The following is a 144,179-nucleotide window of genomic DNA, read 5'->3' as shown; positions in this document are numbered from 1 at the left end:
AACATAATGAACAGCATGAAACATAATAATATTCATATAGTAGGGAGACAAGAAGGAAAAGAAGAAGAACAAGGGATAGAAAACCTATTTGAAAAAGTAATGATGGAAAATTTCCCTAATTTGATGAGAGAAAAAGGCACACAATCCAGGAAACACAGAGGGTCCCGATCCAGAGGAACCCAAAGAGGACTACTCCAAGACACATCATAATTAAAATGGCAAAATTCCAATACAAAGAGAGAATCTTAAACGCAGCAAGGGCGAAATAGGAAGTAACATACAAGGGAGAACTGATAAGACTAGCAGCTGACTTCCATTGAGAAGCCAGCTGCAAGTAATGAAAAACAAAGGCCTGCATCTGAGACTACTCTATCCAGCAAGTCTCTCAATTAAAATACAAGGTGAAATAAGGAGTTTCCTAGACAAAAGTCTCAAATAATACACCTCCACCAAAACAGCACTGCAAGATATGCTAAAGGGACCGTTTTAAGAAAAGGAAAAAAAGAATGGGAGAGAGAGGAACATAGGTACAAAGGAAGTAAAATGGCAATGAATAAGTACCTATCAATAATAACCTTAAAAGTAAATAGATTAAATGTTCTAATCAAAAGGCATAGAGTAGCTGAATGGATAAGAGAACATGACTTGTATATATGCTGCCTACAAGAGACTCACCTTAGAACAAAAGACCTACACAGATGGAAAGTAAAGTGTTGGGTAAGAAAACAATATATATATAGGATGTCCTCATCCCCACAAGCCTGAGCTGGGGGATGGGACACATGGAGCAGGGGCATTAAGAGTTGTTTTGAATAGCAATAGTTTTGCAGATAACTCTAGAATGGTCATTTAACATATCTATAATCTTTAATTGGTTTCATAGATATGCTAAACAGCTGTTTAACATAACAGCTTTGCGTTAGGGGGATGGGAGTGACTTCAACTCAGGATGTAACTGGGAGGCAACTCCCCCTGGTTACAGAGCCTGCATAAGAGCTTGGAGATGACTGGCACCACACCACAGGGTCACACCTGGCTGGACTTATTATGGCAGCCAAGTAAAGCTGGAAAAATACAGGAATGCTGGTAGCTGTGGTCAATTGTGGGAAGAGACAGAAATGGGACTGCAGAGGAAGATTTGCACTGGGATTTATACCCAGGCACAGCAGCCATGAGGCATCTTTTTAGGATCATGCGGCTTGGGCAGACAAGAACCATGAACTTCTATTTCTTTTTCTGAGATATGGTACCCTGGACTGGGCACAGGGGGAAGGAAGGACTGTGCATTTGTGGGTACTCTAAAGGACTTTGGGATCTCAAGGAAGACATTAAGTCATTACTCTTAAGTTTGTATAGCTCTTTAAATAAATAATCCCTTTCCTTTTCACCAATCTCTGGCATTGAGAGACATCTTTCCCTGACAGTGGGCAAAGTGAACCTAGTATGGGGTGGGGGACCCCCTGGAGCACAAGGGTGGGTCCATTCAGTGATAGTATATTGTTCATCCCCCTCAGGTCTGTTCTGCAGGGAGTTAAAGCAGTGCTACCTAATACACAGAAACAAATACGGAGATGCTCCAAAATGAGGAGACAGAGAAATATGGCCCAAATGAGAGACCAGAACAAAACTCCAAAAAAAAAGCTAAACAAAATGGAGATAAGCAATCTATCAGATGCAGAGTTCAAAACACTGGTTATTAGGATGCTCAAGGAATTCCTTGAGCACTTCAGCAACATAAAAAAGAGCCAGGAAGAAATGAAATTCACACTAAGTGAAATAAAAAAAATTACAGGGAACCAACAGTGGAGTGAATGAAACTGAGAATCAAATCAATGATTTGGAACATAAGGAAGAAAAAAAAATTAATCAGAATAGCAAGAAAAAAAAAGAATATGTACAAATAAAGGAGGATAGGCTAAGGAGCCTCTGGGACATCTCCAAATGTACCAACATCTGAATCATAGGGGTGCTGGAAGGAAAAGAACAAGAGCAAGATATTGAAAACTTATTTGTAAAAATAATGAAAGAAAACTTCCCTAATTTGGTGAAGAAAATAGACATACAAGTCCAGGAAGCAGACAGTCCCAAATAAGGTGGACCCAAAGAAAAGCACACCATGACACATCATAATTAAAATGCCAATGGTTAGAGATAGAATCTTAAAAGCAGCAAGAGAAAAGCAGATAGTTACCTACAAATTCTTAAGTTCCCATAAGATTGTCAGCTGATTTCCCAGAAGAAACTTATCAGGCTAGATGGGACTGGCGAGAAGTATTCAACATGATTAAAAAGCAAGAACCTGCAAAAAAGATTACTCTATCCAGCAAAGCTATCATTTAGAATTGAAGGGCAGATAAAGTGCTTCCCCGACAAGGTAAAGCTAAAGGAGTTCATCACCAAACCCTTATTACAGGAAGTGTTAAAGGGACTTATTTAAGAAAAAGAACAAACTATGAAAAGTAAAATGCTGACAAACACAACTATCAACAACTGAACCTAAAAAAACAAAAACAGACTAAGCAAACAACTAGGACAGAAACAGAATCATAGAAGTGGAGATTACATGCAGGATTAGCATTTGGAATGGGGAAAGAGGAGAATGGGAGGAAAGGTGTAGGGATTAAGAAGTACAAATTGGTAGGTACAAAATAGAGGGATGTTAAGAAGAGTATAGGTAATGGAGTAGCCAAAGAACTTATATACATGACCCATGGATATGAACTAAGGGGGGTGATGGCTAGCAGCAATAGATCGTACTTGATGGAGGGGGGCAAAGGGGAAAAATTGGGACAACTTAATAACACAATCAATAAAATACATTTAAAAAAATTTTTAAAGAGGTAAAAATATCCTCTGTATCATAGGATAAAAATTTCATTGTTATTTTTTTATTAAATACTGGTAATGTCTGTTTAATTAGTACTATTGTATTTACATTGTCCTTTAAAAAAGTCTTACATGTACTGTATGTATATTTTAAAAAAAGACTTTACTTTTGTAGAACACTTTTAGGTTCACAGCAAAACTGAGGAAAAAACACAGGGATTTCACATATACCCTCTGCCCTCACATATGCATAGCCTCTCTCATTATCAACATACCCCATTAGATTGGTATATTTGTTACAACTGATGAACTTACTTTGACATATGAAAATCACCCAAAGTACACAGTCTTTACATTACATCCATTCTTGATGTTTTACATTAAATGAATTTGGAAAAATATATAATGACACATATCCATCAATACAGTATCATACAGAGTAGCTTCATGGTCCTAAAAATCCTCTATGTTTTACCTATTCATTTCTTGCCCTCTTACCCTTGGCAACTACTGATCTTTTTACTGTCTTCATAGGGCTACCTTTTTCCAGGATATTAGATAGTTGGAATTGTTAGTGGCGATTGTTAGGCCACAGTTCTTGAGTTTGGCTAAGAAAGAATTCAGAGCCAAAAACTAACTCAAGAAGTTTATTTAGAAAGTCACAAAGGTAGAAGAAGTGAACCAACTGGGCTGCATGGATACAGGAGATAAGTTACAGAGGCTAAAAAAGGGCCCTTGGAACTTAGGAGAAAATCAAAGGTACATGCCCAAAAACTTAGAAGGTGCAGGAGTGTGTGTGTGTGTGTGTGTGTGTGAGAGAGAGAGAGAGAGAGAGAGAGAGAGAGCGAGCGCACCAGTGAGTCAGCACATGAGCCAACTGGGTCCCTTGTGTTAACCATTTTTACTTGTTTTCTAAATGTATTTTAGGGGAGGTCTCAGAGGATGATTTAAATAGACTATTAATCATCAGCTTCCCAGGTGTATCCTTTCAGAGTTGTGGTCTCAACTGGTTGGTCAGCACTAGGGTAAGGAGGTCATTAGACTTTGCATCTGGTCCTGATTCAGCCATGGCTTCATTGCTTCTGTCTGGTTTTGTTGCTTCTCTGAGCTTGGAGTTGAAACACAGCTGAGGCTTAGATGTTATCTGTAGTTTAACCAAAACTCTGTGGTAACAGACTGAAGGTCTTGTTACCAAAATTATTTTATGTTGATCAGAACCTCATTGCCTTGGGGGCATTAATGCTTAAGGGAGTGGTTGAGTAAGGATTGGATGGGAGACAAATGAGGCTACTGTTCTGTCCTCTTGTTCCCCTCTAAGGGCTTTCTAAACCACATGACTAAAGAAAGACATACTAGGGGAGGAAAGTTCACACTGGGGAAGAGGTCCTAGCCTATATATAATCCTTTCCCCTAGTTCTGCCTGCCACTAGTCACCTGAGACTTTCCACCCTGGTGACATTCCCTGCCTGGCCTATCCATCTTGCCCTTCTCATGCCTAACTACCTACTCTATCAGAATCATATAGCATGTAGCTTTATCCATGTTTGTTTCTTAAAATAAATTGCTGCTTCAGAAGACAGAAACATTATAAAACCATTTTTATATTTCTTTCTCACACATATATTTAACTAGTCCTATTGTCATTGTTACTAATCCTATCATTGTTTAATATTTATATAACAGAAAGTAAATAACAGACAATATAATTTCAAATAAATACCTATTTTCATATATGTATAATTGTATTGTTCCAAATAATTTCTTCATGTTTCTGGTTTTTTTAATAAAAGATTTTATTTATTTTTAGAGAAAGGAGGAAGAAAGTGAGGGAGAGAAATATGTGAGAGGACGTGGATGGGTTGTCTCTCCTCTGGGCCCAACCAGGGAACAAGTCAGAACCCAGGCATGTGCCCTGACTGGAACAGCAGGCTACCTTTCATTTTCCTGCACCACCCCCAAAACAACTGAGCCACACTGGTCAGGGCTCATATTTCTATGTTAAAGTAACATATACAAATATATGCCTATTATTTAAAATATATATTATTACAGATTTTGGGGGTGTCTGATAGGGCTGTGACCCTGGTTGCATCTCTAAAGTTGGTCTCCTGGATACAGGTCCCACCTCCTCCTCTACCCTGGCTTTAAGCAAAAATGCTGCGCCGACTAAGACCGGTGGCTGCCAGCCAGGCCCACAGTCTACTGATGACGGTAGGCACCACAGGAGTGAACCATTGGCAGGTGAAACGTGGAAGGTGCCAGGACGGAGGTAACCCAGCTCTGAGAAAGCCCTCTGGGAAGGCTTCCAGGAGGAAGCTGCCTCAGCTGGACTTCGGAGGCGGAGGGAAGGAGGAAGAGCAGCAGGGGGATTGGACATCTGAGCATGTGGAGGGCGGAGCCCGGCCCCAGTCCTCTTCTGGAAATGGACTGGTCCAAACAGGCTCGTGCAGCTCGGGTTTCCCTCCTAGCGCCCGCTCCTTTTGGCGTCCAGGCTTCGGGGAGGCCATCGTGCTGCAGCGCCAGCTTTATAGGTCCATGGAAGTCAACAGCCCTCAGTGCTGCTTCCTTGGCCCGGCCTCTACTTGCCGCCACCCCTAGCACTTGCCACGCCCCTAGTTCCTCGGCCAGCTGCGGTGCCCCGCCTCCCCGGGCGTGGTTTGTAGGCAGCGCTCCTCCCACTTAGTCAGCACCCGTGCCTAAGGGAGGAGGCCAGGGGAAAGGAGGTCGGGGGAGGTGGAAGGATTGCAGATTTGCTGGGGTGGGGAGGGAGGAAAGGCTACTGTCAAAGCCAGGGTTTGCATCTTCTGTCCTGCAGGCCAAATCTGACATGTCTTACGTTTTTGTTCCGCACAAGAGCTAAGAAGGGTTATTCCGTTTTTCAAATGTTGAAAAATACCAAAAAATGAGTGTTTTCCAAACAAATTAAAATTGTGTGAAATTCAATTTCAGTGTCCAAGGAAAGTTGTATTGGATGAGCAGTGCTCATTTGTTAAGTGTGTCTGTGGCTGATGGTTGCTTCTCAGGACAAAGCAGAGTTGAGCACTTTGGAGAGAGTGCATGGTCCCTCCTGGCATTCCAGAGGGTGCTCAGGCCCCAGCTATTCAGGAGGCAGCTCTATGGATAGTACACCCTGGGGAGGGGGGTAGACTGTGGCCTGAGAGATACTCCCACCCTGGGGAGCCATTCCAGCCCTGCTAAGCTTCCCAGGGTTTGTCAGCTGGCAGGAGAGCCCTCCTCACCAACACTGAAGCAGCCCTCTGTGGGGCTGGGCTCCCAGCTGCAACATTTGTCCCACATCATCTCTGGGAGCCCTACACTATGTGGTGTGGAGGCAGGAGATAGGAAGGAAACTCCAGAGGCCCCGCAGGGCTGAGGTAGAAAACATCTATACATGACAAAGACCCCTTAAGATGGGTTGTTCCTGTTTTCTGGGATAACTCTGAATCATGGAATGCACCTGCGCACTACCCCTGATTCATTAGAATATCATTATAATAAAATAACATTGTGCGACTCCCTTCTCCAGTAGCCAATCAAGAAAATCATGGGAAACCACACATGTGCAGTAGCTTTGAAATCCAACTCCTTGTACCTGTACAGGAAAAGCCCGCCAAAGACTAGCCAGGGAGCTTCTGCCCTATAAGAATAGAATCCCCCCAGCCCATGTGTTCCTTCTCTACTCAGAGTTGGCCCACTCCCATGTCCTGTGGAGTGTACTATCGCTTAATAATAAATCTTCCCTCGATCTTTATGCTATAAACTTTGTGTATTCGGTTCAATTCTTTGTCCTAGTGTAGGAGGGTGTGGCCAGAGGGGGCCCCAAATAGAGATTTGGAATGGGGTTCAGAACTCAAGGTGTCTAGGAAATATTAGAAAAAATATATAGAATGTCCTCACTCCCATGCCCCAGGTGTGGGTTGGGGGAAGGGACAAATGAAGCAGTGCCATTGAGAGCTGTTTCGCATAGCAACAGCCTTGCAGCTACCCTCTGGAGTGGTCATTTAACATATCTATAACCTTTAACTGGTTGCATAGATATGTTAAATAGCTGTGACCAGCTCTGAGCCAGGGGAATGGAAGTAACTTCCCCACCAACATGTAACTGGGGGGCAGGTCCCCCGAGTTACAGCGCCTGTGTGGGAGCTCAGAGAAGATTGGTTCCATGACATGGGGCCACGCCTGCCCAGACCCACAATGGCAGTCCAGTAAAGCTGGAAGGCTTTGAGAGTTCTGGCATATGAAGCTGAGTGTGGGAGTGTTACAGGGTGCAGCCAAGAGGGGGGACCCCAAATGGGCATTTGAAATGGGGTCCAGAACTCAAGGTGTCCAGGAGATTTTAAGATGTCTTCACCCCTTTCCCCACAGGTGTGAGTTGGGGGAAGGGGCACACAGAGCAAGAACATGCAGGGCAGCTTTGCAGCTAATCCATGGCATGGTCATTTAACATACCCATAGACTTTGGCTGGTCACTTAGATATGCTAAATAGCTATGGCCAGGCTCAAGGCCAGGGGGATGGAAAGGGATCTCCCCCTCAAGATGGGACTGGGGGGCAGGTCCCCTGAGTTACAGCGCCTGCATGGGAGCTGGGAGAAGACTGGCTCCAGGACATGGGGTGACACCTGCCCAGACCCACGATGGCGAACAGAAAAGCTGGAGAAGACAGCAGATTGAGGGCAAGTGTGCCCAAGTGTAGGAGGAGTCGGAAATGGGGCTGCAGAAGAAGATTGGCGCGGGGATTTAAAACCCAGACACGGCAGCTACTGGGGGGGAACCACCTGGCAGCCCTGGAGGAGAGAACCATGCAGTTTTGGCAGAGTGGGGATTCTCCCTTCCCACAGCCCTGAGAGAGGGAGAACCACGTGGCCTTGACAGAGTGGAGACCCCCACAGCTTTAGAAGGGGGAACCACCACCTAGTTTTAGCCGAGATCCTGGCGACTCAGCCGAGGGTGCCAGGAACCCAGGGAGGTCTCCCAGTCGAGATGGAGTACTAACTAAGAACCAGAGGACTGCCTGAGCCATGGACTTCTATTTCCTTTCCTGAGATACAGTACTCTGGACTGGGCAAAGGGGGAAGGAAGGAAGGACTGTGTGTGTTTGTGGGTGTTTTTAGGGACATTAGGATTTTTGATAAAGACATTAGGTCACTACTTTAAGTTAGTATAGCATTAAATAAACATTTCCTTTCCTTTTCATGAATCTCTGGCATTGAGAGACGTCTTTCCTAGGGTGGCAGACATAATGGACCTGGGGCTTCTTTCAGTAATAGTATATTGTCCCAGGCCCCCCTTGTTTGTTCTGTAACAGGAGGAGTCAGAAATGGGGCTGCAGAGGAAGATTGGCACGGGGATTTAAACCCAGACGTGGCAGCCATGGGGGGGAGAACCATGCAGCTGTGGCAGTGCAGGTAGGACCATAGTCACTGAGGAGAGAACCATGTGGCTTTAGCAGAGTGGGGACTCCTGCAGCCGTGCAGACACCATCCAAGATGTAGCGGCCTGCAGCTCCTCTACCGCCTGGCTCCGAGCCCCAGCCGGCTCTGCAGCAGTGGCCTCGAGAAGGGGCCACCAGTAAGTGACTCCGGAGCACCGGGTCACCGCCCCGCCGCCACAGCCACAGCCACAGCCACAGCCAGGCCTTGCTGCACCCGCGCTCTCACTGCTCAGGTTCAGCCAACCTCGCAGCCACCTGCTCTGGCCAGGACATGATGAGCTCCATGCTAGCTAGCCCTCTTGGTGCTGCTGCCTCCACCGCTGCCTCACTCTCCCAGAAAGGGGGATCCCCCCGCCCCCCCCCCCCCCCCGCAGCCATGAGAAGAGTCACCATGCGGCTTTAGCTGGAGATCCTGGCAACACAACCAATGGTGCTGGGAACTAAGGAGGCCTGCCAGCTGAGCACAAATTGCTAGGAAAAAACGAGAGCTGCCTAAGCCACGGACTTCTATTTCTTTTCCTGAGATACGGTGCCCCAGACTGGGCAAAGGGCGGGAAGGAAGGACTGTGTGTGTGTGTGTGGGGGGGTGTTTCAAGGGACTTTGGGATTTTGACAAAGACATTAAGTCATTAGTTTTAGTCTGTATAACTTGAATAAATAACTTTTTTCTTTTTCACCAATCTCTAGCATGGAGAGCTATAATTCTCTGGCTTAGGGAAAGGTGAACCTAGTACAGGGGGACCCCAGGAGAAATGGGGATTCATTCCGTAGCATTGTGGGACCCTCTTCCCTGGTGGCCAATTGGGGAGGATCATGGGAAACCACATGCACAGTAGCTTTAAAGTAATGCAACTACTTGTATATACTCAGTAAAAGCCCACTAAAACTAGCCAGGAAGAATCCCCCCTATAAGAATAAAGTCCCTCCAGCCCATGAGGTCAATCTCTGCTTGGAGTTGGCCTGCTCCCATGTTCTCTTCTATGAACTCTGGGTGTTCAGTTCAATTCTTTGTCCTGATCACTAAGAACCTTGTTACCTGTGCCCACCTGTGACACTCAATCACTAAGAACCTAGTTACCCATGCACACCTGTGACAGTGTGGCAAGGTCCCCAGCTGGGCCACATGATCCCAGCTGAGTAATGTTGCTACTGTTTACCCATTAACTAGCTAGTCCTAACACAAAGTTCAAAGAACTCAGGCCTGCACATTTATTGCCTAGTGCCTCCCAGAGACAGTGACAGGCCTCATTGCCTGCAGCCCAGGGCAAACTGTTTTGGCATCCAGATTCTGGTCTTACAACCAGTCTCGCTTGATTCAGTATTTTTCATACTTTTAGGAAAAAAAAAACAAAAACAAACCCCTCAACTCTCAGTAAGAAATACATTTACAGCCCACGGCTTCACAAAACTACCCTTGTTGTACTTGATGTACTTTTCTTTTTTAATATATATAAGATTTTGTTCATTATTTTTAATAATGAAGGGAGGGAGAAAGAGAGAGAGGGAAACATCAATATGTGAGAGAAACATCAATTGATCAACTTCCACAGGCACCCTGACTAGCCCAAAACCCAGGCATGTGCCCAGCAACTCTTTGCCTTGCAGGACAACACTCCACCAACTGAGCCATGCCAGTCAGACCTGATGAACTATTGCCATTGTCTATTTTTTTCTATTTTTAATTTTTATTTTACTTTATTAAATTATATCTTATTGATTATGTGATTACAGTTCTCCTGATGTTTCTCCCTTTGCTCCCCTCCATCAAGCACCCCCCACTCCCTCAGGCAATACCCCCACGCTTGTTCATGTGCACAAGTCGTGTGTAAGTTCTTTGGCTACTCCCTTTCCTATACTGTACTTTACATCCCTGTGGCTGTTCTGTAACTACCTATTTGTAGTTCTTAATCCCCTCAGCTCTCACCCAGTCTCCCACAAACCCCTCCCTTCTTTTTATGTATAAACTTTGGCATTTTAATTATGGCAATTTGACAATGTGTCTTAGTGTGAGCCTCTTTGTGTCCATCTTATTTGGGACTCTCTGTGCTTCCTGGAATTGAATGTCTACTTCCTTCACCAACATTAGGGAAGTTTTCTTTCATTATTTTTTTAAATAGATTTCCAACTTCTTGCTCTTTCTCTTCTCCTTTTGGCACCCTTATGGCTTGAATGTTAGATTGCTTAAAGTTGTCCTGCAGCCTGCTTATACTGTCCTCATTTTTTTGGATTGTGTTTTCTGGTTCTGATTGGTTTTTTGTTTTGTTTTGTTTTTTGCTTCCTTATGTTTCAAATCATCGATTTGATTCTCGGCTTCAACCACTCTACTGTTGTTCTCTGTAAATTGTTATTTCAGTTGGTGTATACTTTGTTTCTGACTGGGTCTTTTTTATGCTGCTGAGGTCCTCACAAAGTTTCTTGAGCATCCTTGTAACCAGTGTTTTGAACTCTGCATCTCACAGATTGCTTATCTCCATTTTGTTTAGCTTTTTCTTTGGAGTTTTGACTTGTCTTTCATTTGGCCCCATTTCTTTGTCTCCTCATTTTGGCAGGCTCCCTGCTTGTGTTTCTATGTATTAGGTGGAGCTGCTTTGACTCCGTGTCTTGGTATTGTAGCCTAATGTAGTAGGTGTCCTGTAGCATCCAGTGGCACAGGCTCCCCTATCACCCAAGCTGGGCACTCAAGGTGCACCTTTGTGTGGGCTGAGTACACCCTCCTCTTGTGGATGAGCCTTGGTTGTTTGTTGGCAGGTGAATGGGAGGGATTTACCCAGGCCAGTCAGCTGCAAGGATTGGCTGTGACCACTGGTCACTGACCACCACCCTCCACCCTCCATGGAGGATCAGCTGTGCAGGGACAGGGTGGTGGTGCTCTGACATGGTCTGTAGCTGTCCACTGGGTACGCTGGCCTTGGGTTTTCTGGAGTGGTGCAGGCTAACGTCAGCCTCCTCCCCCTCCCTCGAATTTTGCCTGGGGCCACCTGCCTGAGTTATAAAGCAATCTGACATGGCTGCAGTATACTTGTGCTGGGCTTAGAGATTTCCAGGCAAAGCCAAGCTGTGAGTCTAAGTTGCTAGTTTGGGGCCTGAAGCTCACACTGAAGCCAGCTGCTGCTTGTTTGGGAGGATTTCAGAAGTTTTGCAGTATGAGCCAAGTCCAACTATTGATATGGAAATGCAGCTTCAGTGGGCTCGAAAATTGGGTTGGGCAGAGTCTCGGGGGATCTCCAAGGCTGGTCAAACAGTGTTAACCAGGTCGATGGAATCTTACACAGGGCTCCAGTATGCCTGCTCTGTGGTGGGGAGGACCCAGAAAAGAGACAGTGGTCTCTGCTTGCCTTGACACCAGACTCCTCAACCTCCCCCTACATACCACTGGTGCCCCTCAAGTTGCTTGCTTGATGCTGGAGCCCAGAGGCAGTACATATGAGTAGGTGAGTATGTGTGTGGGTTCTTTAAGGGGTACAGCTTGGGACTCTAGAGGTTTCTTCCACTGACTCATCCCTGCTGGTTTCTGCAGCCAGAAGTTGTGGGGACTTATCTTCCTGACACTGGTACCCTGGGTTGGGAGCTTGGTGTGGGGCTGGTATTCCTCACTTCTGTGATATCCCTCCTGAAATTTATCTACCACATGTAGATGTGGGAACAGCCCATTCTGTATCTCTGCTTTTCCTACCATCTAGATGGATGTGGTTTCTTTTTTAATATATTTTATTGATTATGCTATTAGTTGTCCCATTTTCCCCCCTCTACTCCCCTCCACCCTGCACACCCTCTCCCACTCACATTCCCCCTCTTTAGTTCATGTCCATGTGTCATAAGTACTTTAACTTCCACATTTCCCATACTATTCTTGCCCTCCCCCTGTCTATTTTCTACCTACCATCTATGCTACTTATGCTCTGTACCTTTTCCCCCTCTCTCTTCCTCCCACTACCTTGTTGCTAACCCTCCATGTGATCTCCATTTCTGTGGTTCTGTTCCTGTTCTAGTTGTTTGCTTAGTTTCTTTTGGTTTTGCTTTAGGTGTGGTTGTTAATTACTGTGAGTTTGTTGTCATTTTACTGTTCATATTTGTATCTTCTTTTTCTTAGATAAGTTCCTTTAACATTTCATATAATAAGGGCTTGGTGATGATGAACTCCTTTAACTTGACCTTATCTGAGAGGCACTTTATCTGCCCTTCCATTCTAAATGATAGCTTTGCTGGATAGAGCAATCTTGGATGTAGGTCCTTGCCTTTCATGACTTGGAATACGTCTTTCCAGCCCCGTCTTGCCTGTAAGGTCTCATTTGAGAAATCAGCTGACAGTCTGATTGGAACTCCTTTGTAGGTTACTGTCCCCTTATCTCTTGCTGCTTCTAGGATTCTCTCCTTCATTTTTACCTTGGGTAATGTAATGATGATGTGCCTTGGTGTGTTCCTTCTTGGGTCCAACTTCTTTGGGATTCTCTGAGCTTTCTGAACTTCCTGGAAGTCTATTTCCTTTGCCAGAATGGGGAAGTTCTCCTTTATTATTTGTTCAAATAACTTTTCCACTTGTTGCTCTTCCTTTTTCTTCTGGTACCCCTATAATTTGGATGTTGGAACGTTTCAAGATGCCCTGGAGGTTCCTAAGCCTCTCCTCATTTTTTTGAATTCTTGTTTCTTCATTCTTTTCTATTTGGTTGTTTCTTTCTTCTTTCTCATCCACACCATTGATTTGAGTCCCAATTTCCTTCCCATTGCTAGTGGTTCCCTGTACATTTTCCTTTATTTCACTTAGCATAGCCTTCATTTTTTCATCTAATTTGCAATGAAATTCAACCAATTCTGTGAGCATCTTGATCACTAGTGCTTTGAACTGTGCATCTGATCTGATAGGTTGGCTATCTCTTCGTCGCTTAGTTGTATTTCTCCTGGAGCTTTGATCTGTCCTTTTGTTTGGGCTATTTTTTGTCTTGATGCACCTGTTACATATGAGGGGCCGAGCCTTACCTGTTCACCAGGATGGGGTAACCCAGTCGCTGCATTGTGACACTGTATGTGGGGCAGAGGTCTGAGAGGGAACAATGGGGCTTGCTGTACTCTCTGCTGGATTTCAGTCCGTTCTGCTGCTTCCCCCATGCAAACTGGGCCCTTCTGGTGCTCATTCCCATGTGGGTGGGTCTCTCCAACAAACTCTCCTGTGAGGTTGGGAGTCTCTCCTGGCACCTCAACCCCCACAGTTGTTTTCAATCGGTGTTTTTAGGCCTTATTTACCCATGCTAGAGCCCTAGGTTGTGTGGCTTGTCTCGTTCCCCAGTTCTGCCTGGTTTATTTGTGCTCGAATGTGGGACTTCCCAGTTCTGCAAGCCACCTTGTGTGCCAAACCCCTTCACAATCTGCCGCCTCGCTGGGTCCACCTGCTGCTGCCTGGCGTCACTGCCTCAGCATCCGGGGTCTGCCAGCTGCTGCTTTGTGTGCTGGGGTCCGTCAGCCACTGCTTTTTTTTTTTTTTTGCCATGACCCCTCTCTGTCCAGCCACCCAACTCTGCCCCTCCTACCGGTCTGGATGAATGTGTCTACTTTAATTCCTTGGTTGTTGGACTTCCATACAGTTCAGTTTTCTGTCAGTACTGGTTGTTATTTTGTTTCTAAATTTTTGTTGTCCTTATTTTGGTTGTGAGGAGGCACAGTGTATCTACCTAACCTCCATCTTGGCTGAAAGTCTGGATGTGGTTTCTTTAATTCTTAGTTGTCAGACTTCCATTCACTTGATTTCTGTCAGTTCAGAGTAATGGTTGTTCTGTGTTATAGTTGTAATTTTGTTGTGGTTGTACAAAGAGATGAGCCACATCTGCCCACACTGACATCTTTATTGGAAGCTCCTGGTTTCTAATTTTTAAAATGATGATCATCACCTCGCTGAGTAGCTCAATTGGTTAGAACAGGGGTGTCAAACTCATTTTCACTGGGGGCCACATCAGCCTCATTGATTGCCTTTAAAGGGCCAAATGTAATTTCAACTCTTTAATAGTTAAGGAGTAACATTTATACAGTCCTAAAATTATTTTGGCCATCTGACTTTCTCTAACTGGGCCATTACTTTCTGAGCTCTGTTTTCCAGACTTGTCCTCCCTTTCTCCTCCTTTTCTCTCCTCTTCATTTCCTCCACCACCACCCTCTACTGACTTAGGGAAAATTAAAAATAGAGAGCGAAACCAGGGTAGGCTGGAAGAAGCAGAAATTCTGGCAGCTCCTTTTAGAGCAGGGGTGTCCAACCCATGGCCCACGGGTTGCATGTGGCCCAGTGTATCTGTGAGTGTGGCCTAACACAGAATCATTAATTTACTTAAAACATTATGAGGTTTTTTTGTGATTACATATCAGAGTGTCAGGTAAAATAAACATACATATGCTCTTGCTATTTGTACACATGCATGGCTTCAGTTTTACAGTGGTGTGGGGCCTCCAGTGTGTTATCTTCCAAGTGTAGACAGTAGAATTGACACCATCAGACATTACATGTGCTTGTGGTAACTTAATGAGGCAGTGACTATCAATAATATTTCAACCTACCATTGCAATGTTAGGTGTTTAATACTATTTAGAAGTCAGGTAAGCATTGTTATTTGATTATTAAACGTATTTCTCACCTCAGTGTCACCTCACACATTGCCAGCCATGCTTTACAAGTGCCCTACATCAGCAGCAGAGAGGGCTATGGAAGGGCCCAAACCTTGCTTTCTATTTTCCTGTCATTAATTTTCATAATAAAAGTAAATAAAATCCCTTATCTATTATTATTTTTTCATCCCAGCATGGCTTCTACAACATTTCAGAAGGACAAAGAACCCCCCAAAAGAAAAATTATGCATGAAGGAAGATTGTTCAGTGATAAGTGGACAGATGACTACTTCTTTGTTGAGGTAAATAGTAAGGCACTCTGCTTAATTTGTAGTGAATTTGTGCAAGTTTTCAAAGACTATAATTTAAAAAGACATTATATGCAAAAACATGGTACCAAATTCAATGCATATGAAGGATTGTGTCAAAATAGGAGAACTGAAAAAAAGTATCTTCTCAACAAAAATTTTTTCAAAAAGTTACAACTTGGGAAGCTTCCATTATAAAAGCTAGTTATGTGGTATTATATTTAATAGCAAAACAAAATCAAAACTATTTACTGATATTAACTGATATTTACTGATGGTGAGTTTATTAAGCAATGTATTAAAAGTGTGGCAGATATAATTTGCCCTGCAACTATATCTCTGGGGGGATATATCTGAAATCAGTTTGCTTCACCCAACTACACTCAGGGTGAATTAAAGAAATTAGAAAATCTATCAAAAGAAGTTTGAAGAGTAAGGCTGCTAGTTTTAAATTTTATGCTTTAGTGATGGGTGATAGCATTGATGCTACAGATGTGGCTCAACTTGCCATTTTTATTAGAGGTTTTGATTAAGAATATAATGTCACTGAAGAAATGGCTTTAGTGCCATTAAAAGACACAACTAAATCAAGAGATTTATACAAAGCAGTAAAAAAAATATGTTAAAGTGATTTTCTTGGTCCATTGTCCACATATCTGGTAGTTACTGATGGTGCCCTGGCGATGGCAGGTAAAAAGAGAGAGACTTCTGAAAGTAATAGAAGATGATGCAATTGCTGCCCAAAACTCACTTTTGATGAAGTATCATTGCATAGTACATCAAGAAAACTTATACACAAAAGCTTTAAAAATGGATAATGTCATGCAGATCATCACTGACACTGTGAATTTCATAAGAGCCAAGGGATTGGATCCTCACAAGTTCCAGGAATTCCTTAAAAGTACTGATGCTGACTAAAGTGATATCATTTACTTTTCCGAAGTAAGATGGCTAAGTCCAGGCAAAATGTTAAAGAGATTTTATGATTTTTGACATGTTATAAGTAATTTATGATATCAAAAAACAAATTTGTGCCAGAACTTGACAATGAAAATTGGCTTATAGATTTAGTAGTTTTAGTGGATTTAACTGTTCATTTAAATGAGTTAAATATGAGTCTTCAAGGTGAAAACCAACTTATTAATTCCATGTTTCAAACCATAACAGCATTCTAAATGAAACCTAAATTATGGTAAGCTCAAATTAAGGCAAACAATTTTATACATTTCAACACCATAGCATAGTTCTGTGAACAGTGAAAAATATGCAGCCTTGCTTTCTGATTTGAAACAAAAAATTGAAAACAGATTTCAAGATTTCCATGAGAATAATTAATATTTTTCTATATTTGTGACTCCATTTCAGTTGAACTGCCAATGTCAGTTGACCTGCCATATGTTACCTGCCAATTTTCTTTTTTCTAAAATATATTTTATTGATTATGCTATTACAGTTATCCCATTTCCCCCTTTCACTCCCCTCCACCCTGTACACCCTCTCCCACCCACTTCCCTTCCTTTAGTTCATGTCCATGTGTCATATTTATAAGTTCTTCATCTTCTACACTTCTCATACTATTCTTACCCTCACCCTATTTCCTACCTACCATCTATGCTACTTATTCTCTGTACCTTTTCCCCCTCTCTCCTCCTCCCACTCCCCTGTTGCTAACCCTCCATGTGATCTCCATTTCTGTGGTTCTGTTCCTGTTCTAGTTGTTTGCTTAGTTTCTTTTGGCTTTGCTTTAGATGTGGTTGTTAATAATTGTGAGTTTGCTGTCCTTTTACTATACATGTTTTTTTTAAATCTTCTTCTCTTAGATAAGTCCCTTTAACATTATATAAAATAAGGGCTTGGTGATGATGAACTCCTTTAACTTGACCTTATCTGAGAGGCACTTTATCTGCCCTTCCATTCTAAATGATAGCTTTGCTGGATAGAGCAATCTTGGATGTAGGTCCTTGCCTTTCATGACTTGGAATATGTCTTTCCAGCCCCGTCTTGCCTGTAAGGTCTCATTTGAGAAATCAGCTGACAGTCTGATTGGAACTCCTTTGTAGGTTACTGTCCCCTTATCTCTTGCTGCTTCTAGGATTCTCTCCTTCATTTTTACCTTGGGTAATGTAATGATGATGTGCCTTGGTGTGTTTCTTCTTGGGTCCAACTTCTTTGGGATTCTCTGAGCTTTCTGAACTTCCTGGAAGTCTATTTCCTTTGCCAGAATGGGGAAGTTCTCCTTTATTATTTGTTCAAATATGTTTTCAATCTGTTCCTCTACCTCTTCCCCTTCTGGTACCCCTATAATTTGGATGTTGGAACGTTTAAAGATGTCCTGGAGGTTCCTAAGCTTCTCATTTTTTTTAGTTCTTATTTCTCCATTCTTTCCTGTTTGGTTGTTTTTTTCTTTCTTCTGATCCACTCTATTATTTTGAGTCCCAGTTTCCTTCCCATCACTGTTGGTTCCCTGTGTATTGTTCTTCATTTCTTTTATGGTAACCTGTATTTTTTCATCTAATTTGTGCCCAAAATCAATCAATTCTATGAGCTTCCTGATCACTAGTGTTTTGGACTGTGCATCTGATAGGTTAGCTATCTCTTAGTTGCTCAAAAGGATGAGTTCTGGGACACTGATTTGTGCTTATGTTTGAGCCATCTGTCTCTCTCTCTCCTTTTTTTTTTTTGGTCTGGTCACTGTGAGGGGTGGAGCCTTAGGTGTTCACCTGAGCTGGGCACCCCAGTCGCTAGATTGTGACGTTGTATGTGGGGGCAGGGTCGAGAGGGATCAATAGCGGTAGCTCCGTTCCTGAGGGATCTCAGTCCCTTCTCTGGGATCCTGGGTTTCGTGCTCTGCCCTGCTCCACAATCGCTGCCTCACTGGATCTGCCAGCTCAGGGTCCACCCACTGCGATCTTGCGTGCCCCAGATGCCTAATGCACTCCCAGTTGCCTTGTGCACCCTGTTCTCTGCACCGCAACCCCGGGCCTGGCTGCTTGTCTCCGGCCCTCCTACCTGTCTGGATGAACGGGTCTATTTCAACTTCTTGGCTGTCCGACTTCCATTCAGATAAATTTTCTATCAGTTCTGGGTGTTATTCTGCCTCTAAATTGTTGTTGTTCCAATCTTGGTTGTGTGTGGAAGTACGGCGCGTCCACCTATGCTTCCATCTTGCTGGAAGTCCCCCCAATTTTCAAATGGAATGCATAGAGCTGTAATCTGACATTCAATTTGATTGAGTCTCTTTACTAGACTTTTATAGGTCATATCTTCCCAGAGACAAATATCCCTTGCTTCACAATCATGCCTTATTCATGCCATCACTATTTGGCAGCACCTACATTAGTGAGCAACTATTATCAAGAAAGAAATACATTAAGAGTAAAATTAGAATCAAAATATCTGATGAGCACCTTGAGAACTCACTGGAAATTGCAACTACTTCTATTAAACCAGATATTGATGCAGTAGTGTCTCAGATACAGTGTCAACATCCCACTAGTTTTGTTTCCCTATTTTCTTTTACTTTTATAATAAAAAAGTATTAAAAAAATGACATTTTATTACTCAGATATGTACATTTTCTATATTAGTAATCACAAACTTGAGTCCTGCTTGATGATTTTAAAAGATTATCAAAAGGGCCACTGCATAATTAGGGTTATTATGCTAATCTGTGGGTTATTTTTTGCTAATCTGTGGTGGCAGATATCATGAAAATTATGCATGGAGATTTATTTTTGCTCATCAGTTTTTGTTAGTGTTTGTGTATTTAATGTGTGGCTCAAGACAACTCTTCTTGTTCCAGTGTGGCCCAGTGATGCCAAAAGGCTGGACACCCTGTTTTAGAGGAAAGCCAGTCTCAGGATGAGGAGAACCAGTAATAATTTACTTTCCTTAGACTAAAACAGAATTAAGGAACCTAACTAAAGATCCTCTCCAAGATCCTTTTAGGTTAATAAAGGAATCTGATTTAGTAGTTAGAATATATGATCCTGGCTATTATGACCTCATCTAACTAAGAAACCTCTTGGTTTCTGAGAGCAAAGGAGCAGAATGCCTAGGTAAGTTCTGCTGCAAAACTTCTATAGAAAAATTTTTATTTTTCTGAGAGAGAGAGAGAATTTGTTGTTCCAGTTATTCATGTGTGCCTTCTTTGGTTGATTCTTGTATGAACCTGCAACCTTAGTATATTGGGATGATGCTCTAACCAATTGAGCTACCCAGCCAGGGATCCTATAGAGGATTTTTGAAAACAAAGAGAAACAGACCAGGAAAAATGCATGGAAATTAGCTCACTGGCTTCACCAAGCCATCCCTGAGATTTTTTTTCCCAGAAAATAGACTAGACAAAAATCCAGCAATGTAAATGAAAACTTGGTGAACCTATACTTGCTTTCTTTGAACGTTTTGAGAAAACTTTCAAATAGGATTGTCTCTAGACAGTTTTAAGGTCATGAAAATGATTCAGTGTTCAATTCCACATTTATGGAAGGATAAGATGAGGACTTTGTAACCCTGATTCAACAACATACATTAAACTATCAGACCACACATGCTGATAAAGTAGCAATTTTGCTATTCAATAACTTAAAACTATTCAGAAGGAAAAAAACTCAAAAGGAAGAAAGGGAGTAAGCTACTAAAATTATGAATTTATAGCTCTAGCAATAAAGCAATTGGGCCAGACCTCCCAAAAGCTTATTCCAGGGATGTCAAACTCATTTCCACCAGGGGCCACATCAGCTTCGAAGGGCCTTCGAAGGGCCAAATATAATTATAGGGCTGTATAAATGTGACTACTTAACTAGGGGCAAGGAGCTCAGCACTGCTGCTGGGTAGAAATAAAGTGCCAGGTGGGATAAAACAAGGGGGAGGGCTGGATTCATCCTGCAGCCCTTGTGTTTGCCACCTGTGGCTTATTCAATGAGGAGAAAGGAGAATCTGTTTTTACTGTAGAAAGCCAAGTTATCTTAAGAAAGACTGAAAAACTGAAAAAAGAGCAGGCTTTCTTTCAAACCATCCAATCTCTTTTCTGGCTTTTTTCCCTGAGCTTGTTCTTGTGCCTTCTTCTACCCAATATCTATCCTGGATTTTCTGGGGCTTGTGCCCTTCTCCAGTTCAGTCCTTTTCCCAGATTGTCCCAGGTTTGTGCCCTTCCCCTTTTGTGGTTGCCATTTTAGGTCCTATTTTGCATGCCGTTATGAAAAGGGCCCATCTGCACCATTTCTCCCTCCCTGCTTGTTAGAACAGACTTCCTTTATTTTCCCCTGTGTAACTGAAAAGTAATTTTCCCTGCCTAGTGGATATTTTGCTCTATTTGGCAGAACAGAGTCAGTTACTCCCCAGGGTGGCTATAAGGCTGTTTTTTCCTACTTAATCAGGCTTAACTAGATGTCTGGTTACATTTTTTCCCTCCTCTCTTATTAATATCTAACTGCCAACTCCAACAAAAGGAGATAGGAGCAGGTAGAGCTGCTCTGAGGATTGTGAGAGGGCATTTCCCCGTCTCCTTACAAATACTTGAGGAGAAATGAAAAGGGAAAACAACTAATGTCCTTGTAGATACCAGGGCTTTCTCTGTTCTTAATCCTGCCTAATTAAGTTGCCCTCTCCCTCAGAGTAAAACTTCTGTATAAATGATAGGGATACCTAATCAACCAACCAATCCATTTTAAAATCAGGACCCATTGTGACTCCCAGCCAAGGTGGAGACATAGGCAGATACACTTAGCCTCCTTGCACAACCAAAAGAAGGACAACAACAAATTTAAAAACAGAAAATAATCAGAACTGCCAGAAAATTGAACTGTGTGGAAGTCTAACAACCAAGGAGTTAAAGAAGAAATGTTCCTTCAGACTGGTAGGAGGGGCAGAGATGGGCAGCTGGGGCAGAGAGAACAAGTGGAAAGGTGGCAGCTGAGGACTGGGTGGTCCCAGATTTGTGTGCAGATAGGTCCGGAGGAACAACTGGGCAGTGAGACAGACCACACAACCCGGGAAATTAACCTCAAAACCTCTGGATATAAAATCCTATGGGGATTGAGGTGGTGGGGGAAACTCCCAGCCTCACAGGAGAGTTCACTGGAGAGACCCACAGGGTTCTAGAACATACACAAAACCACTCACTTGGGAATCAGCACCAGAAGGGCCCAGTTTGCTTGTGGGTAGCAGAGGAAGTGACTGAAAGCCAGCCAAGAGCCCAGCAAGCAGCATTGTTCCCTCTTGGGCCCCTCCCCCACATATAGCACCACAACATAGCAACATGAGTTTCCCTACCCTGGTGAATACCTAAGGCTCCACTCTTTACAATATAACAAGCGTGCAGAGAAAAAAAAATGGCCCAAATGAAAAAACAGATGAAATTCCAAAAATAGAACTAATTGGTGAAGAGAAAGCCAACCTATCAGATGCAAAGTTCAAAACTCTGGTAATCAGGATACTCACAGAAATGGCTGAGCATGGTAGCAAAATATAGGGAATAGTGAAGGCTATGCAAAGTGAAATAAAGAAAAATATGCAGGGAACCAACAGTGAAGAGGAGGAAACTGGGACTCAAATCAATGATTTGGAGCAGAAGAAAGAAGTAACATTCAACCAGAACATAATAAAGAAACAAGAATTAAAAAAAAATGAGGAGAGGCTTAGGAACCTCTGGGACAACTTTAAATGTTTCAACATCCAAATCATTGGGGTACCAGAAGAAGAGGAAGAGCAAGAAATGGAAAACTTATTTGAAAAACAATGAAGGAAAACTTCCCCAACCTGGCAAAGGAAATAGACTTCCAGGAAGACAAGGAAGCTCAGAGAGTCCCCAAATAGTTGGACCCAAGGAAGCATACACAAAGGCACATCATCATTACATTACCCAAAATTAAAGAGAAGGAAAGAATCTTAAAAGCAGCAAGAGAAAAGGAGACAGGTACCTACAAAGGAGTTCCCGTAAGACTATCAGCTGACTTCTCAAAAGAAACCTTACACACAAGAAGCAGCTGGAAAGAAGTATTCCAAGTCATGAAAGGCAATGACCTACATCCAAGGTTGTTTTGTTGAGCAAAGCTATTATTTAGAATGGAAGGGCAGATAAAGTTCTTCCCAGATAAGGTAAAGTTAGAGGAGTTTATCATCACCTAGCCCTTATTATATGAAATGTTAAAGGGACTTACTTAAGAAAAAGATGATGATCAAAACTATATACTGTAAAATAACAAACTCACAACTATCAACAACTGAACCTAAAACAAAAACAAACTAAGCAAACAACTAAAATAGGAACAGACACAGAAATGGAGATCACATGGAGGGTTTCCAGTGGGGAGGGGGGAGTGAGGGAAAAGATACAGGGAATAAGAAGCATAATTGGTAGGCATAAAATAGACAGGGGGAGGTTAAGAATAGTATAGGAAATGGAGAAGCCAAAGAACTTATATGTACAACTCATTGACATGAACTGGGGGGTGGGGTCGGGAATGCTGGCTGGAGGGAGGGGAAGAAAATATGGAACAACTGTAACAGCATGGTCAATAAAATATATTAAAAAAATAAAGTCAGAATCCAGTCTTTTTCAGTCAGGGAATATTATAGGGCAAGGTATATTTTTACTACTCAAATCTGCCCCAACTTACCTGCTAGGGAGAGACTTTCTTGAAAACCATGATGCCCACATATTCATTTTTGAGAAGGATGAACTGTGTTTGGAAATAAAGGAACTAGATGCTGAACCTATTGGAAAAATAATGATTTTAAAGGGAACTCCACAAAAGGAAACTAATCTTGAGACTGAACATTTACTGCATGACATTCCTAGGGAGCTCTGGGCTCTTTTTGGTATAGACATGGGAAGATCAAGTCAGTCAGTCCTGTAAAAATAATTATTGACTCTACCTAATATTTGCCAATATCATTTAAAACCTGATGGATTAGCTGGAATTAAATCCATTATATGAGATTACCTAAAAATGGGGCTTACAATTCCATGCACAAGCCCCATGTACTTCTCCTATCCTTCCAGTAAAGAAACCCGATGGAAAAGAATGGAGATTTGTATAGGATCTCAAAGCTATAAATAAAATAGTTGTTCCCAGAAACCTTGTGGTTCCTAATTCACATACTCTATTATCAGCCTGTGGATAATTGATATTTTTAAATAATAGATTTATGTGGTATCTTTTCCAGAATTCCTATAGAAAAGGACAGTCAATACACCTTTGCTTTCACCTTGGAAAATTATCAATTTACCTGGATGGTGATGCCCCAAGGACATACAGAAGAGTCCCAGCTATTCCTCTTGGATACTAAAGGCTGAGTTAATGATGTTAAATTTCCCAGAGATTCCTCTCTAGTCCAATATGTAAATGATTTACTTTTATGCTCTAGGACATTATTAGATTCCCAAGAGGACTCAATTTACCTGCTATAACAGCTAGCCATAAAGGGACATAAGATCTCAAAGGATAAGCTTTAAGTCTGTTTGCCCCAAGTGAAATACCCTGGCCATCTTATATCTAAAGGTAGATTACTAATTAATCCTGAAAGACTCTGAGGAATCCTACCCTTTCCTTTTCCAAGAACTAAGAAGTTTAGAGGTTTTGTATGGTTGACTGGATACTGTCACAACTAGGTTCCAAACTTTTTATTAATGGCTCAACCTCTTTATGTTTTATTAAAATCAGATTTATCTGACCCAATCCAATGAAACTCTGAAGGGAAACAAGCTGTAGAAGCTCTAAAGGAAGAATTATTTAGAAGTCCCACTATCCTACTATGGGACACCCTAATTATAAGCTGCTTTTCTTCCTTTTCATAGGTGGACAAAAAAGGAAATGCTTTAGGAGTTCTAATTCAAACACGTGAAGATCATCATAGACCTAATAGGATATCAGACTCAGTAGCAAAAGGGTGCCCTCCCTGTATGAGGGCCATCTCTGCTATAGCCATGTTATATAAACAAACAGAAGAAATAATAATAGGCTTTCCTTTAACCATTTATGTTCCTCGTTCTGTTAAATCTGTAATAAAATCTCATCATACTCAACATTACTCAGTCAGCTGACTGGCTTCTTATAAAATGTTTCTGCTTCCTGCATCTAATATTACTTTAACTGGATGTAACATTCTTAGCAACTTTGCTATGTTCTTTACATGATGAAGATACCCATGATTGCATTTTACTTACTGACTACCTTCTTGCTTTGAGAAATAATTTATAGGAAATTTATTGATAATTCTGACTTAATTTGGTTTATAAATGGATCTCATCTGAAAGATGAACAGGGACATTACCAAGTTCCTGGATATGCAGGAACTTTCAAGATGGATATAATCAAAAGTTCTTATTTACCTGAAATAAGATTTTCCCAACAAGCTAACTTAATTGCTCTAACTCAAGCTTGTCAATTGGCCAGAGATGAAATAGCCAATATTTACACTGGTAGTCACTATGGTGACTTTGAAATGTTATGGAAGCAGCAACATTTCTTAACTTACTCAGGGCAGTCTATAAAGAATGGAAAAATGGTTGTAGAATTATTAGTGCCACATAGAAGCCAAGAAAATGGGCAGTTATCACAGTTCTAGGACATTCTAAAGCTGCTACCATGAAACCAAAGAGAAATCATTTAACTGATGTTACAGATAAATAAGCAGCACTGAGGCAATCAAATTATCCAGACTTGAGAAGGTTCTTTGCTCCCTGCTAAATTAATAGAAGACTCTCTTTTACAGTTCCAAGAGACAGCTACAGAAGAAGATATGACAACAAAAAGGGGGAACATTAGATCCAGACAAGCAGATATATGGCTTGGACCCACTGAGAAATCCATCTTACTTATAGGAGGCTCAGTTGCCTATACTTCAATGTACATGAACTCACTGGGGTCCTAAAAAGATGATTTCATGGAGTAAGTAATATTACTGGAAACCTACTCCCATTGTGGCTCATAGAGTATATAGCACATGTTCTATCTGCCCAAAATATATCCTTGGAAAACCACTTTATGAGTCCCAGGGACATTTCCTACTTCCTTTAGATCCTGGCAATTGGATTTTATCTAAATACTACCATCTTAAGCACACAAATATGTGTTAGTTATAATTTGTATGTCCTCTCACTGGGTTGAGGCATTCCCTTGCAGGATAGCAATAGATTTAACGATAGATAGATTTTTATTGGAAAAATAAATAATAATTCCCAGTTAGGGAATTCCCTCTGATTTAATTTGGATAAATGGAAATGTGGAACTGGCCTGACTTTGAGGTAGCTTGGGAAGGAAACAGGCAAACTGTATGGGGTTGAGAAAGAAAGTAGGGGGACAGATTCCAAGACAGAGAGAGCCCTAAGTGAGCCCCAGTAGGGAGGGCAGCTGGGCCCCTCATCCTTGGCTGTGACCAGCTGTGGGAAGTGTGGTGTCCATGCATATAAAAGAATAAGGTCAGAGCAGCAGAGCCTATGGTCCTTTGGGGTCCATGCAGAACCCCTGAGGTATGCCCCTGGAGCCTGGAGTTGGGAATGACAGAATGAGCTTCATTTTCTCCCTTGCATCAGTACGGTATGCTTTTTTAAACAAACAGACAAAAAACAGGATATCTATTAGTTATAAAGTAGTACAAGTAAGGTCTACTTGTCTATTTTATCTTTAACAATGTCTACATTTATTGTTCCCTTTGCTCAATCTGAAGGACAATGGAGGTGGGGGTGGACTGTTGCAGTGGGTCTCACCCACCACACACGAGTCTGTGCAGGGGTCCAGCTGCGTTCCAGTTCTAAAGGACAGAGTCCTCAAGGTTCAGAGGGGGAGAGGCTTTCAAACTCTCCTCATTGTCACCCACAGTAAAAAGTACTTTACGACATAACCTACATAGTCAGTTACTCAACCTAAACTTTCACAATACCATATTCACTCTTACTATGTGACATATTCTACTTTTTATTCAATGAAGCTTATTTCTTTCTAGTTTGATTTCACAACATACCAATAAATAAATCAGGGCCTGCAGTTTGAAGAACACCTCTCTAGGCCAATTTCTTTTTGTATAAACAGGGAAACTGAGGCCCTAAGAAGGGGAGTGAGACTTAAAATACTCTGGCTTTTCAGGATATATTTACTTATGACCTTGGAAACAATGCTGCATTTTTATACCTATTGGGAAGAAATAGGTCTGAATAATAAGAGCAGCCTTTTTTTAAGTTTCAAGAGCTGGATAAAATTAGGCTAAGGGAGGGTCTTGAACCAGAGATTCCTGCCCTTATTCAACAGTCTCACATTCCTAATACCAAAGGCCTAAAGTAAATGTTTTGTCTTTTACGTGTCCATGCATCCACTTACTCAGCAAATATTCTAGATGGTACTGGGCAGAAGCAGGGCATGCAAGATTAAGGTGCTTTTAGTCTCACTAGGAAGAAGGTATACAAGCACCCGCAGATGACATTACAGTTAACAGAGAAGTACAGGGTGGGGGCTGTCAGTCTGGCAGGGTGTGTGACCCTGGGAGAACCATCTTCCTGAGCCACATTTTCCTCTCCTGTAAAATGGGAAGGTTAAGACCTGCCTCTGAGTCATAGTGCTGGGCAGCACCCAGCACAGTGAGGTGGGGAGGCCTTAGCAGAACATCGATGGAGGCCTGAGGCATAAGTGGGAGGAGAGGAGAAGGTATTCTACAGTGAACCTGCTGGCCTGAGAGGACCCAAGGAGCTCTCAAGGTGGGGTTGACGGAGGATTTGGGGCCTGGAGAGCAGGGGCTGCTGAGATTGACAAGGAAGGGCTGGGGACACTGAGGCCTCCAGTGGAGGTCTTGTCAAGCTACCACACAACAGTTTTACCTTCACCATATGGGCATTGGGGGCCACGGAAATGCTCTGAGAAGGAGAGTGACATGGCCAGATTTGTGTGCTCTATCCTAATTCAAATAAGGGAGTACTGCAGCCTTAAGGGAACGACTGGTCAAAATCTGACACTATGCAGCACTTGGAAGATACCCTGTGAGATGACTCAGGTACAGATAAGGGAAGCTGGAGTCTTCAGTGAATGGATGATAGCAGAAGCAGGTGACTGAGGCATAAAGGTAGCTGCAACCCCCTTACCCCTCCAGGGTAGGAATCATCAGTTTTTCCTAATTGGAAGACATGACCCTGACCTCCGAAAGAATTCTCCAACACTCTGTCTTCCAAGGGATGGCCGCTAGAGAACCACATTATGCTGGGCCATAGTCCCTGAGCTTTTCAGGTAGCCAAGGCATTTGAACACAGGAGGTGGGATGTTAGGTATAAAAACACACAGGACTTTGTATCAAATAGGCACAAGTTTGAATCCTGCTTCTTCCACCCACAAATTAGGTGACTTTAGGAAAGTAAACTCTGCTCTGGACTGTAGTTTTATTGTCAAGTGGGGAAATGGGTGGGTGTGAAGGAATTATGTGTTTAAAGTCTGTTGTAAGCCCCAATAAGGGGTTGTTTTTAATGTGATCTCATATTCTTCACTTAAAGATGAAGGGGCCAAGTCAGGGAGATTAAGTGAGTTCCCCAAGGACACACAGCTCACAGACCCAGAAGCCCAGTGGAGGTCTGGCTCTAGTTGCCCAAGTTCCTTTGGGAAGCTGGCACTGCTCCACACCATGATTACACAGCAAGGAGAGCCTGCCTGCCTGCACCCAGCCTGAAACCACTGAGCATGTTAACCTAGTCCCAGAGGCTGGAGTGTGTAACCATGAGTCACCTAAGCCACTCCAAGCAGGAGACCCCTCCTCCCTGGCCACAGGCTGGCTGAGACCTGGTTGCTAAGCAATGAGACATAACATACATAAATACAAGGCAGTCTCTTGCAGTGAGAGTGAGGCCTGCTTCTGGGGCTGCAAGTTTTTTCCCTGCTTCTACCCTCAGTCCTCAGCAATTCCTCCAGCTTCTCCTGTGGCAGTAGGTTTGCTCCTCCTCGTGCTAAGAGCTTCCAGACCAGAGTGACTGCAGAATGCTGAGCACGGACTCCTAGGGCTGCATATGAAATTCTGGCTGGGGGATGTTTGGGATAAGGCTGAAGGGTAAGGTGCTGAGGACAGCAGACAGAGTACACTTTTTCCCATTCAGGTGGAGGCAGGCCTTTCTGAGAAAAAATCAGGAGAAAGGCTTCTGCAGATGGGAGTGCGTCCCTATTTTCTAGAGACAGGAGGGGCTTGTGCTGCTCTGGGTGCTCAGGATCTCTGTGGCAGCTCTTCGAGAACCTGCACTTTTTCTATTCCACCTCAAATTACTTAGTTACTCAGCTTAGCTGCAGAACATTTTGAGAGGGTGGCTCCCCTGGGTGGGCCTCTTGCCTGCACACTTGCCCTGCTCATGCCAAAGACTGTGTGCACGAAGCTATTACTCTAGGACTCTTCTTGTGGTCAAGAACTGAACTTGGGGCTGCATATATATCATCCCACTAAACCTCATGTAATGTATTATCTTTTATTTGCTTTATTAGGCTTAGTTTACAAACAGTAAAATTCACCATTTTTAGGTGTACAGTTTGATGAGTTTTGATAAAAGTATAGTTTTACAACCACTACTACAATGTTCATAATATGAAACATTCCCTTCACCCAAGGAAGTTCCTGCCTGCCCTCTGCAGGTAATCCTCTACCCCTAGCCTCTGGCAAGCACTGACCACTGTAGTCTTACCTTTTCTTGACTTTCACATAAATGGAATCATATATGTAGACTTTTATCTGGCTTTTCAAATTCACTCTTATTATCATTGTTTTGTTCCTTCCTTTGCTAACCAGTTGATGATTATTTGGGTTGTTTATAGTTTGGGGCTTTTATGAAAAAAAAAAAACATACATGTGGGTATGTTTTCATTTCTCTTGAGGAAATAGGTAGGAGTGGAACTGCTGGTTCATTAAACAGGTGTTATTATCTCCATTTTACAGATACAAGATTGAAGCTTGGAGAAGTTAAGCAGCATGCCTGAGTTCACACAGCTTGGCAGAAATTCAAAGCCAAACCTGACCTTTATGCCAGGCGGTCACCCATAGGAGATAGGTATTTTCTGAGTAAAGTCTCTGGTTGGAAATTACTGTAGTGATGTGTATGTACACGGGCTGATTTCAGCAGTGTTCATGTTGTATCCTGCATAAGGCAGACTGACACTAGGCACAAGCTGCTGAGTACAGCATGTGCATAGGGACAGAGGTCACTTCATGAGGGCAGTTCAGCAGGTGACTTCTGGAAGCCTAAGCAGCAGGGCAGTAAGATTGTTTGTTTCATTTTATAAAAGTGGTGTTTGCCAGGTTTTTGCACTCTAAAGTCTCTATTTTCCCTTCATAATTAGTACTTTGAAAAGAAACACTTTGAAATTAAGTACCCAGTTCTCTGTCAAACTTTCACCTACTGGTTTTAGTATTCATTTAAATTTCCTAACTCCACCATTCCTTTTACTTTTGCTAATTGGCATTTTTGTTAGGGAGATCTTTCTCCTCTTCCTCATTTATGTCAGTGTGTCTCATGGATTATTTTGTTACATGAGATAGCCACTACCATCACTGGTTTAATATTCAGTGTGTCCCAGATTTGGCCAGAAGCAGTCTTCTTAAGCTGACTCCTTTAACATGCATCCATGATTTTCAGAGCATTTCCTTACTCTATGGCACAGGTAGCAAACACAAGGGCTGCAGGATGAATCCAGCCCTCCCCCTTGTTTTATCCCACCTGGCACCTTGTTTCTACCCAGCAGCAGCGCTGAGCTCCTTGCCCCTAGTTAAGGAGTAGTTACATTTATACAGTGCTAAAATTACATTTGGCCTTTTGAAGGCAACCTCGAGGCTGATGTGGCCCCTGGTGAAGATGAATTTGACACACCTGCTCCATGGTATAAGATGTTCCAAGCTCTTGTACTTCTGCAGCAGCCTTGGTCCCTTTTACTGGAGCATGGCATTCAGAAATCAAGACTGGGGTGCTGGATGTACTCCTTGTTTCTGGGTTGTGTCCTGGCTTCTAGGTTCCCTCAGGCTAGCGGGATTTAAGACAGATGGCTACCATATTTTGCCATGTATAATGTGCACTTGTTTTGTCCAAATTTTTGGGGGGGCCGAAGGGTCAGTGGCATTACTCCCTCATAGGATACTGAACCCTGTCCCACTCAGCTTCAGCCAGACTTAACCTATGATGATGAAAGGACACCAGCCCTTGTGAACTGACTTAATAGGAACCAGCTGTGAAAGGTGCTCCTCACACTGGGTTCAGGGGTAGAATGAGTCATAAGTATGAGAATGATTTAATTCTTCACTTCTCTGCTGGTGTTAACCCGTTGATGGTATACTGAGGGGATTTAGGGTCCTGTAATCCAGCTCTAGAGGGGCATGGGAGGGCTTGGAGTAAAGGAAGCCAGTGGTTTCAAGAAAGGCAAGGCTGAACCTGGAGGGAAGAGCCCTAGGTACTCAGAGGGGCACCCTAGGCCTTAGGCAATCAGGGAATAGCTATGGGTCCTCAAATCAAGGAGAAAACCCTGAGACTTCAGGCACCAGGCAGGGCTTTCATGGCTGCTCCACTATGTGGTCCAGGGGCCTGGTGACAGCGACCCAACCTTTCTCTGCCACTTTTCCCTCATACGCCAATGAGAATAATAATTCTGCTGATCTAATTCTCAGGATGTTTGTGAAAAATGACTAATACAACACGGTAAATTAGAGAGAGTGGAGAAGAGGCAGAGAGAAAAAAGGAGGAACAGGAAGAGAATAAAGAGACAGTAAAAATAGGAGAAAGAGACAAGGCAGAAGTCAGAAGCTAGAAGTCAACTAGTGGGGTGATAATGCAGTGGTGGAGACCACCAGGAGGCCCCAATTTAACAGCTAACTTATAAAAAACTCAGGTGATTATTGTTAACAGTTTGTGTTTTAAAAGCATATCTTTTAGTGTAAAGTTCTAGAATGCACTAACTTATGTAACTCTTTAAACATCTCAGTCCTCTTCCAATACAGGAAGTTCTCTCCAAACTGTAATCCATAATATTCACTTTGCATGGTATCATGAGTGTGACACAATTCAGTTGACACTGGGATAAGTGCTAAGGAAGGTGAAAGGGATAGTTGCTCCCTATGTGTGTTTCACTTCTCAGATTTAAGTAGCCTTGGTGTCTCATGTTGTCATCCTCATTTTGCCTCAAACACTAATGGGGGAAAAATATCTCTATTGCATTCCCCAGCAGCCAAGAAACGGTTATCAACCCTATTTGCTTTATGAACATCTTTAATTCACACAATTAGAATAAAGTTAAAATTTTAATTATACATACCAAATATTCAAAATTTTTCATAAGTATAAGAGAAAATAAAGTGAAACTATGCTGTGTAAGTGAAAATCTAGGATACAGAAGGATACAGATTTACATTCATAGGATGATCACAGCTACCTAAAAAAATCTAAAAACATACCTGAAAATAAAAACACCAGCACAACAAAGAACTATACATAGAGAAAAGATTGGATGGAAACCAAGAAGAAATGAGAGGTTAGTTTTCCATGTATTCTATTTTTAATATATGTAACAAAAATAGTAAAAAATAGCCTGACTGGTGTGGCTCAGTGGACTGAGTGCCAGCCTGCGAACCAAAGGATTGCCAGTTTGATTCCTAGCCAGGGCATATGCCTGGGTTGCAGGCCAGGTCCCCAGTAGGGGGAGCAGGAGAGGCAACCACACATTGATATTTCTCTCCCTCTTGCTGTCCCATTCCCTCGCTCTCAAAATGGATAAATAAAATCTTTTAAAAAGTAAAAAGGTTTCTTTCTTTTTTTTTTGTTAAGATTTATTTGTTTATTTATTTATTTATTTTTTAGAGAGGGAAGGGAGGGAGAAAGAGAGAGAGAGAGAGACATCAATATGCAGTTGCTGGGGGTCATGGCCTGCAACCCAGATATGTACCCTGACTGGGAATCGAACCTGTGACACTCTTGTTCGTAGCCCATGCTCAATCCGCTGAGCTACGCCAGCCAGGGCGTAAAAAAGTTTCTTATATCTATGTACTGCAACTGATAAAACAATTAGAGATGATCAAGATAATAGAAAATTCAATAGAAATAATTCTGTTAGAAATCTTGTCATAAGGCCTCTTTCCTCATTCAGAATGCTTCTTGGGCAATTTAAAACTGCAGAAATTCCATAAATTACTTTTCTTTGGTTGTGGAAGCACTTTTTATCAGGGGATTTACCTTATTAATGTTTTGGTTTTTGAAACAGTAAGGTGAGTTTCCACACAACTGCCCTAGGGATAAAAAGTAATAATAATAGATCATTTATACAGCACCCTGTCTACCTAAGGGGTCCCATTCTGGTTCCACACTTACCACCTCTCCATGTACTTCTCAGGGCAGACAACATTGGCTGCTATGCAACAGCCATCCATCCCTCATCTTCCTTGTAGCTTCAGTTTCTATCTAGATATGGCCTGGCAGTGTGGCCACCCCAGGGGTGGACCTCATGTAGGCTGAACCCATCATAGGAATGCTGACTCCTTTTTGGGCACAGGCACACACCCAGCTCTAGCCAATGAGATGCTATTAATAGTAGGTTCAGCTATCAGTGACAGGCATTTACTTCTCTCTCATGTGAAAGTGTAGAGCCCTGTGGTCCAGACTGGGAAGGGGTTTCTGCTTCCAGTTTCACCATTTCTGTGAGTGGCCCCTTGTCCTTACTTTCCAAAATAGCCTGTGGGTATTTCAGGATGGAGGAAGTGATAAAAACAGAGGCGCAGGCAGTGGTCTCTTAAGGAAGGGTCTCTCGGAAAGGTTCTTAGATGGATACTTCTACTGATTCTCCTCTTGCCAGAAGTAGTCACATGGCCATGTTTAGCTGCAAGGGAGGCAGTGAAATGAACTCTTCATTATGGGGCTATGTGCTCAGCTAAAATTTGATTACCATGGAAAGAGGAGAATGAACTTGGGGGCACCATTAGCAGATTTTGCTACAAAAACAAAAGGGACAGTCTACTGAAGGCCGATGTGGGATTGTCCTTAATGAAAAGAGAGTCTGGAGCATACCTAACCTCAGATCTTAGTTTCTAATGTCATTATCCAATAAAAGGAAGTAGGGCTTCTTAGAGATATGGCTGATTCTAGGACTGGGGCAGGAAATATTCAAGATGAGTCTAGCACATCTGGTAGTGCCAGAAAGTAGGGGAGTGCTCAAAAGCAAAAAAATAAAAATAAACATAAAAACCCACAATGATAAAGTATGCCAAAGGGTCACAGGTGCCATGGAAAGAGTGCCTACGGCCAAACCTGAAACAATCTGAACAAAAATATAAATAAGGTAGTATTGGATTATAACTCAAAATATAAAATATCTGTGGGTCTATATTAATTTAAATCAATGACTGCATAACTAAACGAGGTAGAAGAGACAAATCTCCCATGCAGAAAAATTCTAAGAAATTTTTGTGGACATTCTGTAGTCAAGAAAGTGGAGCACAACTCCCGAGTCCTTAGATGTGAGCACAGGGAAATTTTTTGGGGGGGCAGTACAAAAAAAGGAGAACAAGACTAGAAAGAACCTTACAAGCAGACAACCAAGGTCAACCTGAACATTCCTAAATCATGTTTCTAGAATGTACTCTTCAATGGCACTTTACCTCTGTGCTCCTGGTCCCCCAAACACATAACCTTAGTCCAATCATGAGAACAACATCAGAAAAAACACAGTGGAGGAATATTCTATCAAATAATGATGAGTAATCCTCAGAACTGTCAAGGTCCTCCAGTCAATATGGCAGCATAGGTAAATGAGGTGCTGAGAACCTCCCAGAACTACATCAAAATTACAACTGAACTACAGAACAACCATCATTCAGAATGTCATGAAATCTACTTGAATATGTTGTATAACTAAGGATCTTAAGAAGAAGCCACATAGAGACTGGTAGGAGGAACGGAGAGGTGGAATGCACTGGTTCCACACCCACATGTGGCAGTCAATAATAGGTAAGGATATCTCAGCTGTAGAGGTACCCCCTGAAGAGCCATGGGTCTCAGCCCCCACTAGGCCCTCCAGTCCAGAGTTCCATTGTCAGGAACTTGTGGCTGTGAAAATCAGTGGGGTTTGTGGCTGAGTGAGGCAGAGGGCTTCTAGAGTTCCTCTTAAAAGGCCCAAACACAGACTTACTCACACCTACTCTCTGAGATCTAACACTGGGGCAGCAGCTTGTAAGGCACCAAAGACATACGAGGCAGAACTGAATTGTCTGGCAACAGGTCAAAAGCTGGAGGGGCATCTTTCTCCAATACAGAAGTGCTGGCAGAAGCCATTGTTCCTTTTCTGAGCTTCCACCCACAGTACTGGCAGGTAGATGCCATATCTGAGTATCCATCAACCTGGCTAACACTGTTTGTCCAATCCTGGTAATTCCCTGAGACTCCACCACACCCAACTTTCAGGTCCACCCAAGTGATTTCCAGTGACTTAAATAGCATGTCTTGATTCATGCTTTGGATTTCCCGATAGTCTTTCAAACAAACATTATCTGATGCCTGCATACCCTGTACCTCTTTCTAAGTGGCCATGGGCCTGGCATTAGTGGCAGCTGGCCATGGTTCTAACTGTGGCCTCTCCCAGCCACATTTAATCCCAGCACAAGTAGCAACCATCTGAAGATCATTGTGTAGCTTATCCTGGGTGGCCCTGGGCAGGTGGTGGCTATCCTTGGCCTGAACCTTCCAGGAGGCCCCAGAGCCAGCGTACCATGGACAACTTCAGATCACCCTGAAGCACCATCCAACCACCTCCATGAGTGACAACTTAAGGTGTGGACTCAGCAGGTATGTGAACCATGCTGATGTGAGTCCTGCTCCATGGGGTCAGCCCCTGCACAGCTGACCCTACACTGTGTTTGTGGCCAGTCCTCACAGCTGACTGGCCTAGGGGCAAATCCCTCCCACTGATGGGCCAACAGCAATTAAGGCTCAACTATGACAGGAAGGTGCACACAGCCTACACAGGGGTGCACCTGGAGCACCAAGCTCAGATGTCTGGAGAAACTGCACCACTGGGATTTACAGGACACCTACTATATCAGGCCACTCTACCACATTCCAAGCTGCTGCTCTATGTAATACATAGAAACAAACACATGGAGGCAATCAAAATAAGAAGACAAAGAGATAAGTTGAAGATGAAAGAGCAGAAAAAACTCCAGAAAAAGAACTAAACAAAAGGGAGACAAGCAATCTAACAGATACAGAGTTCAAAACACTGGTTATAAGGATGGTCAATGAACATAGGGGAAGAAATATGAACTGAGTGAGAACTTCAACAAAATGACAGGAAACATAAAAATGGAGATAGAAAATATAATAGTCAGAAATGAAGAATACAATTTTGGAAATGAAGACTACATTACAGAGAAGCAGCAGTAGAGCAGATCAAGTAGATGATCAAATCAGCAGTTTGGAAGATAAGTTAGCAGAAAACACCAAATCAGAATAGCAAAAAGAAAATACAAAAAAAATGAGGGTAGTGTAAGAAGCCTTTGGGGAGTTCCAGCCAAGATGGAGGCATAGGTAGAAAACCTTTACTTTCTCACATAACCAAAAGAAGGATAACAACCAATCTAAAAACAATAAACAACTGGAAGTGCCAGAAAATCAAATTGCATGGAACTCTGACAACCAAGGCATTAAAGAAACAGTCAACCAGACCAACCAGACTGGTAGGAGGGAGACAGGCAGACAGGTGGACAGAAAGAACCCCTGGCAAGACAGTGGATTGTGTGGGTGGGGCTGGCTGAAAGGACCCAAGGTGAGGCAACAGACCAAACTGGTGGAGAGGCAGGGGCTGGCTGAGAGAAACACCAGCAAGGCAGCAGACTGAGCAGGTAGGGCTGGCTGAATGGGAAACTGAGACTCAGAGTTGACTGTGGACTACAGCAGGGGTTACCACAGTGGGAGAAACTCCCAGTATCACACAAGAGTTCTTTGGAAAGTGGAGCTAGAGCCCAGCAAGTGAGCTACATTGTTCTCTCTCTGACCCCTCCCTTACACACAGTGCCACAACTCAGCAGAGTGTTGCCTCCCTGGTGAACACCTAAGGCCCTGCCCCCTTACAACATAACAGATGCACCAAGACAAAAAAAATATGGCTCAAATGAAAGAACAGATCAAAACTCCAGAAAAACAGCTAAGCCATGAAGAGATAGTCAACCTATCAGATGTAGAGTTCAAAACACTGGTAATGAAGATGCTCACAGAACTGATTGAACTTGGTCACAAAATGAAAGAACAAATGAAGGATACCCAAAGTGAAACAAAGCAAAATATTCAGGGAACCAACAATGATAGGAAGGAAACCAGGACTCAAATCAATGATTTGGAACAAAAGGAAGAAATAAATATCCAACTGGAATAGAATGAAGAAACAAGAATTCAAAAAAATAAGGAGAGGCTTAGGAACCTCTGGGACAACTTTAAACGTTCCAATATCAGAATTATAGGGGCATCAGAAGGAGAAGAACAAGAGCAACAAACTGAAAACTTATTTGAAGAAATAATGAAGGAAAACTTCTCTAATCTTGTGAAGGAAATAGACTTCCAGGAAGCTCAGAGAATCCCACAGAAGTTAGACTCAAGGAGGCACATACCAAGGCACATCATAAATTGGGAAAACCGTAATAGCCTAATCAATAAAATATACTAAAAAAAGGAAGGCTTTGGGACAACTTTAAGCACACTAGCATTTGCATCATGTGGGTGTTGGAAGAAGAAGAAAACAGAGAGCAAGAAATTGAAAACCTGTGTGAAAAAATAATGATAAAAACTTTCCTAACACGGTAAAATAAATAGACATACAAGTCCAGGAAGCAAAGAGTCCCAAACAAGACCAACCCAAAGAGGCCCACACCAAGACATGTCATAATTAAAATGCCACCGGTTAAAGACAAAGAAAGAATCCTAAAAGAAGTAAGAGAAAAGCAGTTAATTTACCTACTAGGGAGCTTCCAGAAGATTGTCAGCTGATTTCTGAACAGAAACTTTGGAGAGCAGAAGAGATTGGCATAAAATATTCAAAGTGATGAAAAACAAGGAGCTACAACAAAATTACACTACCCAGTAAGGCTATCATTTGGAATGGAAGGACAGATAAAGAGCTTTTCAGACAAGAAACACCTAAAGAAACTTATCACCACTAAACCAGTATTACAAGAAATGGTAAAAGATGAAAGAAGAAAGAAGGAGAAGCAGGAGGAGGAGGAAGAGAATAATGATGATGATGATGATAATGATAATAATGGGAGGAGAAGAATCAAAGCTGTGAATAAAAAATGGCAATAAATACATATCTATCAACAATTTATTTTTATTTTTCTAAAGGACTTTATTTATTTATTTTTAAAGAGAGAGAAAGGGAAGGAAAAAGAGAGGGAGAGAGACATCAATGTGTGGTTGCCTCTCAAGTGCCCCCTACTGGGGACCGAGCCCACAATTCAAGCATGTGTCCTAGACTGGGAATTGAACTGGCAACCATTTGGTTTGCAGGCCTATGTGCAATCCACTGAGCCACACCAGCCAGAGCTATCAACAATTATTTAAATGCAAAAACCATCTTGGGCTGGCCAAGGTGGAGGCATAGGTAGATACACTTTGCCTCCTCACACAACCAAAGAAGAACAACAAATTTAAAAACAAAAACTAACCAGAACTGACAGAAAATCAAACTGTATGGAAGTCCTACAACCAAGGAGTTAAAGAAGAAACACTCATTCAGACTGGTAGGAGTGTTTGAGTGATTTTGTTATGATAATGATAATAGTGGGAGGAGAAGAATCAAAGGTAGGAGAATCCCTGGTAGGAGGGTTGAGATGGGCTGCTGGGTGGAGAGAACTTGTGGCAAGGTGGTGGCTAATGGACTGGGCGAGGCTGGGGGCTGGCAGATTGGGCAGTCCCACATTTCTCATGTGGATAAACTGGGAAGAACAACTGGGGAGCAAGACAGGCCCTATAACCCAGGGTTCCAGCATGGGGAAATAAAGCCTCAAAACCTCTGACTGAAAAAACCTGTGGAGGTTGTAGCAGCAGGAGAAACTGGCAGCCTCACAGAAGAGTCCATTGGAGAGACTCACAGTGTCCTAGAACTACACAAATCCACCCACACTGGAATTAGCACCAGAAGGTCCCAATTTGCTTGTGGGTGGTGGAGGAAGTGACTGAAAGCTGGCACAGAGCTGAGAAAATGGCACTGCTCCCTTTCAGAGCCCTCTCACACATACAGTGCCACAATGGAGTAATGTGGTTTGCCCCACCCTGGTGAATACCTAAGGCTCTGCCCCTTACAATGTAATAGGCATGCTGAGACAAAAAAAAAAAGGCCCAAATGAAAGAACAGACTAAAGATAAAAAATTTATAACTAAGTGATGAAGAGGTAGCTAATCAATCAGACGCAGAGTTCAAAATACTGATAATCAGGATGCTCACAGAAATGGTTGAGTATGGTCACTAAATAGAGGAAAAAGTGAAGGCTATGCAAAGTGAAATAAAGGAAAATGTGCAGGAACCAACAGTGACAGGAAGGAAACTGGGACTCAAATCAATGGTTCTGAGTAGAAGGAAGAAATAAATATTAGACCAGAACAGAATGAAGAAATAAGAATTCAAAAAAAATGAGGAGAGGCTTAGGAACCTCTGGGACAACTTTAAATGTTCCAACATCCAAATCATGGGGGTGCCAGAAGGAGAAGAGGAAGAGCAAGAAATCAAGAACTTATTTGAAAACATAATGAGGGAGAACTTCCCCAATCTGGCAAAGGAAATAGTTTTCCAGAAAGTCCAGGAAGCTTACAGAGTCCCAAAAAAGATCCAAGGAAGCACACACCAAGGCACATCATCATTACATTACCCAAGATTAAAGAGGAGAGAATCTTAAAAGCAGCAAAAGAAAAGGAGACAGTTACTTACAAAGGATTTCCTTAAAACCAGGGGTGTCAAACTCATTTTAACTGGGAACACATCAGCTTTGTGATTGCCTTCAAAGGGCCAAGTGTAATTTTAGGACTGTATAAATGTAACTACTCTTTAACAGTTAAGCAACAGCTCGGCACTGCTGCCAGGTAGAAGAAGGAGCTGGGCCAGATAAAATAAAGCCCATGGGCCTTGTACATAAGACTGTCAGCTGATTTCTCAAAAGAGGCCTTACAGGCAAGAAGGGGCTGGAAAGAAGCATTTCAAGTCATGAAAGACAAGGACCTATGTCTCAGATTACTCTATCCAGCAAAACTTTCATTTAGAATGGAAGGGCAGATAAAGTGCTTCCCAGATAAGGCCAAGTTAAAGGAGTTCATCATCCCCAAACCCTTATAATATGAAATGTTAAAGGGACTTATCTTAGAAAAATACAAAGATCAAAACTATGAACAGTAAAATAACAACAACCTCACAATTATCAGCAACCAAATCTAAAAACAAAAACAAAAACAAAAACAAATAGCAAACAACTAGAACAGGAACAGAACTGCAGAAATGGAGATCACACGGAGGGTTATCAGCAGGGGAAGGGGAATGGGAGGAAAAGATAGAGGGAATAAGAAGCATAAATGGTAGGTACAAAATAGGCAGGGGGAGGTTAAGAATAATATAGGAAATGTAGAAGCCAAAGAACTTCTATGTATGACCCATGGACAAGAACTAAGGGGGGCAAGAAGGCAGGTGGGAGGAGATGTGCAGGATAGAGGGGAATAAAAGGAGGGAAATGGAACAACTGTAATAGCAAAAAAAAAAAAAAGCCCCAGTTATTTAAATGCAAATGTATTGGATGGTCCAATCAAAAGACATACAGAGGCTGAATGATAACAAAACAAGACCCTTATTTATGCTTTCTACAAGAGGCCCACTTCAGATAGAAAGATCCAAACTGAAAAAGAGATAAAAAAAAGATATTCCATGAACATGGAAACAACTACAACAAGTTGGTATAGAAATATACCAGGGAGGGAAGTGGGGAGGGTTGGGTGGGTGGGCTGGAATGGGAGTAAAAGGGAGAAAACTGTACTTGAACAATGATTAAAATAAAAAAAAAATAGAAAAAAAAGGAAATACTCATACCAGATAAAATAGACTTTAAATCAAAGTCTTTAACAAGACACAAAGAAAGACCCAGCAATTCCATTTCTGAGTATTTATCCAAAGAACCTCAAAGCACTAAATCAAAAAGATATATATATATTCATACATTCATTGGAGAATTATTTACAATAGTGAAGCTATGGAAGCAACTTAAGTGTCCATCAATAGGTGAACGCATAAAGAAAAAGTGGTCCATATATACAATGGAATAAGACTCTCTCATAAAAAATAATGAAATCTTGTCATCTGCAACAACATGGATGAACCTAGAGGGCATTGTGTTGATTGAAATAATTCAGGCAAAGACATATGTCATATGATTTCACTTATATGTGTAATCTAAAAAAAATAATAAATGAACAAGCGGTACAGAAAGAGGCTTATAGATACAGATAACATTTGACAGTTGACAGATAGGAGGGTTGGTGGGATGGGTGAAAAAGTTGAGGGGAGTTAGAAGTACAAATTTGTAGTTACAGAATAGTCATGAATATATAAAATACAGTCAATAACATTGTAATAACTATATGGTATCAGATGGGTACTAGATTTTTCAGAGTGATAAATCCATAAATTATAGAAATGTCTAATCACACATTTGTACACCTGAAACATATAATATTGTGTGAGTATAATTTAAAAATAAAAATATTTTTTAAAAAAGAACTGTCAAGGTCATTAAAAACAAAGAAAGTCAGAGCCAAGAGAAGCATAAGTAGATATGATGACTAAATGCAATTTGGTGTAAAGAAAGGGACTTGGAAACAGAAAAGGTTATTATGTTAAAACTAAAAACATCTGAATAAAGTATGGACTTTAGTTAAAAATAATGTATCAATATTGGTTCTTAATTGTGACAAATGTACCATACTAAGCTGTTAATAGGGGAAACTAGGTGGGAAGTATATGGGTACCCTCTGTACTATCTTCTCAATTTTTCTATACATATAAAACTGTTCTAAAATTAAAAGTTTATGAGAGAGGAGAGAGAGAGAGAAAGGGAAAGAAAGAATGAAAATGCATGACTCCTTCCTTTTTTCCTCTGTGGAAGGTCATAGTATTTAGAGATGAGGTAACCACCTTCTGACTGAAGAGATGACAATTCACAATCCTAACCAACTTTGGATCCATATTTTTGTTATTTGAGAAAATAAACCACTTGATTTTTGTTATTTGAGAAAATAAACCACTGTTTAAGCTGTTTGGGGCCAGGTGTCTTATTCTCTACACCTGAATGCATTCTAACTGACAATCTGTACATTACCGTAGGTATTAGCTAATTATTAATAAGGGGAACAAAGGGAATTAGACATTGAGCTTAATAACTGGAAAGAATGAGCCTGTTTGCTTTACCAGTCACACCCCAGGGGATCACAACATTACTCTGCCAAGGAGATTAACACTCCTCCCTCCCTTCTCTGCTACTGGATTGCTAAGGGTGTAGGGAGAGGTTATTGACCATAAAGCCCTGTCAGTCTAACTAGAGATTGGACCCTATCAAAATCCCTTGAAAGCCTAAGGAAGTTGATTGTTTCCTTTGGAAAAGCACTTGGTCCATCCCAAACCTAAGGTAATATAACCCCAGGAGAACAAAGAAGTTTTCTCTCTCTCTCTCTCTCTCTCTCTGCACTCACCCCATATGTTCACATGTTCTCTCTTGCCTGGAACCACTTGACCATGTGGATCTAGCAGCTACTGGGGCCCACAGCAGACTGTGTGGGCTCCGAAAGACTAAACTTTAATATGAAGCAGAAGCTCTGGGTGCTGGCTTTGTTTTGATCTTGCTGAGGACAAGGTTGTACTTTTTCCATAGTGGGATGGAGGGAGATGGGACATTGGGAACCCAGGGCAGTCTTCACACAAATAAATCATCTTGCCACTCCACAATCTGCCATGCATGTCCTTCAAATGCTTTTCTCACGATCTTGTGAAAAAAGCATTTTAATTCCCAGTGACAACACTTATATCACTTGCCTGGTCAATATGATTGTATAGACCCTCATCTCTTAACCAAGCTCTTTAGACTGCTCCAACACCCCTTCCTTCCTAATTTGGTTGCTGTCTTCCTTCTCTGGCTTTACCTGCTACCTATATCTCTCCCAAAACCTGGAGGCCAGCATCTCTTGTAATTCCCAGGGTAGGACATGTTCTTTCACACTTCCAAGATTATGCACACTTGATTCCCTCTGCCTGGAATATCTCTTCCTCCACCCTTATTTCTCACAACAAATAACTACCTTTAATTCAAGTTTCAGCTCACTATATATGGTTGGCAGGATTCTCATATGTCCCTGAAGATCCTTGCCCACTGGTGAACATAGCCTGCATAACCTGGCTACTGTGAATATGAGTTGCACTCCAATAATTACATTATGTTATACAACACAGATGACTTTAAAAACAGATTATCTGGGTGGGCCTGATTTAATCACACAAACTTTAGAAGCAGTGAGTATTCTCTGGCTGGTAGCAAAAAAGGAAGTCAAAGATTCAATGTCTGAGGGGGATTTGATGTGCAAGAAATTGTGTTACTGGCTTTGAAGATGGTGGGCTCTAGAAGTTGACAGCAGGCCCTGGCTGACAGCCTGTAAGGAAATGGGGACCTTGACTCTACTACCACAAGGACCTGAATTCTGCCAACAAGAATAAGGTTGAAAGCAGATCTTTCCCAGGCTCTCCAGGTGAGAACAGCCCAGCTGACATCTTGATTGTAGCCTTATGATACAAAATGAAGAACTCAGCCATGATGCTATGCAAACTTCTAACCTAAAGAACAATGAGCTAACAAATAGGTGTAGTTTTAAGCCACTAAGTCTGTGGCAGTTTGCTATGCAGCAATAGAAAATTAACACAGCTCCATCTCTGAAGTCTTTCCTCTTTTCCCAGGGACACCTGCAAGATCTTCCTCTCTTCTTCTGTGACATCTCATACACACCTTTGCTACAGGGCATTTACTAGTCTACTCTCCTCACAAGTTCTGAGTTCTTGGTAGATAACAGGGACTGTCACTTTATCATTGCAATCTCAGGCACAGAGCAGGAAGGTAAAAGATATGTGTCAAATGAAAATTTTATCAAGAAAAAAGTCCCAAGATAATTCATTTGTAATCATATATACTAAAATAATCAAGAATTCTGGAGACTTAATGTCTAAGCAACAATAAAAGTCAACAAAGTAAAAAGGGAATGAAGAAAAACAAAGAATATTTTTAATATAACATGAGGTGTTTCTAAGGAATTAGTGAATGAGTCCCCAGGTGTACTAGATAAAGGAAGGAGTAAGCAGAGCTATGAGGAAAAATCCATTTCTAGATTACTTAGTAAACAGGTAATTATTGAATGCCTGCTATGTGGGTCAGATCAGGAACTGTGGAAAACAAGGTAGATGTTTAATTTAAATCCCACCCTCAAGGATATTGAGATCCTCCTTTCTGTGGCATTTCAGGTTTAGGATGTTAGAACCCAAAGGAATCTTAAAGACCTTGATTTATATGTATATAACCTTAAGAATCCTTCACTTTTTAAACAAGCAGGAGACAACTGACTTTCTATTTACTGATAGTTCTATATTTTCAAGGTCTTTCGGTATTGGTATCTGCTTTTCTTTGCATTGGTTGCCTAATTCTCTGTAGAGCAGAGGGACTATTCCTCATCAACTCAGTCTGACAGTTATTTAGGTGGCATTCAGGTATTCACTATGACAATCAGCTGTCAATGAACACCTTTGTTCCTGTTCATTTGACACCTCTACTAAAGGGTCTGTAATAAAAATTCCAGAAGAAGACCCAAGACATTGTGACATTCCATAGCACCTTCTCCCTCAGTCCCTGCCTTAGAGGTACCAACTCCAGCTCCACTGATGCACTGGGACCCCTGAGTTGGGGCATCTCCTTACCTCAGGCTGGTGGGTGCCGCTTCCACCTCTCATTTCAACTACTAGAGTGACAACTTGGTCTAGAATAGGCAGAAAAGGAATGGGGTCCATAATGTACTGAGACACCAAAGACACTTTGAATGAGGGAAGGAAGCTACTGGAAGATGTTAGAGGTATTTTAGGAAAGGAGACCTGGGGAGGGAAAAGTGCTCAGAGAAGAGCACTTTTGAATCAGAGAAGATGGGGTGAAAACACAGAATGCAGGTTAGTCACATTACAGAAGACTTCCTATGGGCAACAGGGGAGGAGGGCAAAGGAGGGATTTAGTATTAAGAGATTTGGGTTTAGAGACTTCCAGTCAAGATGGCAGCATCGGCAGACATCGCTCACCTCTTCACACAACCACATCAAATTTACAACTAAAATAGAGAACAACCATCACTCAGAACCATCAAAAATTATAACAGAAGCCCAAAAACTACAGAATTAAGGAAACCACATCCATCCAGGCTGGTAGGAGGGATGCAGATGGGATAGGCTATTCCCACAACCATGTGTGGTGGATAAAAATTCAGGAGGGAAATTTCAGGAGCAAGGAATCCCAGGCCCACTCCAGGCCCCCCAGCCCAGGGTTATAGTGCCAGGAAGGTAAGTCCCCACAATTTCTGGCTGCAAAAACCAGCAGGGATTGAGTCAATGAAAGAAACTTCTGGAACCCTAAGCAGTTCCTCTTAAAGGACACACACACAGACTCTTCTACTCAGACTCACTCCCTCTGAGCTCCAGCACTGGGATTGCAGCTTGAGAGGTACCAGTGGTATGCTGGGAGAAACTGAAGTGTCTGGCATCAAGGTGAGCAGAGGCCACTGTCCCTTTTCTAGGCCCTCTCCCTGACCCCCACAGAGCCACAGAGCCTGTAAGCTGGTACCATATATGAGACTCTATAAACCTCGCTAACATTGTTTGACTCACCTTGTTTATCTCCAGATACTATGCCACCCTCAAATTATGGGCCCACCCAAGCTGCATTTTCATATGAATGGCTGGTATAGGCTCATGCTACACAACTTCCTAAATCTTCTGAAACAAGCAACAACTGGCCTCAGTGAGCCCCAGCATGGCACTGGCAGTAGCCTGCCTAGGTCATGATTTGGCTTTGCCTGGGAATCTCCAAGCCCAGCACAAGTAGCAGCCATCTCAGATTGCTTTATAGCTCATGCATGGTGGGCCCAGGCAAAACACAGGTGGGGGCTGATCTTGGCCTGCATCACTCAGGAAACCCCCAGGGCCTGCACATCTGCCTGTACAGCTGATCCTCCATGGAGGGTGGAGGTTGGTGGTCAGTGGTCACAGCCAATCCTTGCAGCTGACTGGCCTGGGTAAATCCCTCCCATTGATCTGCCAACAACAACCAAAGCTCATCTACAAGAGGAGGGTGTACTCAGCCCACACAAAGGGTGCACCTTGAGTGTCCAGCTTGGGTGGTAGGGGAGCTTGTGCCACTGGATGCTATAGGACACCTACATTAGGCCACACTATCAAGATGTGAAGTCAAAGCAGCTTTACTTAATACATAGAAACAAACACAGGGAGGCTGCCCAAAACAAGGAGACAAAGAAATGGGGCCAAATGAAAAAACAAATAAAAACTCCAGAAAAAGGGCTAAACAAAATGGAAATAAGCAATCTATCAGATGCAGAGTTCAAAACACTGGTTATAAGGATACTCAAGGAACTTAGTGACAACCTCAGTAGCAAAAAAGAGACCCACTGAGAAATGAAGGATACACTAATTGAAATAAAGAACAATTTATAGGGAAAAAACAGTAGAGTGGATGAAGCTGCAAATCAAATCAATGATTTGGAACATGAGGAAGCAAAAAAAAAAATAAATTAGAACAACAAGAAGAAAAAAGAATGAAAGAAAAATGAGGGTAGTATAAGCAGCCTCTGGGACAACTTCAAGAGGTCCAACATTCACATCATAGGAGTACCAGGAGAAGAGAAAGAACAAGAAATTGGAAATCTATTTGAAAAGATAATGAAAGAAAACTTTCCTAATTTAGTGAAGGAAATAGACATGCAAGTCCAGGAAGCACAGAAGAGTCCCAAACAAGAGATGGATGCAAAGAAGCTCACTCCAAGACACATAATTAAAATGTCAAAGGTTAAAGGTAAAGAGAGAATCTTAAAAGAAGAGAGAAGTTAGATACTTACAGGGGAGTTCCCTTAAGACTGTCAGCTGATTTGCAGGCTAGAAGGGATTGGAAAGACATATTCGAAGTCATGAAAAGCAGAGATCTATAGCCAAGATTGCTCTACCCAGTAAATATATCATTCAGAATCAAAGGGCTGATAAAAGGCTTCCCAGAAAAGGAAAAACTGAAGGAGTTCATCATGACCAAACCCTTATTATATGAAATGTTAAAGGGGCTTATTTAAGAAAAAGATGATCAAAACTATGAACAATGAAATGGCAAAAAATACATAACTATCAATAATTTAAGGTAAAAAACTAAGCAAACAAGAGAAACAGAATCATGGATACGCAGAGCATTTTGATGATTACTAGATGGAAGGGGTGGTAGGGGAACAGGGAAGAGGTGAGGGGATTAAGAAGTACAAATAGGTGGTTACAGAATAGTCATGGGGATGTAAATCACAGTATAGGAAATGGAGTGGCTAAAGAACTTATACACATGACCCATGGATATTAACAATGGTATAGGGATTGCCTGAGGGAGTGGGGGGTGTTGGGTAGAGGTGGGCAAAGGGGGAAAAGTCAGGACAACTGTAATAGCATAATCTATAACATATAATTAAAACATAAAAAAATGGACATGAAAAGAAACAAATTTGGGTTTAAACTCTTCCACTAGCTCTGGGGTGGGTATCTCCCTACTCTCTGAGTCAAGGTTTCGTCATCTATCACCTAAAAGGGTGATAAAGAACTGAACAGAGCCACTGTACAAGTTAGGCCGATATCCAAGCAGGGTGGTTTATGGTTAAGTGACAAGCTGACAATAATGTGTAAGTCATTCAGAGAGAGACCCAAGATGGCAGAGGAGTAAGTGGAAGCTACACTAACCTCCTCCCAGGACCAAACTGGAGTTACAACTACATTATACAAAAATCACCCTGAATAACCAACTGAACACTAACTGGAGAGAAGCCTTATAACCACTGACAGATGGAAGCATCCATATCACCACAATGTGACTGGTAGCGAGAGTGGAGGAGGCGTGAGAGGAATGGTTGGGCTCCCACAGGTGCAGCTGAGGTTCTGGAGGGATATTTCAACTGCCCGATGGTTCCCCTTGAGAAACGTGGTATCTAAACCCCAAGCTGGGCTTCCTAGTTTATAGCACCAGAACTAGGAAATAAACCCAAATAACATATGGCTGTGAAAAGCAGCAGGGTTTCTGTCTGCTAGGGAGAGGTGACAGGAGACTCAGACAGCCTCTTAAAGGGCCAATGCACAAAAGTCTGATTGTAGCCACTTACCCTGAGCTCTGGCAGGGCAGAATGGACTAGAGACACTTGAGGAGAGTCTGGGGCTGGTGGCTCTGGGGAGAGAGTTGAAAGAATAGCTGCCAGGATCCCTGTGCTGAGTCATTCTCCATATTGCAGGAGCCATCTCAGGCAGAGCAATCCCCTCCAAGTGGCATCAGCCTGAGGGGAAGCAATAGCCCCATCTTGTGGTGCTTAAGCCCTGCTGCTGAGGAGTACAGCTGGAAGACTTTTACTCTTTTACCCTACAGCAAGCCTACAGGCAGAGGCAGATCCCTGGGAACTCTTGAGGTTTCTGCTGACCTGCCCCCAGGGACTGGTAGTGGTAAAAGCTAGCCCAGATGTGCAGCCTGTTTCTTTCTGTATAGCCAGGCCCAGCAGAGGGAGCCACATGCTATGGATTGCTGATAGTGCCAAACAGGTTGCCCAGGGACAGTCACAAGGAAGGTGTAATTAAGGCCTACACCAGAGTCTTTGCAGAGCTACCTAATATATAAAAATACAAATAAGCAGCCAATATTGGAAGACAAAAAAACCGACCCCAAATGAAAGAACAAGAAAATTCTCCAGAAGTACTAGATGAATGGAGGCAATCAATTTACCAGATAGTTAGAATAATGATTATAAGGATACTCAACAGTGTGAAAAAAAGACATAGAAACCATAAAAAAGGGCCAGCAAATAAAGAATGTTGTATTGAAATAAATAATACACTGGAAGGAAGAAACAGTAGGTTAGATGAAGCGGAGGGTCAAATCAGCGATTTGGGAGACAAGGTAGAAAAAAACACCCAGGTGGAGCAGTGGAAAAAAAAAGAATTAAAAAAGTTGAGGATAGCTTAAGAAACATTTTGGACAACATGAAGCGTATGAACATCCACACCATGGATACATTGGAAAGAGAAGAGAACAAGTGAGGGATTAAGAACCCACTTGAAGAAATAATGACTGAAAATGTCCCTAATCTGGTGAAGGAAAAAGACACACAAGCCCAGTAAGCTCAGGGAGTCCCAAAAAAGTTGGACACAAAGAGGCCTACACCCAGACACATCATAATTAAAAGTGTCTAGGCTTAAAGACAAGGAGAGAATCCTAAAAACCACAAGAGGAAAACAGGTAGTTACTTAAAAGGGAGCACCAATTAGACTGTCATCTGATTAGTCAACACAAACATTTCAGGCCAGGAGGGAGTGGCGTGAAGTATTCAAGGTGATGAATAGCAAGGACCTACAACTAAGGCTTCCTCACCCAGCAAGGTTATCATTTAAAATTGAAGGAGAAAAATGGACCTTCCCAGACAAGAAAAACCTAAAGGAGTTTGTTAACACCAAGCTAGCACTTCAAAAAATGTAAAAGGGCTTGGTTAAGAAGAAAAAGAGAATGAACAAAAACAGAGGATAATAGTCTAACAATAAAATAGCACTAAATACACATCAATAATCATGTTAAATGTAAATGGCTTAAATGCTCAAGCAAAAGGCAGAGGGTAGCTGAATGGATAAGAAAACAAGAGCCATATATATGTTGCTTCCAAGAGACCCAACTCAGATAAAAAAATATATACAGACTAAAAGTAAAGGAATGGAAAATGATACTACATGCAAATGGAAAGGGAAAAAAGTGGGGATAGCAATACTTATATCCAACAAAATAGACTTAAAAACTAAAGCTATAGTAAGAGACAAAGAAGGCCACTAAATAATGATAAAGGAAAAAATCCAACAAGAGAATATTACTCTAGAAAACATTTATGCACTCAGCACAGGACCACCTAAATATGTAAAGCAAATCGTGATGTACATAAAGGGAGAGATCAACAGAAATAAAATCATAGTTGGGGATTTTAACACCCCTTTGACTTCAGTGGATAGATCTTCCAGGCAGAAAATCAACAAGGAGGCAATGGCCTTAAATGACACACTAGATTAAAGGGATTTTCACCCCAAAGCAGCAGGATACAGAAACTTTTCAAGTGCACATGGAACGTTTTCTAGGATGGACCACATGTAAGGACACAAAACAAGTCTCAATAAATTTAAGGGGATTGAAATCATATTAAGCATCTTCTCTGACCACAGTGAAACTAGAAAACAATCTACAGGAAGAAGATTGAAAAACACACAAAGGCATGGAAGCTAAATAATGTTATTAAATAAGAATGGATCAACAATGAGGTCAAGGAAGAAATCAAAAGATACCTTGAAACAAAAGAAAATGGGGACACAAGCCAAAAACTGTGAGACACTGGGAAAGCAATCCTAAGAGGGATATTCATATCATTACAGGCGTATTTCAAAAAAACAAGAAAAAGCTCAAATAAACTATCTAATTTCACACTTAAAGGAACTTGGTAAAGAACAATAAACAAAGCCCACAGTGAGTAAGGAAGGAAATAATAAAGATCCGAACAGAAATAAATAAAATAGAGTCTAAAAATATGATACAAAAGATCAATGAATCCAAGAGCTGGTTCTTTGAAAAGATAAACAAAATGGACAAACTTTTAACAAGACTCATCAAGCAGAAAAGAGAGAGGAACTAAATAAATAAAATCAGAAATGAAAGAGAACAATTGACACCAAAGTTATACAAAGGATTGTAAGAAAATATTATGAAGACCTTTATGCCAACAAACTGGATAATCTGGGTGAAATCATTAAATTTCTAGAAACGTACAATCTTCCAAAACTAAATCAGGAAGAATCAGAAAATCTGAATGGATAGATTACATCTAGTGAAACTGAAGCAGTAATCACAAAACTCCCAACAAACAAAAGCTCTGGACAGGATGGCTCAGGTGAATTTTACCAAACATTTTAGGAGAATTAAAATTCTCAAACTATTTCAAAAATTTCTCAATTTCTCTCCTTCTCAAACTATTTCAAAAATTTCAAGAGGAGGGAAGGTCCCAAACTCATTTTATGAGGCCAACATTATCCTAATTCTAAAACCAGATATGGACACCATGAAGTACAAAAATTACAGGCCAATAGCCCTGATGAACATAGGTGCTAAAATCCTCAACAAAATATTAGCTAAATGAATACTGCATCTAAAAGATCATACACCATAATTAAGTGTGATTTACTCTGGTAATGCAAGGTTGGTACAATTTGCAAATCCATAAATGTGAGGTACCACATAAACAAAGAGAAGTATAAAAACCACATGATCATATCAATAGACGCAGAAAAAGCATTTGATAAAATTGAGCATCCATTTATGATAAGAACTCTCAGCAAAAGGAGAATCGAAGGAACATACCTACATTTACAAACATAGTAAAGGCCATACATGACAAACCCACTTCCAGAATCACATTCAATGGATAAAAAGTACAAGCATTCCCCTTAAGATCGGGAGCAAGGCAGGAATACCTACTCTCACCTGTCTTACTCAACAGAGTACTGGCCACAGCAATCAGATAACAAGAAGAAATAAAAGGCATCCAAATTAGAAAGAAAGAAGTAAAACTGTCTTTATTTGCAGATGACATGATACTGTACATACAGAATCCCAAAGATTCCACCAAGAAACTACTAGAACTGGTAAGTGAATTCAGCCATGTAGCAGGATACAAAATTTATATCCAGAAATCAGTTGGATTTTTATATGCCAATAACAGAAAGGGAAATTTAAAAAACAATCCCACTTACAATTGCTTCAAAAAGAATGAAATATCTAGGAATAAATCTAAACAAGGATGTAAAAGAACTGTACTCAGAAAATTATAAGACACTGAAGAAAGAAATTGAAGAAGATACAAATAAGTGGAAGCACACACCGTGTTCATGGATAGGAAGACGCAACATCATTAAAATGTCCATACTACCCAAAGCAATCTATAAATTCAATGCAATTCCTATCAAGATTCTAATGATGTATTTCACAAATATAGAACAAACATTTCAGAAATTTATATGGAACCATAAATGACCCTGAATAGCTGCAGCAATTTTGAGAAAGAGGAATAAAGTGGGAGGGACCACAATATCTGATATGAAACTGTATTACAAGGCCGCTGTAATCAAAACAGCCTGGTACTGGTGTAAGAACAGACACATAGACCAATGGAACAGAATAGAGAGCCCAGAAACAAACCCACACCTTTATGGTCTATTAATATTTGGCAGAGGAAGCAAGCACATACAATGCGCTAAAGATGGTTTATTCAATAAATGGTGTTGGGAAAATTGGACAGATAACATGCAGAAAAATGAAACTAGATGACTCTCTTACACCACAGCCAAGAATAAATTCAAAATGGATCAAATACTTAAATGTTAGACTCCAAACCATAAAAATCATAGAAGAAAACACAGGCAGCTAAATCTCAGACATAGCTCGCAGCAGTATTTTATCAGGTATCTTCCCCAGGCAAGGGAAACGAAAGAAAAAAATAAACAAATGGGGCTGCATTAAACAAAAAAGTTTTTGCACAGCAAAGAAAAACATCAACAAAACAAAAAGACAGCCCACAGAATGGGAGAACATATTCACTGACACATTGATAAGGGGTTAATACCCAAAATGTATAAAGTACTTACAAAACTCAACACCAAAAAAGCAAACCACCCAATTAAAAAATGGGCAAAGGACCTGAACTCACACTTCTCCAAAGAAGACATATGGGTGGCCCATAGACATATGAAAAGATGCTCAACATCAGTAATCACAGAAACCCAAATTAAAACACAATGAGATATCATCTGACACCTGTCAGAATAGCTATTATTGGCAAATCAAAAAACAAGTGCTGGTGAGGATGTGGGGAAAGGGGAACCCTTCTGCACTATTGGTGGGAATGCAGATGAGTGCAGCTACTGTGGAAAACGGTATAGAGATACCTCAGAAAATTAGAAATTTATCTACTTTTTGACCCAACTACTCCACTTCTGGTACTACATCTGAAGGAAGCCAAAGCGCTAATTTGAAAGAACATAAGCGCCCCTATGTTCATTGCAGTGTTATTTACAATTGCCAAGACATGGAAGCATTTGTGTCCATCAGTAGGTAAGTGGATAAAATAACCATGGGACATATTTACACAATGGAATCCTACTGGGCAGTAAAAAAGAAGAAAGTTTCACCCTTTTGGACTGCATGGATAGACCTGGAGAACATTATGCTAAGTGAAATAAGCCAGTTACAGAAGGACAAATACCGTATGATTTCACTCAGATGTGGAATCTAATGAACAGACTGAAGTGACAAGCAAAATAGAGACAGACCCATACCAGGATGATGCCTCACGGGGCCAAGAGTAGGGGTTGGAAAGATTCAGCAAAAAGGAAAAGGACTCAGGAACATGGACAAACTGTGGTGAATGCGGGGTGTGGGTAAAGGGGGTATAAGGGGACTAAATGGTAATGAAAATTTTAAATAAAATATTTTTTAAATTGAAAAACATTAAAAACAAAACAACAAAAGCCCTTTAGAAAAAGTCTGCAACTAGAACAAAAAATTAAGGGGCAGGTGGCTTTTCGCTTGCAAACGGCTTGCCATGAACTCAGCCGGTGGCACAATCTGCAGGCTCTGTACCTCCCAGCCAAGAGCGTGACCCACTTCGGGGCCTTTTCGAGATTTGATTTGAAATCTGGACGCGAAGCAATTCCGTAGAGGCCACGGACCTAGGTGCGGCGAGTGCGTAAGCTTCCGCGTGTGCGCGCTCTGCCCCGGAAAAGGTAACTGGGAGCAAATGGCAAGTGCCAGTGGTGGGGCCTACGCTTGAGCTGGGAATACCAGCCTTGCTGAGAGGGGAGGGACAAAGAGCGTGCGCAGGCGCGGGCACGCTTTCCTCGCCAGGTTCAGCGATCTTGCTTAGGCGCGCGGCCGTGCAGTCGTCTGGGCGGAGGCGGAGCGGGGGGTGGGGGGGGGGGGAGGGCGCCGGGCGCGCACAATTCAGTGGGTCGTGACGTTGCTGCGTTACGCACGACGTCACGGGTCCGTGAGTAGTGGCGGCTGGGCTGCCCTCCAAGGCAGCGCCTGAGTAGGGCGGTGCTGCTGTTGGGTGAGGCTTTCGGTGGTCTCTTGGCTCGCGAGGCGAAGACGAGGACGACTACCCGGAGATCCCGCACCCTCAGCCGAGGAGTCCCCACTCCCGCCCCTTTTTCGGCATCTGGCGGCGCCCTGCTTGCGGCTTCCTCTTTTCCTGCCCAGCTTCTCCCGGGCCCGAGGGGCGCCGAGTGGCCCCGGCTTCCCGCGACAGATTGCGTGCCCACCTCTCGGTTCGTTCGGGGCTGCACTTGAAGGAGGAACGGGCCTTGCCGCCCGGCCCGCGCTCGACTCCTAGCGTGCCCCTCCGGCCCCCGGGGCCCACGGCCTCCCCTGACCGGGTGGGGGGCGGGTGCGCGGTGACAGACCGTGCGGGTCGGAGGGGCAGGCTAAGAGGCCGGCGGGGGCCACTCTTCAGGCCTGCAGCTCCCCACGTCCCGCGGAACGGCCGGTAAGTGCCTCTGTCCGTCTGTCTGTGTGTCTGTGCGCGGGCGCGCGCGCGCAGACTGCTGGGTTGTGTAGCTGTCGGACACGTACTCTGCAGGGATGTTAGAAGAAAGATTGCAACTGGTTCCTGGGAGAAGCAAAAATGTTACATGCAGTAAGCGAAAAAGTGCCTGTCTTTGCACTGTCACATTATGGTAATCTATTGATCAGGGCTGATTTCACCTTCTCTCTTTACGGAATATTTATTTGCCCACCTAGCACTTACTGGGCGCCAGGGAGTTGTCTTGTATTGTCTCACTTCGTCTTCTTAGCCCAATGAGGTGGTACGTGTTTCCCATTTTACAGATTAACATATTGAGTGTCCGGTCCAGGAATTTGATCGAGGTCATGCAGCTGGTAATCTGGGAAGCTTTGATTGGAATACGATGTCTTTTCTACAGAACTGTATTTCTGCGTCTTTCAAAATAAATATTTAAGGAAAAAGAATACCTGGAGAGTTTCTTCCTGGAAGTAAATTCTAAATATATAGATAGATGTAGTTTACTTTCCCCTAACATAGACTGATGTGTTTTGTTGCAGCCTAGCCAAATCATTTCTTGGCTTAAGAGTAATGTTATTTTAAAAGATGGCTTCGACACCTTTAACCTTTTTTGCAGTAGGACTGAAGAGAAAGAAATTTACCCTCTTAAGAAATATATTTGGGAAAACTGCATGTTTTCTGAAAAGTTTAATTTTTCTTCTGCAGTTTATTCTTGATGCATACTGGGAACTTGCAGTTGGCTTATTTGCTTGATATTTCCTTATTGCAAAGTTTGCTATATTGTGGGACAGTAGCAACACACCTAGTAATTTGTGCATTGTCTTATGCAATATTTCTAAGTTGACTGTCAAAAATTTGAAGTGTAGAATATTGTACAAAGTTGTATTTTAATGGTGTGATTTTTTCCTTTTATTTATGTGTAGCCATCAATCAATGTTTATAAACAAACTGCCCATTCTCATTTTAGCATTGGCCTGTGCTATTTCTTTCATTGCAGTGAAAGAGATGCTTAGGTGATGCTTAGGTTCGCAGTCCTGCGCTCAATCCACTGAGCTACACCAGCCAGGGCTACATTTTTCTTTACAGAGGAAAATGTTGATTAATTGAGTAATTAATATAAATATAATAAATGTTGATTCTTTGAGTAATTGAAGCTTCATGCATAATTGCAAACGTTTAAAAAATCTATTAATGCACAATTATAGTACTGTATAATTTTCTCTAGGTTTAAGAAAATTTGTACTCGAATGTTCTTGTAAATGTTTGTAGAGAAAATACAAAATTAGAGAGTTAACGAGTAGATGGTTCATACATTGACTTGTTTGGTTAAAATATGAACATGTTGAGCCATGTTTAATTATGTTGAATATGATACCATTAAAGAATGGTTGTCTAGTCATACTCTCCATGTGCCTCTTTTGAGAGAACTAGCTGTTAAAGGCTTATCTCAAATAATGAGATTTCCAGGTACATTATAGACTCAATCTTTTAAGCAATGTTTTAGGTGGAGCTCTCATTCTTAGTTAACCTTATTGCTCCTGAAGGGGTAAACAATGTTTAACAGATGCTAAAAATGAAGTCATGTTTGGTTCTTGACAGTTCCCACAGCTTTCATTTCAGGTGGTTGTATTTTTTTCCCTTGTAAAATTGGCGCTCTCTAGCCTCCCCCTCTCCTTTATTATGAAGCAATTTCAGGCATACAGAAAATTGGTAATAGTGATGATCCATATGATGACCCTCTGGAGTCAACATTTGTTGCTATCTTGCCATATTTGCTTTATAAATATGTGTATAGTATTTTTGGCTTAATCATTTGAAACTACGCTGTAGAGGTCATGATACGTCATGCCTAAATATGTTAGCATGCCTCTTCAAAGATAAGGACATTTTTTTAGATATCCAAAATATCATTATTGTTGATTTTCTTAGTTAACATTTTATTATTGGAAATCAGTTAATAGTTCCTTACTGCTAATTCCTTAATATAATCTAATATTCATCCATATTTAAATCTCCCCATTTGTACTGAACATCTTTTATGGCTTTTTACAACCAACCCCACCAAGCCAGGATCCTGATGAAGGTTTATACACTGCATCTGGTTGTTAAATCTCTGATCTCTTCTAATCTAGAACAGTTTCACCTTCTCCCATGAAAAATACGAGTTTTTAAAGTGATCAAGCTAGTTGTCTCATACAATGAATCACACTCTTGATTTGTCTGATTTTTCTTTTCCCCTCATGATGTCATTTAAAGTGTTCCTCTTTTCCCCCTTTGTTAGCTAACTGTAAGGTAGGTTTAAAAGGTTGATTAGTTTCAAATTAAATCTTTTTGGGCAAGAATAACTACTAAGTGATGCTGTGTATTTCATACTGTTTCCCATCAGGAGACATATTAAGTCCAGTTATTTGTGATGCTGAATTTTATCACTTGGTTTTGGGGGTAAGGTATTTTTTTCTCTGCCGCAATTAGCATGTAATGTGTGGCACGATAAATTAGCATGGTAGTGCTGACCTCTTCTCCATTGAGCTCTTGTGTAATAGTTGTAGCATCTATTGCTGGTTCTTATAAGGCTAACTTTTGAATTTCAGTGTTAACAATTGTCTCTTGGTCTACAGATAGAAACAAAATCACAGGATTTTGTAAAGTATTCTGCGCAGCTGTATGTATTAATCAGATTCTGATTTTGTGGTTTTTAAGATTTTTAATTATGAATTTGAGATGTCTTCTGTTATGCATTAAAAAGAAAAAACCTGGCTTGAGAAGAATGGAAAACACATAATGCTTTTTTCATGTATTCTCACTCAAGGAATGTGTTTAAGGTTTTTTTAGCCAATATTTGTTGCACAGGAATAGCTAGAAGTATAATAAAGGAAGAGTGCATTTATTAAAAAACCCTTTGAGAAAACTGTCCATTTTCTGGTGTAATGGGAGTTACTGGATTAAGAGTCAGAAGATCTAAATTATAGTCCTAATCCTACCACTATGTGAAGTTCAAGAATTAGAAGTTTTGCCCTGGCCAGTGTGGCTCAGTGGTTGGAGTGTTGTCCTGTAACTGAAAGGTTGTGTGTTCGATTCTTGTCAGGGCACATACGTAGGTTGCTGTTGATCCCTGGTCCTTGCACGGGTTCCCAATCTGGGTGCATACGAAGGCAACTAATCGATGCTTCTCTCCCATCGATGTTTCTCTCTTTCCCTTCCTCTCTCTCTTTAAAAAAGTAAATGAAAATATCCTTGGGTAAGGATTGGGGAAAAAAAAAGAGCCCTGGCTTGTGTGGCTCAGCAGATTGAGCGCCAGCCCTTGAATCACAGGATTGCTGGTCGTATTCCCCAGTCAAGGCACATGCATAGGTTGCAGGCCAGGTCCCTAGTAGGGGGCACGTGAGAGGCAATCACACATTGATGTTTCCTTTTCTTCCCCCCTTCCCCTCTGTCTAAAAATAAAATAAATAAAATCTTAAAAAAAACCCAAAATTACAAGTTTTTTAAAACTTTGTTCTCATTTCATGGTGATTAAGTCAGTAAACGAATTTGATAATGAAATGTGTTGATTACATTTACAGGTGAACCTCATTTTAATTAAGCCAGATAGAAATAGATCAAATACAGTAATATAAAGTTTATTTCCCAATTAATTAACTGATACTTGGTAGATGATTTCTAAAAAAATTATTTATTTTTTGAGGGGAAGGGAGGGAGAAAGGACGAGAAGCATGGATCAGTTCCCTTTTGAAAGTGCCTCCACTGCAGGGAAGCAAATGGAACCCACAACCTAGGCATGTGCCGTGACCAGGAATCAAATGGGTGACCTTTAGCTTTTCTGGTAACGGCCATCCATCTGAGCCACACTGGTCAGGGCAGTAGGTGGTTGTTTTAAGTAAGGGTTCATAACAGGATTTACTTCAACACATTGTCTCATTAATAATAAGATTTAATTCATGAAACAGTTTACATGAAGTTTTTCCACACATCTTTTGTAAATTAGGATGGACTGTATATGTGGAAATAAAAAAGTTTTTTTCTTATTCTTAAGTGTTGTGTGAGGTATGTGTCTATACATGTACACACACACACAGCTATAAGAAATGTATTGGTATAACTTTGTCTTTTGTCTTGGATATCCCTGAGATTTGTTTGCAATATTGGTTGATTTCCTTTCTCATGGTGGTTAATTACATGATTTCTTTGTACCATCTCAAATTGTTGCCTTTATTATTACTAAATTCTTAGATTGTTTTTTAATTTTTTGGTTATGCTCTGTCTACCCAATTGACAGGAGAATAGGAATAGAATTTTGGGGGGTCCCTCCTGTAACTAGCACACTGCCTTTCTTAAACTGTGCTTGAGTGCTTTGTTTAAGATTCATAGTACCATAAATTTAAAAAGTACTATATGGATTATTTATCGACTTTGAAGTTATTTCTAAAGATAATTTTTACTACCATTTGTGTAGGTAGTCATTTAGTGTGGACTTTAATAAATAATAATGACAAATGAAAAGAATAGTTAAAGATGTGATTTTATCAGTATTCTTTCTATAATTTCCAAGTTAGGACACCTGGTGGCCACTACCTCAGGCCGAATGCCCTTAGACTACTTTGTACCTGCCTCTACAATTGTACTCACCACATTGCATGGCATCTTTCCTCCACTAGGAAATTAGCTCCTTAAGGGCAAGGAAGTATTTTGGTGATTTTTGTGCTCCAACACCTGCAACAATGCTTGGAGCCAAATGTTTTTGTTTTTAATTTTTTAAAAATATATTTTATCGATTACTCTATTACAATTATCCCATTTTTTTCACCCTTTTAATCCCTTCTGCCTGGTACCACACCCTACTCTCATTCCCCAACCTTAATTCATGTCCATGGGTCGTATATATAAGTTCTTTGGCTTCTCCATTTCCCATACTATTCTTAACACCGCCCCCCTCCTGCTGGCCCCTGGTCTGTTTATCTACCTACCAATTATGCTCCTTATTCCCTGTACCTTTTTCCCCATTCTCTCCCCTTCATCTCCCTGCTGAAAACCCTCCACGTGATCTCTATTTCTGAGTCTGTTCCTATTCTAGTTGTTTGCTTAGTTTGTTTTTGTTTTTGGTTCAGCTGATAGTTGTGAGTTTGTTGTCATTTTACTGTTCATATTTTTGATCATCTTCTTTTTCTTAGAGAAGTCCCTTTAACGTTTCATATAATAAGGGCTTGGTGCTGATGAACTCCTTTAACTTAACCTTATCTGGGAAGCACTTTATTTGCTCTCCAATTCTAAATGATAGCTTTGCTGGATAGAGTAACCTTGGATGTAAGTCCTTCCTTGCCTTTCATGACTTGGAATACTTCTTTCCAGCCCCTTCTGGCCTGCAAGGTTTCTTTTGAGAACTCTTTGTAGATAACTGTCTCCTTTCCTCCTGCTACTTTTAAGATTCTCTCCTTCTCTTTAATCTTGGGTAATGTAATGATAATGTGCCTTGGTGTGTGCTTCCTTGGGTCCAACTATTTTGGGACTCTTCTGAGCTTCCCGGACTTTCTGGAAGTCTGTTTCCTTTGCCAGATTGGTGAAGTTTTCCTTCATTATTTGTTCAAATAAGTTTTCAATTTCTTGCTCTTTCTCTTCTTCTGGCACCCCTATGATTTGGATGTTGGAACATTTAAAGTTATCCCAGAGGTTCCTAAGCCTTTCCTCACTTTTTTTGAATTCTTGTTTCTTCATTCTGTTTTGGTTTGAATGTTTATTTCTTCCTTCTTGTCCAAACTGTTGATATGAGTCCCAGTTTCCTTCCTGTCACTGTTGGTTCCCTGAATATTTTGCTTCATTTCACTTTTCATAGCCTTCACTTTTTCCTCTATTTGGTGACCATATTCAACCATTTCTGTGAGCATCTTGATTATCAGTGTTTTGAACTCTACATCTGATTGGTTGGCTATCTCTTCATGGCATAGTTGTATTTTTTTTGAGCTTTGATCTGTTCTTTCATTTGGGCCATATTTTTTTTTTTGTCTCTGCCACTGTTATGTAGTAAGGGGCAGAGCCTTAGGTATTTGCCAGGGTGGGGCAACCCTCTTTGTTGCATTGTGGTGCTGTATGGGGGGGCGGGAGTTGGAGGGGAAACACTGCCACTTGCTCAGCTCTCTGCCATCTTTCAGTCACTTCCTCCGCTACCCACAAGGAAATTGAGCCCATGTGATGCTGATTCCTGGGTGCGTGGTTTTGTGTACATTCTAGGACCTTGTGGGTCTCTCCAGCAAACTCTTCTTTGAGGCTGGGAGTCTCTCCCATCACCTGAACCCCCACAGGGTTTTTCAGTCAGAGGTTTTGAGGCTTAATTTCCCTGCAACCCTGGGTTGTGCAGTCTGTGTCACTCCCCAGTTGTTCCTCCCAGTTTATCCACATGCAAATGTGGGACTGCCCAGTCTGCCAGTGCCGCCTTGCCATGCGTCCTCTGCTTCCTAGCTGCCCATCTCCACCTCTCCTACTAGTCTGGATGAATGTTTCTTCTTTAACTCCTTGATTGTCAGACTTCCATATGGTTCGATTTTTGGCAATTCTGGTTATTTTTTGTTTTTAAACTTGTTCTTTTTGGTTATGCAAGGAGGCAAAGTGTATCTACCTATGCCTCTATCTTGGACCGAAATAGCAGCCAAATGTTTAACTGGAGAACTGATAAACAGAAGGGACCTTCCTTTACAGTGTTCTAAAATTCTTAAAAGGTGATCCCTACTGAATCACTGATGATTTACAAAATTAAAAAAACTTACTGGTGTACTTTGTTCTCTCTGGGTATAATTTATTTTATTTAGCAAATTTAAAACAATTTCTACATTCTACATACTGCTTTAAATATTACTTTGAATATACTCATTTAACCATTATTAGCAACCCAATGAATTAGTTACTACTATTATACTCATATTGCAGATGAGGGAACTGGAACACGGAGACGATAAGTAACCTGCCCATGTTCACATTTCTTGTGTGTGATATAGGTGGGACTTGAATTCAGGCAGGCAGTCTGGCTGTAGAATCTATGTTCTGAACAGTTGCACCATGCAGTCTCTCTGCTTTTTCGGGGCAACCAGAAAATTTGATTTGCGTTACCAAAGTAATATTACCATTCATGGAGTACCTACTCCACGTGTGTATTTGAGTGGGGAGAGCAGTTCCAGAAGGCCTTGAAGATGAGGCAACAGTTGAACTAAGTTAACTAAATTAGCAAACCCTGCACATTAACTGATCGTGATTATATTTATTGGGAAAAAATACAGAAAAGATAAGGAAAAAAATAAAAGTAGTTAGCAGTTAAGAGTATGAAGTTGGGAGTCAGATCTGAATGTGAGTCCCAGCTCTGCTGTTTAACCTCTCTAAGCCTCGTTTTCCTTACCTATAAAATAGAGATAATTGTATCTAACTTACAGATTTTTATGAGGCTTAAATGAGATAAATATATTTAATATGTACATAGCATATAAGTGTTCGGAAAACATTATCAGTTATTACAGAAATCTCATGTAGTCTATACAGGTGTAAACCAAAATTAATTTTTGACTGAAATGAAAATAAAAAGCATCAATTTGAACAAAAGGATTTGCAGCCTAGGATACAGATTCAGGTGGCAACCTAAATTGTTCCACTGAGACAAAGGGGAGGCCACCTTTTATAGTGAAAGTTTCTGCCTAGGTTCCCAATTAGGTCTGTTGTATGTAAATGAGGTATCCAAGTTGTGTAGTTCTCATTAGACAGAGCAGGTCTTGGTCTGTTCATAGAAGGGTGAAATCAGAGTTTCCCTGCAGTGGTTGACTTAGATGGCATAAACAAATGGGCATAGTGTGGGAAGCTGAGGGTTCAGTGTGAGGTTCATCCTGGTATGGAGTAAGTATGTGAAAAGCCCCTGTCAGTAGTTGGCCACTAGGCTCTTATTCATAAAATGTGGGCCTTCTATTGATCATAGACAGTTCATCTTGGCAGATAAATTCTTTCTTGTGGTTCCCATCCAGTTTCTATAAAAGGTTTTTATAGAAGGGGTCTGTATTTCTCCCTTCTACAGAAACCTGTTGGTAGATAGCATTGATGATCACTCAGGTTTGTTTCTTAGGTGTGTATTGTTCCATGTTGATACTGGAGTAGTTTGGCTACCTGCTACAGGTTAATTTAGTCCCCTGGTACTTCTGAGGTTGGGCTATAGCCAGTAGAACGTCTAGGGTCACCTACCTATTTAAGATGTTCATCAGGTACCTGTTAAATCTGGAAGGTTTTTGAGGCAGATTTTGTCATGAGGCATTGGATTAATGAGGCTTTAGCAAGACCTTTCAACATTGTCCTGTAAATCTCTGGAATAAACAGTATAAAAGAAGTTGGAAAAAGTAGAACAGGAATTAATTCTGCAAACATTAGGTAAATCAAGAGCAGTTGGCAAAAGACAATTAGACTTATGAGTCTAGTTACCCTGTATCTTCTTGATCCAGATTTATATTCAAACAATTTATTTATAGCATGAAGAGAGTTCAAATCATTGTAAGTTAGAGGGGGTAGTGACTTGGAGTATCATTTCTATTCTTTGTGCAATCATCAACTTGAGTCTTTATAGGGGATTTTAAGCACCTGGTTTATTCAGAACAACAGCTTGACAGTGAGGTACATTAAACAAATTGGGACAATGGTGAGTAGTACAATTTGCAGTCCAGACTTTAAGACAGTGCTGAGCTCAGTTGGGAGTCAACTAAAAAATATCAGAAAACTTAAGCCTTAACCAGCTAGTGGTACTCATCATAGAAGTGGAATGATCCTTAAGAGACTCTATGAGTTTAAAGCTTGGTGGTTTTTAATTCTGCCTGGAAAGAGATATTTAACCAGGTACAGCAAGAGGTATTAGGTATGGCACAAAACTCGTCAGGCTGCAAGCAGATAATCTAAGGCAGCTACTTCATCAAGGTCTACTCAAGCCAGGAGGCCTGAAGATCTTTGAGCTCCATAGCTGTAGCAGCTGAGCAGGCTATTCTGTTACTGTTCAGGTTTGGTTTTACATTACACCTAATTGAGCAGTGCCAAAGCTAGTCCATGAGCCTATAGTTCTAAGGAAGCAGTTGTTCTCATATTAATCTCAAAATTCTACTTGCAGTCATGTTGGAATGATCAAGATTCAGTGATATCTGGGAAGAGTTTAAGGAAGTGGGCCTGATGGAAATCAGGAGCTAAAAAACAAGCAAACAAAAAACCCCAACCCATAGTCTTACATGCTTTCTTGTCTTTAAATGTCATAGTCTTGATGACATTTAAAATTGTACAACTAGGTTTATTGCCACATACATAAGATAGTATAGGAATTAGAAAGTACTAACATCCACAGAAGCACTAGAATCACACTCAGATTTACAAAGAGACATTATTTATTTATATATAACTAACTGCAAAATTTGTAATGGTTTATAGAACAAGAACAAAATCCTTATGAACATAGTACTAAAGTGTGTCAGCTTATATCAGTTAAGCAAGCAACTCACATTTATAAGGGTAAAGACCCATACTTTCAGGGGCAGCAAAGGAACAATTCAATTTATCTTTAATTTTTACACATTCCCATGAGTCTGATACTACTTTCATTGTAATGTTTAGTCTAAGGTAGACCAAAAGACCCAATGAATCAAACTTGCTAGGTTCCAGAATGTTGCTGGTTTGTACAAGAATTCTGTTTACCAGAAAGTCATGTTGAAACATTTTCTCAATCAACAATGGAGAAGTTAAGACCAGCTGCCGTTGAAGACAGACTCTTCCTCATCAGATAATAGTTTGATCGTTTCTACCAAATTCAAATTTCTTAGTAAATAGGATCAGGTCTCATTTGTCTTCTGTATTCTCTATAGCATCTACTAAAGTGTCGTTGACATGAGTACCATTTGGTGGATGTTACCTAGAAAAGGATTTTTCTGTGTGTGTGTGTGTGCCTCAGAAAACATGGTTTTATCAAATGGCACACTTTAACTTCAATAACACAATTTATAGACTCATTAACTTTTAAAATTATATTAAATGTAGTCCATACTAATAGGTTTTTAAAAAAAATGTTAGGCTTATTTTTTCTGACATTACTTAAAATGCATTATACTTAAATATTAGCATGAGGTAGAAGACAAGGAACTCACAAGGGAAGTAATCTTCAAAATACTGAACTTTATTCAATACAGTTAACCCTGAAAGTAAGGTAAGAAGTTATATTCTTAACTTGGCAGACTGACTTCTGTTCAGATATTGTTACAGAACAAACAAGGGGGGCTGGGACAATATACTATTATTGAAAAAAAAAGCCCCCAGGTCTATCATGTCTGCCGCCAGAGGAAAGATGACTCTCAATGCCAGAGATTTGTGAAAAGGAAAGGAAATGTTTATTTAATGCTATACTAACTTAAAGTAGTGACCTAATGTCTTTATCAAAAATCCCAAAGTCCCTTAAAACACCCACAAACAGACACAGTCCTTCCTTCCCCCTTTGCCCAGTCCAGAGTACCGTATCTCAGGAAAGGAAATAGAAGTCCATGGCTCAGACAGCCCTCTGGTTATTCCCAGTTAGTACTCCATCTCGACTGGGAGACCTCCCTGGGTTCCCGGCACCCTCAGCTGTGTCGCCGGGATCTCTACTAAAACCAGGTGGTGGTTCCCTCTTCTAAAGCTGCGGGGATCCCCACTCAGCCAAAACCGTGTGCTTCTTCCCCTGCACAGTGGCTGCAAGGGTGGGGGGGTTGCCACTCTGCCAAAGCCGAGTGGCAGTTCCTTGCTAAAGCCGCATGGTGATTCTCTCTCTCAGGGCTGCGGGAGTCTCCACTCTGTCAAGGCCCCGTGGTTCTCCTCTCAATGGCTGCCGTGTCTGGGTTTAAATCCCCGCGCCAATCTTCCTCTGCAGCCCCATTTCCAACTCCTCCTACAATTGGCTACAGATGCCAGCACTCATATCCTTCCAGCTTTTCTGGTCGCCATCGTGGGTCTGGGCAGATGTGACCCCATGTCATGGAGCCAGTCTTCTCCAAGCTCCCATGGAGGTGCTGTAACTCGGGGACCTGCCCCCCAGTTATGCCTCGGTGGGGTAGTTACTTCCATTTCCCTGGCTCAGAGCATGGCCACAGCTATTTAACATATCTAAGCTACCGGCCAAAGGCTATAGGTATGTTAAATAACCACACCAGAGGTTAACTACAAGGCTGTTGCTCTGTGAAACAGCTCTCAAAGGCCCTGCTCCATGTGTTCCTTCCCCCAACCCACACCTGGCAGGGAAGGGGTGAAGACATCTTAAAATCTCCTGGACACCTTAAGTTCTGGACCCCATTTCAAATGCCCATTTGGGGTCCCCCCTCTTGGCTGCACCCTGTAACAATATTACTTCTGTCGGAAAGAAATTTTCTTATATTTGAAATTACCTCTTTTCAGTTGAAAATATTGAAAAAAAGACAGTACACATCCTAAATTTTTCATAAAGATTATACACAACAGTTTTTCTTAGCCATCATCAGTTTTATCTTACCATGTTGCTCTAAATCACCTCAATTGAAATAACAGGTATTTTCCACTTGAATAACTGAACAAATAATATATGAGTTGAAATTTTTTCTAGCAAGATAAAAGAAATGATTCACATTAAAAATGATGTACCTTTCAAGTCCTGGCTGGTGTGGCTCAGTTGGTTGGAGCACTGAAAGGTTGCGGTTTGATTCCCAGTCAGGACACATACCTAAGTTGTGGGTTCGATCCCCAGTCTTGGCATGTATAGGAGGCAACCACTTATTGCTTGTCTCTTGCATTGATATTTCTCTCTCCCCTGTCTTCCTTTCCCCTTTCTCTTTCTCTAAAAGCAATCAAAAAATGTCTTCAGATGAGGGTTAAAAAAATTTATGTACCTTTCATACATTAGCAGCACTTCATTCTACCAGGACATTCAAATTTGGCTTCATTGACTTACCAGAACCAAAGAAAAATACATATGGGTCCAAAACAGCTCCTTATACAAGAGAAATGCAAAGATAAATTCTTTTAAATAACTCACAGGGTCTCAATTAAGGCAGGTTTGTATATTCCTCAATGTAGTCATAGGGTTTTTGATAATGATTTTGTAAGGAGACAGTTGATATTTATCAAAGGGAATAGGTCTCAGGTTAAGCAATACCAGGTTTTGGGCCAGGGCACATGAAAGGATTCAACAAGTTTCACCATTTGAATTTTGTCTGTCTTGCTGGTTTGTTTTACAAAACCAGAGGACTGGGAATAAGTGCAACAGAAATGCTGCAATATTGGTCAAATTTTGTATACCTTGTGTAGAATTTGTCTTGTAAAGTGGGTCTCCGAATTTCTGTGGGGCTCTGGAGGGATTTTTCCAGCAGGGAAAATTCTTTCTTGAGGTATTTTAGTAACTGCTGTCTCTGTGGCCCTTCCACATGGGGATGCTTCTGCCTTATGAGAATAAATACAAATCATCACTAGTACATTGCTATCCTTGGAAAGGGGGCAGTTGGACAAAACCCATTCCAAACCTCAAGCAAGCCATTAGTTTCATTTCCCCTTTTTGTAAAGAGATTTCTGTACTTTAGTTATCCATTTAATTGTGGTAACAAAGACTTTACAAGCAGTTACCAATGGTTAGGAGCAAAATTTAGCTTTTTTAAAATTAAGATTTGTTTTACCTAAGCAATAAAAGACCTGATAATGCAGAGCACAGGACACAATTTTAGTAAGACAGTAAGACATAAAACCTTTTCTTTTATAGTTTCTTATTAAGGGCATACCAATAGTACAGGAAAACATTGTCCTTTTAACACAGAAGGAACTAACTTTGCATCAGTTGTGATATTTAATTTCAATTAAGTTCATTTTAATCACATTTTGCTTGAGTACACATCAAATTCCTTTCTCAGGATTTCTTTTCCACCCTTCTGCACCTTTCCTTGTCCCTTTTAGTTTGGTTAATTCTAAATGAGCAAGAAGAGACAATTTGATTAGGATAAACCATTTTCTTTTAATTCTTTAAAAAATGCATTTCTGTCCCTTATACCTTCTTTTACTGAAAACACATTATTTCCTGCCATATTAATTAGAATTCTTACACCTTAGAAACCTTAATTTCTAATGGTAACTAAAAAGTAAGCAATCAGCATTCTTAGATTGGTCAATTTATGAATACATTTCATATCCTCTAGAAATATAGGTCTTTTACTGGCAAATATATTTTATACTTTTTAGAAATATACTTCTTCAACAAAGTATAAAACATTTTCATTAACAGCCAAATTTAGCTTTTAGTTTTTCTGTAATAAGTCAAAAGTAGACTTATTTAACAGGTAGTGTTTCCCAATTTGGAAATGATTTAAATATTTAATGCATTTAACCTGACTCATCATTGAACTTAACTGGGCAAAACTTTCAAGTTACCAAAATATTTTGGGAAACTATTTTTAAGTCTACATGCCATACCTGCAATATACATCAATATACGTGCATAAACACACAGACACAGAGATTTCCTAGTTTTCATTTTAAAGTGCTAGCTTTTGTATCTGAGATAAAACAGTACAATACTCAAAAGAAAAACTGGATGCAAATTATGTTGGTCACAGATGGACTAAGTTAATGTTTTGCTCATATGGATGAAGTTTGCATGCTGTAAGGATTTCTTTTTAAAAATATTTTAAATTATTTTATTGTTGTTCAATTACAGGTGTCTGCATTTACCCCCCATTACTCCCCCTCTACCCCAGCCAAACCCACCTCTCTCCCTTGCTTCCACCCCCACTTGGTTTTGTCTATGTGTCCCTTGTAGTAGTTTGTGAAAACCATTCCCCCATCCTCCATTATCCCCTTCCACCTCCCCTCTTGTTACTGTCAGATTGTTCTTAATTTCAGTGTCTCTAGTTATATTTTGCTTGCTTGTTTGTTTTGTTGATTACGTTCCACTTAAAGGTGAGATCATATGGTATTTGTCTTTCACTGCCTGGCTTATTTCACTTAGCATAATGCTCTCCAGTTTCATCCATGCTGTTGCAAAGGATAGAAGCTCCTTCTTTCTGCTGCATAGTATTCCATTGTGTAAATATAGCACAGTTTTTGATCCACTCATTTACTGATGGGCACTTAGGTTGCTTCCAGCACTTGGCTATTGTAAATTGTGCTGCTATGAACATTGAGGTGCATAGGTTGTTTTAAATTGGTGTTTCAGGGTTCTTAGAATGTAATCCCAACAGTGGTATTGCTGGGTCAAAGCAGTTCCATTTTTCGTTTTCTGAGAAAATTCCATACTGTTTTCCACAGTGGCTGCAGAAAATTCCATACTGTTTTCCACAGTGGCTGCAGCAGTCTGTATTCCTACCAACAGTGCACTAGGCTTCCCCTTTCTCCACATCCTCTCCAACACTTGTTTGTTGATTTGTTTATGATGGCCATTCTCACCCGTGTGAAGTGATATCTCCTTGTGGTTTTAATTTGCATCTCTCTGATGGCTAGTGATGCTGAACATCTTTTCATATGTCTCTGGGCCCTCTATATGTCTGCCTTGGAGAAGTGTCTGTTCAGGTCTTTTGCCCACTTTTTAATTGGGTTGTTTGTCTTTCTGGAGTGGAGTCATGTGAGTTCTTTGTATATTTTGGAGCTCAAACCCTTGCCCTAGGTGTCATTGGCAAATATGTTTCCCCGCATAGTTGTTTCTCTTTTAATTTTAATGCTGTTTTCTTTAGCTATGCAGAAGCTTTTCAATTTGATGAGGTCCCATTTGTCTATTCTTTCCTTTATGTCCCTTGCTCTAGGAGGCATAACAGTGAAAATATTGCCATGTGGAATATCTGAGATTTTCCTGCCTATGTTCTCCTCTAGGAATTTTATGGTGTCACAACTTGTATTTAAGTCTTTTATCCACCTTGAATTTATTTTTATGTATGGTATAAGTTGGTAATCGAGTTTAATTTTTTTGCATGTAGCTGTCCAGGTTTCCCAACATCATTTGTTGAAGTTGATATTTTTACTCTATTTTATGCTTCTGTCCCCTTTGTTAAGTATTAATTGACCATAGAGACTCGGGTTTATTTCCTGGCTGTCTGTTCTGTTCCAGTGGTCTATGTGTCTGTTCTTATGCCAGTACTATACTGTTAGATCAAAGGGATTTAATTGATACCTTCAGAACATTTCATCCCAAAGTATCAGGATATACAAACCTTCCAAGTGCATATGGAATGATTTCTAAGATAGACCACATGTATGGACAAAAACCAAGTCTCAATAAATTTAAGAAGATTGAAATCTTATTAAACATCTTCTTTGACCATAATGCTATGAAACTAGAGATCCTCTGAAGAACACTGAAAAACAGCCCTGGCTGGTGTGGCTCAGTGGATTGAGCACTGGCCTGTGAATCACACAGGTGCTGGTTTGATTCCCTGTCAGGGCACATGCCTGGGTCTCAGGCTAGGTCCCCAGTAGGGGGTGTGAGAGAGGCAGCTGCACACTGATGTTTCTCTCCCTCTCTCTCCCTCCCTTCCCCTTTCTGTAAAATAAATAAAATAAAATCTTAAAAAAAAAAAGAACACTGAATAACACGCAAAGGCTTGGAAGCTAAATAACATATTATTAAACAATGAATGGATCGACAATGAGACCAAAGAAGAAATCAGAAGATACTTTGAAAGAAATGAAAATGAGGGCACAACATGCCAAAATATGTGGGACACTGGGAAAGCAATCCTAATATGGAAATTCATAGCATTGCAGGTCAAAAAAACAAGAAAAAAGCTCAAATAAATGATGTTACTTCACAGTTAAAGGGACTTGAAAAAGAACAACAAACAAAGCCCAAAGGAAGTAGAAGAAAGGAAATATATAATAAAGATCTGAGCAGAAATAAACAAAAGTGTAAAAAATTATACCAAAAAAAAAAAACCCCAGAAACAAAAACCAATGAATCCAAGAGCTGGTTCTTTGAAAAGGTAAGTAAGATGGACAAATCTTTAACCAGAGTCATCAAGCAAAAAAAGAGAGAGGAATCAAATAAATAAAATCAGAAATGAAAGAGAAGTAACAACTGACAAAAGAAATACAAAGTACTGTAAGAAAATATAATACAAAGTACTGTTGGAACAATTATGTGCCAACAAACTGGGCAGCCTGGATGAAGTGGATTAATTCCTAGAAATATAACAATCTTCCAAAAATAAATCAGGAAGATTCAGGGAATCAGAATAGACAGATTACACCTAATGAAATTGAAGCAGTAATCAAAAAACTCCCAACAACTAAAAGCCATGGCTGGGCAGTATGGCTTCAAAGGTTAATATTACCAAACATTCTGAGGAAAACTAACACCTCTCTTGCTCAAACTATTTCTTAAAATTGAAGAAGAAGGAAGGCTCTCAAATTTATTTTATGAGGCCAGCATTATCCTAATTCTAAAACGAGATAAAGATGCTACAAAGAAAGAAAATTACAGGCCAATATCCCTGATGAATGTAGATGCTAAAATCCTCAAAATATTAGTAAAATGAGTAATGCATCTAAAAGATCGTGTACCATGATTAAGTGTGATTTACTCTGGGAATGCAAGTTTGGTACAACATTCGTAAATCAAAAAATGTGATCACCATATAAACAAAATGAAGTATAAAAACCACGTTATCATATCAATAAATGCAGAAAAAGCTTTTGATGAAATCCAGCACCCATTCATGATAAAAACTCTCAGCAAAGTGGGAATAGAGGGAACATACTTAAACATAATAAAGGTCATATATGACAAGCCCATTGCCAGCTTCATACTCAGTGGGCAAAAACTACAAGCATCCCCCTTAAGATCAGGAACAAGACAGGGATGTCCATTTTCTCCTCTTTTATTCAACATAGTACTAGAAATGCTAGTCACAGCAGGCAGACAAGAAGAAGAAATAAAAGGCATCCACATTGGTTAGGAAGAGGTAAAAGTGTCTTCATTTGCAGATGAAATGATACTGTACATAGAGAGGCTGAAAGATTCCACCAAGAAACTACTAGAACTGATAAATGAATTCAGCAGAGTAGTAGGATACAAAATTAGTATCTAGAAATCAGTTGCACTTTTATATGCCAATAGCGAAATAATGAAAGGGGAATTAAGAAAATAATCCCATGCACAATTGCTTCAAAAAGAATTAAATACCCAGGAATAAACCTAACCAAGGATGTAAAAGACTTCTACTAGGGAACTTACAAGACACTGAAGAAAGATATTGAAGAAGATACAAATAAGTGGAAGCACATACCCTGTTTATGGATAGGAAGAATTAGCTACATTAAAATGTCTGTACTACCCAAAGCAATGTATAGATTCAACTCAATTCTTACCAAATTCCAATGGTATATTTCACAGAACTAGAAGAAATATTTCAAAAATTTATATGAAGCCACAGCAGGCCCTGCATAGCAACAGTGTTCCTGAAAAAGAAGAGCAAAGTTGGAGGAATTATGCTACCTAATATCAAGCTATACTACAAGACCGTAGTAATTCAAAGAGCCTGGTATTGGCATAAAAACAGACTCATAGGTCAGTGAAACAAAATAGAGAGCCCAGAAATAAACACACACCTTTATAGTCAGTTAATATTGACAGAGGAAGCAAGCACATACAATGGGCTAAAGAGAGTTTATTCGATAAATGTTGGGAAAATTGGTCAGATAACATGCAGAAAAATGAAGCTAGACAAATGAACCTCCTAACACCACAGCCAAGAATAAACTCAAAATGGATTATAGACTTAAATATGAGACCCCAAACCATACAAGTCAGAAGAAAACATAGGCAGCAAAATCTTAGACATTGCCTGTAGAAATTTTTTTATCAGCTATATCTCCCCAGGCTAAAGAAACTAAAGAAAAAAATAAACAAATAGGACTGCATCAAACTAAAAAGTTTTTGCACAGCAAAGCAAATCATCAACAAGACAAAAAGACAACCCACAGAATGGAAGAACATATTCACCTATATATCTGATAAGGGGTTAATATCCAAAATTTATAAAGTACTTACAAAACTGAACACCAAAAAGCCAAACAACCCAATTAAAACATGGACAAAGGAACTGAATGGACACTTCTTAAAAGAGGACATACAAGTTCCCTCAAAGATGAAGGTGTAGGTAGAAACCCTTTGCTTCCTCACACAACCAAAAGGAGGATAATAGCCAATTTAAAATCAATAAACAATCAAAAGCTTCAGAAAATCAAAGTGCATGGAACTCCAACAATCAAGGAATTAAAGGAAAAAAATCAACGAGAACAACCAGATTGGTAAGGTGGCAGACAGTGAGGTGGCTTGAGGGGTGGGGCTGGCTGCGAGCTCAGTGGACTGCATGGGAGTAGCTGACTTAAGGGGAAAACTGACACTCAGAGTTGACTGTGGGCTTAGGTTGGTGTTGCTGCACAATGAGAGTTTCTCCCAGTCTAACACGAGAGTTCCTTGAATAGTGTTCTAGAGACAAGCAGGTGAGTTGCACTGTTCCCTCTCTGGCCCCTCCCGCACAGGCAGCGCCCCAGCGCAGCAAAGAGGGTTGCCATGCCTGGATGAATAACTAAGGCCCTTCCCCCTTATAACTTACCAGCTGTGCCAAGACAAAGAAATATGGCCCAAATGAAAGAACAGAACTTCAGAATTAAGAGATGAAGAGAGTGCCAACATAGCTGATGGAGAGTTTAAAGCCCTGGTAATCAAAATGCTCACAGAATTGATTGAGCTGGGTCGAAAAATGAAATAACAAATGAAAGATACCCAAAAAGAAATAAAGCAAAATATTCAGGGGACCAACAGTGACAGGAGGAAAACCAGGATTCAGAGCAACAATTTGGAATAAAAGGAAGAAATAAACATCTAACTGGATTAGAATGAAAAAACAAGAATCCAAAAAAATGAAGAGAGGCTGAGGATTCTCTGGGACAACCTGAAATGTTCCAATATCCGAATTATCGGGGTACCAGAAGGAGAAGAACAAGAGCAAGAAATTGAAAACTTATTTGAACAAATAATGAAGGAAAACTTCCCCATTCTGGCAAAGGAAATAGACTTCCAGGAAGTCCAGGAAGCCCAGAGAATCCCAAACAAATTGGACACAAAGAGGACCACACCAAGGCACATCATCATTAAGTTACCCAAGATGAAAGACAAAGAGAAAATCCTAAAATCAGCAAGAGAAAAGGAGACAGTTGCTTACAAAGGAGTTCCCATTAGATTATCAGGTGATTTCTCAAAAGAGACCTTGCAGGCTAGAAGGGGCTGGAAAGAAGTATTCCAAGTCATGAAAGGCAAGGACTTACATCCAAGGTTACTCTATCCAGCAAAGCTATCATTTAGAATTGGAGAGCAAATAAAGTGCTTCCCAGATAAGATCAAGTTAAAGGAGTTCATCATCACCAAACCCTTATTATATGAAACGTTAAAGAGACTTATCTAAGAAAAAGAAGATGATCAAAAATATGAACAGTAACATGACAACAAATTCACAACTGTTAACAACTGAACCTAAAACAAAAAACAACGGAAAACAGAAAAACAAAAGCCAAGATGAAGACATAGGTATAAATGCTTCACTTCTTCACACAACCAAAAGAAGGATAACAACCAATTTAAAAATAAAAAGCAACCAGAATGGCCAGAAAATCAAATTGCATGAAACTCCGACAACCAAGGAGATAAAGAAATGTTCATCCAGACTGGTAGGAGGGTGGAGATGGGCAGCTAACAGAGAGAATGTACAGCAAGACACTGACACATGTGGGTGAGGCAGGGACTGGAAGTCCTAGCAACCCCACATTCACATGTGAATAAGCTGGGTGGAACAACTGGGGAATGAGCCAGACCATGAAACCCAGGGTTTCAGCACTGGAAACTAAACATTCTGGCTGTAAAATTCTGTGGGTGTTACAAAGGTGGAAGAAACTCCTAGTCTTACAGGAGAGTCCACTGAAGAGGCCCAAGGAGTCCTAGGACATGCACAAAGCTATCAGCATGGGAATCAGCACTTGAAAGGGCACAGTCCACTTGTGGGAAATGAAGGAAGTGAAAGAAAGTGGGGTGAGAGCCGAGTAAGTGGCATTGTTCCCTCTCTGACCCCTCCCCCACAGAGCACCACAATGCAGCAAAGAGGGTTGCCTCACCCTGGTGAATACCTATGGATCTTCCCCTTACAACATAACAGGTGCACAGAGACAAAGAAATATGGCCCAAATGAAAGAACAGATCAAAACTCCAGAAAAGAACTAAGTGATGAGGAGGTAGATAACCTATCAGATGCAGAGTTCAGAACACTGGTAATCAGGATGCACACAGAAATGGTTGAGTTTGTCATAAAACAAAGAAAGAAATGAAGGCTATACAAAGTGAAATAAAGGAAAATATACAGGGAGCCAACAGTGAAGGGAAGGAAACTGGCGTGCAAATCAATGATTTGGAACAAAAGGAAGAAATAAACATTCAGCCAGAACAGAATGAAGAAACAAGAAATCAAAAAAAAAAAAAAAAAAATGAGGAGAGGCTGAGTAACTTCTGGGACAACTTTAAATGCTCCAACATCCAAATCAGGGCTGCCAGAGGAGAAGAAGTAGAGCAAGAAACTGAAAACTTATTTGAAAAAATAAGGAAGAAGAACTTCCTTAATCTGGTGAGGGAAATAGACTTCCAGGAAGTCCAGGAAGCTCAGAGAGTCTGAAAGAAATTAGATCCAGGAAGAATCACACCAAGGCACATCATAATTAAGTTACTTAAGATTAAATATAAGGAGAGAATCTTAAAAGCAGCAAGAGAAAAGGACATAGTTACCTACAAAGGAGTGTCCATAAGGCTATTAACTGATTTCTGCAAAGAAACGTTAAGGCAAGAAGGGGCTAGAAAGTATTTGAAGTCATGAAATGCAAGGACCTACATCCAAGATTACTATCCAGCAAAGCTATCATTTAGAATGGAAGGGCAGATAAAGTGCTCCCCAGATTAGGTAAAGTTATAGGAGTTCATCATCACCAAGCCCTTACTATATGAAATGTTAAAGGGACTTATCTAAGAACTAGAAGAAGATTAAAAACTATAAACAGTAAAATGACAGCATACTCACAGCTATCAACAACTGAACCTAAAAAGCACAACTAAGCAAACAACTAGAACAGGAACAGAGTCAAAGAAATGGAGATCATGTGGAGGGTTATCTTTGGGGAGGGGGATGAAGGAAAAGGTACAGGGAATAAGAAGCATAATTGGTAGGTACAAAATAGGGGGAGGTTAAGAATAGTGTAGGCAATAGAGAAGCCAAAGAACTTGTATGTACAACCATGGACATGAACTAAGTGGGGTGCAGGTTGGAGGGGAATGAAGGGAAGAGAAAAAATTGTGACAACTGTAATAGCTTAATCAATAAAATATACTTAAAAATGATTTAAGTTTTCTTGCTTGGGAGGTTATTGAAATTACAGCAGTCCAGGGAAGAATTGTTAACAGGGTAACCTTTGGAAGATAAATAGCTGTTTAAATGTAATTAATTTATCAGGATGAGATCTCTTACTCAAATACATTTTATAACCAGATACCTTGTGTTGAATGGTACATGACATATAGTAAGCTGTCAATAAATACTTGTTGAAAGAGTTAATAACTTTAGGACTGATGTGAGAGAATTCAGGATCACCCGTGGGCCACTTTAGTGATAAAATCTGGGAGTAAGCGTTGAGCTTTAGAAAATACAACAGATAACTGAATTATTCTTAGGGTATCAATGGTGACCCAAGACTAGTGAAATATGTCTTTGGAAATACTTTAGCTAAAAGGGGAGGGAAAGTGTTTTTGGAAAAGACAAGAAATTACTGGAAAATTGTATCTGTAATCTTTTATGCCCACTAGAAATTTTTAAATAATCTAGGGACATAATTAGATAAGCCCACAATAATAATTAGATTAAAAGAAACTTCCCTGCTTCCCAGTGGAAAACACATTTGGGCTAAACCACATATCAACACATACTTTTCTTCTCAGAATCTTTCTGTATCCCTGTTCTTCTTTTCCCCATCTTCACATCTCTAACCGTTGCATAGACATAACCTAAATGTTCTTAGCTTATTTCATTTGTAGTTAATAAATTGGCATTGCCATTGGTTAATCTGATACCCACTCTAGGTTTTGTTTTGTTTTGTTTTTAATTCTTGCCTTCTTGCAGATGGGGTGATCAAGTAGGGAAACACGACTTCTTTAAAATGAGGAAACGTCAGCCTGTTTGGAAGCAAAGACAGGTGGTGCAGAACTAATAAAGGAAGGCTTAATTGGAGGCTTAATGTGAAAGGACCTGGTGGCTTAGATGTGGTTATGCAGAAAGATCTCAGAATGGAAAGTTGTAGAATTCTTGGTCAGATATGGAGGAGGCTTGAGTAGTTGCATTAGTTAGGGTTCAGTCAGGAAAGTTGAATTGTGATATTATGTATTTAGGGATTTATGAAATGAGAAACACCTTACACAGTTGTGGGATAAAGGAGAATTGTCAGATCAGAAAAAAAGTCACTAATCAGCCTTCCTGAAGCAGTGGTGCAGTGGTCAAGTCAGAATTTGCAGGTGACTTGGAGAAGCCAGGAATGCCTAGCTGCTGGATTTGGGATCATGTAGTAGAGCTGGGGGAAAGTTCATGAAAAGTTATTGCCTCTGCATAGGTACCTCTTTTATGGTCTTCAGTCAAGGTTTTGGTGGTGGACCTGAAGTTGCTGTTTAGCTAGCAGGGTTAGCAGAAGAGCTACATGCCGAACAGGGGAGAACAGAGTATACAGTGGAATCCACTGACAACTCCACATCTATGTGTGTAGCCATGGTCTTGAGATAATAATTTCCTCCTTTGCATAAACCTAAACTTGAATAATGTGGGAAGAGGATTCTGGGAAATGTAATTTCAACTTACCCAAGTTTACTACAGTACAAACTTCACAGCAGATAAAGGTGGGGATGTGATAGATGCAGAGTTGATGGTGATATTTTTACACATCTAGGTTCATCCTACTGTGAGAAAGCAAGTTCTTTAAATTCTCCAAGACTTTTTCCTCCTGTTTGAAATGGAGAGATAATATCTACCTTATGGGATTGTTATGAGGATTAAATGAAATGCTTGTAAAGCATTTAGCACAGTGACAGCAATTTTCAAACTGTCATAAATTTTAGCTTTTGTTGTAATAATTGTAGTAGTAATGAGAAGGGATTGAGAAATAGGAAGGGTGTAATTTGAAAGGGGACAGAACGAAGGGGAAAGAAAAGAGGGATGGAGATAGGATAAAGTAGGAGTTATCAGTTCCTGTATATGAGAACATTGTTGTCTACCTGCAGAGAACACATTTAAATATGTAGAGTAATTAGGAAGCTACTATGCAAGGTAATATCCTTTAAGAAAGAGGGCCCTGCCATGATGAGTGTAGGCACAGCAAGTGCTGTCATTCTAATGTAGTGAATGTTAGGTGATAATGTATGTCAAGTGCCTACCACACTGATAATCCATAGAGAATAATTATTTTCCACTTCTATCATTTATAGAGGGAAAGCTGACCAGGTGAGGGGGGATAGGGAAGGCATGAGCTGGGTCCTTAAAAGGTGGTTTGGACAAGTAGAAAAAAGGGAGGAAGTATTTCAGACAGGAGAAATAAAAGGTGGATATCAACAAGGCATGCAGCCCTCCATTGGCACAGCTTATACTTGTTGACTCTTCTTTCCTTTGGGTAACCTATTTGTAATTTTTAGAGATTGTTTGTTTTTGCTCCTGCTTGGGTCAGTTGCCTACCTCTGGGCCAGTAGTCAGTTATGGCCTTTGCTAATTTGGTGACACTCGGTAATCAAGTGGGTGGTCTAGCAGTGATGGTGGTAGAAGGGACAAGTTTCTAAAAGAAGGCAATTAATGGGTGAATAACGTCAATCCTTCCTTTTGTTATATTCGTTCTGTATTATAATTTTGCCATGTTCTTTTCAGTTCCTGGAATTAAGCATTTTTTTTTTTTGTATAATTAATACTTGTTTAGATTTACCATGTCTACCAGTTTCTGGCTACCTTTTGTTCTCCTGGAATCACTTTCCTTCTTTTTGAAGTGTGTTTTTTAGAAATTCCTCAACTACGTGTCTGCTGGTGATAAATTATGATTTCTGTTTGTTGGAAATCTTTAGCTCTTGTTCTTGAATACTTCAGTTGTGTATGAAAATGTAGATTGGTGGTTATTTTTTGTTCAGCATTTTGAAGATATATTATTTTGTTCTGTTTTCTGCCATATAACCAGACATAAAAGACTATATGGATGGTTTAAAAATTTGTTTAAGCCTCACCTAAGGATATGTTTATTGATTTTAGAGAAAGAGGAAGGAGGGAAGGAAGGGAGACAGGAAAGGGGGAAAGGGGGGAGGGAGGGAGGGAGGGGGGAGGGAGGGAAACACCGATGTGAGAGAGAAACATCCATTGGTTGCTTCCACTGTGGGTCCCAGTGGGATCAAAGGGCCTCAGGTCCTAGGGACCTGCCACCTAGGTGTGTGGTCTGACTGGGAATCAAACCTGCAACCTTTTGGTGTACAGGATGAAGCACCAACCAAGTCACCTGCACAGGGCTTTATGGAAGTTTTAATACTTTTTTTATGGTTTGGTTATAGAGTATATAAAATAGGTTTTTGAATGGGAGTATTTGCATTGGTTTTCTTTTTCCTTACAACTTTAATTTTAAAATTCACTTTCAATAACTATTCAGTTATTGAAAATCTTAAGACTGTCAAATGGAATCAGTAAAATAAGCTTTTAAGAAATTTGTAATCTAGCCCTGTCTGGCGTAGCTCAGTGGATTGAGCGCGGGCTGGGAACCAAAGTGTCCCAGGTTCGATTCACAGCCAGGGTACATTCCTGGGTTGCAGGCCGTAACCCCCAGCAACCTGTCCAGCAACCTCACATTGATGTTTCTCTCTCTTTCTCCCTCTCTCTCTCTCTCTCTCTCTCTCCCCCTCTCTCCCTTCCTTCCCTCCCTAAAAATAAATAAATAAAATCTTTAAAAAAAAATTTGCAATCTAGTTTTAGTTATTCGTCTGCAAATTGGGATATATGGTTTGTCCTACATACGTGCAAAAATTATGTAGCTAGATGGAGATAATTGACATGAACTGTGCATTTAAAGCTTATGATTTGGGAAATTTTCACATGTATATATCTGTAAAATAATCGCTTTATCAAGATAGTAAACATATTCATTATCTCATATAGGTTCTTCCTGTTCTTTGTAATCCCATCATTATCTTGCCTCTATCCATTGTCCCTAGGCAACCAGTGATCTGCTTTTTGTCATTGCAAGTGAATATTCACCTGCTGATGAACATTCAAGTTTCTTTTTTTTTTAAGATTTTATTTATTTATTTTTAGAGAGGGAAGGAAGGGAGAAAGAGAGAGAGAAACATCAATGTGCGGTTGCTGGGGGGCTGGGGGCCGTGACCTGCAACCCAGGTATGTGCCCTGACTGGGAATCGAACCTGCAACACTTTGGTTCCCAGCCTGCGCTCAATCCACTGAGCTACGCCAGCAGGGGCAACATTCAAGTTTCTAATTTGTGACTATTACATAAAAAGCTGCTATGCACATTTGTGTACAAGTATTGTATGGACAGATGCATTTATTTTTCTTGAGTAAATACCTAGGAGTGGAATGGGTGGTCACAAGAAATTGGCAAAATATTTTCTTTTTGTTCAAGTACAGTTGTCCGCATTTCCCCCCATCACTCCACCCCCACGTCAGCCGTCCCCACCTCCTTCCCCTGATACTACCCTCCTTGGTTTTGTCCATGTGTCGTTTATAGTTGTTCCTGAAATTCATTCCCCCTTTCCCCTCCGATTATCTCCTCCCACCTCCCCTCTTGTTACTGTCAGATTATTCTTTATTTCATTGTCTCTGGTTATATTTTCCTTGTTTGTTTTATTGATTAGGTTCTACTTAAAGGTGAGATCATATGGTATTTGTCTTTTACCTCTTGCCTTATTTTACTTAGCATAATGCTCTCCAGTTCCATCCATGCTGTTACAAAGGATAGAAGCTCTTTCTTTCTTTCTACTGTGTAGTATTCCATCATGTAAATGTACCAGAGTTTTTTGACCCATTCATTTACTGATGGGCACTTAAGTTATTTCCAGCACTTGGCTCTTGTGAATTGTGCTGCTATGAACATTGGAGTACATAGGTTCTTTTGGATTGGTGTTTCAGGTTCTTAGGATATAATCCCAGCAGTGGAATTGCTAGGTCAAAAGGCAGTTCCATTTTTCGTTTTCTGAGAAAATTCCATACTGTTTTCCACAGAGGCTGCACCAGTCTCCATTCCAACCAACAGTGCACCAGGGTTCCCTTTTCTCCACAACCTCTCCAGCACTTGTTGTTTGTTGATTTGTTTATGATGGCCATTCTGACAGGTGGGAAGTGGTATCTCCTTGTAGTTTTAATTTGAGGCTCTCTGACAGCTAGTGATGCTGAACATCTTTTCATATGTTTCTGGGCCCTCTGTATGTCCTCGTTGGAGAAGTGTTTGTTCAGGTCTTTTGCCCATTTTTTAATTGAGTTGTTTGTCTTCTCAGAGTGGAGTCATGTGAGTTCTTTGTATATTTTGGAGATCAAACCCTTGTCTGAGGTATCATTGGCAAATACGTTTTCCCATACAGTTGTTTCTCTTTTAATTTTAATGCTGTTTTCTTTAGCCATGCAGAAGCTTTTTAATTTGATGAGGTCCCATATGTTTATTCTTTCCTTTATGTCCCTTGCTCTAGGGGGCATATCAGTGAAAATATTGCTGCATGGAATATCTGAGATTTTCCTGCCTATGTTTTTCTCTAGGACTTTCATGTTGTCACAGCTTATATTTAAGTCTTTTATCTACCTTGAGTCTATTTTTGTGCATGGTGTAAGTTGGTAATCGAGTTTAATTTTAATTTTTTTGCATGTAGCTGTCCAGATTTCCCAAAACCCTTTGTTGAAGAGGCTATTTTTACTCCATTTTATGTTTCTGCCCCCTTTGTCAAATATGAATTGACCATCGAGACTTGGGTTTATTTCTGGACTCTCTGTTCTGTTCCATTGGTCTATGTGTCTGTTCTTATGCCAGTACCAGGCTGTTTTGATTACAGTTGCTTTGTAATACAGTTCAATACCAGGTATTGTGATCCCTCCTACTTTGTTGTTCTTTCTCAAAATTCCTGCAGCTATTTGGAGTCATTTATGGTTCCATAAACATTTCTGAAATGTTCTATATCTGTGAAATATGTCATTGTTACTTTAATAGGGATTGCATTGAATCTATAAATTGCTTTGGGTATTATGGATATTTTCATGATGTTAATTCTTCCAGTCCATGAACATGGTACATGCTTCCATTTGTTTGTGTGTTCCTTAATTTCTTTCTTCAGTGTTGTGTAGTTTTCTGAGTATAGGTCTTTTACCTCCTTGGTTTGGTTTATTCCTAGGTACTTTATTTTTCTTGTTGCTATATCAAATGAGATTTTTTTCCTGGTTTGTGTTTCTGATATTTCATTGTTGGTGTACAAAAACACCTTTGATTTCTGACTGTTGATTTTGTATACCACTTGTTTGTAAACTCACTTATTAGGTCCAGTCTTTTTTTCTGTGGGGCCTATAGGATTTTCTGTGTACACTATCATGTTGCCTGCAAACAATGACAGTTTTGCTTCCTCCTTTCCAATTTGGATGCCTATTATTTCTTTTTCTTGTCTGATTGCTATGGCTAGGACTTCCAATACTATGTTGAAAAGGAGTGGTGAAAGCAGACATCCTTGTCTTGTTCCTGATCTGAGTAGAAATTGGCAAAATATTTTCTAAAGTGGTTGTACCATGTGACGTTCTTTACCAGCAATATGAATATTTTAGTTGCATAACATTCTTGCCAACACTCAGATGGCCATTCTTTTGGAATGTTGTGGGGTTTTCTTTTCTGCCTTTTCCTCAAGGTGAATAGTGGAGAATTTTACTTTATTCTTTTGAACAGTTTTAGTTTTACGAAAACATTGAATGTAAAGTGCAGAATTCCCATATGCCCCTCACCCCATCCTGGTTTCTTTTATTATTAACATCTCGGGTTAATGATATATTTATTACAACTGATGGGCCTGTATCAATACATTAATATTCCCTATACCTAAAGTCCAAGTTTACATTAAGTTCACACTTTGTGTTGAATAGCCTATGGATCTTGAGAAATGTATAATGACACGTATCTATCATTACTCTATTATCATACAGAATAGTTTCATTGTCCTAAAAATCTCTGCTGGCCACCTATTCTTCCTTCCCTCCTCTAGATTCCTGGCAGCCACCGATGCTTTTACTGTTGCCATAGTTTTGTCTTTTGCAGAAAATCATATACTTTGAATCATACAGTACATAGCTTTTTAATATTGGGTTCTTTCACTTAGAAATATGCATTTAAGACTCATCCATGTCTTTCTGTGGCTTGATAGTTCAATTCTCTTTATCACTGAATAAATATTTCATTGTCTAGATATCCCTTGGTTTGTTTATTCATTCCCCTGTTTGACTTGAATATCCCCAGAAATCTGTTGCAGATTCTCAAAAGTTTTCTGTTGACATGTCATTCCTCAGCAGTCCTAAAAAATTGATTTTTCTTAATCTGTTGTTTTGCCCCCAACTGTTTTCCCCTTCCTTAGACATTTGAAATAATTTAATAACTACCTGATTGGTTTTGACAAACACCTCAAGCGTTTTGCACTGGGCTTTGAGTCAGATTAAATAAAGACAGTGTTTCAGGTGGGGCTTACCATCCAACCACTAGATAGGTCAATTAATGATAATTTTGGGAGACTTGGACTTTGAAGGTATTTCTGACCCATCTGTTCTCTCTTGTGGCTTCCAGGCTGCTCATTTCCATGGTGCATGTAGGCTATTGGTTTAAGTGCTACTTTGAAGCTGGGAATGAAGGGCAGGGTGATAGAAATAGGAAGGATCAGAACACAACAAGGCTGTCTCTTTTTATTGAGATAATTAAATGCTGCCTAGATTGCTGCTCCTGCTAGCCTTTGGTTAATTTCAGAGTTCTGATAAAATTGATCCTGACCTTTTTTTCTCTTATGGAAGGGAGAATTTTGGTAAGTCTTTACTGTTTTTTTTTTGTTGTTGATGTCCTAGACCCTTTTTACTCATCTCTGCCATTGCCCTGTAGGAATTTGAGTTTATTGGATTATCTTTTAAGGTTTTTGACTTTCAAAAGTTCTTTTTTTTTTTTTTAAGCTTTGATAGACAGGAATGTGAAAAACACTGAGTTAAATTCAATATAAAATAATAGTGATTTTTTTCTTCATTCTCAGTAATTGAGTGGGAAAAAGAAAGGACCTGTCCTCAACAAGATGCATGAAATACTAATTTTTTTAAAGATTTTATTTGTTTATTTTTAGAGGGGAAGGGAGGGAGATAGAGAGAGAGAGAGAGAAACATCAATGTGCAGTTGCTGGGGGTTATGCCCTGCAACTCAGGCATGTACCCTGGCTGGGAATCAAACCTGGGACACTTTGGTTCCCAGTCCTCGCTCAATCCACTGAGCTACGCCAGCCAGGGCTAAGACGCATGAAATACTAATATTATGTTTCTCATTGGTATTTGTGTGTGTGTGTCTGCCTCTTTTGTCTCTTATTATTATTAATGGTTTTTCTTTTAACCTCCTAAGGTAGTAAAGAATGCTGATGGGAGAACCATTTCCCTAATTTCCAGATTGTTGAGCTGGTTTGCCATGATGGGTGAGTTTAATTTAAAAGAATATTTTGTCTATAATTAAAGGATAAAATGGGGGCAAATTTTTTTTCTCTGTGTTCGTGATAAACTTGCAACCACTATGGAAAACAGTATGGAAGGCTTTCAAAAATTTTAAAATGGAACTGCTTTATTGACCCAGCAATTCTACTTATGGGTATATAGTCAAAGAAACCCAAAACACTAATTTGAAAGAATATATGCACCCCTATGTTCATTGTAGCATTATTTACAGTAGACAAGTTCTGAAAGTGACCCAAGTGCCTGTCAGTAAACAAGTGGGTAAAAAAGCTGTGGTGCAGGGTTGGCCAAAAAGATGGCTCCAGTAGTGTTTAGTTGTTTTTGACTTCATTTGAAACAATTTTGGTAGATTGTATTGTGACAGCTATCATGTCAGTATGCATTTTTAAAAAATCAAAATTGGTGAATTTCTGTGTAGCCATTTTAATATTGAAGATGGAAGAAAATAAGCAAGATTTTTGGCATATCATTCTTTATTATTTCAAGAAAGGTAAAAATACAACAAATGCAAAGAAAGATTTGCGTCTTTATGCTGTGCATGGAGAAGCTGCTGTGACTTATCAAATATATCAGAAGTAGTTAGAGAAATGGAGTGAATGGCCCGTCCATCCAAAGTTTTTAAACTTAGATTTATACCTATATCTTAAGTCAGATGTTTGTGTTAGTCACACTTTTCCTACTATTTGCTTAACAAATGTATTACTATTATATATGTATATAACATTATAACCAAAGGGCTTAACTTTGTCTATGTTCTTTAATGAAAGTGCTAGCACACTGTCAAAGTGTTTACTTAAGGAAGTATGTAAGCCAAAGTGTCACTTTTCCTACTTTTTAAATTTCCACTTTGTCTTTGTAACCATGAATGTAGTGCCATCATTGGTCCAAATTCTTCACTTTTGTCAGCTTCAAATTGGGTATATTTTTTACTGAACTCCTGTCAGCTTTTTGTTTTGTTTACTCTTACTTGAAGTCTGAACTGTGTATTAAATTGATTTCCACCATACTTCTCAAATAATACTATAGTAAGTAACAAAACAAAGAACAGCCACTGCTTAAAACATATGCCAAAGTAGTCATAGAAAAACATGAATATTTTAAAATGTAAATCACAGATATTTGAAATTTTTATTGAGGATGTTCTCCTCTAATTGTTTTTGAAGTATGATGAATAAGCATATAAGGTATCCAATTAAACGTGTCTAGTAAAAGATTTTATTTGAAATTATTTCCCAAATACTTTCTGATTTTATGCTCAACTAAAAGTCCTTTCAACATGTGTGAGAAACTCACTGCTTCTTCTGAGTGACTATTGGTTAGACTGTGGAGTCCTCTGGGCATCTATACTGCCTGTTGAATCAATTCTTGATCCTTAGAGCATTTATAACCTGTCTTATCTGCCTAGTATCTATGACCATCACAGAGACTCTTTTTCTAACTGTACTTTGTTGATTATGCTGTTACAATTGTCCCAATTTTTCCTCCCCTTTATCTCCCTCTACCCCATTCCCTCCAGTATCCGTTGCCCTTTAGTTCATATCCATGGGTCGTACAAATAAGTTCTTTAGTTACTCCATTTCCTATACTATTCTTAACCTCCCCCTGTCTATTTTGTACCTACCAATTATGCTTCTTATTCTCTATACCTTTTCCTCCATTCTCCCTCTTTCCACTGATAACCCTCCATGTGATCTCCATTTCGGTGATTCTGTTTCTGTTCTAGATGTTTGCTTAGTTTGTTTTTGTTTTAGGTTCAGTTGTTGATAGTTGTGAGTTTGTTATTTTACAGTATATAGTTTTGATCATCATCTTTTTCTTAAGTAAGTCCCTTTAACATTTCATATAATAAGGGCTAGGTGATGATAAACTCCTCTAACTTTACCTTATCTGGGAAGAACTTTATCTGCCCTTCCATTCTAAATAATAGCTTTGCTCAACAAAACAACCTTGGATGTAGGTCCTTGAATTTCATGACTTGAATACTTCTTTCCAGCTGCTTCTTACCTGCAAGGTTTCTTTTGAGAAATCAGCTAATAGTCTGATGGGAACTCCTTTGTGGGTAACTGTCTCCTTTTCTCTTGCTGCTTTTAAGATTCTCTCTTTATCTTTAATCTTCAGTAATTTAATTATAATGTGTCTTGGTGTGGTCTTCTTTGGGTCCAACTTGTTTGGGACTTACTGAGTTTCCTGGACTTGTATATCTATTTCCTTCACCAGATTGGGGAAGTTCTCCATTATTTTTTCAAATAAGTTTTCAATTTCTTGCTCTTCCTCATCTTTTTCTGACTCCCTTATGATTCAGATGTTGGAATGTTTAAAGTTGTACCAGAGCTTCCTAAGCCTCTCCTCATTTTTTTGAACTCTTGTTTTTTCATTTTGGTCTGGTTGAATGTTTATTTCTTCCTTTTGTTCAGATCATTGATTTGAGTCTTGGTTTCTTTCCCTTCACTATTGGTTCCCTGTATGTTTTTCTTTATTTCACTTCTTATAGCCTTCACTTCTTTCTTTATTTTGTATCTGTACTCAGTCATTTCTGTCCGCATCCTGATTACCAGTGTTTTGAACTCTGCATCTGATAGGTTGGCTATCACCTCATTACTTAGTTCTTTTTCTGGAATTTTGATCTGTTCTTTCATTTGGCTCATATTTATTTGTCTGTGGTGTGGAGCCTTAGGTATTTGCTAGGGTGGGGCAACCCAATTTGCTCTGTACCTGGGGGAGGCATCAGAGACGGAACAATGATACTTGGCTCTTGCCCCACTTTCAGTCACTTCCGCCGCTACTCACAAGTGAATTGTGCCCTTCAAGGGGCTGCTCTGGTACTGATTCCTGGGTGGGTGGGCTTATGTACATTCTAGGACCTTGTGGGCCCCTCCAGTGGGCTCTCCTGTGAGATTGGCAGTTTCTCCCACCTTTGCAACATTCACAGATTTTTACAGCCAGAGATTTTGAGGCTTCATTTTCCCACACTGAAACCCTGTGTTCCACAGTTTGTCTCTCTCTCTAGTTGTTCCTCCTGGTTTATCTATATGTGAATGTGGGACCATTCAGTCTGCCAGCTGCTGCCTTGCCCATCTTGTTCACCAACCACCACCTTACTGTGTCCTCTCCACCCCGGCTGCCTGTCTTCATCCCTCCTAACAGTCTGGGTGAATGTTTCTTCTTAACTCTGTGGTTGTCTGATTTCCACACAGTTTGATTTTCTGCCAATTCTGGTTGTTTTTGTTTTTAAATTGGTTTTTTATCCTTCTTTTGGTTTTCTGACAAAGTGAAGCATATATACCTATGCTTCCATCTTGGCTGGATGAGGTTCTTAATAGAGTAAACAGTCATTAGAATTGTTAGAATAGTGCTCGTGGTGTATTTCAGCTTATCACTTTGCTTGATGTTTTGTGGATTTATTAGCTTACACCTTGTCAGTTCCCTCAAAGTAAGTTTCCCTTGGGTATTTATCTACCATGTGATTCTTTGTCAAGCCAGAAAAAGAAGGAACTCAATTAAATTGCTCTTTATTAGTATGTTATCTCTCTAAGGAGTTACTTTGATTCAAATGGTTCTCTTTTGTATATGTATGATAGATAGAAAATGGTACTTTTTTTTAAACAAGGAAATTATTATCTATAAATGTGATAAGGATTTAGGCCAAAGTCTTCCCAGGCATTTATTTATTTTGGTGTTGTGATACTAAACATGTGATAATGTCTAAATTCAAGTGTTTAAGCTTTTCTAATAAAGAAAATAATTAAAACATAAATATGTTTAAATATTAGAATTTCCCTCATCTAGTGCAGAATTGAAGATCTTACTTTTCTCAGGAAGATTACATCAGATAAGTTTATTCCAGTTGAGCTCATTTTCAGCTAATTGTTTTTCTAAGGGGAGATTTATTTTTATCAAAAAAATGACATAGTCTGGCTTGGACCCATGGACAGGACACACGTTGTGATTATGTTTTATCCACTGGCTCCATTATTCTTTGGCTAAGCTAACAAAATGAAATTTTATTTTACTAAGGTTAGTTATAAAATTTTCTCTAAACCCAGAATTTATTATTAAAATCCTTGGAGCCATTAATTTTAATTTTAGTTCTACTATATAACAATAGATTGAGTGTTACAAAAAAATTAGTATATTACAGAAGTCAGCTATTTGTATGTTTGAAAGACTGATACAGCCACATTCCTGTTAATGATTTTTTCGTTACAAGATAAAGAATGTTTTAATTGTCACTGCACTGGAACATAAATTATTACTACTCTGGAACATAAATTTATTACTCACAAAGATGGTTTACTTTTTTAAATGTAAGCTGTAAAGTCCCTCAATTCCTTTATTTACCAATTATTGATTATTATTAGTGTAATTAACTTACTAGTGAAAGGCAATTACATTTTCTCTGAAGTTTTTCAGACAGCATATAATTGACATTTCTAATGAAGAAATTAAAATTTTATGGTTTATGATTCTTTCATTCAGTTTTATGGGTTTAGTTTTTTTACCCCCCCCTTAGGAATGGATTTTTTCTTGTATTGTTACTATTTGAACTGTTCCTATCTGAGATCATTAAATAGTCGTAAGTGTTTGTAGTTTTACTGAAACTTATGGTGAAGAAGTTCAAGAAAACAGTTCATAAAGTCAGTAGGTCATTACCCACAGATAAAGCCTTTTATTGTTTCTGACTTGAAGTACTGACGAAAGAGAAAGCTCTAAGAGGAATTTATACTTTGGACATAAATGCCTAAGTAATGTTGATATTAATCCCCCCATGCCACTTTTTCTAGATTAATATTTTAGATGTGATGTTTTGTTCACATGTCATAGAAAAGAATTAAAAGGGCTGATTTGATCCGTATCCTAGGATGTCACATAATAGAAGAAGCAGAATAACTGTATCTTTTTTTAAACAAAAGATTTTATTTTTTTACTTTTAGAGAGAGGAGAAGGGAGGGAGACAGGGAGAAACATTGATGTAAGAAAGAAATATCCATCTGTTACCTCCTCTATGCACCCTGTACAGGGACTGAACCTGAAACCCAGGCGTGTGCCCTGACTGGGAATTGAACTGGTGAACTTTTACTTTGCGAGATGATGCCCAACCAACTGAACCACACCAGTCTAAGACAGAATGACTTTATCTTGCCTGTAAATGTCTCATGTGTGTGATATCTAGTGCTTGAGTCTAGTGCTATTTAATGTCACAAAAATAACAGCAGTGTAGTCTTTGAACATGTTTTAGATGCATTTTTTTGCATTAAATTTCATTGTTGTGTTGGATGTCAATAGCAAATACACATTGAAATTACAATTCTGAATATGCTATTTTAAAAATATCTAGATGATCAGCAAGCTTTGAACTCAATCATGCAAGATTTGGCTGTTCTGCACAAGGCAAGTCGACCAGCATTATCCTTACAGGAAACCAGAAAAACAAAATCTTTATCACCAAAAAAGCAGGTATTTGTTTTAATAATATTTTAATAGATCTATATTGTTCTGTGAGTTATTTTTCTTGAATATCCTGATCTTATAGAGATTTTGCTTAAAGTGTTCAGCTTTTATACTTTTGAATCAATTATTTTGTTAAACAATTTTTTCCATAAAGGGTGTGTATTTAAAAAAAAAAAGAATGATAGAGTTTCATTTAACGTGGTAACTGCTTTCTAAAGCTGATATTCCATCTATTCGTAAAGCTCTTAAGATAAGCAGATTGTTTTTATTTACAGTAATCTGTATATTTCCAAATAAGGATCACTTTCATTCTTAACAGATAAAATTTGTTTGGGGTGGCGACATGAAAAGTGGACATACATTATCCTATATTTCCCTTTGACAGGACTAGCATATGTCTCATACTTATGATGCCATTACTGACAGATCTTGGTGGTCTTTTTTGTTGATCCCAGATTCAGCTACATAATTCTCAACTTGGCTCTTTGGCAGACCCTGTCAATTTATTAGAGTTAATACTGAAATGAAACCTCATTCCCCTTCTACTCTGCTTTAAATGAGTGACTAAGAAAAAGATTTAGGAATTCTAGAAATTCATTTGATTTCTGAGGTTATCATTTCATTACAGAACGATGTCCGAGTCAAATTTGAACATAGAGGAGAAAAAAGGTAAGGGAAGAAGCATTGCATTTCAGATTATTGATTTAATTAACTGTGTATTCTAGTTAAAGCTATTGGAGGTTGCTTCTAGATTTTAATGAAGGTTCATGGTTTACAAATTGGGAATGGAATAATTCTTGGTAATGTGTAGCAATGTATATAGACTTAAGATAGAAGCTGTCAAAATTCACGCTAAACATTGGAAATGATAAATGTTTTTACTTTGCAGTATTAGGAAATATTACCATTTCTTTTTATTTTTAATCAGTGGAAATTAAATATATTTCTCCTTATAATTGTATTATTGCTTCGTATACTGTACAGAATTTATGTATGTAGACTTAACATTCACAATTTTGATTATTCTCAAGAGGCCTCAATGATATGACATGTATTTAATTAGTACCATTGAGAGAAGTGATTTGGAATGATGACTATAAATTATTTAGCAGAGATGTACGCCTAGTCTTCTTCCGGGTATCTGTCTTAGTACAGTAGTGGAGGTGGGTGGTAATGGTTAACAGCAGTGTTACTGACAAGCTTAATAGGAGTTGCAGAATATGGGATTTCATTTTTGTCATTCATGTCTCATTAAATTAATTTAATGAAAGATCTGTCCATTTTAAGGACTTGAAAGTCTCACAAATTGCATAACCTAAAATGTAAAAATATTTTACACAGATATTTTTTTAAAAATGGAATATACCAGATAATACCATACAAATGTTGTCCAATCTACTTTTTTTCTATTTGCAATTCTTTTATGGATATTTTCACAGTTTTTTTTCATTCAGTGAATACTGTTTATTGAGTGCTTACTATCTGCTGGGCCATGAAGAAATAAAATGAGTGAAACAGATGGTCCTTTTCCTTACAGAGATTATAGTCCAGTATAGTAGTCTCCAGGCTTAGGTGCAGGCTCCCCAGGGGCAATACAGGCCAATCTGTTGTGATAAAGGAAGGAAATAACTAGAATTAAAAATTGAGTTTCCTTATTATAATTTTTATTAGCATAGAACAGACTTAAGAGTTTTTGAACTTTATGTTGAGAATCAGTGCACTTTATCAAAAGTAAGCCATTGTAGTGCTCAAGTAAGTATTTACATTTTTACTTAATTTTAATTTTTCTTTCCAAGAGATAAGTGTTGCAAGTATGTAATTTAACTATGCCTAAGAAAATAAAATATTTTAAAATTCTGTTTATATAGAATTCTTCAGTTCCCCAGACCAGTTAAACTGGAAGATCTGAGGTCTAAAGCTAAAATTGCTTTTGGACAGTCTATGGATCTACATTATACCAATAATGAGGTAAATATGTAAAGTTTAACTTTAAGTAGTTCCTATTTTAGAAAGTAGTGCGTTCATTTCAGAGACTGTTTTAGAACTGTTGTACTTTTATTTAGGGATTGATAAGGGTATAGTATATTAGAGAAATGATAGAGCATAGTTAAATTTGTAAATTTGAACTAATTAAAATGGATTTTTTCATTGTCAAAAACATTAAAGGGTACTACTGGTGAAAATAATTGAATGAGAATCTATTAAAAGGAAGAAATACATTCAAAGCCTGTGTAGAAAGCATCCAGCCATATAATATGAAAAATAGAAACACTTATTGAAGAAAACACAAGATACAAGAAACATCGTACATAGGATAGTGATGCCTCAGTCCCCTTCAAAGTAGGCATCTTGGGACCTCACACAGTTCTACCAGTCACCATACAATGTCCCATTGTACTTTCCTGAATCTCATCGATGGTCTGAAATTTCTTCCCTTTTAAAGGTAACTTTAGTTTTGGAAAAAGCCAGAAGTGGCAGGGTGCCATATCTGGGCTATAGGAGGGCTGAGTCATCTTGGTGATTTGACGTTTTACCAAAAAACTCTACACATGATGTGATGCATGAGCAGGAGTGTTGTTATAATGAAACTGCCAGTCACCAGCTATAGTTGCCTATAGCTGTGACCTCTTAAATCATCTGAATAGTTTCCACAGAGGAGCATGCAGGCTTAATGCAAAATTTGATGCAGATTCATTGCTTTACTCACTCAGTCATTTTGAATGCAACAGCCACACAGTACACATCCTCACACAGTGGCGTCTACCACCCCTACTGACTAGTACAGTGAAGTCATCATTGTTCATGCATGCACATTCCAGTCCACTCTCCTTGGCTGCCAGGTTACATTGGATGTCGTACAAACCTTTCTTGTGATTTAACAATGGCTGGACTTTTTCTGGACAGACCTTGTATATTACTTAGAAGCTTGCTGCTTATTTATGTTTTATTTTTACTTCATGTACTTTATTGATAAACTTTGTTTTCTTATACTCCATTATTGACTACAGAGACAATAGAGCTTTGGTAGTAAGACAGTTTAGTTAAAACTTATAGGATTGTTTTCATGTTGGTTTAAGACATTAGATCATGCTTCTATTTGGGGGTCAGTGCAGGATTTTAAGGACTTCCTGTGGCACTGAGGTGCTCTGTGTTCTGGGGAAACTCCTTTTGAACTTTCTGTAAAATTTGTATTGGATTAGATGATATCTCAGGTTTCATTCAGATCCTGTGAGATCTCAGATTTTGAGATCTTAAAATTTTTAGGGACAGTGTTGTTAACTTGTTGATTTGTACTGTTTTGTTATTTTTGTTTTTGTTTTTTATGCCCTCAGAAAATACTTGTTGAATTTGGCAGGCATAATGCTATGATTTAGGAATTGCAGCCCCTCATGGAATTTATAGACTTGTAGTAGTAGAAGCAGATGATTGATAAAAGAGTTGTTTCAATATATTAAGTTCTTTGAAGGAAATGCATGAAGTATTGTGATAAAGAATAAAGGGAAGGGCAGTAGGTCTTCTATTTAGAGAGTACTAAGAAAGAACTAACTGAGGTGATAATTTTTAATTACTGAGACTTGAAGTTTGAAAAGCCAATGCTGCAAAGAATTTGAGGCAAAGGATGTGCTTGGTAGAGAAAGAAGCTTGAAATCAGTGCAGAGGTCCTATCATAGAAAAGACTTCTGTATTTCAGGAATAGAAAAAGTACCAGTGGGAATAGAGTGACAGTAGAAAGCTTAGGAAAAATTAATTTTAGAATGTATGTGAAATTGCTTTGTAGATGTTAAAGCATTGTACACATAAAAATATTTGTAAATATTAGGTTTTCAAATGAATTATTAATTTAAATAAAAATATATACTTATGTAGCTTGACTAAAGAAACACAGCCAAAAACAGAAAATAGTTTGATTAAAAATCCATTTCCAAAAAAATAATATACCTGAACAAAGTGATGAGAACTATAACATAATAATACCTTAAAATTTTAGATTTCGAATACTTTTTGGCTATTCTTTTAGCCACGAATGCATCTTTTTGCCTCACCCTGTCTTGGTACTCAATCTGTTTGCACTGGCCTGATTTCCCACTGCCAGCCTTTGAGACTCTGATGGCTTTTCAAGGGTATGGATAGGGACTAGGCTGAACTGTATATTAAGAATGTGGTAAGAGCTGGGGATGGATAGGCTGTGCTTACCCACAGTGGTAACTTGCTAGATAATATTCCCTTTTTGGGTCTCCTTCTCTTCCCTGTCTTCCCCATTTCCCTCCCAGTGTTTCCTGGTGTATCTTTCCATATAACAGCCTTGAACTTGAATCTTTTACTTATAGTATGATTCTAGGGAAATCCAGATCCATCTTTGTCTTTTTATTTTTAAAACATTTATTCATTTATTTTTATTTATAAAAATACTTTATTGATTATGCTATTACAGTTGCCCAATTTATTTCTCTCTCCGCCCTATAAACCCTTTCACCATCATTCCCCCACCTTAGTCCATGTCTATGGGTCAAAAATTTAAGTTACTTAATTTTTCCATTTCCCATACTATTCTTAACCTCCCCCTGTCTATTTTGTACCTACCATTTATACTGCTTATTCCCTGTACCTTTTTTCCCATTCTCCCCCATCCCCATACCCACTGATAACCCTCCATATGATCTCTATTTATGTGAATGTGTTCCTATTTTGTTTGTTTGCTTAGTTAATTTTTTTTTTTTTTAGGTTTGGCTGTTGATAGTTGTGTTTGTCATCATTTTACTGTTTGTTCGTATTTTTGATCTTCTTTTTCTTAGAGAAGTCCCTTTAACATTTCATATAATAAGGGCTTGGTGATGATGAACTCCTTTAACTTCACCTTATCTGGAAAGCACTTTATCTACCGTTCCATTCTAAATGATAGCTTTGCTGGATAGAGTAACCTTGGATGTAGGTCCTTGTCTTTCATAACTTGGAATACTTTCCAGCCCCTTCTTGCCTACAAGTTTTCTTTCTCAAAATCAGCTGATGATAGTCTTATGGGAACTCCTTTGTAAGTAACTGTCTCCTTTTCTCTTGCTGCGTTTAAGATTCTCTCCTCTTTAATAATGGTGATGTGTCTCAGTGTGTGCTTCCTTGGGTCCAACTTCTTTGGGACTCTCTGAACTTCCTAAACTTCCTGGAAGTCTATTTCCTTTGTCAGATTAGGGAAGTTCTCCTTCACTATTATTTCAAACAAGTTTTCAGTATCTTGTTCTTCCTCTTTTCTTTCTGGCACCCCTATGATTTGGATGTTGGAACATTTAGAGTTGTTCTGGAGGTTCCTAAGACTCTCCTTGTTTTTTTAAATTCTTGTTTCTTCATTCTGTTCTGGTTGAATGTTTATTTCTGCCTTCTGCTCCAAATCACTGATTTGAGTCCTGGTATTCTTCACTTCACTGTTGGTTCCCTGTACATTTTCCTTTATTTCACTTTTCATAGCCTTCACGTCTTCCTCTATTTTACAGCTGTACTGAACCATTTCTGTGAGCCTCCTGATTACCAGTGTTTTGAACTCTGCGTCTGTTAGGTTGCCTATCTCTTCATCACTTAGTTTTATGTTTTCTAGAGTTTTGATCTGTTCTTTCATTTGGGCCATATATTTTTGTCTCAGCACACCTGTTATGCACTAAGGGGTAGAGCCTTAGGTATTTGCCATGGTGGGGCAACCCACATGGTGGTGTTGTGGCACTATATGTGAGGGAGGGTCATAAAGGGAACAGTGTCACCTCCTTGGCTCTTGGTTGGCTTCAGTTACTTCCCCCACTTCCAAGAAGCAAATTGGGCTCTTCTTGTGCTGGTTCCCAGTGGGGTGGTTTGGTGTATGTTTTAGGACCCTGTGGGTCTCTCCAACGAACTCTCATGTGAAGGTGGGGATTTCCCTTGCCTCCTCAACCCCCACAGTTTTTTTTTCAGTCAAAGGTTTTGAGGCTTCATTTCCCTGAACTGGAATCCTGGGTTGCATCGTCTGTCTCACTTCCTGGTTGTTACTCCCGGTTTATCGGCCCGCTCTACCAGCTGCCTCTTTGTTGCGAGTCCTCTCCTTCCTGGCTGCCTGTCTCTGCCTCTGCTACCAGTCTGGATGAATGTTTCTTTAACTTTTTGGTTGCCAGACTTCCACACAGTTTGATTTTCTGGCAGTTGTAGTTATTTTTGTTTTTAAATTTATTGTTGTCCTCCTTTCGGTTGTGTGAGAAGGCAAAATATATCTACTTACGCCTTCATCTTGACTGAGGGTCTATTCATTTAATTTGAGCGAGAGGGGAAGAGAGGGAGAAAAGGAGAGAAACATCATGTTCCAGAGAAACATTGATTGGTTGCTTCTTGCATGTCCCCAACCGGGGACCTGGCCTACAACTGAGGTGTGTGCTCTGACTGAGGATTGCACTGGTGACCTTTGCTTTATGGGATAAGCTAAGCCAACTGAGCCAAACTGGTCAAGGCATGTTTTTGTTTGTTCTGAAATTGTATCATAGAGACTTCTAGTCTACACAGAAGCATGGGCAGACATGCTTTGCCTCCTTGCCACAACTATAAGATGGATTACAATTAACCTAAAACACAAAACACCCAGAACAGCCAGAAAATTGAACTGTTTGGAAGTCCAACAACCAAGGATTTAAAGAAGACATATTCATCTAGATGGGTAGAAGGAATGGAGACAGGGATCCATGGTGGAGAGGATTTGGTGTGGTGTGGTAACCAGGTGGCAGCAGCAGCTGGCAGAACAAAAGGTCCCACATTAGGGATACTTGGGGAGCGAGCCCCAGGCCAGACTGTGGAGCTCAGGGTTCTAATACCAGGAAAATAAAGCCTCATAATTCTTGGTATAAAAACCAGTGGGAGTTTGAGCAGCGGAAGAAACTGCCTGCTTCTCAGGAGAGTCCATTTAAAGGGGCTGCAGGGTTCTAGAATGTATGTAACTCTGGGAATCACCAACAGAGCAACAGCTAGAGAGGTGCCGGATGCATAAATGACTGGAAGTGGGGCGAGTGCCAGTCAAGCCTCCAGCAGTCAGGCAGTTGCATTGTTCCCTCTCTGACCCCTCCCCCACATACAAAGCCACAAAGCCCTGAGGTGGGCTGCCCCTGCCCTGGCGATTACTTAAGGCTTCACCTTATAATGGATACGTCAAGACAGGGAGTCAAAGCAGCTCTACCTAATACACAGAAATAAACATAGGGAAGCTGCCAAATTGAGGAGACAAAGAAATATGGCTCAAATGAAAGAACAGAACAAAACCCCAGTAAAAGAATTAAGTGAAATGGAGACAGCCGACCTGTGAGATGCAGAGTTTAAAACATTGGTGATAAGGATGCTTAAAGATCTCATTGAGAATGGCAAAAGTATAAGTGAAGAAATGAAGGCTACACTAAATGAAATAAAAATTCACAGGGTACCAACAGTGAAGAGAAGGAAGCCAGGGTTCAAATCAACAAATTGGAACATAAGGAAGAAATAAACATTCAGCTAGAACAAAATGAAGAAACGAGAATTAAAAAAAAAACAAGGAGAGAATAGGAAGACTGTTGGACATTTCCTAATGTGCCAACATCTGAATCATAGGGATGCCAGAAGGAAAAGAGGAAGAGCAAGAAATTGAAAATTTATTTGAAAAAGTAATGAAAGAAGACTTCCCTAATTTGGCAAAGGAAATAGACATGTAAGTCCAGGAAGTACAGAGAGTCCCAAACAAGTTGGACTCAAAGAGGACCACACCAAGACACATCATAATCAAAAGGCTAAAGGTTAAAGACAGAGAATCTTAAAAGCAGCAAGAGAAAAGCAGAGAGTTATCTACAAAGGAGTTCTCATCAGACTATTAGCTGATTTCTCAAAAGAAACTTTGCAGACAAGAAGGTACTGGCAAGAAGTATTTAAAGTGATGAAAAGCAAGGACCTACAACTAAGATTGCTCTATTCAGCAGAGCTATCATTTAGAATTGAAGGGCAGATAACATGTTTCCCAGCCAAGGTAAAGCTAAAGGAATTCATTGTCACCAAGCCATTATTATATGAAATGTTAAAGGGACTCATTTAAGAAAAAGAAGATGAGAACTATGAACATTAGAATGACAACAGACTCACAAGTAGCAACAACTGAATCTAAAAAAACAAAAACAAACTAACCAAACAACCAGAACAGGAACAGAATCATAGATATGGAGATCACCTGGAGAATTATTAGGGGGGAGGGGGAAGGAGAAGAATTGGGGTAAAGGTACAGGGAATAAGAAGCATAATTAGTAGGTACATAACAGGGGGATGTTAAGAACAGTATAGGAAATGGAGAAGCCAAAGAACTTATATGCATGACACATGGACATACACTATAGGAAGGGATTGCTGGAGAGGGGGCCAAAGTGGGAAAAATTGGGACAAGTGTAATAGCTAATCAATAAAACATACCTAAAAAATTGTATTATAGAAAACTTTCAAATACCAAGATACATTAAGACTACAATATTGTCTTAATTTACCAGCCAAGTGTGTCAAGAAAAATGATGTTAGTTTGACATTATTTGTTCTTACTGTGTCTGTTCTTATTCTTAGAATTACTGTTGCATTTTGGAGTCCTTAGTTCATATAATTTTTGTAGGGTGTTCTTGAGGATTGATGACATCAAGCTAATTGACCTGTTGTTTTAGGAACTCTTCTGTTTTCTGAAAATAGGAAATTTTTTTTCATTTTTTTCCCCCCTCAAACTTTCTGAAGAATTTCTGGGAATGGTTCAGCCATTATATCTGGGTAGCTTTTGGGCAGGAATATGGTAGAGGAGGCATTAGGGTGAGATTACATTCTTTAAAATTTCTTTCAGCATAGAGATTCTGTGAGAATTTGTGAATCTGTGAATTAATCGTGCTGTAATTCACATCACGACTAACTTAATGCATGCCTTTTGTCATTGGAGATACTAGTAACAAACTTATTAGAGGTGTTAGTTTTATGGGCCCATTGACAAGCAAAAAAAATCATATTTATTGCTTGTTATTCCAGTTCTATAATAATGTTTTCTAATATAATATACATTTTCTTCCAAAAGAACCATTCTATAAACTTCTAACTTTCCAGAATGGAACCAATCAGGAAATTTAAGCCAGAATTGATTGGATTTGTTCATTAATGTTCCTGTTTATATAATAAAGTGTGAGGTGTATGTGTCTGTGTGTGCCTTGTCATGGGGGGTAGATGTGGTGGTGCATGGAGAGTACGTGGATTTTTAAGCTCGTTTCCATTTTAGATGGGTAGAGGAGGAAAACCTTTTTATGGGCTATTTTTGTGTTTATGTAAAGTCAGGAAGATAAATCACTTCTTTCAAATTTAGGTTTTATTTGGTGGGTTTTTGGACTCAGTTTTAGTTTCCTTTCCAGAAGGCATTTATATTAAGACACAACTGATTTATCAATAATAAGCCAGAGAGAAATCAGTTTCATGAATGAGGCTAAAATGAATTCATGAAGCAGGAAAACACTGTGTGATTTATTTAGTATAATTTAGACAAGCAGGGATTTGTTTTAAAATTTGTAATAGGTGACCTTAAAACATACGAGGGATCACATGAAAACCATAGGCAGTAGTAGTCCAAGCTACTGCTCCATGCACTGCTCTAGAATGTCAAGATTTCATGTTTGCAAGCTGAAGAGCAAAATCACTTTCCTTCATAATTTGTTACTGTGATTTAAGCTAGTATCTTTCCCCTAGAGCAACCTATCTTGGAAGTAACATTCCAATGATAAATAAACGTGTAGTAAAAGTAAATATTCAGGTTTTTCCATCAAATGAAAAACTGGCAAAAACAGTCTTCAATATTTCTTTATAAAAATCTTTTCTAGTGCTTAAATATAATAAAAAATAATATTAAACATAGGAATACAATGTAACAATAGGGTTCTTAATTGATAGAATAATGAAAATAAGTGGATCAGGCTTATTCTATATCAAACAGTTAATTTTTTCATTATTAGAAAAAAGGGTCTGGTTAGTTGATAAGTTGTAATATATAAAATTAGCTACACACAGAAATTGGGAATATAATTTCAAGCACAAATGAAGTAAACATAAGCAGATTGTATGATGGAATTCTTATTAGTCCTGCTTGATATAGTGAGTTCTCAACAGCGTTGACAGGTTCTGCAACTTCAAACGAAACAATTTGTAATGCAACCAGTTTTATGGTAGGCTAATTGATATAAACAAGAATTAGGTTCCTGTGCATCAGGATCTGCTGTATTTGTGTCTAGCAGACTTTCTTAAAACAAGGAGTTTTCTTCTAAAGAAATCTGTCATGTCAGCTAGTGGGCTTGGGTGCAGATGAAGCTTTCACCCTATCATACTTATTAAACAGCATTTAGCAAGTGTTTGCTTTTCAGTGTTCCCTATGTCAGTTGCTGGTATGTGCAGTATGTGGGTGGGGTGTTCGTCTTCAAGATATTTATACTGTAGAGGACACAGAACTAAGTAGACCTTTACATTTGAATGGCTTATATACTGTGCAGGCTAAGTTGGGATAAGTTCACTTGTTTTTATAGTGTTCTTCTTTTAATGAAATGGAATATGTACTTTGAAGGTTATTGAAAACATCATCTTATGCTACTGTTTACATTTTTTAAAAAAATAAAAAGATACTTTGATTTTGTTAAATTGGGTGAATCATGTTAGTCCTCATATACATCCCAGGTGGTTTTGTTTTATATAATACAGAAGACTAATGAAAGCAGATTTCCACATTGAGGATTCACTGTGGGATGGCTGACTGACTTAGCTTGTGTTTGTTTAGAGTGTAGTGGTCAAGTCACCAGGGTTAGGGATATGAGCCCCTCCATTGCAGCTATCACAGATGCTCATTGTATTTGGTATGTTGGTAAGCATACCCAGTGAGAATGTAAATCCATGGTTACAATTGAAAAAAAAAAAACAATTAGAAGTTCCATCGGTGCAGATGAAAGGTACCACCTTTTATTTTATATAACTTGTGTGTATTCCTTAATGCTGTTTTGGAGTGACGATACTTTAACTTAAGTTTAGCAATATTATAGAAATACCCTAGAAAATTAATTTTTAAATGAGTTTTCTAGAAGAATTTAATGATTAATAAAACAAAAAAGTGTTCATATTTATTCTATGATTTTTGTGGGGTAGGATAAAAAGAGCAAGACAATCTATCTATATGTATTTATTTCTTCAGAATTTTATTATACTCACAAATAAAAGAGAAAGGTATTTTGAGAGTTGTGTTATAACTCCATAGTAATGGAGATACTCCTGGAAGGACTTGACCTGGTGAGATGGCTGTATGATTCCTAAATGATTCCTAATATTCCTTTCTATTTAGTTGGTAATTCCATTAACTACTCAAGATGATTTGGACAAAGCTGTGGAACTACTGGATCGTAGTGTTCATATGAAGAGCCTCAAGATATTACTTGTAATAAATGGAAGTACACAGGTATGAATTGGAATTTTTTCCAGTAAGGATTTAGGATTTATGCCTCTAAAAGTCAATATATAAAATATGGCTACATTCTTTAATCATTGATATATTTCAGTATGATTAAATGAAAATTTACTCATTGTAATTATAGTTTAATATCCTTGCTCCTCAAAACTATATAGCTAAAATTACAAGTATAATGTAGTGAACATATGAAACTAGGAGAAACTGAGAAGTTGGGAAAAATTATGTTAAAATTTCAAAGAGTAGGTTTGGTAAGACTCACAAACAACATAGAATATCTAGGTAGTTTTTAATAGGGGAGAGGATTCTATTTAAAGCCTTAAAGGGGAAGATTAGCATTAATTATCCTTTTTCCTCTGTAGGCTACTAATTTAGAACCATTGTCATCACTAGATGATTTGGATAACACAGTATTTGGAGCAGAGAAGAAAAAACGGCATCCTATAATAGGTAAGGAAGCTAGTGTCTGAACCATGAAATAGGTGATTTCTCAGTGTCTTCTCTATCCCTTTATGTAATCTAAACATACCCCTGAAAAATAGCAGCCTATCTCCATACTCTCTGTAATTGATCTCAGTTAACTATGTTCTAGTATCTGATATTCCTTGAAAAATTATGTCAAGTATTACAGGATTAGCATTCTCTAATTTAAATTTTTTTTTCTTTATGTACCTTGAGGGTAATTTCATGTTGAACAAATTCAAATTATTCAAAGGAATTTTAACTATATGAATAAACTGAAGAGAAGAAATTTAAAAAAGTATTTTAATACATTAAAATTGATGGATTATGTTCATAAGCCTTTCTCTAAGTTTTTAGTTAATATCAGGAATGTTATTAAGGGATTCCAGCCAAGGTGGAGGCATAGGTAGAAACATTTGCTTCCTCCCATAACCAAAAGAAGGATAACAACCAGTGTAAAAACAATAAACAACCAGGACTGCCAGAATAGCAACCTGCATGGAACTCCGACAACCAAGGAGTTAAAGAAACATTCATCCAGAATGGTGGGAGGGGCAGAGATGGTCAGACCAGCAGCAGGGTGGTTGGAGAGGACCTGTGGTAAGGTGGTGTATCCCCCGGGTGAGGAGGGCCTGGCTCACCAGGAAGCTAAAGACTCAAAACCTCTAGATTCAAAAACTGGGGGTTGTAAAGGTGGAAGAAACTCTTAGTCTCACAGGAGAGTTCTTTGGAAAGTGGGGCTAGAGCTGAGCAAGTGAGAAGCATTGTTCCGTCTCTGACCCCTCCCCCACAGATAGCACCACAACACAGCAAAAAGGGTTGCCCTTTTGAATACCTGCCCTGGTGAATACCTAAGGCCCCACCCCATAACAACTTAACAGGTGCACTGAGACAAAAAAAATATAGTCCAAATGAAAGAACAGATCAAAATTCCAGAAAAAGAGCTAAGCAGTGAGGAGATAGATAACCTAAGCAAAGTTCAAAATATTGGTAATCAGGATGCCCACAGAACTGATTGAGCTTGGTCGCAACATGAGGGAAGAAATGGAGGCTACCCAAAGTGAAATAAAGCAAAATATACAGGGAACCAACAGTGAAGGGTAGGAAACCAGGGCTCAGATCAATGATTTGGAAGACAAGGAAGAAATAAACATCTAAATGGAACAGAATGAAGATACAAGAATTCAAAAAAAGGAGGAGAGGCTGAGGAACCTCTAGGATAACCTCAAGCACTTCAACATCTGAATCAGAGGGGTGCCAGAAGGAGAAGAGGAAGAGCAAGAAACTGAAAACTGATTTGAACAAGCAGAGGAGAACTTCCTCAATCTGGTGAAGGAAATAGACTTCCAGGAAGTACAGGAAACCCAGAGAGTCCCAAGGAAATTGGACCCAAGGAGGAAAACACCAAGGCAATCATCATTAACTTACCCAAGATTAAAGATAAGGAGAGAATCTTAAATAGCAAGAGGAAACGAGACAGTTACCTACAAAGAGTTCCCATAAGACTGTCAGCTGATTTCTCAAAAGAAACCTTGTAGGCAAGAAGGGGCTGGAAAGAAGTATTCAAAGTCATGAACAGTAGGGACCTACAGCCAAGGTTACTTTATCTAGCAAAACTATCATTTAGAAGGGGAGGACCAGATAAGGTCAAGTTAAAGGAGTTCATCATCACTAAGCCCTTATTTTATGAAATGTTAAAGGGACTTCTCTAAGAAAAAGATCAAAACTATGACCAGTTAGATGACAAAAAATGCACAGCTATCAACAACTGAACCTAAAAAACAAAAACAAAAACTAAGCAACCAACTGGAACAGGAACAGAATCACAGAAATGGAGATCACATGGAAGATTATCAGTGGGGATGGGGAGAATGAGGGTGAAAGGTACAGGGAATAAGAGGCATAATTTGTAGACATAAAATAGACAGGGGGAAGTTAAGAATAGTATAGGAAATGAAGCAGCCAAAGAACTTATATGTACAACCCATGACCATGAACTAAGGGTGGGGATGCTGGAGGATGGGGGTGTATGGAGCAGAGGGGGGGTAAAGGGGAGAAAAAAATTTGGGCAGCTGCAATAGCAAAAGCAATAAAATATACTTAGAAAAAGAATGTTATTAAAGTGAAGAGTGATAAGAATGTCCAGATTATGCTTTACTTATTAGTATGTAGTTTTTATTTCTTATTAATAATATACTGTTATAATTAAGCTTGTGGTATAAAGAGAAGTGGATACTGTGTGCCATTGTGTTTTAAAGGAGGCCTATTAAAAGGGCATGGGCTGGGCAGAGGTGCTCTGAACTCCCCAGTGTTCAATTTTTATCAAACATTGATAATGTATTTTTATATTATAAGGGCATCACATTGCTTAAAAGCCACTGGTCTAAATGTTTTTAACAGATTGGGCAGTGAATATGTTCATTAAAAATAGCATGTAAACATATGAGAAGTGGAAGAGGAGGAGAGACAGATGAATAGGGAGGAAATCAGGAGAATATGACAAAGTAAGAGATATGATTGACAATAGAAGAGATTGTTAATAATGAAAGAAAAGGTTAAATTAACACATGAGCCACCAAGAAAAATTGGTTTTTATCTTCTGTTTTGGTCCCCAGAAAAAGCTATTTCATGACTATTTCCTTCTAAGCATTAGTCTTTAATGAGTCCTGGTTTTGTTTTCAGAAATGCTGAAATTGTGAGCAGTGGAGATAATATACAAGTAAAATAAAAATAGCTTGCCTTCATTTGGATATATTTTTATATAAAGTTTTGGTGAAAGAACAGTAGGAATACCTGAATTCTAATTCCAGCTCTCCAATTAACCTAAGATCAGTAACTTTGCCTACATCTTTAAATCATGGGATAGTTGTAGCAATAAATTGAGAGAGTATTTTTAAAGTACATTTCACTTTTCAAACCAGAAAGCATGACTATTTTTGGCTATTATTAATTAACATTTCCTTTTTTCTTCCCTTTTCTTACAATAATTATCATTTTAAAGTAAGAAATTTCCAGTTTGTTTTAGTTACATTAGGCAGAAAAGCTAAATACACTAGTTAAATTGACATTTTAAATTAATTTTGAGTTAAAATTGTATTGAATATCTCTTGTTTGACTTCACTGCTAGCATAAGAAGAAACTAGAAATTGTAAAGTATACAATTACTGTTTTTTTTTTTTTTTAAAATATTTGATTGTTATTCAAGTACAGTTGTCTGCATTTACCCCCTATATCTCCCCAACCAATTACTGTTTTTTTATTGGCACATCTTTAAACTTGGAATGGCTTTGATCGATATGACCATTATCTTTTTTTTTTTACTTACAAACAATTAGTTCCTTTAATTATTATCATAAAAGATAGCTAGAGGAAAAATTTACTTTGGGATGGGAACCTATGCTGTTATGGAGGTCTTGACCAACAGTATATTGGTATACTCATTACTAACAAAAGTTAAGAAGAATGAATTATTAAGTAAGGAGATGAAGAAAGTTTCATAGTCCTTTTTCTTTCCTATCTCCTTAAGTAATGAATATATTGGTCTTCTTTTATAATCAAGGGTATATGAAAGGAATAACAATATTAGGGACAATGCGATCATAGTTGTTAAAAAGCCCAAATCAACCCCTAGCTTACAGTAGAATTCCTAATCATTTTACAGTCAAGTATAGAAAATTATCTCATTTGTGCACATCTCTTGGTAACTTTTATTTTTTTCTCCCTATTTCATCACTAAGAAATACTGGCATGTACTTAAAATGACCCCTTTATGTAAGGCTAAACCTTTTTTTATAAAATAAATCTTTTAATGCTGATATATCTTCCCCATATGTTTTTTATAGTTTAATCTAAAAAAGTTAGGAGCAAAGGAGAGAAACTTTATTTCTGTACAAGGTAAAAATAAAGTGGATTGTTGTCTAATAAGAAATTAAGTGATTAATTAGATGAACTATATTAGTTTGATTTTCTGAACTGTGAAGAAGTATACATTCAGGCACATGGCTTGCCTCAAAAAATAGTACCTAATTTTAAGTACCCAAGAATTTAATCTAGGATTCCAAATTGAAAACACTAATCTGGGCTAACTGGTTAAGAAGTCATCTCATATATTTCTAAAGGTTAAAGAGAGGGGACAGAAAGAAAATCTTAGAGCCAAATGTGCATTAGCACATGTTCATTATGAATAATAATTTTATAATCACAATAGTCCCATGTTTACAGGTTTCTGAAGATTGGATAACTTTTGCAAAAACATATAGTTGATAAATAACTAGAATTGACACTTAAACATAGGCTGACTCTAAATCCCATATTCTTTCTACTACATCATGATGCCTTCCATAAATTACATTGAGGGGTAATATACCTGGGTACAAGTGACCTGGAAATTTAGAAGCAGTGGCATTTACCTAAAAATCCTTATTTTATTATCAACTCCACAATACAGTTGTCAGCAGTCAAAAGAGCATACCACCCAATAAGTCTAAATTAATATTACAGTGAGATTAATAGTTATAGTAGGGTGGGAGTTTAGAACAGTATAAACATATTTGAAGTTTTACAGACCTGAATGTTTTGATAAGTTTTAATGAAAACTGGGTTTCAGTTGCTAAAATTGTTGGTAGTATAGCCTAGAAATTCTGTGTGTATATTTAATTAAAACAAAAATTGATTCCATGCTTATATTTATAAAATCATACAATTTTCTTCTTTGAGGTCCCACTAGTAGAGAGCAAAGCTCCCCTCCCCCAGGATACATTCCAGATGAATTACATCAAGTTGCCCGCAATGGGTCATTCACCAGTATCAACAGTGAAGGAGAGTTTATTCCAGAGAGCATGGACCAAGTAAGCAAAAGTTGGATATGCTTTTTCATTTTATTTAAAGGGATATTATCAAGGTTGTTGTGGTTTGGCAGGTATATGTGTGTGTATGTATGTGTATGCACCTTTTCTCAGTGTGTACATATCTTCCTTAAGTGAACAAAATAGTAAAAAAAAAAAGGTAGGAAAATGCCCACTAATTTACATGTGCCTGTGTGCATTTATGCATAAAGAAAGCTGGAATAAGACAAATTATCTTATATTACCCATCCATAAATGTATGAATGCATGTATTTGTAATCCAGGGGTTAATATTTAGATTTTTAAGTTAATGTTTGAAAGATACAGTAAAACTATAAATATTTAACTTTGTGAAGGTGAGGTTTGTCAGCTCTCCAAACATTTAAAAATGTTATTAAGTTCTCACTTCAGCAATACATACACTAAAATTGGAACCATAGAGAGAAAATTAGCATGGCCCCTGCGTAAGGATGATATGCAAATTTGTGATGCATTTTATATTTTTGTGTAATCTAATGAACAAAATGAACAGAGGAAATAGAAAATATGTTATCAAAAGCTTAGTAGTATTGAAGTATTTCCATGGAGTTCCTGTTGTTTCATTAACATTACATTGGCTGCTTATTATTGCAATTTTCATTTTCTAATAATGTAGCAGTCATGATGTCATTAGTCTCATTTGGGTGGGGACTTTGTTCAATTTACAGTAAGCAAAATTTTTTGAAATTTTTTAGCTTTTAATGGTTTAGCTAATAGTCCATAGAGAAGCAATATTTTCCTCTTAGGAAATTTTTAAGTTGTAACCTACCTAAAAGGGACAACTACATTTTAAACATTTAAAAATCAGAAACTCTGCGGGGGTGACTGCTGTTGGGTATGGGGTTTCTTTTGGGGTACTGAAAGTGTTTGAGATTGTTGTGAAAGTTGCACAATCCTCAGGATACTAAGAACCATTAATTAAATAGTACACTTTAAATGGGTGAATTTTATGTTACATAATTTGTATCTCAATAAAGCTATTTCATAAAAAGCAATAACTTTTGGTTATATAACATCAAATGGTGAAACTCTGTTTTTCTAGATGCTGGACCCATTATTTTTAAGCAGTCCTGAAAATTCTGGCTCAGGAAGTTGTCCATCCCTTGATAGCCCATTGGAGGGGTAATGTTGGTTGTAGTTTTTGTTTCTTACCATATGTGGGTAAATATGCATATATACACAGTGAGTTGAATTATCAACACTTTTGTGCTACAGTTAGAGGAATGTAATTGATATTTATCTATAGTTATGGTACTCAGTATTATTATTAGTTAAAATAATACTTGATTATAATATTTTGAGCATTCCTGCTTGCCAAAATTGTGTTTTGGAGCTACATGCAAACTTAGAATTTATGCAGATTTACTTTTAAAACTGTGTTGGCAAAACTACTATCAAATTTTTTATTTATATGTTTTGGAGATTTCCTGATTTGTTTCAAATTATATATAAAATTCTTGGTAGTTGTAGCCCAGTATGTTCGTTGTGATTTAAAGTACTCTTGTTTTGTGAACTATAAGGCAGATCAGGTTGCAACTGAATTTTTTACTATAAATGCACCCTCCCTCTTGATCTCAGTTAGGACAGTGTTTACCTGTGGTGTACAGAGTTATCCTGTACCACACAGAGTCAGTATCTTTATTAGAATCTTATCCTGGCTGGTGTGGCTCAGTTGGTGGGTGTTGTCCTGCAAAGTGAAAGGTTGCTGGTTCTATTCCTGGTCAGGGCACATGCCTAAGTTGTGGGTTCGATCCCCAGTTGGGGTGCATATGAAAGACAACTGATTAATGTTTCTCTCCTCTTTCTTCCCTCCCTTATCCTCTCTCTTTAAAAAAAAAAATCTACCTATTTCTCTGGCTGGGTGGCTCAGTTGGTTGGAATGTCATCCCTTACACCAAAAGGTTGAGGTACAGGTTCGATTCCCAGTCAGGGCACATAGCTAGGATGCAGGTTCAATCTCTGGTTGGGCCACATATGGAAGGCAACTGATTGATGTTTCTCTCTCTCTCTCTGTCAAATCAATAAGCATATCCTCAGGTGAGGATTAAAAAATATCTTTACCTTTTTAATCTCCTGTGGTATTAATTTGTGAAAGCAAATTGTAAAAATATGACTAATATTTTATGGCGATATATACATTGAATTTTTTGTTACCTGTGTATGTGAAGCCTTTGTCTTTGCCTGCACCTACTTCAAGATAGCCATTTAAAATGCTATAAAATTCAGGGAAATAGTAATGTAAAATATATATACTTTATGAGTTAGAAATGATCTCCTTTTTATAGTTGTGGAAGCAGTCTGGAAAGGTGATTTGCCAAGTTGTAAAAGTTAGTTAAGTGGCAGAGCTAGGATTAAAACATAGGAATTTCCAAACACTTATAATGCTGAAGAGTAATGTTCTTACCACTGTACTTTATGAGTTCAGTTTGTAAGCCAGGCTTTTTGCTTGCATGTACCAAATAAAGAGTTTAAGAAGAAGTTTCTCTTTTTTTAGTTATGTTAACATTTCGGAGTGAGCTTCTCTCTCTCACTCTCTCTCTCTCTCTCTCTCTCTCTCTCTCTCCACACACACACACATCTCCACACATACATACAGATACTGATATTATATAAAATTTTTAATGTCTTATTTACATTCTATCAATTTAATGTGATATTTTCTACTTTTAGGGAAAGCTATCCAAAATCACGAATGCCAAGGGCACAGAGCTATCCAGATAATCATCAGGAATTTTCAGGTTAGATTATATACATTTGGGATGTTTAACATTTATGTCATTAAATAATATTTTAACGGGGAGAGAGAGGGAGTTTGTTTTTAAATAAAATAAAAATGTGTAAATGTGTTTTTCATCATTAGAAATATTTCATGTTTTTAGTAATGATAAGTTTCTTATGTGTCTTAATAGACTTTGATAACCCTATCTTTGAGAAATTTGGAAAAGGAGGAACATATCCAAGGAGGTATCATGTTTCATATCACCATCAAGACTATAATGATGGTAAGTTGCTGGCAATCAGATTACAAGAACAGTTTAAAATAATAAAAATAATTCAAAAATCATCAAAAATAAAGATTTCATATTTAAGTAATACCATTAGAAATAAACTTGATTCTCCATCATTCTGTTTTCTGCCTAAAATTTTTTAAAGAAATTATATCATAACTAAAACTACAATAACATCTTAGCTATATGCTGACTTACCTTATAATATTTATCTTTTTTTAGAAGAAAATGAATAATTCAAAATATTATTTCGAAAGTTACTCCTTCATGAAATTTGTACTTCAAAAAAAATATTGCTACCGATAAACTTTTATATTTTGGTTTATATTTTAAATCATGATTAGAAATGAGAATAAAATATATTTTTTCTACTTTTTATCCCAAACTGAGAGAGTTCTATGATTTTATGAATGTGCGCATATATGTATTAACATATTATTTGAATTTGTATTCAGATCTTGTTTGTTTTTTCCTACTTTTCATCTCTGCTTTCACCTTTTTTCTTCCTTATATTCATTATTGACTTTATGATTTACTGTTAACAAGGATATTTTCTTGAACTCTTAAAAAAAGAATAATCTTAAGTTTAAAGCATATAATCAAATATGATTGCTGTTTCAGTTTTTTTTAGCCTTGTCACAGAATAGATTTCTGTTCGTTACATCATAAATTTTAAAAATATTTAATTATAACATACTAATAAAAGTTTCAAGGTAATTATATTTTTGTTTCATAGGTCGAAAAACTTTTCCAAGAGCTAGAAGGACACAGGGGACCAGCTTTCGGTCTCCTGTGAGTTTCAGTCCTACTGATCACTCCTTAAGCACTAGTAGTGGAAGCAGTATCTTTACCCCAGAGTATGATGATAGTCGAATAAGAAGGAGGGGAAGTGACATAGATAATCCTACTTTGACTGTAATGGACATCAGCCCACCTAGTCGCTGTAAGTAGAAATTGGCATAGTGAAATGTTTAACAGAACCTTTGCAGAATTTTATAGTATTCAAAGGAATAGATACCAAGCCAGACCTTAGAGTGGGACCAACTGCTTAAAATAAATAAAAGTGGTACTTCTAAGATGATTGCAATGTCAGGTATAAACATGGTATTATTGTTAAATTACTCTAGATGATTTTGACCTTTGCTTTTATTAAGAAATTTTTTACCAGTTAGTCATCCACTCATTCATGTCACATTTCCTTGTTGAGTTCCTGCACTGAGATTTCAAATACGCCCTCTGAGATATAGTCTAATAGGAAGAATGATGTCTGGAACAATAATTATAGTATAGCATTTAACCTCCATCTTAAATGTGAGTAGGAATTCACCAGTTAAGGAGGTGACATATGCAGGGGACCATGGCATATTCTGAAAGTGAGGAATAGTTTTCTTTTGTCTGAAGTGGTGGATATCTTACTTGAAAGAGTAGGAGTAGGACAGGAATGATAACTAAGACTAGATTGTCAGATATTTGGACTTTATAATGTAAACAGTGTATACAAAGATATGTGCTCACAGATTGTAGTAATATTTGCATATTCTGAATACCTTCCTTTTGTATTAATGTCATCATATTTTACTTTTACATCTGTGACCTCACGTTGCATTGCTGCTAAACAGCTATCTTTTAATGATTAAAAATAAGAAAAGAATGTCTTTTATATATACCTTCAGTTTATTTTTATAGACCTTTGTGTTGTAGATCCAAAAATCATCAGGTAACCAATTTTTTCTGCCTGAATAATTAATTACTTTAACCTTTCTTGTGATAGAAGTCTGCTGGTAATAAATTCTTTCATCTTTTGTTTGTTTGAAAAGTTCTTTATTTCTCCTTTATTTTTGAAAGATTTTCTGGGTGAAGAATTGTGGGCAGTTTTATTTCTTTCAGCATTTTAAAGCTATTTCTCCATTAGTTTTTGGCTTTTTCCCCCTCACCCAAAGACATATTTTAAAAATTGTTTTTTAGAGAGAGGAAGGGACAGAGGTAGGGGTTGAGAAAGAGAGAGAGGGGGAGAGAGATGGAAAGGGAAGGAAGGGGGAAGGAAGGGGAGAGAAAAAGAAACACTGATTGTTTGCCTTCTCATATGCTCCCCTACCAGGGATTGAACCCATAACCTGGGTATGTGCCCTGACTGAGAAGTGAACCTATGACCTTTTGGTCCAGGGGACAATGTTCCAACCAGCTGAGCCACACTAGTCAATGTTGTTTTTTGGCTTTCAGACTTTTTGAGAAGTGTTCTGTAATTTTTATCTTTGTTCCTCTGCCTCTAGTTTGCTTTTTCTCTGTGGCTGCTTTCAAGATTTTCTCATTAGAATGAGTGGTAGTCTTTCCAGCTTTCTACATCATAGGCAGATGGGAAACTAATTGTAAATATTGCTGCAGTAAAGATTAGAAATAGTCTATTGTACAATCAGTGGCATCTTAGATTGAGTGAATGATACTATTACATTTGGAACCAAGAAAGAAAATATCACATTGGAAAAAATGAATTATGGGGTTATAAACCTAGTTTGGGTTTAGAATTCTTAGAAAATTGAAGAGAAAATTTTCAAAGATGATGGTCATTATAAACTTGGATGATTATGATTTTTTCTTACACCCAAGCATATACTAATGCAATACACTTATTTAGTATTTAGCCATTTTTGTAATATCTATCTATTCCATTTTAAGAAAATGTTCTTTTTTAGCACCTCGTGCTCCAACCAACTGGAGATTGGGCAAACTGCTTGGCCAGGGAGCCTTTGGCAGGGTCTACCTCTGTTATGATGTTGATACAGGAAGAGAGTTGGCTGTTAAGCAAGTTCAATTTGACCCTGATAGACCTGAGACCAGCAAGGTAAGAATCACTGCACAGACTGCACCATCACTTCACACAGACAAAAAGCAGTTTCAATAAAATAAGTATAACACAATGGCATTTTTTTCTTAATACAGATTATTTGCAAAACAGATAATTAGATATGTTCATCTGCTTTGTATCATGGATTTTTCCCTTTTGATTATATTCCTTCTCTCTTGGTTATATTCCTGATCTGACTTAATGTTGCTTTAGCACACCTTCGAGGACTGTTATAAAAGTTATTGTTACTGCTTTAAAATGTTTATTCCTTAGGAAGTAAAAATTTCAGAATCAAATCACCTTGATGGGCAATAAAACTTGAAGTTTTTACTTTTACTAACAATGCTGTAAAGTCTTAACAGTGAGTTCTGTCTTTCAGGAAGTAAATGCACTTGAGTGTGAAATTCAGTTGTTGAAAAATTTGCTGCATGAGCGAATTGTTCAGTATTATGGCTGTTTGAGGGATCCCCAGGAAAAAACGCTTTCCATATTTATGGAATATATGCCAGGGGTAAGTTAGTATATCCTTTGGAAATAGATATATTCTATTTAACGGTTCAGTTGAGGAAAGAGAAACAATAAAACTTTGATTATAAAATGTTATACCTAATTAATGACATTTTGGAAGAGTTTTAAATTAGTAATATAATTTTATTTTCTATCTTCATCTATCTTTGTTTTTTTTTTTAACTAATTTTTTAAAATGCTGACATACACTAAAATAGGTTACATACATAGCAGTCCATATTCAGATTTCTCTAAGAGTCTTAAAACTCTCCATAATTGCTGGTTTATCCAAACCAGGATCTAGTTCAGGATCACATATTACATTTAGCTGATATATCCCTTATTCCTCTTTTAATCTAGAACAATTTTTATATGACATAGATTTGATAGATAGACCACTCTATTATTCTCTTCACAATGTCATCTCATGGCATTGTATAATTTGTTTCTTTATTCTCTTATTTTCTATAAACTCCAAGTTAGATCTAAAATCTAAATTAGATTCAAATTCAACATTTTTATTAGAATGCATCGTAGATGATGCTGTGTATTTTATGTTGCATCTTATCAGTAGATATATAATTTTTGGTTGTTCCATGGTTAATGATTCTAAGGTTGACTGCTAGATTAGGGTGCTTGACATTCTGATTCCTTTATTGTAAAGTTTTGTTTTTTTACTGAAGACCAAAAAGTAATGAGCTATGCAATGGCACATAGGAGTATCCAGTTCGTTTTTAGCCATCCACCTAATGTTTTTAACACAGATTGATAATCATTATCTCAGTCAATAATTTCATTAGGAGCTAAAAAATGTGATTTTAATATGTAGAGTACATTCTAATACTAATGATTTTCAAAGTGGTGGATATATACTCATTTAAAAATATATCCAGTCCCATAATTTAATAGGCAGTACATGGTAGAAAAAAGGTTTGATTTATCAGTCTTATTAGAATTATGTGTAGCCCTGGTTGGTGTGGCTCAGTGGATTGAGTGCTTGCCTATGAACCAAAAGGTCACCAATTCAATTCCACATCAGGGCACATGCCTGGGTTGCGGGCCAGGCCCCCAGCTGGGGGTGTGTGAGAGGCAACCAATCAATGTATCTTGTACATTGATGTTTCTCTCGCTGACTTTCTCCCTCCCTTCTCCTCTCTTGAAAAATAAATAAAATCTTTTAAAAAAGAGAATTATATGTATAATGTACAAGGTTGCAGTTTAAACTTACGGGTCATAACACTGGATCAGTGTTTAACAGTAATGGTCTTAACCATTCTCAGTCTCACACGAGCAACAGCATACTTTACTTTATTTCTTATCATGGTGAATTATTAATTGTTTATAGTGATACCACTGTTACTCATTATTACTACTTTTTATTTTCAAATATTCTGTTGGCAATGTAAATTAGTTTTCTTTTAATCCCTGTTGGAAAACAAATTGGTGGGATGTATTGAAGGCCATAAAAATATTGAAGCCTTTTGACCTGGTAGTCTCACAGAAATTTATCCTACAGCAGTAATCCAAAAGAAAGAAAAAGCTGCATACATTTATTTTGTTTATTTTAGTATTATCTGTGATTTAAAAAAAGGAAATTTATTGCCCATGGTGGAAGTAAATTATGATGACATTGTCCAAGAGAATTTATGTTAAAAATTAAAATTGTGAAGGCCATGTAGCAAAATTGGAGGAAGTACTTACATAAGAGAGGAAAAAAGAATGCAAAATGCTTTTTGATAATGATTATGATATTTAAAAAGTATCTGTATTTGGATAAGGCCAGAAGAAACTTAGAAAAATGGAAATGTGTGATGTTGGCATTGGTTGTTTTTTTCTTTTATTCAGATTTTCATTACTGTTTGTGCAATAAATATTTAAAGTAGAAAACAAATTTATGAATAAGTGAATAGAGACCTAGATTGAAGAGAAGATTAATTAAAATGCTTAGTTGGTTAGAACTGATTTATATCACAAATGGATATGCATAATCTTTATGTAGTTAACAATCCTAGGACTAAACTAGGACTATTCAGGAAGAGGTAATTAGATCATGTTTCTCTTTAGCTACACTTGGTTTTGTAAGAGCAGCTATCTCTTCAAAGTATATATTGTCATTTCTTAAATTTGAAAAGCATGTTACCAAATTAGTAATAGTTTGTTGGCAATCTAAATGAATTGTACATATGGTGAGCTCATGGTATACATGGGTTGGACATATTCCTAGACTTTCCTGAATCTCTAAGTTTGTGAATGATGCTATATAATTTCTCTCATTAAATTTAGTACACTGACCCCTTTATTCCCTAGATTCAAGATTCTCCCAAATTGTCATTCTCTTCTTCAATTTTCCCAAATGTACTATTCCATTCCTTAGTTTACTTAGAACTACTCTCATATTAGAACCAAAACTTTAATTTTAATACCTGCATTAGGAGTTGATTTATCTTTGTTACCTTTACACACACAGGATTTTTAGCTGGCACAGTGCTTCTCAATTCCAGTTGTTCAAACTGAAGAAAGTAACATTTGCTGTTTTCAGCCACGTTGGAGGCGTAGGTAGATATACTTTGCCTCCTCACACAACCAAAAGAAGGACAACAAATTTAAAAACAAAAATAACCATAACTGCCAGAAAATCAAACTGTATGGAAGTCCAACAATCAAGGAGTTAAAGAAGATACATTCATCCAGACTGGTATGAGGCGTGGACATGGGCAACTGGGGTGGAGAGGACTTGCGGCAAGGCAGTGGCTGGAGGACTGGGGTGAGCAAGGTGGCAGCTGGTGGAGCAAGCAGTCCCATATTTGCATGTGGATAAACCAGGAGGAACAACTGGGGAGCGAGAAATACCGTGCAACCCAGGGTTGCCTCAAAACCTCTGACTGAAAAAACCTGTGGGGGTTGCAGCAGCAGAAGAAACTCCTAGCCTCACAGGAGAGTTTGTTGGAGAAACCCACAGGGTCCTAGAACAACACAAACCCACATACCCAGGAATTAGCACCAGAAGGGCCCAGTTTGCTTGTGGTAGCAAGGAGAAGTGACTGGAAGCTGGCCGAGAGCTGTGCAAGTGGTATTTTTCCCTCTTGGACCATTCCCCCACATATAGCTCCACAATACCACTATGTGGGTTGCCCCACTCTGGTGAATACCAAAGGTTCCTCCCCTTACTATGTAACAGGTGTGCAGAGACAAACAAATATGGCCCAAATGAAAGAACAGATCAAAGTTCCAGAAAAAATACAAATAAGTGATGAAGAGATAGCCAACCTTTCAGATGCAGAGTTCAAAACAGTGGTAATCAGGATGCTCACAGAAATGGTTGAGTATGGTAGTAAAATAGAGGATACGTAAAGGCTATGAAAAGTGAAATACAGGAAAATGTATAGGGAACCAACAGTGAAGGGAAGGGAACTGGGACTCAAATCAATGGTTTGGACAAGAAGGAAGAAATAAAATTCAACCAGAACAAAATGAAGAAATAAGAATTCAAGAAAAATGAGGAGAGGCATAGAAACCTCTGGGACAACTTTAAATGTTCTAACATCTGAATCCTAGGAGTACTGGAAGGAGAAGAGGAATAGCAAGACATTGAAAATTTATTTGAAGACAATGGAGAAATTCCCTAATCTGGCAAAGGAAATGGACTTCCAGGAAGTCCAGGAAGCTCAGACAGTCCCAAAGAAGTTGGACCCAAGTAAACACACACCAAGGCACATCATCATTACATTACCCAAGATTAAAGAGGAGAGAATCTTAAAAGCATCAAGAGAAAAGGAGACAGTTACCTATGAATGAATTCCCATAAGAACTGTTCCCATCAGCTGATTTCTCAAAAGAAATGTTACAGGCAAGACAGTACTGGAAAGAAGTATTCCAAGTCACAAAAGGGAAGGACCTATATCTAAGATGACTCCATTCAGCAAAGCTATCATTTAGAATGGAAAGGCAGATAAAGTGCTTCCTAGATAAGGCCAAGTTAAGGGAGTTCATCATCACCAAGCCCTTATTATATGAAATGTTAAAGGGACTTCTCTAAGAAAAAGAAGATAAAAAATATGAACAGTAAAATGACAACAAACACAACTATTAACAATTGAAGCTAACAAAAATAAAAGGAAACTAAGCAAACAAGTAGAAGAGGGACAGAATCACTGAAATGGATATCACATGGAGGTTTATGAACAGGGAGGGGTTGGGGGGAGAATTGGGGGAAAGGTACAAGGAATAAGAAGTATAAATGGTAGGCTCAGAATAGACAGGGGGAGATTAAGAACAGTATGGGAAATAGAGAAGCCAAAGAACTTGTACATGTATGACCCATGGACATGAAATAAGGTGGGAGAATGATGGTGAGAGCCGGGAACAGGACAGAGGGGAATGAAGGGAAGAAAAAAGTGAGACAACTATAATAGCATAATCAATAAAATATATTAAAATTTAAAAATAAAAAAGCAATACTTTATGGTACACACAAATGCAAAAAGACTATACGAATGGATCTGTTAGCTCCTTAGGCCACTGGCCCAGTTGTCTAACAGTTTAGAAGATCCAGAAAACCATCATTCATTCACAGCCTGCAAGTATTTGGAGACTTATTGTTTGGAAAGCACAGCCTAGCAGGGTTATTGTATGTATTACTACAAGTGAAAGCATAATAAGTAGCCTGAAGAAACAAGCTATGTGGGATAATACGTGTTGATAGTTGGCTGAGCTCATCCCGCACAGGTCTGCAAATCTAGGCCAGCAGAGTGGCATCTTTCTGTCCTTTCAGAGATTGCTCATTAATAGTAGAAACAGCAAATGGTTAAACCTGTAAAATTCAAGTATCTACTTTTATATGACAAAGTACATAGTTTACTAAAATGTAAGGAAAGGTAGGAACGTTTAAATGTATTCTACTGTTTAAAATAAAAGATTTGTCCCTCAGGAAGGAGCTCATTTCCATTTCGTAAAATGGTTGATTATTCATCAGATTTGTACTTTGGAATCAGTAGGGAAGCTTTTGTAAAATTCAGTGTGTACGTCTCACTTTAGACTGATTCAGCATTCTCAGAGGTGGCACCTCATCCTGCTTTAAAAACCACTTATAAGATTGAAATTCTTCTTTAATGTATTTTCTCATGTTTTGATCTAGAATGTTGAGTATATAAAGAAAAAAGTTAAAAACCTCATGTATTCTGGTTTTGTAATTATACCCATTCGTTCTAGAAATAAATTAGAAGATATCAGTAAAACACTTAAAAACAGAGGAAGAAAAAACAAATAAAAAATAAAGTAGGACATAATGTAGAAGGGCAAGTAGGAAAAACAAAAATACATTGTGGGCAAAAAAGCAGTATAAAAGTATTAGAGAATTTTTAAAAACACAGTTGCAAGGCATAGAAGGTAATTAGGACCAATATAGTCATAGAAACAAGGGTATCCATCAAGAAGCAATTTTAAAGGCCTCCTTTATCTGTAACCCATACTCTTCTACAGTTCTACTTAGGGACTGTAAAGAGTTGTATGTAAATGAGATGGCATATGTGTTCTTACTGAGAATTCCTGTGCTCTCCAACTAAAGTCTCCCACTGATGAACTAGGATTCTTTTTAAAAAGAATGTTAATATAGTAGTTTTTATTTGAAACCATACCATAGTCTTCTTTGTTTTTTTACAGGGTTCAATTAAGGACCAATTAAAAGCATATGGAGCTCTTACTGAGAATGTGACTAGGAAATACACCCGTCAGATTCTGGAGGGTGTCCATTATTTGCACAGTAATATGATTGTTCATAGAGATATCAAAGGTAAGTAATGTATTTTTGAAGTATACAGGTTTTGTGTTTTGTGAATGAAATGAGTAATATGGTTAAGAAATAAAATATTTAAATTAATAAATTCACCTTTAAAATATCATAGGAAAACAATTCTCTTTTCTCATGCACTCTGTCAATATTCGAACTAGTCTTGAGGTTCGGGGTCTCCAGAATGGGTAGCTCCCCTGTGGGGGTTTACCAAATCAAAAAAGTTCAAATGATCATAAAAATGAGACCATGTTTTTATATAGAGAACATAAGCATTACAATACAGTGATTAAGAGAAGGGGCTCTGACACTAGATCACCTGGTTCAAATTCAGGCTTTATTTGTCATTAACCATGTGACCTTGCACAAGGCACATAACCCCTCTATGCCTGAGTTTCTCATATTTAATGAGGATGATAATAATGTCCAACTTGTAAGATTTCTTGAAAGGATTAAATGAGCCCTGGCTAGTGTGGCTCAGTGGATTGAGCACTGGCCTGCCAACAGAAGGGGTTGCCGGTTCGATTCCCAATCAGGGCACATCTCTGGGTTGCTGGCCAGGTCCCCACTAGGGGTCATGCAAGAGGCAACCACACATTGATGCTTCTCTCCCTTCCTTTCTGTCTAAAAAGAAATAAAATATTATGAAAAGAAAGGATTAAATGAGTTAATGTGTGTATAATATGCTTAAAATAGTCTGGTATCTAGAAAACATTCAGATAGCTATGATGATGACATTCTTATGTTGAGATTGGTTTTTTTTTAAAGATTTTATTTATTTATTTTTAGAGAGGGATGGGAGGGAGAGAGAGAGAGAGAGAGAGAGAGAGAGAGAGAGAGAGAGAGAGAGAGAGAAACATCAGTGTGCGGTTGCTAGGGGCCGTGGTCTACAACCCAGGCATGTGCCCTGACTGGGAATCAAACCTGCGACACTGGTTTGCAGCCCACGCTCAATCCACTGAGCTAGCCAGCCAGGGCTTGAGATCGTTTTTAATGAAAGCCATCAGAATGGGTGTTATTATCTAGGGAGAGAATAAGAAGAGGGAGGAAGAGAGCCTAAAATTGAACTTTGATGAACTTCAACTCAGTTAAGCTCATTTTTTAAAATTCAGCTGCTTTCAGGGATCAGGTATGTAAGGTAAATGCATGAAGTGAGACAAAAGTGAGTGGTAGAAATGGGTAAAATTTGAGAGGGCTTAAATTCTGTACTACAAAGTATCCCTGGAGGTTTGATTCTATAAAAACTGAAGTTTGGTTCTATAGAAATTGGGTATGACTCCTAATTCAGAGATGACTCTAGTTAATCAACTGGTAAGAATAGTAAATACATGCATATATAAATAATAAAAAGTACATTTTTCATTGGTCTTTCTGAAGGTTCTGATGAGCTACCAGATATTTATTGCCTCCCTGTGGTGATTCACATCCTGAATATGGCTGTATTCAGGCTAAAGAAAACATTTCTAACCAGTTTCTAGTGATACAGTACAATCTTCTGCAGAATGCCGAGCCAGATCATGTGTACTAGAATGGAGCTTATAGTCTGAGAGATTGAGGACATGGCTCATGATCTAAAAGAAATAGGTGCAGTTGTTAAATAACAAAAACTGATAGCTTCAAGAACCACATAGGGAAATTATTTGAATGTGAATTTGTCTATTAGGAGTGATCTCTCTTCAAGCCAGTTTCTTTTTAGCACTCATGATGAGACAAGATAAAGTAACCAAGGGGAGATACAAGCCCAAGTGGACCTTATCAGAAAGAATGGCAAACCATACTGTTAAAATGAGGAGGTTGGAAACAACAAGCTAACTTAAAATCATTATAGGGCAAATGTATTGATAGGAGAAGATATAAAATTAGATATAAAATTAGTTAAGATATAAAATTAGATATGCAATATGATCTCATTTGTAAAATTAAAGTATGACCTAGAAGAAAAATTTTTTTGTGATTAACAGTGGTTATTTACAGATGGCAGAATGAGTGATAATCATTTTATTTGGCATATTTTTTACTTTTTCTACATTCCCCAAATTTTTATAATGAGCAATTTTTAAATCGTAATGGGAAAAGAAAGGTACCTGATGACTTTTAAGTTTAAACCTATGAGTTAATAATGAAACCCAGGAAAAAAACAATTGATCATTGTCACTAGGGAACCAACTCATTATTTCATAACAGGGTTCCTTTATGTTGCTTTTTTCTAATTAAACCATTGAGGACTAAAGAGTGGATGAAAGGAAACTTACCTTTATAGAAGCATTTTGACTAACAAATGAAGAAGGAATGATGGGATAGTACCATTTTGCAACCACTAATGAATTAATAGGTATAAACATTAAACATTAACAGTTGCTTACATCACTAAAACAGAGACAGCTGAGCATGACACTCTTCCTGTCCTTAGATCATCATATCTATGAAATAGTTTTACCAAAAAAAAAAAGGAATCTGAGTCTGATAAACCTCTAGACTCAGCTACCAAATTTGAGAGTTACAGAACTCTCAAATATAACATATATAACAGATATATCTGTTAAAGAACAGATGTATCGGACATACGAACATATTAAATATGATTCCCTGGGGTGGAGTCAGCAAAATCTAGATATTAGGAAAGCTACAGGCAGACAACTTAGGTTCTTTATAAACTGCAAAGGAAAAACAGTTAAAGGGAACTTTAGAAAAGACTTAAAAGATATATCATTGAGTCTCAATGTTAGGAACTTATTTGGATTCTGATTTTTAAAAAACTGTAAAGTACACTGTGTATGTAACATTATTAAGGCATTGTTGTTTATCCTCTTAGGTGTAATATGACTCCTTATCTTTTAAATCTATGTATTGAACTATTGCGATGATGTCTTGAATTTACTTCAAATAATATGAGGGAAAGAGGGAGTGGCTGGTAGTGTGGTTGGGGAAGATTTTCAGATGGTGGTTGAGGCTGAGTGATGGGTACATAAACTATTTTACCTGTTTTTGTAGATGTTTGAATAATCTCTGTAATAGCTTACTTTACTTTTCAAAAAAATCTTCACCCATGGGCATGCTTATTGATTTTAGAGAGAGGAAAGGGAAAGGAGAGAGAGAGGGAGAGAAACAATGATAAGAGAGACAGTGATCAATCACCACTCATACATGCTCCAATCAGGGACGGAACGCACAACCAAGACATGTGGCCTGACAGGGAATTGAACTCACAATCTTTCAGTGTATGGGATGGTGCTCCAACCAGCTGAGCCACACTGGCCAGGACAATAGCTTACTCTTAAGGTATCCAAAATAAGTTTTGAAAAAGTAGGAGAGTATATTGGGAATGTGATTACATGTTTTTCTCCTCAGCCCTTTGTGTGGGTGGGTACTGGTTCAACGTTGATGATTACTCCTCAGTGATGGTTCTCCCTTTCTGTGACCTGCCTGGGACTATTTCTTCCCAGTAAAATATGATTTGTTTGTTGTCCTTCTCCTGGTTAAATATTTTAGAGGAGATTGGGTGTGTTCAGTGTGGTATGGCCCCTAGTTAGATATTTTAGAGAGAGTGCCTTTCTTTGACAGTATCCTCTTTAAGTGTTGTACAGTGAGACATTAAATAGGGTAGACAGTGCTGTTTTGCACAGTCACTGATATGTGTATCACTTAGGCTTATGGCATGCAGAGAATGGAGCCTGTGCCTTCCCCTGCAGAGAAACTGCGAAGATCTATCATCCACTAGGTTGGGGAATTTGCTGGGAGAATGGAAAGACAAGTACAGAAGCTCAGGGTGAGAATGGGCAGTACATATTCTCTGCACTATTAACTCTCCTTCTTAGAGGCCATTAAAAAAAGAATAATAAAAATAATAAGGATTTTTTAAATGTAAAATATAGGTAGAAGACCTAAAAACAATGAAGTAAATTTTAAAATGAATATTAGATAAAATGAATTGCATATTTAAAAACAGACTAGACATTATTTAAAAATGAGACTAGAAATAATTTTTATAAGACAGGAACTAGACTTGTAATCCCAGAAAAAAAAGATAGAGTTTTAAAAATGATAAATAAAGGGGAAAATAGAGAATAAAAAATAAGTGAATTTAGCACCTGGTTCTTGGTTTCTGATAACCAGGGCTCCTTGGAGAGAAGGCTACTATAGGACTGATGCAGAGAATATACAAGTTGAGCATGAGGCATCTAACAGTGCCCCAAAGTAAGAAAATGCTAAAAACAACCCAATGAGAAAACAGACAAGAACACAATGATCAGTGTATGACAAAAGGACTCAGGAGCCAATCGAAAGAGTTCCCAATGGCCAAAGCTAGAATGACTTGAGCAAAGAAAAAAAAGGTTACATTGGTTTATAACCCAAAGTGTACACCCATGTGTTCATGCTGATATAAATGAATGGTTGAATAAATAAATGGAAAAGAGGAGACAAATCTGTGCAGAATAATTCCAAATTTATGTATCTACTCAGCCTGGAGCGTAATTCCTGATTCCTTAACTGTGGGCTACGCATAGTGAACTTTTCCTAAAGATTATGGTAGAAGTAGGGCGGAAAGAGAAACTTTATGGTAGAGAAGTCAACAAACTACCTCAAACCAGGCAATCAAAGTCAGTTTGTAATAAATAAATTAAATTTATTATTCAAGTAGATGAAATTTTAAAACAAAAGAGCTCCAAGCTTGCTTAGAAGAGAGTTAAAATATATAGAAATTGAGAAATAAAATTAATATAAAGCAAAACCTAATATTTAGGAAAATGGTGAAATGTACGATAATTAACATTAAGTTATAGCAGAGGGGGAAAAGTGACAGAAGTCTTGATTATCAGATTCCTTCAGGGAAGTGTCTTCTCAGAGAACTAAACTTCAGCCATAAGCCCCTTGCTTTATGATAGAGAAACTGTGCCCAAGAGCCTGCTGTTGCTTTCCATTCTTCTCTGAGCCCTTTCCCCTTTCTCTTCTTTTTCATCCTCTTCTCCCTCCACATCAGTTTTTTTCAGTGGGAGAACGTTCTTAGGTTTTAAAGCACATTTCTGACTCTAAAACTTCAGTGTTTGTCCTTAATGAGTACTGTTTGTGTGACTGGTGTTGTGACAGGTAATGTTTGGAAGATGAAAAGCAACCTAGTTTTGAAGACAGATTGAAGAGTCAGTTACTAAATTTAATTCTCTGCCATTGTCCTTTTAGATTATATTCCAAACTGCTGATAAAAGTAATGAAATGAGAATGTTTCTTATTTTTAGGAGCAAATATTCTGCGAGATTCAACAGGCAACGTCAAACTAGGAGATTTTGGAGCCAGCAAACGGCTTCAAAGCATCTGTCTTTCAGGGACAGGAATGAAGTCAGTCACAGGCACACCATACTGGATGAGCCCTGAGGTCATTAGTGGGGAAGGGTATGGCAGAAAAGCTGACATCTGGTAGGTTTGCCTGAAAATACCTGCCTTACTTATTTACACCCAGGATGGAAATTACTGAGCCAGATTTCAGTTACCTTTTGTACTTTTGAAATGGGATATTGGGATTACAAGGATTAATATTTTAATTATGCTTCTTTGAGACTTAATCATCAACTAAATAAATAGAGGTCTTGAACCTGTCTTCCATTCTTCAGGAGGAATTTTGTCTTAAGCAGCTTCAGCATCAGAAAACTATCTTTCATTTCCCTGAAGAACTTTAAAAGTAATTCATCTTTATTGTTAGTCTCTTATAATTCAGTTAATCTTTAATTACTTAATGTTAAGCTAAAACTTAAAATGACCATTTTCTGCTGTCCACCAGAAAAGTTTTTAATACAACAAATATTCATTTTAAGCACCTAAAGACAAACAAAAAGTTTTAATGTTTGTATTTGTAAGATAAAGACAGAAAAGTTATATTTGATATCAGGTTACAAAATTGTTTAAAGCAAAAATTATAAAACGAGTAATGATTTTTGCTTAGCCATTGGAGTCAATTCCTAAATTGTGGTTTATTTTCCTTGATTTTTATGTTTAAATTATGTTATATATGATTACAACCTTTTAATGAAACCAGGTCATACTTAAATATATATGGACTTCACTCCTGTTTCTAATTATGTAGTTAACTGGCTTTCTTTCATCATGATATTGTTTGTGTAATATAATTTTAAAATTTCTTTTTAGGAGTGTGGGCTGTACTGTGGTAGAAATGCTAACTGAAAAGCCTCCTTGGGCGGAATATGAAGCAATGGCTGCCATATTTAAAATCGCCACTCAGCCAACAAACCCAAAGCTGCCATCTCATGTCTCAGACTATACTCGAGATTTCCTCAAACGGATCTTTATAGAGGCCAAAGTGAGACCTTCAGCTGAGGAACTCTTAAGGCACATGTTTGTGCATTATCACTAGTGGCCAATAACCTCTCCTGTGCCTCTGCCTGGCTCCCCTCTATCCATTCACCTTCTCTCTGACTGCACTTTTCTTTTTTATAAAAAAGAGAGATGGGGGAGAAAAAAAGACAAGAGGGAAAGTGTTTCTCTTGATTCTTGGTTAAATTTGTTTAATAACAGTAACCTAAATTTTTTATATTTAATCTTCTTTTCCTTTACAAGAACTTGAAACTTTTTTTAATTTAATTTTTATAATGTACTGATGTGGTTCAGAGACATAAAGCACTTTAGTACATGGTCACTCTTTCTAGATCAAACAAATCATTTGGAATACCTAAAGATTGTAGTCTTTCTCCGTGTCACCGACAAATTGATGGTGGTGGGGAGACATGGAAAACAAGAAAATGATGCGTGATTTGTAGTTTTTAATGATAGTGTTTAAAATAAATTCTCACTTGTGGGTTTAAGCCCTAAACTGTGTTTTAAAGTAGGTACTCAACTTAAAGAATATAGGTTCCTTCTTATACCTGTATTCTTTAGATCCTAACCTCTGTCTACCAAGTTTTTCGTTCAGTAGGAATCTTGACAGAAAATACGAATCTCTAAGAGGTATGTTTATTTGTTAATCCTAGCCAATATAATGAGCAAATACACTATAAAAGATCCATGTTACTGGAATCTATAAACCTTGAGGGATAGTTTCTATTTAAAAAAAGAAAAGATAGTATTTTATTTTAAAACAGATATGGGAAGTCAGTGAACAAATCCAAATTAAAAGACAAAAGGAGGTTGCTCTAATTCAGTGTGTGAGCAGTAGAAGAGACCATGTTTGCCCATCAACAGAAATAATGAAAAGTAGAACTAGTTGTTGTTTAGTGTATTTTAAATTGTGTTCTTTACCTGAGGGAGAAAGTCCCAAAATAAAGGGAAAGGAGAAATTACAAAAATAATATATATTATATCTTCTTACTTCTAGCTCCTGATTCCCCATAGATCAACATTCTTAGGAACTAAATGTTTAACCTAGAGTATCCATAAAGCTAGTGTCATGAGATAAAACCCTCATTCTTGGGATTACAGAATACTAAAGTACCTCAAAAAACAAACAAATACTAAAAGAGTGGTTCTCAAGGGTGGGGTGGGGATAATTTCTTTTGGTATTTGGTAATGCTTGTAGACAGTTTTGGTTGTCACAACTTAGGAGGATGCTAGTGGCATCTAGTGAGCAGAGGCCAGGGATACTGCCAAACAAACTACAGTATACAAGGAAAAGTACCTCCTGCCTTCCAATAAAGAATTGTCCTGCTCAAAATTTCAAAAGTGCCAAAATTGAAAAACTGTTGCAAAGACCAGCCTCAAGTTATAAACTGGTAATAGCCATTTACAAAGCAGGTTCCTTGCAAAAAGTAAATTTCAAAGAGAAAGTGATGTAATGCATAATGAGGGTTTTACAACAGAAGATATCATTAGTTCAAGTCAAGGGTGAATGATCTGAACAGAAAGTAGCAATCCATTCCTTACCAGCTGCGTATTGCACCCAAATTAGTAACTTCCATTTTAGAAACAAGATGAATTTAAATATGGAGCTTATTGAACTCAGCCATCTGTATATATTCTTTCCTTAACTCAATTTGTAATTTGTGGGAAAGGAAAGCATATCAAAACAAATATTAACTACTTTATAGGAAAATTAAAAACTACCATCTGTTTCTAGCATAACGTATCCAGTAAGACCAAGGACATTAAATGGGAGGAGACAACTAAGAGAATTCTACTCTAAGGAACTTGTGCTACTGAAAAATATGAATGATATTAATAATTTGGTGACTTGCAGTTTTTTACTAATAAGTGCTAAGTACTTTATTTTTAAAGATCTAGAAAATAGTAGTCTTCCTGGAGGTCCATTTAGTGATACCTTTTATCAGATTTATAGGGGACTCAGGTATTTTATTTTGTGCTAAAAAGTATGATCTTTAGGGATTCTTTTACTGTTCCTGAAGACTTTGGTTTACTGCAACAAGGTCCTTTCTGATGTTCCCTGTAGGAAATTTGAAATGCCACAGCTAATCTGAGAAGTCAAAGCACAAAGATTCTGCCATACTTTATAATGAAAGAAAGTGGTTCACCAAGAAGAATATACATTAGTGGCCCCTCCCCTGGAAAATCAACCGTCAAATCTTTGTGTTGTAAACATAGCCCCCAAGGATCTGTTATATTTCTTTATCTTTTATAAGTGAAGTTATGTCTCCTACTTGACTAAGATCATAGTATCTGGAGCAGTGGGCTTTTTCTTTGTTTCTTTGCCTTGTATGGTTGTGATTTCCATCTGGCTCATTTTTGGTCTGTCAGGGTAACCAGTGGTGCAGAATATGAGACAAATGCTCTTTAAAGAGAACTCTTGGGAGATTGTGAAACTCAAAGCAAAATTGTTTGCATTTTTCAGTCTCTCTTGTGTTTTTAAATACTGTAGAAAATAAATCTGAAGAGAAACTACTACTTTAACACTGCTGCAGAAGACCTTTGTTTTATAATAAGAAAAATATTATTAGCTATGGGGAAATATTGTTCTTTATGTAAAGACATAAAATAGACTAATAGTTTACAGAGTTATTATATAAAATGTGATGTGAATTGATTTTAAACAAGTTGTAAAGGTACCGAAACCACAATAAAAATTTATATATATATATAACAGTTACTACAACAAAAAAGCTTGAAGTGGGTGAGGTATGAAAGACCAAAAGTAAGTTTAAAAAAGAAAATTTTGAAGCAAAACACCTCTATCAGGGGCAGTTAGATATAACACTCCAACTTATTATTTCTAATGATGGTATGAATCAACAAATGAAATTTGAATTTTTTAAGATAACTCTAAATGTGTTTTGTTTTTTAAATGCACAGCTGATTCTCCTATACTGTAATGTTTCTTTGCTGAGGCTGGAAAATGAGACTGCTGACTTTGTGCCTTTAAAATGCATTCTGCTTTCATTGTGGCAGACTTTTTGGTGCTGGAGAAGATTCACTAGCAGTCTCACCTGTGCTTTTCAGGAAGTATCTTTCTACTTAGGCCTTGAGAGATTCAAAATGGCATTACTTAGGTTTGGGCCAAATATAAAATCTTTTACATTACAAACAAATATATTGAATAAAAGGGTTGAAAAATATAATGGGTAATGGAAATTTTGATGGTTGGTAGTTCTTTAAAATGTATTTAAAAGTATATATAGACTTTGAAATTTTTGGTATGAATATCTTGAAAATTTTTCAGTTTTCCTCATTTACATAATATGTTTCTAACTTGAAAAAATGGTTAAAGACTGATGACACACAGGCTGGACTACAAAAAAAATTAAAACTTATTTTAGAGTAAATAAAATTGGCTTTCATTTGAGAGTCTACCTTATTATCAGTAGAAACTACATTAAGAAAGTGAAATTATTTGTTTAGAGTAGCTTTCTGCTACTTCACCTTTTACATATGTCAGATCTGGTCTGTAGTATTTCTGAGATAGAGTTATGATAAGACACATGAATAGTTTGTAGGGATGCCCAAGCTTGGGTTCAAAAGCCAAGATGTTTGCCACATGCAGACTCCTTGGCTCATGGCAGAGTTCTGAGCCAATGATTTCATTGTGGTCTGCAGATAAAAGCTTGGAGATAAAATCACCTGATGTCAATCAAGAATAATAATGTCAATTTTAAAAAATAGGGTGAATCTTCTTCATATGCTTATTCAATAATTGTGGCTTATTTTGTCAGGTACTAAATTAATTTATTCTCAAGGAGGTCACAGTCTAGAAAGAAACATGGACAAACAATAGGGCATACTGTAACTCTGAAAGTTCAGTAATGATGTTTAAAATCTTACTGTTTTTTTGTGATGTAAGGGGAAAGCAACTTTAGGTAATTATTGGCAGTTAAAAATTAAATGTCATTAACAGCATAGATTAAAAGTATCCCCAAATTAGAAAAACCTCATTGGTCAGGCAACCTCTCTCTCTCCCTCAGGACTCCTTCTTACAAAATCCAACCTCTTCTCTAACAATTTCAGTGATGGAGGACATTTATTCCATACCATAATGTTCTTTTCTGCTTTTTAGAAAAGAAAAACCAAATACTTTCTTTCAGTCTAAATAGTTAAAATATCTAAAAAAAAGATAGAAATTGAACTCTGTCCATGATGTTAATGCTAAGAACAGGACAATTTCTTGAGACCTTACTGTTTCCTGTTGTTTGACCTTTGTTACAAATGTAATTATTCATATTTATTTGAATTTTAAGATTAGTTAAATGTTAATGAAAAGCAATTTAATTGTTAATTTTTGGTAGTGCCTTTTTCTCTGTATGCCTTAATTTTATTTTATATCAATAATTTTCATTACCCACCAAACTGAAGGTATTTTCTAAAATCAGTAATTTTAAGAGTTGATTTGACTGTGTATTGGCCCTTAAATATTTCTTAATGACTGCTTCTTACTCCTACCCTTTTCTACCTTTTTTTTAAATGTTAGAAGATAAGCATTAGCATTAGACACACACACTGCAGTCTCCACTAGATGTGAACTCCTAAGGTAATTACAGTTATTCTAATTCTAAAGAAATGCATAGTAAATTGTTTTCCAGGCTGATTGCTTGATTTTCGATCATACTGACACTGTCCAGATTTTTTGTATATCATAGTTCAGTTACGATTTTCATAGCAGAGGTAGAATGGTTGTTTTTGCCCTGAAGAGGTTGTTTAAATGGTTTGCAAATGTTAAGGCACCAAGACTTGGGGCAATGTGCAAGACATCCAGGGATAGCAAATTCTAATCTAACATTTTGATGAAAACTCTAGCTTACTTTTCTGTGAAGTGTGTGTGTCTGTGTGTGTGTGGAGTTGGGGCAGGAATGGGAAAAAAGAAAAGGTATGAATGTTCAGTTAGATTAGTTTCTGTTCTTGAAGGAACAGACAGAAGGAACAGTGTATGACCTACTGATGATGGATGAGAGTAATCGTCCTTGGGTAGGAATGCCAGCACATTTTCTACAAGTAACTAATACAAATGATTGTTTAATAAAAGTATTTATTGTAAATTGCCAAGCTCTTGGTTGCAAAAATATTACAATTAAATTTGTATGTGTATATAATAGCTTGTATATAACCCGTAAATAGAAAGTAATTGATTTTCCATAGTTCTTCATGAACTCTTTGGAATAGATATTCTGCCAGACAATATCAACAGAAGCTTCCTTAGCTTATGAAATGTTCAAAAGGAAATTTTCTTAAACCTCTCTTTGGTTGGCTAGGGAAGGTATGCTATGAAGCCACTGTTCCTACTTCACAGTTGTTTTTGGCTTTATGTTGACTTCTGCCTGCATTCTGAACAGGATGCTGTAATAGGTGTTGCAAGTCTCAGAGTCAGCCATTTTCTGATACTTGCCTTGCAGAGCCGTAAATGGTGATGAGCTGTTGGGAGTCTGAAGAACCTTTTCTCAGTGATAGTGAGAGTGGACATGATTTAGTTTCAGAAATTTGAGAGAGGAGTCGTAGCTATAGTAAAGACAAGAATAAATTTTATCTGTTGCCTGCATATAGTCTTTTATATAATTCTTCATGTTTTTCATAATTCTGCATTTTAATTGACAGTAATATGATATCTTTGTTAATAATAGCAAAGGCATTAAGTCAGTGAGTACTGTCGTTCCCTATGACTGATTACTTTTTTGTTTGTATTCACAATCTGTATTATCAGAATCATTTTAAACCAAAGTTTTTATATTCCCTGCACACATTGCCAAAATGATTTAACACTGTTACTTCTGCCCACCTGTAAGCTAACAGGATAAAAATGATGAAGTAGGTACTAATAGAATTTGTATTTCAATCTATCCTTCAAGAAAAAGCAGAGGTGCTCAGTGCTTGCATTTAGACATGCAGAATTTACTTCAGCTATTATGGAACTATATGGACATTAGAAACTTGAGCTTGTACACGTGCCAATCTTATTAACATCAGATGACCATAGATTCATTGATATATGCCTCAGATCGGTGGTGTACTTTCTTTCTAGTATCTTATGTTTGACTTGAGGGGCATTTCAGGAAAGCTGTGAAGAAAAGTAAATAATAGACATCAGTCTACTTTGTGCCATACACATTTTAGAACATAAGGAAGAGTCTGCATTCCAGTATACCTGCAGAATTTGTCCCCAGATAAGGGTATCTGAGTCCCATCATGACAGTTGAGAACAGTAAGGTTTGTGACTATGCTGAAAAAGCACTTTTATGTTCATTTATTTATTTATTTTTAGAATTTATCTTTTAAAAGCATATATAACTGCTGGTAATTTTAGCATTAGCATTACTTAGAAGGGAGAGATAAGTAACAAAATAACATCTTAAGCTCTAGTAGATACTTAGACTCTAAAATGGATTTGACATATTGTCACTTTTCTGAAGATTTTTTTCCCATCTGGAATAAGAAGAGAGGACTAGTGGAAACATTTGAGCTGAAAAGGCTATGGGCAAAAAAAAAGTGGGCCAAATCCTTGCAATATACCTTATTCAAGTGAAAGTACAGTGTCTAAGGACAAGAATACTTCTTTAGAAACAAATGATTGTTTTAAAATACAATCTTAGTAAGTAAAAGGTTTACATTTTTCTATTGCTGTTTTAAAATTTGCTACCCTGCATTCAGAAATATTATAAAAAGTTAATACCAAAAATACTTTAAATGCCTGACATCTCTTACATTTCACATGGTTCTTTTTATTCAAATATCATTGTAAATAATAATAAACTTGGATAAATTTGAGAATAAACTTTAATTGTTGCAAAGTATAATTATCAATTTGTAAATTTACCCTTTGGCCTAATGTACATTTTTTTAATGTAACCATTAAATTCTTTATATTTAACCTATTAGTTTCCCTTTATAAACATTTTTAATCTTAGTTGAATGTTGGACAGTTTAAAATTATGTAAAAAGGTTTTTTTTCCTGTCAAGGTTGACTTTTTTGCACATTTTTGGATATGTTTAATTTGTACACTGATTTACTACTCTGGCCAATAATTGTTGATGGGTGTGTGAGCATTATGAATGTGTGCATTGAACTACTGTCTGTGTCTCTATGTTTTAACTTTGAAGAAGTAGCCATCAGTAACTGCACTGCTATTACAGACTTAAATTAACTTTATTGCTTTTATGAAGTATACTTATCTATGGTTCTATCTTTGTTGAAGAACTCAGGAGTTCAGCATCGCTTTCTGATTTTATGTGTATTTTGAAATGCATTTAGTTGAAAGTTTGCTTGTAACTGTGTATCAGGGAAATGTGTATATGGAAATATCTTTTTCTGTCTGTAGGCACATTTATGTATTCCAGTAATTTCTTATTTTCATTTATTTCTACATTTGTATGAACTTGTTTTATATAATAAGGGTACTCCTTAGTTAGAGTTAAATATATAAAAAAACTTTCTGAGAGATTATTTACTATGTGAGTATATTTTCAGCTGGCTGATCAAAAATATTTTTAAAATTTTGTTTTTAACCATTCAAAATATGTTTGTATTTCCAAAATTGGATACAAATTTACTTAGATATCAAACACTCTTGCAAGGAAGGGCGTTGAATTTTCCTTTGAGAATTCTCTGAAATACAAATTAAGAGGAAAAAGAGGTGTTAAGCAGTAGCAAAATTCACTTTCCACTAAAATAGCCTTTGAATTCTGAGAGCTATGAAAAAAATGTAAGAAACTAAATTGTCTTGAAAAGATGCCAAGATTTTTGTATCTCCAGTTTCTCTTGGCTGGTCCTACTGTTTTTGAATGTTTCCTTTATTCTACCCCAAAGATTTCAACTTTTGGGTTATTTTCTTACTGGGCAAGGTCAGACCTTCTTTACGAAACAATACATTGATATATTGTGATTCTCTGAAATTGACTAAATTGGTTTAGAAATGTTTAAACATGCATCGAGTGTCTTTATACTGTACTGTGGTATGTTAAGTAACTGGCAGAAAAAAAAATGGAAATCAAATTTCCAATCTGACAATATGTAGTTAAGGAAAACTCAGATTTTAATATATGGTACCATGTAAAATTACTTGTGTTAGGAATAAAGTCCACTGTTGAAGTTGTATGTCAGTCATTAAGCTTATTATGTTGCAAGGAGTCAGTATGATTAGTAAAACCTCCCAGAAGCCAGATACAGTGTGATATGTGCCATGTTTCATTTATATTTTGACTTTGTGTTGTTCATTTAAAGTTGTACTTGTAAAAATGTATAAATCTGAGTTTTATAGTTTTTATGTATTTGTTTTTCTTGCTGGTAAATAGCCATTTAAAAATCTAATGTGAAAGAAACCATGTTTATATTTTGTTAGTGATCAATGACTTTGTTTATATGGAAATTTGTATATTGTTGGCACACATATTTGTTTAGATTTATCGTGCATGAAGGCCTGCAATAATTAGCACAATGAAAACTGCTTTTTTTTTACATTTTTTTTATTTGAAAGATTGTGGTTCAGAGGGTTACTCTTAGTAACATGGATTATGGAATATAAATGAATGGCACTTTGAGTGTTAATAAAGCTGATATTTATTTCCACTGTGATTGGTCTGTCCATATCTTCTCTTGTATACATCATGTTCCCAGTTTTCCTTCCTTTGCCTGAGTCGATCACTTTCTAGGAGACCAGACTAATCTAGAAACATTGCAACTAAATCTTTCCAGGATATAAATCTATAATGCCCTACCCAATATGTTCTGGCATATCTTTTTTGGACACTTTGATTACCCAAAATTAGAAATTAACAGTGACTTAAAAAATAGCATGAATTAAGCACTGCTTTTGAACCTGATATGTCTTGTCTGTAGCTTCATGGACCATGCAACAGTGCTAGACTATAAGGACTTACTATAACTGGGGCTCTTCAACTTTCAACTGAACTGCTCTTTTTAAAAAATAGCATAAACAAGGCCTATATCAAAATGTAAGGAATGGATGTTCCCACAGTTATGGAGATAAATTAATACTTTGATGTAGAGAGAAACTTAGCAATGTAAGTCAAAACCCTCAGAATGTTGTGTTTTCTGACTCAGTAATTCTGTACCTAGAGATTAATTTTGTGGAAATGATAGCACACTTGCTAAGTTATAGCTATAGGAGCCCCAAATTGAGGCTCTCTTATGTCCAACAATGAGGGTTATTGTAATAAAGTACCACAAACTGGGTGGTATATAGCATCATAAATTTGTTTCAACTCTAGAGACTATAAGTCCAAAATCAAGGTGTTGGCTTGGCCATGTTTCCTCTGAAACCTGTAGGGAAATACTTGCTGCTTCCTAGTTTCCGGTAGCAGCAGGTTTTCCTTGGCTCATGGTAACATAACTCCAGTCTCTGTCTCTTGTCTTCACAGGGTGTGCCTCTTGTTTGTATCTATCCCTCTCTGTTTACTTTTTTTCATAAGGATACCACAGTCATAGTGGATTAAGGCCCACCCTGATGACCTAATTTTAACTTCTAAAAACTGTTTTCAAATAATATTTTGAGATACTGGAGATTAGGACATCAAAACATCTCTTTTGGGGGAAAACAGACCCATTATAATCTGCTCTGTGGCCCCTAAGATTTCATAGCCTACCCACATGCAAAATTAATTCACCCCACCCTACCATACCCCAATCTTAATCATTTCAGCATCAATGCTAAGTCCATTATTTTATCTAAACATCATCAGCTCAGATTATTCAAATAAATTGTGGGTAACACTTGGTGTACAACTCATGCTGGAACAAAGTTCCTTTTCATCTGTGAACCTGTCAAACCAGACTAGTTACCTGCTTTCAAGTGGGAGAGATGGAGGATAGACATTTTTATTAAATCGAAAGGAAAAAAGCCTGTGTCCCAAACAAGTCTAAACCTAATGGGCCAACAGATTCTGTTTTATTTTAATACTTGAGGAAAATTCTCATTGGCTCCATGCTGTCTTGAGGAGCCCCCTGGAGTGGTGGCATTGCTTCCTTACAGCCAAGGAAATGGCCTAAAATCATTGGACCTGCACCCTGGGCCTTTGCTTTCCTGGCCCATGGTGGCTGTGGCAGCCCTGCTGGCCTCTGAAATGCCCTCAAGATACCCTTTTGTGTGACACATTCAGAATTAAATGGCTCTATCAGTCCCTTTCTTGCCCATAGCATTCCAGCCTGCCTTCATTTAGTTCCATCCCTGTCCTCTTCCAAGCTGGCAGGGTTTCTGCTGAGATAGTTGATTGCTTCCATAAGTCTTTAGCAAATAGTTTCTAGTTACACACCCTTGGTGTTTTCTGTAGAGCATACTTTCTCATTATTTACCATATGATTAGGATGAGAATTTTCCAAATCTTCAAGTCTGGCTCATTTTTCTTTAAGCAATTCCTTCTTCAATTTATTTCTTTCCTTACATCTTAGTGTTAGTAGCAAATAGAAACCAGGCTGAACCTTCATCCTCTGCTTAGAACTTTATTCAGCTAAATAACCAATTTTATTGCTTACAACGTCTTCTTTCCATCCAACAGAAAACAATTCAGCCAAGTTCTCTGCCACTTTTCCTCTAGTTTCCAATAACATTTCCTCTAGTTTCCCCATAATAACACACAGTTACTATCCATGTTCCTTGTCTCTTCAAGGCAACTGAGGCTTTTTCTATCCTGCACCTCAAGATTCTTCCATCCCCTACCCCATTACCCAATTGCAAAGCCTCTTGTGTGTTTTTAGGTATTTGGTACAGCAGCACCTCACTTTTCTTTAACGAAAACTGTAGTTAGTGAGCATTCTTCAGTCTGCAGTATTCAGAGATGCAGAATTTTTGTTTTTCTTGGGAAACCTGTCTTAGCTCTTAAGGCCCTCAACAGATTGAATAAGGCCTACCCACACTATTGGTGGTATTCCACTTTAAAGTCTACTGGTTGTAAATGTTAATTATATCTAAGAAATATCTTAATGGTAACACCATAATTGGTGTTTGACAAAAGAATTGGACATCATAGCCTAGCCAAGTTTATCATCACAAGGATTAAGCAAGTAAGCTGTAGGAGATCCATTCAATGGAACTCTTACATTATTGACTAAAAGAGAGGAAGTTATGTGAGATGTCTAGTATGATCTCACTTTTTGTTAAATAGGAAAAAATAACTGGGGTGTTACTCCAAGTTTGGTAGAGTTATAACTGGTTATTATTTTTGCTTATCTGTAATTTTTACACTTACAGGATAAGTTATCCTGTAAAATAAACTTAAGGATAAATGTGGGTATTTTGCTTAGTACAAATATTTTTTCTCAGCTTTATTGAGATATAATTGACATATAACACTGTTTAAGTTCAAGGTGTACAATATGTTGATTTGATACACATACATCGCAGTACAGTTACTACTATAGCATTATCCATCATGCCACGTAATTACCATTTTTTTTGTGGTGAGAACGTTAAGATCTACTCTTTTAGCAACTTTCAAGTATAGTATAGTATCATTAACAATTATCCTGTAAATTATATCTCCAGAAGCCACTTGTCTTTTAACTGGAAGTTTTACACTGATTAATATCTCCCCAATTCCTCCACCCCTCAGACCCAGGTAGCCACCACTCTATTCTGTTTCTGAGTTCAGATTTTTTTAGATTCACAGGTAAATGAGATCATACAGTATTGTCTTTCTCTGCCTGAGTTATTTCACTTATCATAATACTCTCAAAGTCCATTCATATTGTCTCAACAGGATTTTCTTATGGCTGAAAACTATTGTGTGTGTGTGTGTGTGTGTGTGTGTGTTCATTCATCCATTGACAGACTGTTTCCACATCTTGGCTACAGTGAATGATGCTGCAATAAACATGTGAGTGCAGCTCTCCCTTCAAGATTCTGTTTTTGGTGGGGATGGGGCTGGCTGCAGTGAGGTGGCAGACTGTGCAGGCGGGGCTTACTGAATGAGAAACTGAGACTCAGAGCTGACTATGGACTACAGCAGGGGTTGCCACGGTAGGAGAAACTCCCAATCTCACACGAGAGTTCATTGGAAAGTGGGGCTAGAGCCGAACAGGTGAGTTGCATTGTTTCCTCTCTGGCCCCTCCCCCATAGGTAGTGTTGCAGCGCAGCAAGGAGGGTTGCCCTGCCCTGGTGAATACCTAAGGCCACGCCTCCTTACAACTTAACAGGTGCACTGAGACAAAGAAATAGGGCCCAAATGAACAGATCTAAACTCTAGAAAGAGAGCTAAGCCACGAGGAGATAGCCAACCTATCTGATAGAGAATTTAAAGCCCTGGTAATCAAAATGTTCACAGAACTGATTGAGCTTGGTTGAAAATGAAAGTACAAATGAAAAATACCCAAAATGAAATAAAGCAAAATATTCAGGGAACCAACAATTGCAGGAAGGAAACCAGGATCAACTCAACAATTTGGAACAAAAGGAAGAAATAAACATCCAACCAGAACAGAATGAAGAAACAAGAATTAAAAAAAAGGAGAGACTGAGGAATCTCTGGGACAACTTTAAATGTTCCAATATCTGAATTATAGGGGTACCAGAAGGAGAAGAACAAAAGCAAGAAATTGAAAACTTACTTGAACATATAATGAAGTAAAACTTCCCCAATCTGGTGAAGGAAACAGACTTCCAGGAAGTCCAGGAAGCCCAGAAATTGGGCTTCTCCCAACTTCTCCCAAAGAAGTTGGACCCAAAGAGGAATACACCAAGGCACATCATTACATTACTCAAGATTAAAGATAAGGAGAGAATTTTAAAAGCAGCAAGAAGAAAGGAGACAGTTACCTACAAAGGAGTGCCCATAAGACTATCAGCTGATTTCTCAAAAGAAACCTTGCAGCCCTGGCTGGCGTGGCTCAGTGGATTGAGCGCGGGCTGGGAACCAAAGTGTCCCAGGTTCGATCCCCAGCCAGGGTACATTCCTAGGTTGCAGGCCAGAACCCCCAGCAACCGCACATTGATGTTTCTCCCTCTCTCTCTCTCTGTCTATCTGTCTATCTCCCTCCCTTCCCCTTCTAAAAAAATAAATAAATACAATCTTTTTTTTTTTAAGATTTTATTTATTTTTAGAGAGGGAAGGGAGGGAGGGAGAGAGAGAGAGAGAGAGAGAGACATCAATGTGTGGTTGCTGGGGGTTATGGCCTGCAACCCAGGAATGTACCCTGGCTGGGAATCGAACCTGGGACACTTTGGTTCCCAGCTCGCGCTCAATCCACTGAGCTACGCCAGCCAGGGCATAAATAAAATCTTAAAAAAAAAAAAAAAAAAAAGACAAGAAGGGGCTGGAAAGAAGTATTCCAAGTCATGAAAGGCAAGGACCTACATCCCAGATTACTCTATCCAGCAAAGCTGTCATTTAGAATGGGAGGGCAGATAAAGTGCTTCCCAGATAAGGTCAAGTTAAAGGAGTTTATCATCACCAAGTGCTTATTATATGAAATGTTAAAGGGATTTATCTAGGAAGTTGAAGAAGATAAAAAACTATGAACAGTTAAATGACAACAAACTCACAACTATCAACAAATGAACCTAAAAAACCCCCCAACAAAAACAAAAACTAAGCAAACAACTAGAACAGGAACAGAATCAGAGAAATGGACATCACATGGAGGGTCTTCAGTGGAGACAGGGGGAGGAATAGCAGGAGGGAAAAAAAGACTCTTCATGTCCGTTGGTTGTAAAGCCAGGAGTGGAAATCCTGGATCATATGCTAGGTTTATTATTTTTTTAAAATTTAATTGTTGTTGCAGTACAATTTTCTATTTTTTACTCCCATCCCAGCCCACCCACCCAGCCCTCCCCTCCTCCTGCCCATTTCCACCTGTCCCTAGTTTTTATCCATGTGTCCTTTATCCTTGTTCCTGCTAGGTTTATTTTTCATTTTTTGAGGACCCCCATACTGTTTTCTATAATGGCTGCACCAATTTTCTTTCTGACCAACAGGACACAAGGGTTCCCTTTTCTGCACTCCTTGCTAATGTTTATTATCTCTTGTCTTTTTGGTGAGAGCCATCCTAACAGGTGTGAGGTGATATCCCATTGTGGTTTTGATTTGCATTTTTCTGATGATTAGTGATATTGAGCATCTTTTCATGTACCTGCTTGGCCATTTGTTTGTCTTCCTTGGAAAAATGCCTGTTTAGTTCCTCTGCCCAATTTTTAGTTGGGTTGTTTGTTTTTGTATTCAAGTGTATGAGTTTTTTATATATTTTGGCTATTAACCCCTTACCAGATATGGTTTGCAGATTTTTTAATTCTATATGTTGCCTTTTCATTTTGTTGTTCATGTTGTGTAGAACCTTTTAATTTTTATGTCATCCCACTTACTTATTTTTGCATTTGTTGCTTGTGCTTTTGTTGTTACATATAAATAGTTGTTGCAAACACCAATGTCAAGGAGTCTTTTCCCTATATTTTCTTTCAGGAGTTATATGGTTTCAGGTCTTATATTTAAGTCTTTAATCTACTTTGAATTATTTTTTTGAATAGTGTAAGATAAGGTTCCAATTTCATTCTTCTGGATGTGGTTATCCAGTTTTCCCAATACATTTATTTAAGAGACTGTCTTTTCCCCATTGAGAATTCTTGTCAAATATTAGTTCACAAAATACTTTATTAATTATGAAAATGTTACATTAATCATTCTTCCACATCATCATTTTCAGTAAAATTGACCAGGTTTAGCAGTAAGAGCTTTTAAAAAGGACATATGTTTAACCTGCCATTTCTGTTTCTCAGAATTTACTTTAAGAAAACAACCCAAGATGCAGTTAAAGATTTATATCTAATGACATTCATCACAGAGCTACTTATAATAAGATAAAAGATAAACTTGAACAATCCAGGGGTTTGTTCCAGGGCTTGGGTAAGTAAACAATGATATTGCCATACAATGGAAAATTAGTAATTAAACATTCATTTTAATGAGGGGTGAACAAATCTTATGTTGGAAGACATAAAATTATATCTGTCCAAGTAATACTTCCATGTTGTAAAAATATCTGCAGGGGAAAAAAAGCCTAGAAGAAAATATACCAAAACATTGATAGCCTTTGCCATGCATTTCTTTGTTTTCCAAGACTTTTGCATGACCAGTATTACTTATCAAAGAAAATATTAAAATGCAAAAGCCTGTTTTAAAGGTTTGGTTATTCCACTTCTTGAGTAAGTGAAATTTATGTAGAGCAGGGACCAACAAACCCACTTATTGAAGGCCATTTAGCTGAGAACTGACGTCTACATTGCAAATCCTGTGGCTGAGTCTCAGTCTTCAATTTGCTCAGCCAGTCAGCAGCATCTAAAACACTCAATCAGTTCCTCCACCTTGAAATAAAATTAATTGAAAGCAGAACTGCTAGGACTCCTGATTTTTCTATCTCACTGACTATTCCCCAATGGGGGTTGCCCAATTCTCCCTCATCTTTCAGCCTCTTCACTAAAATGTTCTCAAACCTTTCTTCTACCTACATTCATTCTCTAGGTAACTTCTATTAGTTTTTTAGCTTCAATACAATAGATATATTGACAGTTCTCAAACTTATATTTCTAAGTCCCAGAAGTAAAGACTTATATTCAACTGCCTTCTCGACATATCATTTAATTGTCTAATAGGCCACTTCTATGGACTGAATTGCATCTTCCCCATAATTCGTATTAGCTCTAACACCTAATGTGCCAGTATTTGGAGATAGAGCCTGTGAGGGGGTAATGGAGGTTAAAAGAGTTAATAAGGGTGAGTGAGGCTCTAATCCAACAAAGCTGATGCCCTTATGTAAGAGGAACAGACCAGAGACCTTGCCCTTCAATCCCTATGTGAGGATACAGCGAGAAGGCCAGAAGGCAGCCATCTTCAAGCCAGGAGGAAAGCAAGAGCTTGATCATGTTCTTCCAGTCCCTAGAACTTTAAGAAAACAAATTTCTGTTGTTTAAATAACACAGTCTGTGGTATTTTGTTATTACACTGGAGCAGACTGATACAACTACTCATATTCAATATGTCTAAAACTACCCTTCAAATATGTACCTTCCCTAAGGTATACATTTGCAGTTTCTCAGGCCAAAAATCTGAAGAGAGAGTTGTCTTTACTCTTTCTCTCACTTTCCATATATAGGCAGTCTGCAAATCAAGCTCTAGCTTCAAAATATTTTCAGAAAGGAACCACTTTTCATTACTTTTACCTTTACCACACTGGTAAAGTAAAAAAAAACTTTAAAAAGTTTTCAATTACAGCTGACATTCAATATTATATTAGTTTCAGGTATACAGCGTAGTGGTTAGATGCTTATGTAAATTAAGAGGTGATTCCTCAATAAGTCTTGCATCTGCCTGACCCCATATATAGTTATTACAATATTATTGACTGTACTTCCTATGCTGTACTTTATATCCCTGTCACTATTTTGTAACTAATTTGTAGTTCTTAATTGCTTTACTTTTTTCACTCAGCCTCCCCAAACCCACTTCCAACTGGCAACCATCAGTTTGTTCTGTGTCTATGAGTCTGTTTTTGTTTTGTTTATTTGGATTTTTAGATTCCACATATAAGTAAAATCATATATTTGTCACTTAGCATAACACTCTCTAGATCCATCCATATTTTTATAAATGGTAAGGTGTCATTTTTTATGGCTAAGTAATATTTCATTATATATTATGTACCACACTTTTATCCATTCATCTTTTGGTTGGAGCATTTAATACATTTACATTTGAAGTATTGATAGGTGGGTAGTTATTGTCCTTTCATTAAATTGTTTTCTGGTTGTTTTTGTAGTTCTGTGTTCCTTATTCTCATGCTCTGTTCTCTTGTATGTTGACTTTCTGTGGTGGTATCTTTTGGATTCCTTTCTCTTCTTTTCTATCTATCAATCATATATTTTTGGTTTGCAGTTACCATGTACTTCATATATATATATATATCAAGCTACATTTACAGCAGTCCATTTTAAGTGACGGTGGTTTAAATTTGAACACATTCTAAAATCACTACCATTTTTACTCCCTCCCTCCACATTTATGTTTTTGTCATCATTTTTTACTTGTTTTGTGTATTTGTATTTCCTTCAGGTTACTGTTGTTATTACACATGATCTACCTTTGCCTGTTAACCTTTTACTAGCTTTAGTATTGGTTGGTTCAGTGTCTTTATTGTTTGCCTTTGCAAGTGAGAATTTTTTCCTTGTGATATTTTCTTATTCATACTTTTAATCCCCTCCTTATTTTTAAAGAAGTCCCTTTAACATCTCTTGTAATACTGGTTTAGTGGTGATGAACTTAAGATTGTTCATGTCTGGGAAACTCTTTCTTTTTCCTTTGATTCTGAATGATAGCCTTTCTGGATAGAGTTAGTTGCCTTGGTTGTAGGTCCTTGTTTTTCATTACCTTGAATTGTGGACAAAAAAGGGGGGTTCCATGCAAAGTAACCTCAGAAGATGATCTGATCATAAATTCCTAACTGGACAGGTCATGGTAGGTAGTCATGCCCCAGCCATATAACTTTTTAAAAATTGTTAAATATTTTTTAAAGATTTTATTTATTTATTTTTAGAGAGGGAAGGGAGGGAGAAAGAGAGAGAGAGAGAGAAACATCAGTGTGCGGTTGCTAGGGGCCGTGGTCTACAACCCATGCATGTGCCCTGACTGGGAATCAAACCTGCGACACTTTGGTTCGCAGCCCGCGCTCCATCCCACTGAGCTACGCCAGCCAGGGCCTAACTTTTTTTTTTTTTTTAATCCTCATCCGAGGATATGTGATTGAATTGACAGAGAGCGAGGGAGAAACACTGATATGAGAGAGAAACATCAACCACTTGACTCACAAATGGGCCTCAACTGGGGATCAAACCTGCAACCTAACTATATGCCCTGACTGAAAATCAAAAACTACACCCTTTGGTGTGTGAGATGATGCTCCAACCAACTGAGCCACCAGACCAGGGTCCCAGACATACAACTTTTTAGTAAAAGATTTATCTTTGCCTTTACCAAGCCCTATGCATTGTTTCTGTGCATCTAAGTTAACACACTTTTGAAATAAGTGGTAACCACCTTCAAGAAAGCACATAATCTTGTTTACTATGCTGTAAGCTACCACCTTGCTTTCTTTCACCTTCTTGTATTTTCCTTATGTTCCCTTCTCTCCTTAACTTCAAATGTGTAAAAGAAGCTGCAAAGCTGTTATTCTTTGGAGCACTTGAGATCCTGCTCCCTGACATTTGTCGTCAGTTTAGCTCAAATAAACTCATAAAAACTCTACAGGTTTGAATGTTTCTTAAATTCACAGAATATGGCGATCTCTTCTGGCCTGCAAAGTTGCTGTTGAGAAATCAGCTGAGGCTTAATGGAAGCTCCCTTGTAAGTAACTGCTTTTCTCTTGCTGTTTTATAAGTTTTTCTCTTTGTCTTTAATCTTTGGCATTTTCATTATGATGTATCTTGGTGTGGGCCTCTTTGAGTTCATATGCCAGCCATTTCTCACCTGGAGTGCTGCAAAAAGGCATTTCAAAGAAGTGTTAATTAGATGCACAAGAACAACGGACAGAGCTTGCTTAAGGTAAATAATGACCTTTGCTAAGGGTACTAAAGGCCTAGGACATGATTGACCACCATGACCTGCCAAGTTAGGAATTTATGATCAGATTGCCCTGGGAGGTTCCTTTCTGTCACTGGACTTGTCAGATTTATTATAGCACCCCATTTTGGTCCATACTCTTACCTGCCAAACCCGTTGTGGACCCTGAGAAAGAAGATTACCAAAAAAGGGCTCCCAATGGCTAAGTGGGCTGAAATTAAAGAACAAACAACAAAAAACAGCTTAGCAGCTATTTCCACACAGGGGCCTCTCATGCAAAGTGCACATCAGTGAGAAGCCTGCATTGAGCTGCCTGCCTGCAGAGTTTCTGCCAGCTGAGCCAGCCCTTATAAAGGAGTTCCTGGAAACCTATTTCAACCAATAGAACTGAGACTTTCCTCTTTGAATGGAGCGGTGCAGCTATATCCCCATCAGCTTTTTCACTAACCAAACAGAGCAGCTTCATTCTGACCAACTGGGGACAATGCCTTCTGAACCAATCAAACTGAGGATTTGGACTCCTCATTTGATGAGGACAGATCAGTCAGGGATCAGGATTGCAAACTTCTGTTTATAAGTCCGCTCCCCTCTGGATTAAGGAGTGTACCTTCTTTTTCCACAAAAAGTGGAGACTGAGTTTTGCTGATTGGAGTTGAAGTTGAGGTGGCCCAAGACAGCTGCTAGAGCCGAGAGGAGCAGACCTGCGCAGAGCCTTGAGAAGAGAGCAGAGCAGAGCTGTGTAGCTGGAAAGGGCCTGGCTCCAGGGCCTCCTCAGAGCGCTGCTGCTTCTTAATTGGGCTTTGCGATTGTTTTGCATTGAATAAAATTTCCTTTTTTCACCGCTCCCCAAATTGGGGATTCCAGTTGGCGTTGAATGGGCACCAACCACCAGCCATCATCTGTTGTTACTTTCTGTCACATTTGTTCTGTGCCAGCCCGGGCCCACCACACAGAGCAGTCTCACTTCTTCAGATCTTTTGCTCATCACTAGGGCA

The 144,179-nt window shown here is 38.3% G+C and overlaps 1 protein-coding gene and 2 non-coding genes across 7 annotated transcripts; all 3 read left to right on the top strand.

Moving 5' to 3' along the window:
* Nucleotides 1–53,904: 53,904 nt before the first annotated feature.
* Nucleotides 53,905–133,203, top strand: MAP3K2 (mitogen-activated protein kinase kinase kinase 2). Of its 5 annotated transcripts, none has more exons than XM_028509970.2 (17): nucleotides 53,905–54,038; nucleotides 83,754–83,823; nucleotides 89,193–89,311; nucleotides 89,934–89,974; nucleotides 91,174–91,273; nucleotides 100,653–100,766; nucleotides 101,138–101,225; nucleotides 105,954–106,084; nucleotides 107,163–107,242; nucleotides 108,791–108,858; nucleotides 109,030–109,122; nucleotides 109,865–110,071; nucleotides 111,819–111,967; nucleotides 112,350–112,481; nucleotides 118,136–118,265; nucleotides 123,494–123,671; nucleotides 124,398–133,203. In XM_028509970.2, the coding sequence occupies exons 2-17, from the start codon at nucleotides 83,817–83,819 to the stop codon at nucleotides 124,621–124,623; spliced, it is 1,863 nt and encodes a 620-aa protein (XP_028365771.1). In that variant the 5' UTR covers nucleotides 53,905–54,038; nucleotides 83,754–83,816; the 3' UTR covers nucleotides 124,624–133,203. The 5 variants fall into 5 exon arrangements, with proteins under 5 accessions (XP_028365771.1, XP_035879592.1, XP_035879590.1 ...); XM_036023696.1 differs by having other exon boundaries at nucleotides 53,915–54,038; nucleotides 83,758–83,823; XM_036023699.1 differs by lacking the exon at nucleotides 112,350–112,481.
* LOC114495763 lies at nucleotides 106,480–106,586 on the top strand. Its single transcript, XR_003684440.1, has one exon. It is a non-coding gene; the product is annotated as a U6 spliceosomal RNA (small nuclear RNA).
* A 227-nt stretch (nucleotides 133,204–133,430) lies between the features above and the next one.
* Nucleotides 133,431–133,564, top strand: LOC114495851. Its single transcript, XR_003684516.1, has one exon. It is a non-coding gene; the product is annotated as a small nucleolar RNA SNORA50 (small nucleolar RNA).
* Nucleotides 133,565–144,179: the final 10,615 nt, after the last annotated feature.

The sequence above is a fragment of the Phyllostomus discolor genome, chromosome 4 (genome assembly GCF_004126475.2).
Source record: "Phyllostomus discolor isolate MPI-MPIP mPhyDis1 chromosome 4, mPhyDis1.pri.v3, whole genome shotgun sequence".
Lineage (NCBI taxonomy): Eukaryota > Metazoa > Chordata > Mammalia > Chiroptera > Phyllostomidae > Phyllostomus > Phyllostomus discolor.
The sequence above is the reverse complement of the archived record's forward strand: the minus strand, read 5'-3'. Positions and strand labels throughout refer to the sequence as shown.

What these genes read in the sequence shown, in the direction of transcription:
- MAP3K2 (XM_028509970.2), top strand. An exon ending in CTTTATCACCAAAAAAGCAG is followed by an intron (nt 89,312 to 89,933) that starts GTATTTGTTTTA and finishes ATTTCATTACAG; the next exon opens with AACGATGTCCGAGTCAAATT. An exon ending in AAAACGGCATCCTATAATAG is followed by an intron (nt 101,226 to 105,953) that starts GTAAGGAAGCTA and finishes TTCTTCTTTGAG; the next exon opens with GTCCCACTAGTAGAGAGCAA.